The following is a 144,179-nucleotide window of genomic DNA, read 5'->3' as shown; positions in this document are numbered from 1 at the left end:
GCCTTAGTTAGATATCAAATCAGCGTGTCCTTTCTTCAACAGTGGTCAGAGACCTTCAAAACTGAATTTCCTGAACTTCCTTTACTGATTAAAACATTTCCCATACACTGATTAAAAAGCACACTCTGGTCAAAATCACGGGTCAACTCAAAGAAACCAGAACGGTCAAAGTGTTGAAAGCACACCGTGTACTTTGTGTCAAATCATAGTATACAAATATTGACTACTTCGAGTGCTATGGTTAAAAACTACGACTCCCGAGGTGATCCCCGGAGCCTTCTATTTTCCCGAGGCGCAGCCGAGGGAAAATGGAACTGTCTGGGGATCACCGAGGGAGGCGTAGTTTTAACCATAGCACAAGTTAAAGCAGTCAATATTTGTTTTATAACACCCCAACAGACGATTTATCATCTTCGTACACGTAACGTTCGTACGCGCGTTGCAGCTACACAGATGCACAACTGATTGGGTTCGAGGTGGATAAAAAGACGTCTGGGTAATCGCTCGTCGCCAGCGCCTTGCTTTAACCAAAGGCGCTGGGATGGGCAAACGTATCCTGCACGCACATTGGTTTAATAATGCGCAGTCCCATCATGCATCACACTCACACTGCACCATATTTCTATGCTCTGCATACATGACGTACTTCCTGAACAAGAATCTGTGCAAGCGATTAGCCCATCCCAGCGGTCCTGGATAGACTGGCCGCTGGGGCCGAGCGAAGTCTGGGTACTGCACGCCGTTTATAGTCTTTGGACTAACACACGGCAAACGATGCACGATCACACGGCCGCCGTCTAGTAAAACTAAGACATATCACGTGACGCGCTCTAAACCAATGAAAATGCAGAAGATTTGTAAGGGGTGTTATAATTCCGACTACACTACCCCAATTCAGTGTATATTGTTCTTAAAACAACGAATGGCGATTTCTTCAAATATTTTTAAAGTTTCGTCCGGGGTCGGGATGTACACGTTCACCGAAAGAAGCATTTTATTTGATCGCAAAAATTGCAACAAGCAATGGTGATATATTATGGGAACTTGTTAATTATTCGGCCTTGACAGCGTAATACAGAAACTTTTATTTGGAAGATTTGGTACTGATGAACAATGTTACATTGAACCGTATGGCAGGCGTCATATGTGAAATTTTTACATTTTGTGCGACATTTCAGCATAAATGAGGTTAAGTCCTGTCTTTGGAAAGATGAGATGGACCAAGGATGGTCTGTGAGAGTCGACAAAATAGTGTCTCGAGAAGGACTTGCTCTCAAGTTAAATTCACGAGGCAGAAGAAATGAACAAGTTTGGTGGTAGATCAATCGAAGGTTTTTTTGTCTCGCAATGTCCCTGTTAATGCACTACAGAGCTATAAATTTGCAGTACTCTAACGTAACGAACAGAGGGCATCCTTTTCTTTTTGAATTCATTTCGGTTGACGATAGTCTGAGGTAAAAGCTGGACAAATCGAATCAAAAATATTGCGCCAAGCCAGCGGGCGGTACGACGCACTGCCCGTTGTGGTGGAGAACAGACGATACGCAAAGCTAGCGGGCGATACGGCCCATGTTCGTGAGGCTGGGAAATGTTCAATGCCAAGGTCTTGGTGACCAAGACGTAATCCACGGGCTCCCCACAGGCCTATTATTCACTTTCATGTCAAGTCATAAATATGTCTCGATTGAATTAAGTGGTTGGTTTTCGATGAGATAACAAAAAAACTGCTTGGCAAGTTTCTTTGCTAAGCAAAAAATGCGTGGAGCACCAGCAATCAATATGTCAACTTTGTGGAATTTTGGCTGGTAACCAGTTTCTGTTCAGCAAGATAGTATGTGCTTTATAGCAAGTTTGATGCTCATGACTAAACTCGCGAGAGATACCACTGAGCAGTTTCACGACGTCTCTCGACTACCCCTCGCCTGGGTTTGACGCTGGTCCTTGCTCTATTTTTATAAGCCTTTTTTGAGATATGGCGGACCACCATTTTTCGGCATGGTGTCCACCATGCTCAAAAAGACTAATATTGGCTGGACTTACTGATAGAAGATTGCTCAAATTTCAAGACTCATTAGCACAATGTCTTTCTATGTTTCCCCTTTCGTTTTGGTGTCTGTGTTTGTTAAGGTAACCGTAGCAACAATGTGTTTAGAAACCAGGAAACTAATTGACCGAGATCCTTATTACAATGTTGCTTACGTCAGTCAGTATATGATAGCTTGGAAAACACTGAATACAAGTAGTGTGCACTTGCATATCTCACGCAAACCAAAACTAGAAATGGTTTCCAAGCTATGTCTAAAAGTGTCGCCTATCATTGTGTGCTTTATTTTTATTTTGTGAAAGTTTCCTGTGGATGTTATAGCAACACATGCGCAACGAGGCAGAAAGCAACAAGTTTGGTGGCATAGAAGGTCAAGGTTTTTTTTTATCTCGCAGTTTTCTTTTTGAAGGCAGTGGACACTATTGGTAATTACTCAAAATTTTATTATCACAAACCTTTCTTGATTTCGAGTAATGGGAAGAGGTTGATAGTAATTAAGCAAAAAACATTGTGAGAAACAGCTCCCTCTGAAGTGACGTATAGTTTTCGAGAAAGAAGTAATTTTCCACGAATTTGATTTCGAGACCTCAGATTTAAAATTTGAGTGAGGTCTCGAAATCAAGCATCTTAAAGCACCTTCGTGTGACCATGGTGCGACAAGGGTGTTTTTTCTTTTATTAATATCTCGCAACTTCGACGACCGATTGAGCTCAAATTTTCACAGGTTTGTTATTTTATGCATACGTTGAGATACACCAAGTGAGAAGACTGGTCTTCGACAATTACCAGTAGTGTTCAGTGTCTGTAAAGCACTATAGAGGTATAAATTTGCAAGGTTGAATAAACCACCTGCACCTTCACATAGTTGATTGATGATTCTTGGATGAATTCCAGAATCTTGTCAGCGCAACCTTGTTAACAATTTGAAAACACCATTGTCACACAAAGTTGTGTGCTTTCAGATGCTTGATTTCGAGACCTCAAAATCTAGTTCTGAGGTCTCGAAATCAACTTCGTGGAAAATACCTCCTTTCTCTAAAACTACGTTACTTCAGAGGGCGCCGTTTCTCACAATGTTTTATACTATCAACAGCTCCCCATTACTCGTTGCCAAGTAAAGTTTTATGCTAAAACTATTTTGAGTAATTACCAACACAGTGTCCACTGCCTTTAGCGTACATTTTGGTATCGCAACAGTACTGTCCGCAACATGAATTAATGGATATAAGAGATATCAGTATCCCACTGTTTCAATCCAGATTTTTTAGACTTGCCTAGTCCCTCCGAATCAGCCACTCGCCTCCGAAACTCAGAGCCGTCTGCCGAAACAGTCCTTGTTACGCCCTCACCGGTGACTAACACAAAAACAGCGTCTCCAATCAAGACTAGCTGATGCGGTTATCTCTCCTAAGCATGCCTGCAGTCAAAATGTAGCTATCGTGGTCCCGTGCGGAACAGGTTGGGGAATGCAGAGCATCACAAAACAATAGTTTTCTGGCGATGGCACGGGATTGGGACTTGAGTCAAGTCTACCTCCATGGTGAAGGGGAACAAGGCAACACGTATCACATTAATTAAAGAGACTGAGGATACGCTTTCCAATATTCAGTTTGTTGGGATGTGCTTATATTTACAAGGCAGTAAATAATTAATGTTTACAGAAACAGGACGTGACCGAAAGTCAGGCGGATATTGATGAGTTAAAGTAACAGCTTTTCATTTAAATCAAACCGTGCAATTTCCATAAAATAATAGTTGTAATGTCCTTTAAAATAACTGAATGGACCAGAATGTTGGTCGTGAGGACGCGTGCGTGCCGTTTGCCATGGGCAATGGGAGCCAAGTCGTGCCTGCTTAGTTGATTTAGTGGCTAGTTATCCTTGACGCTAATAGTAAAATGGAGTATCTGTAAAAATTGTTAATGCTAAAAAAATAAACGTTGGTTAGGCCTATACGATTGTGATTCATTCAACCCGGATAGCACTATAGATTGGTCCTCGACAGTCACTACAAAGTTTACAATCCCATTGTTGTTTTAAGAAAAAACTTCCTGAACATTGTGATATCTGATTCTTGCCATGGTGTTTTTCCATGGTTTGTAACATTCAATCCCTCCCATCAGAAAATAAGTTCATCTGAAATTCCGTACATTTGTAAAATCAATGTCAAAGTTTACCCATGGAGGAAGGTTTACCCAAGGGAATGAAATCTACATGCAGCAGACACAAGCCATATCCAAGTCCTCCGTGGCTTGGCAAGCTGCTGTATAGCCGCAAAGTGACTGGAAACGGAGACCACCAGCACTGTCGCATGTGGTCACCGGCTCCAGTCGCTTTCCGTCCACAGAACTGTCCAAGCCACGGGGCCTTGGCGAAAGGCTAGCACACAAGTAGCACCACTAAACGTCCATTTTGAAAACCCCAAAGATTAGAAATGCTCTCCGAACGAAAGGAATTGGAAGGTCAACAATACTTTACCTGGGTTGGATTTCACAAAGGTAGTCCTAACTTAGGACTAGTCCTATAGGCAATGCTAACAGATAGGACCAGTCCTAAGTTAGGATGAGTTACTGGTCCTAACTTAGGACCAGTCCTATCTTTTAGCATTGCCTAGGACTTTGTGAAATCCACCCCAGGACTTTATAGGAGACACCTCAAATGTTGAGTTGTGAACAAACAAAAACATCTAAAAGAGCGTGTGCCGTCGACCACCGACGAAACAGAACTTTTGGGCGTCATGAATCCACAAATACTTTGCTTTATATATTTTGTGCTTTACATCCCCCCTCCCTGTGGGAAGAGGGGCATCGCGGAGGAAGCGGGGGGGGGGGGGGGTGCACGGGCATTAATCGGAGGTACATGCAACCCCCACCCCCTCAACCCCCACCTCGAGTTACGCCACTGATCCTCCATCTAAAAACTAAATTATCTTTGACCATCCATAAAGCTAAAGATTTTGTGTTTGCTGTGGTGAGATTATCTGGATATTAGATGTTTCCCTTTAGGAATATGACAATTAAATTCAACTGATGGGTTTTACTTATTCCATTAATAGTAACGTGACAGTTCATAACAAAATGTGACACCGCTTATAACAAGCACGTTTTGTTTACTGTTTAGGACAATGATGTAATTAGTTATTTCTTGTTTGTATAATGATGCAACAGGAAAATGGTTAAGTCAAGTGTGTATCAATGTCAATATTATTGTTTTGAAGGTTCAAGCTGTCCATTGTGGAAGTTTGATTCAATTTTAATTTAAAAACAATTATGAAGTGGATGGTCAGTTTCCGCAATTCTTTGAAAAAAATTAGTGTGATTATGTGTTTTTTCTGCTCTGTTTTCCAGTTTTCTGTTTTCAATTTTGCGAAGGTAATTGCTTTCTGTTATTTCGTATTGATCATGTGTAAAATAATACAGTTTTATAGTGTCTTGCGAACTAAGAAACTAACTTTACCATTTCAAATAATCGATTAAAAGTAAATTACAAATTGTAACTGTCAAAATATATTATTTTCAACATGAAAGCTCGTTTTTCAGGCCATCACAAGTCCGCTAATAATAGTTATTTCTGAAAAATGTCAAAGTCAACGAAATATTGGTCTTTTAACCTCGTTTATAAAATAGTTTTTCATGTTGCATTCCCTGGCCAATCTTACAGGCAATAAACAGCATTTCTGGTCAACGGAAAAGCTTATACAGTTTGTGTCATATTTTCCAAGAGTTATTAAAATAACAGATGTCCCTTTTCGTCATATCAAAAATTGATATTAATCAGTCTATGTGTCATTTCCATAAAATAGATTGTAATGCAGAGAAATGCATTTGGGCTCAGATTCTGGGGCTCTTGTCCCAGGGTAAATACCATACTTACTACTGCTGCAAACAATTACACGGCATCCTTATAAAAACATAAGCTATTATCTTTTGGCGTTTTCAAACGTGACCACAGAAAGTGATGGAGTATTTTCACAGGTTGGTTGCAATTGTATATGGTGTTTATTGACTCACTGTGTGGAAATTGTTGTTTACTGTAAACAAAAACCAATGACGTGGTTAACCATTGTTTCCTGTGATAGTTATTTGTTCATGTCAGTCACATCTAAAAATTAACATGCCAATTTCATCGTCGGAATTAGAGACGAAGAAAGTCTATCTTTATGACTTGACCCCAGCCAAAATTCAGACAGGTCTACTGAAAATCAAAACACGAAGTTCTTAAAAGGCTTGGTTCATACCTATTTTTGAATTAGATGTAATCGTCAAAACTAGTCACGCCATACAAAGCAATACACAAAGCTGTCACAACTACGATGATCAAGAGCATCTGACCTTCACCAAACAATGGTTGTCCCTAGACTATAAACAATTTGTCAAACAAAAGCATGTCATAGCTTGCTATTAAATGATAAACAAGCTTAAATAATTCTGTGTCATTTGGCAATGTTAGAGTGCAAACTGTTTGGATTTTGTGTGGTTTCAAAACTCACTTTTGTGTGGAAACTGTGCTTTATTAAGGTGATGAGTATACGTGAGGAGTAAGCAACAACCTTCAGTTTAGTTATCCTCTGCAGTAAAACTTTATTCAGTCTGAAAATGTTAACCTTAGTTGTCGACGATATAGACAATCTTGATGTTGGTAAAAAAGCGATGAAATTGCATCAAAAATAACGAACTCCCTTTTACATGGTCGTCCGTCTGAGTTCATGGAAAGGTTGTCCACACAAAGATATCATCGGTGTTAAAGGCACTGCCGTCGATTTCACAAAGAGTAAGGACTCGTCTTATCTCGAGTTAGGAAGAGTAACTCGTCTTAACTTAGGATTAATTTTAAGGTCTGCATGCTACAGTGCAGGGTTGGGTCTCGTCCTAAGTCCTAAGATTAGTCGTAAGTTAGGAAGAGTTTTGTGAAATCGACGGCACGAAACCTTTGGTAGTTGTCAAACACCAGTAAGTCAAACTTGGTGTATCTTAACATAAGCATAAATAACAGAGTCTGTGAAAATGTGGACTCAATATTGGTCATCAAATTTGCAAGAGAATAATGGCATGCAGAAAAACACCTTTGTTGCACAATTGTGTGTGCTTTCAGATGCCTAAAAAGGGCACTTTGAGAATAATAATATGAAGAGTTCCCCTGTTTTATTTCACGCGGAGACATCTAGTGCAACGACAGTCTTGGGCAATTGAGGAATTAAACCATGAGAAATGTCTGGTGTGACTTTGAATTCACGAGTTTTGAATCAGACCAGCTTGAAGTATTTTAATGTTTGAGTTAACAAAAGTTACATTTTTGTACGTTACTTCAGAGGGAACCGTTTCTCACAATGTTTCATAATATCAACAGGTCTCCATTGCGCGTTACCAAGTGAGTTTTTGTGCACACGAATATTTAGAGTAATTACCAATAGTGTCGAGTGCCTTTAATTCACGTTTTGTAATAACCCAAGTAAGCCATGATGACACTGAGCTTTATTGAAGAGTACAGAATCACACCTGTAATGACGGAGGGGGAAATCCGACCACTGATACATACCATGGCTCTGCTTGCCATGAAATTCGGTAAGCCACGAAATTGGGCCATAAAATTGAACCTTAACCGATAAGGTCGATCTACATGTACATTTTTGTCCCAAAATGTTTGTGTTTAAAAACCTTAAAATACTGATTCAAACTTGGTAACACCGAAGTACAAAGATATTTGAGAATGTTTTTTTTTTATCACGATGACATGTGCAGTGACCAGGTTCTTTGTGTGTGTGGGGGGGGGGGCGGGGGCTGAGAAATTAAACCACGAGAAATGTCTGGTTCTGCCAAACAATTTCAATGTGAATTTGAATTCATGAGTTTTGAATCAGACCATCTGATTAGAAAATCCGCCTAAAGGTGACTGTCAATGTAAGTCTTTAAAGAAACTGGACAATATTGGTAATTGTCAAAGACCAGTCTTCTTTACTTGGTGTATCTCAACATATGCACAAAATAACAAACCAGTGAAAGTTTGAGCTCATTTGGTCGTCGAAGTTGGCAGATAGTAATGGGAGAAAAAACATCATTGTCACACGAAGTTGTGTGCGTTCAGATACTTGATTACGGGACCTCAAGCGTAAGGTCTCGAAACAAATTAAAATACTTTACTGAGAAACTACTTCTTTCTCAAAAACTACGTTACTTAATCGGGAGCCGTTTCTCACAATGTTTTACACTATCAACAGCTCTCCATTACTCGTTACCAAGTCACTTCTTATACTAACAATTATTTTGAGAATTTACCAATAGTGTCCAGAGCCTTCAAACGTCATAGATTATACTATTGTTTAACCTTTTCAAGTTTTAGCTACTTCAAGAAAAACAGTTATTAAACCAATTAAAACGCTTATCTAACTGCATTTTATTTCCATGTTTACAAAAAAGTACTAAATGAATGGATCAACGATAGCGCCTGTCTAGGCAGATAATTGTTGAATTATTGTACAGTTGAATATGCGTCAGTTTATTTATTTGTTATAAATATTTCCTGTAAACAGTAAAACCCAACTTATCTTCATATCATATTAGCCTTCAACCTTTGTTCTTTGACCCTTTGTTCCCTTTGAGTCTATGTCGTCGAGTGTGACGCGATGTGTGCAACAACTGTTGCAAATGTAATCATACGTCACATCATTCTGTCAATATTTATGACCTTGTAATGTAGGTCACTATGGTTCAATCATCGCCCGATACGACGTAGCTTCAACATTGTCGCAAGTACACGCAGTCACTGCATGATACTATGCGGATAGGAAAATAATGAACATTATAATCATTCATGTACCACATTAAAGGGACTATATGCACTTTTTGTTTCAATCCTATATTTGTAGATGTATTTAACAAACATTTTACCTTTAGCCTTCGAGAAAGACTCTGCTAGCGTCGAAACGTCAGGCCATTAACTACTTTTAGCAAAAAAATTACCTGTGAAAATCCCATTTCATGGTATCTTGTGATTGCCGAAAATCGGGAGCGGTTATGTCCACACAGGAAGAATCTGCAACTATAATACACTATAATAATGAGAAGCGGTACTGCAGTAACGCTTCACAGATTCAAATTTGTGCGGATAAAAATTGATACCTGTTGTTTCCATAACTGCAGTACTTCAAGTGAGAAATTTCTCCAAATTAATTCTACTATCCCATGAAGCAATAAACTAATTGCTCCATGACTACCCAAAGCTGCTGTATCAAGTTTTACAATTAATGTTCAGCGAGTCATTACCAAACCAAACCTACCCTTTAACTTTCATACACTCATATAAATTTAATGGTATCCTGTTCCCCGCATATGTTAACACATGAAAATAAGTTTGATTTACAATGGTTATGTTTGAATGGGTTGTTTTACAATAAATCGCAAATACTGGTTATAGATTTGGGTCCATGTGCCTCACTTGGCAATGGTTTTATGCAGTAAGACTTAGCCAAAACTGGTCATTGTATACATACAATGATTGAATTGCCTGGCTGATCAGTTATATTCATAATACGTAATATATTTATATAGCACTTAATCACACAGGCGCTTTACTTACATAACACAAATACGCGACCAAATAGCCTTATGGAACAGAACAAAACAAACAAACAGAACATTAGCTTATGCAAAATGAGTTTCTAACAATATCTTGAATATGATACATCTGGTTACCTCAGTTCTAAAATTAATGGCAATCAAAACTTACAGCAGCTTTCGATAGACACAAAGCATTTTAAGAATTGTTTCACTTCGAAGTTATGTGGTTATGGAAAAATATGTCAGTGTTTATCCCCAAAAATTTGAATTTGAGAAACGTTACTGTCAGAAACTTTTCTCAGATTGTGTATTCTTAAAGGAACATGTTGCCTTGGATCGGACGAGTTGGTCTATAAAAAGCGTTTGTATAAAATGCATATGGATAGAAAGATGTTTTAAAAGTAGAATACAATGATCCACACAAATTTGCCTCAAAATTGCGTGGTTTCCCTTTTACTCTGCGGACTAACACGGTCGGCCATTTATATGGGAGTCAAAAATTTGACTCCCATAAATGGCCGACCGTGTTAGTCGACGAGGTAAAAGGAAAACCATGCAATTTAGAGGCATTTGTGTGGATCATTGTATTCTACTTTTAAAAGATCTTTCTATCCATATGCATTTTATAACAAACGCTTTTCAAAGACCAACTCGACCGATCCAAGGCAACGTGTTCCTTATATGAATTAGTCTTCCATGCGTAGACTAAATCACTCCGGATTTTCGGCAATAATCTACACCACCCTTTGAAATGAAATGTTCACACGTTCTAGTTTTATTGTTTTAATACATATGTATTAAACTTCAATCTAACGGTTCCGTTTCAAATCCAAAAGGTATATATTCGCTGAAAACATGACCAAATTACTTTCTCGTGATGAGGACTCATCGTTTCCCAACAACTAGGAAAAATTGTAGCCCATTTGTAAAACCTTTTTGCCCTAGTCAACTTTGTATACCATTAGACCAACCTGTGATGTGCAAAGACTTCCTGGATCAGACATGGGGGAAGTTGTACGCAGCCCAATCGAACATCAATGAATTTTTGTATTTTTGTGGCAATTGCAACTGTCTGATTTGTTTATATTATTTGTATACTCTTGATTTTCTGTGAGAATTATGTCACAGTAAAATGTCCCTTAAGATCAGTGCCACATTAATTACAAGATAACTGTGTGTGTGACAGGAGATTCTATGCCCCCCCCCCCATACGGCAAAATCGAACTGCCTCTGATAGCGACCTCTTTTGAATCAACCTCCATCAGCCCATGTTAATTTCCCAGTCATCTAGTGGTATTGGCTTCTAGAAGTTATATTTTTATGTCATGTTCGCTTTTTCCTTTGCGTAGAGTAATCACTTTGTGTGGGTATATGAGGAACGTTGGAAGAGCCAAAATAATTGCCGACGATCTTGGAGCACCACGGCCCCACCCTACTCTAGAGTAAGCGACTTTGCTCGAGTTGATAATTGTCGATGTCATCCGTAATATACAATGTGCACATATAATTGTAAATACTGTCAACCCAGGACATCACATTTGAATGAAAGCTTAGCGTAAACACCTGCCACAGGGGATGGTCCTTCCTCGTTTGTTTTTGTCTCCCATTGGTTTTGATATACACTTTCCAAAATGGGGACCTTCACCAACCGAGAACCCCGTTCTTCCTGTTATGAGTCCTCGATTTGAGTGTGTACCTAACCACCACCCATGAGGGCACCCCATGGCGGTTGCCTCCCTCGCTTTTCCCCTTCTTCCACCAAATGAAAATGTCTGGTTACTAATTTCCACCTCCGTGTACTCATCGCCGTCCCACGGTTGTATCAAAGGCAAGTTCTCAAAATAACACCGTTGTTGGTCTCGCCATCGTTGCTCTGTTATGATTCTATATATCACTTTTAAAAACTGATTTTTTTTATTGAATTATACTACGGTGATAACATTTTAATCATATCAATACTATAATATAGTATACATCTTATGTCATAATTAAAATAAACTTTTAAATAAAATAGTCTATCCCTTTATTTCAAAAGGGCCTATCCCTGACAACAACAGAGGGCGCTACCGAATTATTGCGGCCACTCAAATTCGCTCGTCCCCAGCGCTTTGCTTTAGCCAAAGGTTTTGACTGGATAGACTGGCCGCTGGGGACGAGCGAACCACTCCAAGTAGACTGGGCCCCTTATGTCTAAAGACAGATACCAGCTATTCAGATCCAGTGATTCCTTTGTGTACAATGATACCATTGGATAAATCATAGAGCAAGGACAAAATGCGGGTGTCTGAGAGGGTGCATTCGTTTAGCTTCCCTGGGTCTACCCCGCGGTGATTACTCGGGTGAACCTGTCTCTGGCGTTATTCACGAGCCTCGAAGAATGACGTGAGATGTTCAGGCTACCATTAATTTGGTAAAATTGTTGCTCAATAAAAAATACCACTGCATTGTGTGTCTTAGTCAATATTTCACACTTGCGCCGTAGTAGTTGGGCCGACTTGTAGCAGTTGTAACTTCATACAACGGGGTTAAGCAACTACATGAACTACATAAAAGTAGCGACTAAAGACGATTTGCCTTCTTGTGCAATTAAACGCACCATCAATACCCCACCGTCAAAATATCGTCACCGGGGCTCTACTCTGGAATCTTTATAGTTTGACCATCGGTAACCTCAAAAATTCACCAAAATTACGTTTCTTTGGGTTGCATTTTAAACTGAAACTATACAATTATTTAAAAACAAAATAATTAAAAAAAATGCATTCAGCCACAGTGGTGTTGGCTGAATTTATAGCTGACCCGACTACAATGGTCAGCAGGTATGACCATCACTAACTCCAGATGCATCATATAATACTTGCAAGTGCAGCTCCGTATTACGCAATGAAACAACACACAGATATAAACTAAAATACAAAATAAGAAACTCGTAACGTTTTAGTTCTTAGACTCGAAAGTATCATACGTCAGTTTCCCTGGAAGACGCAAATTCGTCGATCGGAAATGTTGAAGGTGATACAATGACGTCACTGGCAGCCTTTTCATCAGTCATACTGGTACTCGTCAACAGTGGTTCCTTTTGGAAGTCTTTGTGAGGTTTTCCCGCCTTTTGAGTGGAGTGCGTCACTGCAGCAGACGTTGACCGCGTGTTCTTCACGTCAACTTTCCCATTGGACTCCCGGCGTTGCCGCCAGATACCATCATCTGTTGGCACGTCATTGTTATTCGGTGATGATGAGTGTAGGGATATCTCGCCTTTGGTTGGCTCTACGTCCCTTAGAATGATCTGTTCAGCAGGGTTCTTCTTGTAAGAGGCCCGAGACAGCCTCTTATACGACTGCCGTTCCAGTAGGTCGTGGTCCACGTTGCCTTCGACTCGACGGTACCACCAAGCGGCAAGTATCATAAAGAAGAACATCTCCACGATGACGGCAAAGTTGATGATCACTGTTAAGTGGGGAAGAGAATGATCGAAAACTTGTCAGAACCTTTCGAGGTGAGGTCACAAGTTACGAATACGGTTATGCGATCACAAGACACTGTTTAGAATGTGTGATATTTACATAATTGTTACACTCTTTAGACGCACCTTTATGCCATCGTACTAGCTTGGTTGGTGCAGGACCTGGTGGGACTTAGGCCTCATGTGAATGATACTGTAGGGTTGTTTTGTTTGGCTCAATTTGTACGTAATTTGCCCAAAATTAATGGTGTTTTTTTTAATGTAGTGATGCTTTACATTGGTGCACTTTGAATAATAATGACATTTTAAACAAAAGATGATAAATTTTAGTGACTTACATTTTTCGTTAACCCTTGGGTTGAATGGGCCCAAACATTTGATAACGCCAAACTTTGCTAGCGTCCCGGTGACCAGGGACTGTACGCTGGTGATAATCAACGTGAACTGCACGGTAAAAAACTTGGGTTTTATCCTGTAAGACGACAGTGGATCCTGAGATATCTTGAAGAGGGTGACCAGAGCTTGAAGACCGGCCATGTTGGATACCACAGAAATAACAGCCATGTAGGGGTACGCATCCCCGAAGGATAACTGCATGTAGTAAGAGACAAGTTATGGGAAATTATAATTTTGGCTTCAAGTTGATAGGTCTGTATCTGTGGCTAAGTTTTACTGTTGGCTGTAATTTCAATACTGTAGAACAACAAGCGTAAATTTAGTGGTCAGTCGAAAGTCGTACAGCCAAGTCATTGTCTCTCAATGTTTGATTTAACACACCTTAAAACGGTTCATATTATAGGAACAATTTTAGCGCTTCGTGAAATCGAGAGCCGGGATATTCGGTATTTTTCTCTATTTATTTATTTTGTATATCAAAAAGTAGTTGTGTAAGGATTCCAGAACTTTACAGAACTCTTCATCATGCTCTGTTCTTTGCTGGCCTAAATCGTCAACATGCTTAGAAAAAGAAAAAATTTGCCCTTCAATATCATGCAAAAAGAGATCCTTTACACACGTCCAACATCCGAAAGTAGTTATGACAAATCTGACATACCAACGGGAAACATAAACATTAATATTTTGACGTGATTCAGACGTGTCCAATGGAAATAATCTTTCTTAATAATGGTCTTACCGCTCCTTCGGTATAATTGCCATTAATCCATAGAATGATTGCGATGAACCACATGATGGGACGTAGAACTGCAACCTGTAGAACCAGAATCTTCACTCTTCGAACGAAAGTGTCCACATTCTTGCTGAGGGTCAAATACATTCAAAATAGAAGTAGAAATTGAATCCACGAAAAAATTCAGTCAACAATAGAGGGCGGTATAAGACAAAAATGAGTGTGAAGCGATGGGTTGTGGGGACATGGTGGATGTCGTGCATGCCACAAAACTGTATTTTCACCATCTTCAAAGGCAATGAACACTGGTAATTACTCAAACTAATTGTGAGCATAAAAACTTACTTGGTAACGTGCAATGGTGAGCTGTGGATAGTATCAAACATTGTGAGAAACGGCACCCTCTGATGAAATCCTGTCGTTTTTGAGAAATAACTTAATTTCTCAGTGTAACAAATTGAATTGAATTGGAGACCTCAGCTGAGGTCTCGAATTCAAGCATATGAAAGCACACCACTCATGTGACACCACTTGTGCGACAAGGGTGTTTTTTCCTTCCATTTTTCTCTTGCAACTTCGACGACCAATTGAGTTCAATTTTTCCCCAGGTTTGTTATTTAATGCATATGTTGAGATACACCGAGTGAGAAGACTGGTGTTTGACAATTACCAAGGTGTCCAGTGCTTTTAACACGTCCATATGGTGACGCAAAAGGTTCAAGGAGAAACACTCAGAACATAAAGAAGGTTATAAAACCCATTGTTAGACCAATATAATTGACATGATAACATCGATAACCTGTAACCCCAAACAAAGATGACCAATCTTAACTCACCCGCTGATAAGCACCGATGGGAGACAACAACAGCAACAGCAGAGACACGGAGGACCAGCTAAGGGAATCTTAACGCCATGTAGACTATTTAACATCTTTTCCCTGCTCCCAAAGTACTCGCTTACTAATAATACAAACTGGAATAGCACCAGCGAGAGCCAACTAGAAAGTTTAGAGGAAAAAATGAAGTTTTGTATTTTTAAAGTGAAATAAAATTCTTACTACTAAAATATTATGGTCTTCCAAAATGTATGATTTTCAAATTGTGTACAGTGTTATTATTAGCAACAGTGATCATTATCACGTCTGTCCATGCAACATGCTCAGATGGATATCTTTACTCTTAACAATGTGAACACAGTAAAAACTATACAAAGCCTACGAGTTGCACATCTAAAACGCAACTGAAAAAAAAAATAAAGTAGTTATAAAGAGTAGGCCTAGCAACATAAACAGTGTTTAATAATTAAAGCAATTCAGTGAAATCAAGGCTTGTCTTAATCCTCCCCGAAACCTGTAGCATGGAAACACATATGATACAATACAATACAATTGTGCTTGGGAAATTCATTTGGCATTTTTTTTTGCTCACATAAAAACACACAATATAAAATACCAACGTTAAAAAGGGGTCAAAAGGTGCAATAGATCAAGAGTAGGCCTGTTGCTAGCTATATTAGTGGTTATTAGTTTGACCTAAAACTACGTGATTGGCTTTTATATTCGTCATCATATTTCACTTGCTATGCACTTGCGAATGGAGAGACCTATAGAGCAACAACTTACGGGTTTTTTTACGAAAATAATTATGCGCACTCGTTTTACTCTTCCTTCCTCCATGTTTTTACACAGGTTTGTTGTTCGAATTGATAATTATACCAAAAACTAGGCGTATTATTTGAAAGGTTCCGTGATTTTGCTGCCTCTGATGAAAATGATGAATGGCGTCGAATGCCTTTTTAAACTTCACCTTTTACACATTTAATAATTACAAATTTCAATTTAAAAACAATGCGCATTTTTGTGAACTAATTAATTCACCCCAAAACTGTGAATATAAAAAAATACTTCAGACTCATGCATCTGAAAGCACACCATACGCAGCAATTGTGTTTTAAATGTGTCTTTGGAAAACCTTGGTGCACTTTCACTTTCATTTATTTCAATTCATTTCATTAATTAATTTCACAGGTAAAAATGCAAAATACAAAATTTAGAACGATAAAGAAAACATAAACATGCACATAGGAGAGATGAAACAAAAATAACCCTGATGGATTTCAAAAAAGTAAACTAAATTACCTAAACTATCAAGTTAATCTTCTGATGCCACAATTTTAGAAACATACAATATTAAAGGGAGGGTACACGTTTGGTAATATTGTCAAAGACCAGTCTTCTCACTTGGTGTATCCAAGCATAACGTAACAAGCCTGTGAAAATTTGCGCTCAATCGGTCATCGAAATTGCGAGAAAACGAGGAAACAAAAACACCCTTGTTTGACGAATTTGTGTGCTTTCAGATAGGTATAAAAGCCTTCTAGCTCGTTACTTCAGAGGGAGTCGTTTTCCACAATGTTTTATACTATCAACTGCTCTCCAATGCTCGTTACCAAGTCAGTTTTGAAGTAAATATTTGTTTTGAGTAATAACCAAACGTGTACCTTCCCTTTAAAGTATATTACGGACATTAATAAAACATAGTTATGAGCACTATAAAAACTTACATTTCAGACGTAAACTTGGCAACTATGTGTGCCTTCGGAATAAAAAAGCCACATAACGATGTCGCTGAAAACACCTGTAGAAAAAGTTAAAACTATTAACACATGTTAAAATAGGTCAGCCAAATAACATTACAACAGTAAGGACGCATAAACGTTTTGTGACTCATAACAATGGAAAAGAAGAAAGTTTTTAGATGTTCTGTTCCCCTTTTGAAATCACGGCAGTACTTTCGGCTGTGGCTCTGGCTTCGGTTCCGTCAGTTACTTTGAAAAACGAGCGGTTTTTTTTGTACGGGGTATCAAACAGGTGGACGGAGCTTTAGCCGGACGCCAAATCCTAAGCTATCGTTTATGAAAAGGGCCCATCTGAAAACGTTTCGTCCATCAGAAATCATTTTGAAAAAATTGGGTCATATTTTTTTCTATCACCACCCTGAGTTTCTTGTCCTCGATGGGAGCCAAAGCTCTCTGGGTATAAAAAGTCACTGGGTATAAATTAAGTAACAAAATAAACACTGAAAATAATAATAAAATACTTGCTTGGTATATACTGAATAACACAATAAATACTGGGTATAAAATATAACAAAACACTTTCTGGTTATAAATAGAATAACATTATACTCACTGGGTATAAACTGAATATAAATGACAGGTGAACCTTTCGTCTTCCTGGGATTTTCTTAAGAATGTACATCTGTCCCTCAATGTACATCACCAGAGTGCAGAACACTAAGAGTAGGGCTGAGAGCATGACGGCAATGTGGGCAGGACTCTGTATTATTACTGAAGTCAAAAAAGAAAATAGAGAAATAGTTTTTAAAAAGTCACCGGTTTCCTTCTCCTTGTTTGAATATCATCTCCACAAATTTAAAAGTTCCCTCTGTTTAAAAAGCGCATATGATAATAAAGAGAAACACTCTTAATAGATGTTAAATTTGCATCGGGGAAAAAGAATGCTCATTTTGGTTTTACCCCATAATAATGCACAACGATGTGTGTTCACACTGTGTGCTCAGTTCTTTCTCGAGTCCTTGAAAACAATCCCAGCGAATTAATCGGATGGGATTCGAACCCACGACCGTGTCATACCATGGTCATACCAACTAGACCACCGAGGTTTCCCAGTAGCTAGAGACAGTTCGAAATCATTCGAGTGAATAGAAACACTCAATTCGTTGGTAAATATCGAAAGCGCTTCTTTCATCTGTCTGTCTGACGCCCATTTACAGTTCTATCTATATAAGGCATACCTTTCAAAAGTTCCTTTGTCTTTGGGGTTTCTTTGTTTAGGTAGCAAGCAGGCCATACAGTCACATTCGTTAAATTGTCTGATGAGTTGACAATCCCAACGTATGATGTCACTGTAGACTGAGTCTGTCCCGCTGTCGTCGCATTGTCCATGACGGCGACGTCGTTGTATCCAAAATGAAACTTAGACGGTGTTCCCAAAAGACGAAAAATTGAGTATCTGAAAGTAGTGAGAATAACACATAACAGAGGTTGTCAATAACGGTTATTAATAATAAACAATAACTTGGTCATCTATAAAATCAGACGAGCTAAAATACTGTGCGACACATCAAACGCGCAAAGGCCATCATTCAATGCTATTCGATTCAATGCAATTATTAAATACAATATCGACGTTTATAACACCCCTTGCAAGTATTCTGCCTGCTCATTGGTTTAGAGCGCGTCACATGACATGTCTTAGTTTTGCTAGACGACGGCCGTGTGATAGTGCGTCGGTTTGCCATGCGCTAGTCCGAAGACTAGCACACGGCGTGCAGAACCCAGACGTCCGTTGCGTGTACGAGGATGATAAATTAATAGTCTGTAACCATTTCGGGTTGCACGACACTACATGCAGCACAGTAAGTAAAAGTGTTTGCAATCTGTATTCGCGTCGTCCGTGGATTGTAGCATTCAGGTCTGTCATTTAATAATAATAGTACAGTGATTAGAAATGTTTGGGGTGTTATAAAACAAATATTGACTGCTTTTACTCGTGCAATGGTTAAAAACTATGACTCCCTCGGTGATCCCCGTAGCGTTTTTTTTCCCCTCGGCTTCGCCTCGGGAAAATAGAACGCTCCGGGGATCACCTCGGGAGTCATAGTTTTAACCATAGCACTCGAAGCAGTCAATATTTGTATACTATCCCATGTTGGTAATTGCAATGTATTAGAGAAATGCAAACACAATTAAACAATTTTAGATGAATGTGGGAATTTCATTCAAAATACATTTATTCCTGGCTTTAAACTACCGGTTTATTAATATATAACTTTGCACATAACATTCATGCAGTAATTCCAGTCAGTGTGTTTCTATTTAACAAAACGTGGTTTTTGACCAGTTTTCAGACTCTCATGTTTCTGCTTTAAAAAAAGGGCGTTTTAAAATACTTTTTTTTTAAAAGCTGGTCTTAAGGCCGGTCGTATTGATGACGAATGGCTGGTGCTTTTCCATCTGAACAGATAATCAGAGCATTTGGAAAATATATAACAATCTGTTCATAAATGATCGATATTAACACATGTCAATTTACTACGGTAAGCTGTCGTGTTCTCAATGTAGTCGATAGGAGAGTAATATCCGTAATATCCATGAATAAACATTACGTCATTGGTTATAATTGGTTCAACTTGTCTCAGTTCAATAATTAAAGCAATGACGAATGAATGAGAAAAGAGCCGGATCCCTGCATTATTTCACATTCCCTTGTTTAATGATTGTTCTAAATGTTTCATTATAGCTTTATTCAATTTTTTGTTTTGTTTTAAGGGATTCAAAACCACTTGTTTGCTACACAATTTTGTCAATCTTGTAAGACAGGCCTATAATAAAGCCTTGATACATTAGTCAAATAGATAGCCCTAGTTTAACTGGAGTTAAGAAAGGCTTAATCAACCTTAAATGGTTTGGGGTTGATCAAAGACAACCCTTCCCTTGACACACAAAATGTGAGTGATACTGGTGGTAAAGTATGTTTTGATACATAAATATGGATAATTCTGGTATACGTGTAGTAGGCTACGCCTAAGACGATGTGATCTGTGACATCACATGTTTACAAAAGAGCCACAGAGCCTGGGCTTCCTGCAGGCATGATTTGTACACAGCTCAATGGAAGAAAATATAAAATCGTATATTTTATGGAGATTGCACTTTCTAATTCTTATCAACTTTTGATATGATTCAAGGAGGCACAGCTCAAAACTTGTCCAGCTTTTACTTTCATAACTTTTGGTTTTATGTGGAAATTATGGCACAAAATGTCAACTTTCCCATAGGACCAGCGTAGTACAATGCCTGCCAGAATACTGAAAGAATATACAAGGTCACACTTATTGTAAACAAGGTTCACATGGTCTATAGGTTTTACACAACATTATGGGTAACGCGTAATAAAAATACAGATTCAACATTATCACACATTATTATACACTAGAAATGTAATAATGGGGCACAAACCCCCGGGCTGTGAATTTGAGGGGAGTCAATATGCACAATGACTTAGATCATGTCATCGGTGCAACCCATGACCCAGTTTTTGAATCAACTCCCCCTACCTTAAAGGCAGTGGACACTATTGATAGTTACTCAAAATAATTACAAGCATAAAAACTTACTTGGTAACGAGTAATGGGGAGAGGTTGATGTATAATACATTGTGATAAACGGCACCCTCTGAAGTAACGTAGTTTTATGAGAAATAAGTAATTTCTCACTAAAATATTTGAATTGAATTCGAGACTTCAGCTGAGGTCTAGAATTAAAGGCGTCGACCAATTGAGCTCAAATTTTCACGAGCTTGTTATTTTATGCATATGTATGAGCTACACCAAGTGAGGAGACTGGTTTAGAAAGGTGTCCATGTGCCTTTAAAGCTGGCGGTTTTACGCCATAGTGTGGAAGGCACAGCTCCTCTTTTACATTTCCCAAAATGTTAACCGTTAAAAAAACGTTTGTAGCAAACTTTGATGTAGCAACTGATCCACTGCTAACGGGGAACCATGGAACCTGCCTTTTAGTTAGAAGCTACAATCAAATCGTTCAACCCCCACAGCACACTCCTCATGATATGAAGTTGTTGTTATATAACGGTACCACTATTCTAAACAAACTTCCGTGTTGAAATTGAGTCAGAACGGGTTCGTTGAGCACAGTCGATTATTTGGTTACAAGTTCTCTTTCCCGCACGAACTCCAGGTAAAGTCCCGGCAGTTTTTAACCCCAGCAACCGTTCTCACTATCCAAAGTTGGTAACTCAAAAGCCCTTTTCACACTACATGTATTTCCCCGGAAATTCCCGCGAAATGTTAGTCGATCTGTTCACACTACAAAAACATTCCCGGGAAATAACATTTTCCCGGGAAATACTTTACCCAGTTAAGGGGTAGGGTTAAAGGAGTTAACCCCGGGGAAAAACGTTTTTCCCGGGAAAAGCAGCTAGTGAGAACGTAAGCGGGTTTAACTTACCCCACCTTTTGCTTTCACTGTGTTGAGACGTCAATAATCTCGAAAGGTCACAGACGTCACAAATAGCGCGCCAAATAATTCGCGCGGTCACATGAGCCCTTTTGTGTTTTTTTCTTTCTGAAAGTGTTTACATTTAAGTACGAAAAAAGTGACTTAATCTGCAATTAAAAACAAAAAAAAAATGATTTAAAAAAATAAGACCACATGGATGAAGTAAGAAACGAATAATATATTTTGCGTGAACAAGGCTGTGGCAAGCTTCCCTCTCGTGTGTACACCACGTGTGTATTATTTCTTCTTACTCAAGGCCGTTGGCGTACATGCGTACTATTCGATCAATATTGCTGTCATTAAAACATATTTTAGCTCAATATTTGTCCTCACTTAAGATGGGTAAAAGTGACCGATGAAGTGACGATGAAATATCGAAACTAGTTGCTCTTTGGGTCGATGATGAAGTACAAAAACAACTTGATGGGACGACAAGAAACGGGAAAGTTTTCTCAAAATTGGCTGACTGCCTGCGTGCTGGATATGAACGGACCCCTGCCCATTGCAGAAAAAAACTGAAAACCTTGGGAAAAAAGACTATAGGTCGGTAGGATACTAGTTTTGTTTTTCAAGTGTTCTCCTGCAAAACAAAAATTTTAAAAGAAGAAAACATACATTTAAAAGTCTTTTGAAGCCATGAAAAATGCTAGCCAATATAGGGTTAAAGCCTATTCAGTGTTCTTTCTTTGCGCACAATGGGAAAACAGCACTGTTGATGTTAGAAGGGAAGATTGCTTCTTTTTCTTTCTACTGCTGTTGTCAGATTGCGCATAATCGACCATGCGGTATTTTTTCTATAAAACCTTTAATTACCTTGGCCCTAACATCATGGACATTATTATGCAATCCTTCGAAAATGCCATTCAGAAAATTACTAGGCCTTACCCCAGGGTTGAATCCCTTAACCCTGCCCCTGAGCAAGGTTAAGTATTTCCTGGGAAAAAAAGTCATTTCCCGGGAAATTCCCGGGAGTATTTTTGTAGTGTGAACAGATCAACCAAAAGTTCCCGGGAATTTCCCGGGAAATAACTATAGTGTGAACAGGCAAAAATTGAGATGAATGCCAACACAAAACCTCTGGGTAAAACACGTACACAAAAGTCCATTTAATTACAGTTCTCAAAAGAAAAAAAAGCTGTCGCAGAGTAGAGAGCTCCCTTCCGCATTTTCTAATAGCAACTTGCTCCCACCAGTGATCGCTCTTCTTGGTACACCAGATTGACCTTTGACCAATTCTTCCAGCAAGTGCTATGAAACCCGTCAATCGCACGACAAATTCCATCCGATTGTTATACCGCATGTCTTTAAAACACTGTCACAACAATCGTGTTCCTGACAAGCCGTCAGCGACGTCTTCCCCGAACTGCAAGACTTCTTCTCCGCCGTAATCACAGAAATATTGGTACAACAACACGCAAATACACATGTGCAGCCATTTTGGGTCGCATGTGGCAAGGATTTTGCAGCCGGCCGTGTGGCATTGTGGAACGGACTTCCGTCCACAAACATTGGTAACTTCCGCATGGGCTGACCTGTTTACCACATTTCCTGGGGTTTGATCGTAAGTGTGAAACGACCGTGCATATTCCTGGGAAATAGTACTCCCGGGAGTTATCAAATTGGGATAGTGAGAACGGTTGCTGGGGTGGCGGTGGGGTTACAACTCCCGGGATTTTCCCGGGAGTTTATTTCCCGGGAAATGGCTCTGTAGTGTGAAAAGGGCTAAAGAGTACTATTCCCAGGAATATCCCAGTCGTTTCAGACTTCCGATCGCGAACCCCAGGAAATATAGTAAAAATGCGGATGTCTCAACACAGTGGACGCAAAGTCAAGGTAAGTATACCCGCTTTTGTTCTCACTAGCTGCCTTTTCACAGGGAAAAAACGTTTTACCGCGTGGTTAACTCCCTTAACGCTACCCCAGCATGAGCAGGGTTAATTATTTCCCGGAAATTCCCGGGAGGTTTTTGTTGTTGTGTGAAAAGATTCACCAAAAGTTCCCGGGAGTTTCCCGAGAAACAACTATAGTGCGATAAGGGCTTTAGACCCGGAGTGTGTGTCAAAATGACCCTGAAATGGGTTAAACTGACGCATGGTGGAAGCACGAGATATTCGATGGGCCTACAAAGGATTGGGTAAACTTCCCACGTGCAATGTCTTATCTATTTTCCCCGATACATTTGTAATATCAAGTCGTATTTTGTAAAGTCAGTGTCAACCAACTGAGTACCATTTACTGTGGTGCATGTTTGTAACAACCCATGGTCACAGCATAAGAATCAGTGTTCCGTTTGTATGTTATGTATGCATGAAGGAAACTTGACAGAATGGTGGCAACATTTAAGATATATAAATGATCAGTCTATATTGAGTTTCACTTCCAAGTCTGGCAGATGTTTCACATCCAAATCAGAGACGGGGCCATATGTGCCGAAATTATTAAAGAAAACAGCAGTAAAACAGGATAGTAGGTGGACTGGACACGCTGCTTGAAGAACAGACAACAGAATAACATTAAGATGAAATAGCGACAGTTGGGTTTGCCCATACAGGTGTTGTCTATGATCCCCTTTCTTTCATCTTTCATTTTAAAACATTATAGGGTACACCACACAGTGGCAAACGCGTACGGTTCCTACCTAACGATGTCTATCTTGTAAGCACAACTAGACTAATGGAGTGGCAACCAAGAACGGGGAAAAGGAGAAGAAGATGGAGGGATGATGCGGCACCTAAATGTAGCCCCAGCCCTAAATGTAGCCTGACCTAAATGTAGCCTCAAAAGGTACATGGTTGGGGCTACATTTAGGTCCGGGCTACATCTAGGCACATGTTTACTTTACTGTAAAGTGGCCCCTCTCTGCGTGATTATATATAGTGTAGGACCGCTTTCGATAATGCCGAGGAAATTGTCATGAGATCTTATGCAGGAACAGTATGCACAAAAACAGCATGGCAACCAAGGACATGGACAAGGCTGAATAGGTAGACAAAGAATTAGAAGAAAATGGAGAGATGACATAAGATCTTATGCAGTAATGAACAAGAACAGCAATGAATAGAAACGAATTGCATGTTAATGAGGATGGCTGTACATCCTACCCTGGATGAACCTGAAGATCACTCATCAGTTTAAAAGTTAGGATAAACAGAAGTGGCCCAACTCTCGAATCTTGCTCAAAACTTACCATATGGGCCCCTCTGTGCGTTTAAATCACCGCTTTTGATATTATGCCGAACAACCAGAAGAAAAAAAGACATCTAAAATAGCTGTCAGAAAAGATATTGAACAATATCTGACACACGTGTTTGTAATTGAGTGTACGAAAAACAAACACAAAGTTGTAAATATTTAGGCCACCTCTTTGACCCATTAACCTCATCAATGTCCAAAAGAAATAAACAAATGTTGTTTAATTAAACAATGGCCCGGTTCACACCTGTCGAGAGGGTGTCTGATTATTGTTTTATGCTGTGAGTTGCCATCATAAAAACCAGTGGTGGTTGGCCGTTATCTTTTATAAATCAATCATTCATAAAACCGTTTATTGAAGACCTCCCGCCAAACACACACCCGGAACTCCAAAACGTTTCTACCCCTGGATGCTATAATCTATAATTATGACGAAATGACATGTTGGTGAAATTTGTGTGCTTTCAGATGCCTATAAATAAAAGCGCTTTAGAAGTCTTTTGAGAAATAACCTCTAGAACTATGTTATTCAGAGGGAGCCGTTTCTCACTGTTCCCAATTGCTCATTTCTCTGTCCTTACTCTAAAGTCATTACCCATCAAGTTTTTATGCTCACAATTATTTGTAATAATTACCACTAATGTTCAGTGCCTTTAACAAGAAGCAATGCTGTAATGGAGCAATGAACCACCATGGTGAAACCATAATACAGCATGGAGGAAGGAAACCTCCATGAATGCCAAACGGTAGTGAAGATTCATTTTATACTCTCATACAATGTCAACTAAAAGAACGAAATGGAAGCCTATTGTCTGCACAATGTAGGTTATCAAAATATCAAATGATTGCCAGCACCTACTTGTGGAAAATTAGGAAACAGTGTGACAGGTCATGACATTGTTAACAACCTTGCAAAACAAGAATAGAATACAACAGTGTCTCAAATTACATTATTGAATTACGGTTTCACAATGGGCTGTAACGTAGCGACAGGCAGTGCCGAAGGGCTGGTAGAATTTGTGGGTGTTTCATTTTTGTGTAGTCAATTTTCTCAACTATCTTTCTACCTAAACAATAGCTGTCGAGAAAAATGTCCTGTACAAAACAAAAAAGCCGAATAATACTTGACTGCATTCTGAATACACTTCTTTTGTTTAGTTTTGAATAAGCGTGTGTTGTATCTCAGCAGTGAAGAGGTAAAACGATCAATTCAAATGCAAACAAATAGCTAACGGTGTGACATTTCCACCCAATACCACAGTATTTCTCGAAGAGTTTTCTTTAATTCTTCACACAACTTTCTCAACGATATTAATTTTGTGTGTTTGTTTTTTCTCCTTACACTGATGTGAGTGAGCACCATATACCCAGTACCTCCCCGAGTCCTGTAAAAAATTAAAATCACTGAGGCATAACTCGGCAATGATAGATGCAAAAATACATTTCTCTTGATTGACTCCGTCATGAACTCCAACCAAATTCGGCGTTTGACCTAAAAGTCGTAACATTCTTTTTGTTATCATCCAATGCTCAAAATTATGTCTTCATGCTACGGTCTAAGTGTTTTATTATTGGGCCTATGCCTTTTTCCTTCGGGTCATGTTTTGAAAGACCTTGTTGTGGAGGCTTGTTTAGAAAACTAAACCAAATAGGTATGTCGTCCGTAAACAAAAACCAACAGTGAAATTGAGAGTGCGATGAAACGCAAAGACGTGGGTATAAGTTTTCAAGGTGAGTTGGTAAGATTGGAGGAACGTGGATGCAGAAACTTTACCTCAGTATCAAACCACGTGTCAAACGGTTATAACAGTTTACTACCGATTTTCCTGGCATATTTGAACAAAAACCCGTAAGCCTTTTTAAGATAATACGAGATTCGTCTGCATACACCCAAATAACACGGTGAACATAGTGTCCACCATACCTCAAAAAGGCTAATTCATTTTAAAACCATCCCATTCAATTTTTTTTGGGAAAGTTAATGCTCCGTTGAATCATCATTCAACAGTCAAATGAAGTAATTCAATTTTAATAAGTTTAACATTCACTAAAAATGAATGCAAATGAACGCACGAGCAGATAAAAAGAAACTTTTGAGCGGATTGGGGGAAACGGACGATTTTGAATGTCTTGATGACATTTGAACGAATGTTGAACGCCGGGTAAGTTACAAGGATTTTAAATAAAACTGACTCAGAAATATTCCACAAAGGGATACAATTATGATACGTCACGCATAAAACTTTATAACATTGTGTGATCACTTCAAGTAATTGATAAAATGCAACATTTTAAAAGATTATTGTTGTTGTATATTTCTGGTAATGAAAGTGAAGTACTGTGGCTTGTGAACTTAATCACTGATCACAAGCCTGCATGAGGAATCAACAATGGGTTATGTTATTATGCACTATCAATCCCAGGACGAGACACATACGGATTAATATCCACTCTGAGGGACAAAAGCAATTATGGTAAAGTGTCTAACTTATGAGAGTGTAATTTTATTCATCATCTAAAGCCTTGTTTGTCTAACAACCCCAATAAAAACACGAGCTGGGAGTTCAAGAAGATGTTCAAACACACAGCCATTATATTGCTATTTGGTTGCCGTGATCAAACTGAGCCTGTGTTGTATCTAATCTATGCAGTTGAAGTGTTTGATCCACAAGGTGGAGTCACCCTTGACCATACTAAATGCAAGTTGCATAAATCTGTTTATCTTTCTTCCAGTCTAGAAGAAGAAGGTATGGACTCGTCCAGAAAATACCAGAGCGATTTCCTGAGCCCACCCCCACCCTTCCTTAAAGAAACTAAACACGTTTGGTTATTGTCAAAGACAATTTTTTTCACTTGGTGTATCTCAACATAGGCATAAAATAACAAACATGTGAATCTTTTTGCTGAATCGGTCATCGAATTTGCAAGAGAATAATGAAAGAAAAAAACATTGTTGCATTACTTTGTGTGCTTTCAGCTGCTTACAATTATTTTGAGCAATATACCGTTGGTGCTCAGCGCCTTAAACTGCTCTAGTATTATACCCAGCAGACACTCCAGTCCGCACTATTTTTTTTACCTGCCCGAATTACTTCATTTTAAGAAGTATTCCCCTAAATTCCGATATCTCTGCAAGTAATGCCGCAAACTGATACAACATTTGGCACCTCTGATCACAGTACAATACTGCAAAAACCCATCGAAGTGTCATTAAAAATATTAACGGAAAATATATTTTTGTTGTCTAAAGCCAAAAGAACACTTCTACACCCATGAAAATGGATATGCTTATTTGTTGGATGGCTCATGGCTAATTATTCGGCATTCGTATAAAACAACAACATGTATTCCGTGCGATTGGCAACGGCTACTTGGGACAACGAGTGGCGTCGCAAATGAGGGTCTTTGCTAGTGATTAGGGATCCGTAGCCTTGTATTGGCTTACTGAGCATGTGTAATGTGTGACTATTCAACTATCACTCGGCAAAAATTACCAAATCACAAACATAATTCCAACATTTGTGTTTTATTATAGGTTCATTTGTGTTGTTGTCAAGAAGGCAAGGCAATAAACACGCAACCACGAACTGCATCATAAGCCACAGTAACATTGGATGAAGAAAAATGCACAAAACAACCACAGTGTATAGCCCCTTCGAATCTGTCTCAGTCTGTCTCCCCATGCATGGCCATGTAGGTCTTTGTCTTGGTCTCAGACTTTGTTAATTAATAATAATAGCAACTAAAAAAGCAACTAAAACAGTTAATAGCAACTTAAAAATGGGACAAGAAATGCTAAAATGTACATCCCTTTCTGTATGATCTGTGTTATGAATAAAAAGGTTTGACTTCTGCAACACAGATCATTACAAGCTGTTTCCTCAACGAGTATCAATTTCATTCAATGAAACACTCGACTTATATTGGGAAAAAGAGCCAGCGGACTAAAATGCTTCTCCATCTAACAACGGTATTATTTGTCCACAAGCTCCCTGATTTCCATGGATACTTAAACTTGAGAACGTGGATCTAGTGAGTATTTGAAGAATGCATCAGCAACACCCTGTACAAAATTCCTCCATGAAAACACAAAGGATACTTGAACAATACCCTCTCCTCAACAAAAAGGAGACTCAAACAAAGACACGATTTTAATGACAATCCTATAATGGAACCCCCATTTCATACTAAAAGTATACAACTAATCTCAGTGACCCCAAAGGAAAATAGACTCTTCCTTCCTCCACGGTGTCACCGTGGAGGAAGTGTCACATACAATGTTAAACAGATAACCAAACATCCAAAGCTGAAACAGTGTGGATAATCGAACAAACCAATTCAATATTGATTCATCATCTGCTCGGAATGTTCATCTCCTACGGGATGAATTTCAAGCTGAAAACTTAATCCGCCATTTTTCAAAATGTGTAAACAGCATGTGTTGACTCACCTCGAACTTTCAATGAATGTCCGTCACTGCATATGGCCGTCACTGCGTTATGGTAACAGTTGAGCATTGGGTCCCAGTTGCCATTTTCTCGATCCCGTGTGTGTGTACCTTTCTGTGAAAGTTCCTATCAGTTGGCCAAGCAGAGGGCTCTAACGTCACCAACAAGATCTATTTGCACAGTGTCATTATGGGCTTGATTTATCGGTAAATGAGTAAAACTTTAGCAATCCTATTTATCAGTCTCTGAGTCTGATGTGCACAACCCTTTTACAAACACATGTTTCGTTGATTGACAGTCTGGGTGGCCTTGCTGTCGGGTGTGGATGAAAGAGCCGGGGTTTTCATGAATATGCATTAGCAAAATTTCAGACCAATCAAATTATGATAACTCCACACAGCAGTTCAACGTCAGCTGTGTATACATAACTGTATACGTACATGTGTATGTACATGTAATAGCCTATAGCCTAAACAAGTTACGTCATACGTTTATTTATATCGACGGCATCGAGGCAAAACAAACATCCAAGTTTTATGTAGCCCTTTTTAATTAATTGGTTGAACCTAAAGAATGGACCTAAATTCTTGCTCATTGTTTAACTATTGTTGGTAACTGAAACGACCATGATGCCAAAACCGCGCATTTATGTTCATGTTTTTGTGTTAGGGTCAGGTACGTGTACAAACTGACCTCAATGTTTACATGGCGCCTGCACAACTCCATCATTAGCCCTTGGACGAACTTAAAACAAAAGCATCGCATTCCTAAACTGGCACTCACACTGTGCCACCTGTGTTCTTAATAATAAAAGCTTACATTGAAAACTAGTGATGTGAAAAAATGTACACGAATGAAAGCATTGAACTAACTAATCAGACCGGCGCGGTACACGTGTGGATGTATTGATTTATTTAAATTTTACGTTTAGAAATTTGAATGTACATCAGACATGGAGGTCTTCTATATCTCTTTGATGAGACTGCATTGTTTGGCTTGATTGTTCGAGAGCAAAATACCACATCAGCTTCAACCAGTTTTGCGGTTCAGACCATTGATATGTGGTTAAACACAAACGTGATTGTAAATTGTTAACCTTTGTCTCAGTGCAAGTGCACATGTCTCTAGGGACCATTGCCTCTATCGAGCTCTGCATACAAAATATATCTCTCTGAAGTGTCATATTTATTTTCATCTAGTTCTTGATATATCTTAACTGCGGAAGTTGTATTCATAAACTGATGTATTGAGTGACGATGTCTTTCATTTGTTGATACTGTTAAACATAGACGATCCTTGAAATGAACCGTACAACCATCCGGCAGATTGAAGGCTCGAGCTGCCATCGTTTTTATTTTTTATTTTGATCTCTACGATTGAGGCTACGATTACGAAATAATTTGAAATAATTTGAATTTCTAGATGTTTTCTTAAAAGTTGAAATCATTTTGCCCAAGCTATTATTATCATTATGTGGAGGAAAAGGAGTGACAAAACAAACAAACTGATACACTAACCAACAACACAAATCTGGGGTAAATGAATGGGGTGTGTGAGAGGTGGAGTCGGCATAGTGACATACTGGACGCTCTCTGTTTCAAAAGGCACAACAACTGTTACGATTCGTAACCCATGCATCTTAAAGGTAATGGACAACTTGGGTAATTGTTATGGATTCTCACTTTGGTGTAACCTAACATTATGCATTACAAATCTTTGAATTGTTAGCCTCACTTGGTCTACTCGTTACCAGAAGTTTTCATGATAACAATTACATAATTTTTGTAATTATTAAAAGTGTGCAGTGCCTTTAACTGCTTCATTCTCTTTTCTTAACAGCTTTATTAAAGATTCATTTACCAAGGACACGACATCTTTGTTTTCTTTATCTGAAGAAACATCTTATATCAACTGTTGGGCTCTAGAAGCTAGCACAAACCTCTTAAAATCATCAACACAACAATCAACAGAGGGTTGTATTTATGAGAACGTCTGAAATAATAACTTGACTTTTCCCCACGGGCTTCGGCCACAATTTGCAACAGATCCAGAACACAGCCATGAACATTTTTACTGAATTTATTACCATAACAATTGTACAAAATATGTTACATATGAAATATGAAATATATGAAATCTACTTTTTAAGTATATATTTTTTTTTAAATAAACCTGTATTCTGTCCAATAAACTGTTGAAACATATCTCCCTTTTTGTACAATATTCTGAGTAGATTATTTCATTATAGTTTTACCCTATTTCTATATCTTGAATATTTACAAATGTTTAGGCTGACATTATAAACGTTATTATCAACTGACTCTACTATAGGCTTTATTATTATAACAATATTATAAACGGTTGCATAATAAAAGAGGTATCGACTTCTGAAAAAACATCACTAAGAAAACAAATACTGTAAAGTCTCCAAAATTGTTCAATATAAGACTCTTCATTCATAATATGTGTCTCTATTTCGAACATTGTCACAGTGTGGAAGGCAGACACCGAGGTATACTAAAAGAAGACGCCGGTTTCGAGTGCCTTAACACTGACTTCAAGCAATGTTACAGCAGTGTCAAGAAGACTTAGCACTAGATATGAGACACACTGTCGAGTCCCTTAACACTGACTTCAAGCAATGTTACAGCAGTGTCAAGAAGACTTAGCACTAGATATGAGACACACTGTCGAGTCCCTTAACACTGACGTCAAGCAGTGTTACAGAAGTGTCAAGAAGACTGAGCACTGGATATGAGACACACTGTCGAGTCCCTTAACACTGACGTCAAGCAGTGTTACAGAAGTGTCAAGAAGACTGAGCACTGGATATGAGACACACTGTCGAGTCCCTTAACACTGACGTCAAGCAGTGTTACAGAAGTGTCAAGAAGACTGAGCACTGGATATGAGACACAACACTGATATAGTAGGAGACACCGGCTTCTAAACCTGTTACACCGACCTCAAGCGGTGTTACATGCAGTGTCAAGAATACGGACACCGAGAGAGAAGGGTAAACTGATTTCGCAACCCTTAACACCGACTTCAAGCAGTGTTTAAAAAGACCGACACCGCTGGTGAAAGAGGGATACAGATTTGTTGCCTACAACACACAACTTCAAGCGCAGTGATGCAGCAGTGTCAAGACCGTAGCTGGACCGCAGAGGGAGACACCGATTTCGAGTCTAGCAACGCTGGTGTAGAAACACTTGTCACGTTTTTGTTAAAAACCCTAGCCCTACACATGTATATAGGATTCTTCCTCTGCGCTGTTACACATAATATAGCATAAGACGACATTGAAAGGCCACCAGGGCTACCTCCACCGATGATGGGGGAAAATGAAAGCCCTATGGAAAGTTCACCCCCATCTGTTTCCATGCCTAAATACTTCTTTGTAAATATTACCCAAACAGGAATAAGTGGAAATTTTAAATTATTTGTACGTTACTTATTCAGATAGGTTAAAGCGACACGTGCACCTTCCGGATAGTAAGTTTACAGTTAGTGAACTAAAAGCAACACGAGCAAGTTTGCTTAGTATTTATAACAACTCTATTAACACATACCACAGGCTGGTTTTTCTTCGTTGAATTTCTGTTAAAATTTTATACGATCTTATTGGATTAAACAAAAATTAGGACGTGCATTTAAAGGTAATAAGGATTGTCACAAAAAAAATTGTTCAAACTACTTGGGTGTGACGACAAATTGCATGCTAGTGCAAATTTGTAGATCAACATAAAATGTGTCATACATCTACACTTCACTGGCAGTCTTGTGGTTCAGCTCATTCATCTCCTTTTCTTTGATAAGTCCATTGTTATTACGACTGGAATCACTTTCATTCTCCGGTGGTGTCTTCTGCATTTCGGTGCCTTTCTGTCCTTCTGTTTCCATAGTAACGACAGAATACTGCCCAAACATGGCCAGTCGTCCACCGACGGGGGCGCTCTCGTCTACGATGTCCATGTTTCCGAAGCGACCTCGGAAGTACATTCGGCTGAGCACGCCAAAGAACAGCATCTCCACTACGACCAGCATGTCGCCAATATCTGAAATAAAAAGGAAGGGGATAAAGTATGGCTTTGAGACCGAAACAAACGAGCCTTTTAGTCGGCTTCGTTCTGTTCATACTGTTCAAATTCCATTTGCCGAAACATGACATCTTTATTTCCCGGAGTCTTATGCTCCGTAGAACTTAGATACTTGTGCAAATAAAAAGCGTAAGGAAGGTTAACAATATTCTTAAATGCAAGCTAAATATTCACAAGAAAATCATAAAGCTGTATTGAATAATGATTAAAGACACTGGACACTATTGGTAATAGTCAAAGATCAGTCTTCTCACTTGCTGTATCTCAACTTATGCACAAATAACAAACTAGTGAAAATTTGAGCTCAATCGGTCGTCGAAGTTGCGAGATAATAATGAAAGAAAATTCACTCTTGTCAAACGAAGTTGTGTGCTTTTAGATGCCAGATTTCGAGACCTCAAGTTCTAATTCTGAGGTCTCGAAATGCGTGAAAAATTACTTCCTTCTCGAAAACTACGTAACTCCAGAAGGAGCCGTTTCTCACAATGTTTTATACTACCAACCTCTCCCAATTACTCGTCACCAAGTAAAGCTTATGCTAAAAAATATGTTGAGTATAAATAACAATAGGTCCACTGCCTTTAATACTCTTGCTGTCTTCTCTTTGAATTTTGTCAACTAGTTTTGAATTTTCTAATTCCTCCGTCCAGTTTAAAAGTGTTTTGTATTTCATTCCAGTTTGGTCCAAGTGTCCAGGTTCGATACATTTTGCCACCCGCCACCCCCCATGACTTATATAGACATTTCAGTGGAAGGGAGGGGCAGAGGCAAATAGATGTGCTTATTTTGGGATGACAAGAGAGGGTTTCTAAGAGGGGGGGGGGGGGGGGGGGGGGTTCCACCCCAACTCATTTCCCATATCCCATAAAGTGTGCAAGTTCAATACCTTTTCCAAATTCTCCCCAGTGGCGTGACTTAGACATTTCATTTGGAATGGGGCTAGCGATGGCAAAGGAATAACCGAGGGTTCCGGGCAGCTTTCACCACTTCCCCTGCCCCTGCCCCGGCCCACGTCAGTACTGGATTTAAACAACTGACACCCTTATAAAATATAAACATTTTATATTATCCTACATCATCATCGATGAACTTACAGTTTGCCCTTGAGTCTGAATTGAAGGGAGGTACACACGGTATGACACCGATATCAGCGAGTACTGCCAGGACAAGGTTCTGCGTGCTGATGAGGATCAGCACCATCTGCACTATGAAAAACTTGGGTTTGATGCGGTAAGATTTGAGGGGTTCCAGCGAGGCAGTCAGGAAGAGGATGATACCGTAGAGTGCGAATAGACCAGAGGTAATTGAGATGGTGGTCAGGTAGATGTATGGCTCGTTCAAGGCGATCTATAAAAAGGAAAGGATTGGAATAGTGATGTTTGTATATTACTTGGCAATAGTAATTGACACATATTCATTTTGGTTTTACCCATATACACCGATGTATCACTGTACATTTTGTACTTTCCCGAGTTCTGTGTCACAATAACTCGGTTGGGATTCAAACCCACGACCTATGCAATTCTAGAGCAGTGTCTTACTAACTAGACCACTGAGATTGTCCGGTAGCTAGAGGCAGTTTGGATCCTATGTTATAGCAGCGGGTATCGCAACGATTTAATAGATGTTAAATTTGCATCAGGATAACCAATATTTATTTTGGTTTTACCCATATACACCGATGTACGTGAGCAATATAGTACTTTCCCTAGGTGTGCGTAAAACAAACCATGCATATTACTTGGGTGGGATTGGAACCCACGACCTGTGCAACTGTAGAGCAGTGTCTTACCGATAAGTGACTCTAAAGGGAACCAGACACATGACACTACACCGTGGCACCAGCCAAACTATATTCCACTCGCAATACCTACACAAGGATGATATTGTTGGAGGCCTAAAACTATCTAAGTTATTACAACCTATATGTACTATAATATATCTAAAAAATTACACCGTTTGTCGACCACATTTGAGTTTTCGACACTAAAATACATATGTATTTGTGTTGTCATCGATCCTCTCTGCACCAAGTCCGCAGAGGGCGCTATTCAAAAGCAAAACGTTTGTCATCCACATTTTTTTTTAGATGCAAAGGAAAAACAGTAAAAGCATTAACAATTTTGTTTTATTTGTTTGTTTATAGTTGCCATGGAAAAGATTTCAAGGAGACTCTGACATACCAAGGATAATGGTTAAAAACCTCAAAATTGACTCGGGGGCTAATCCAGTTGGGTCTTACCTCCCCGTGTTTGTATTTCCCATCAGTCCATAACACCAAGGAGATGAAAAAGGTCAAAGGTCGTACGAAGGCCACCTGCATCACTAGCCGTCTCAGTCTACGGAGATTCTTCCTGTTGGATGTTATGCGATAGAGAGATGCAAATTGAGACAAATGAAGTAAATCAGTGTGCCATAATGAGCTTCCGTATAGCATACCATGACTCATACTAATTGCTATGACGCTCAGCTTGCACCCAGCTTCATGATGTTTGAAGCTTTGCACTCCTCTTCTGAAGACGAGCAGAGTATACTGTTCGAAACGTCGAGACCACAGAAGCTCCTTTCAGAGCCAACACTCCCTCAAAAGAGATTTACACGTGGTTGTACCCGCAATCCTACTATATATGTTTATATTTATAGTTACTCATACTGTCATGTTCGTTTATAAATCACGAATCCTTATATTTTCCTCGGGTTCCCATCATATGCGTGTTGATCCCCTCTGGGAATTTTTTTCTTTCACTGAAGCACCCCAGTGAAATTTGTATCACTATATTGCAGTACAAAAACGTTGTTCGTTGTTTCTATAAAGTAACAAAAACGTAGCGGAATATGTTCTGTTTGTCGGTCTTTAAATTAAACGTGAAGTAAAAAGACACAGGGGAAATTTTAAAAAGGGAATCAATATGGGTTGAAGAGGTTTTCAACTAGTGGTTTAAGCCCAACGAGGCCTGGTTCTTGATAATTTTACCGATACGAAGTAAATTGAAAACCGATTCAACACACTTCGATTCCCATTCATAAATACCTTTTCGGTCGAAAAACATCAACACGTTTTGGTCAAAAAGTAAAATAAATGCAAACATTATAATTTGTCAATGATTTCTTTCAACACAACACCCCTGCAGCTATGAAATGGGAAGGCCCTTGGCCCGATCGGGTAAACAACGTCATATATGATGTGCGCGTCGCGCGTGTCGCGTGATGTGGCACAACTGTCCCTGCCGTTGTTCTCGACCAATAGGAATGAAGAAACTGTCTTATAATCACAGATGCAAGCTCGCGTGTCACGCCCATGTTTCAACACTTTTTACTGGTCATAACCAAAGGTTTATACACACCCACGTGACGCGCTCTCCATCAATAGGAAAAGCGAAACTGTCTGAGGTATTTATGACTAAGGCTTGATAGGCCAATGGTAGAGCGCCGGAAAGTTAACCCGTTGGTCGTTGGTTAAAATGAACCAATTTGTCGTTTTTCAACCCAAATTAAGCTAAATAAAATAAAAGTACCCGGCTGGGTAATAAATTGGCCGGGACTACTACTTTTAATTTAATTGATCGAGGAGGCGTCTCGTTATAAACTTCACTACCGCAAAGTAAGTTCTTTATTTGTCCAGTCGTTTCTACTATAAATATCAGAATAGGTGAAACAAAATTGCAAGCCATATAATTGATAACATAATGTGTTCTTACGCTGTGATGGTGATCTTGGGTAAGCAGCAGGGGCAGCAACAGGTTAGAGGAGGGCCAGCCAGTGATAGTTTCTGATCTTTCAGTTTCTCCACCACAGCGTGTTTGCCTCCGTAGTAATCGATGATGAGCATGAGGAATTGGAACAGAGCAACTGAGAAATACCTGAGTAAAACAAAGATATCATGGTGTGATTAGCAGACTTTGCGTGCATTTTGAAGAACTTATTCTCCTCACTAGTTTGTCAGACAAAATGTTAAAGAGGGGCTAAATGATTGGATTTTTACAAAAATTGCATTTTAATAAACTCGTATAACTGTATTTACCCCAGAGATTTTGCTGGAGAGATAAAAGACGCCATGCCGAAAAATGACGCCATGCGTCTTTTTTCGACTACAGATCTCACGTGCCCAACAAGAAGTTGACCTATTACGGCAGTTCCTTTTCGTTATAAAATATATGTCCATCTGTCAATTTGAAATAATACTTTTAGTGTTAAAGGCGTCTGTTTTAGCCAACTACCACGGTATTCGGTTCCTGGATTCAAAACTGCACATGTTCAACAGGCTCGAACCAGGTTCAAGTTTTGATGTTCGAGATTATCTGATTCAACAAATACCAAGCAATGCGAGTCATTTAATTGCTCGACATGTGGTCCAACATGTTTTACTTACATCGATGCAAGAAGCGTATTAAGTAGATGTGCTGATGGAACGTACAAGGAAAACAGCGAGGTGACTGACATTACCTGCATAAGAATACACGAGGTCATGAAGGGTCAAAATAATGTATAAAGGTTCTGTGTCGTCTTGATCAATGCGATCATTTACTGCACGCCCCACCCCCGCCCTTTCCCGGAATATCAATGCCATGGAGAGTGCGTGCAAGAACTGTGTGGGGGTTTATAAATGATAGTTCCTTTTGCAAACACATCCCATTCAAAGGCACTTAACATTATTGGGAAATAATTGTTCGCATGAAATCTTACTCAACGAGCAATGGAGAGCTGTTGATAGTATTAAAGGTTGTGAGAAACGGCTCCCTCTGAAGTAACGTAGCTTTTTTGTCAGTCAAAAAAAAAAAGACTGAATACTTTCTACTTTTTAGGTATCTGAAAGCACAAAATTGTGTAACAAGTATGTTTTTATCTTTCATTATTCTCTTGCAACTTCGATGGCCAATTGAGTAACAAATTTCACAGATTTGTTACTCTTTGCATAATTATGTTGTGATACACCAAGTGAGAAGCTGGTCTTTGACAATTACCAAAGGTGTCAAGTGACTATAGGGCATTTTTCTTTCACAACCCGACTATCCGAGTGTATGCTAGATAGCAATTATTGGCTAATCTGGAGGCCGCATGTTCAAATCCCGCTCTCGCCAATATGTCTTTGTTCCACCCAAACACAATTCCAATAACTTACTGGATATATCCCCATCAGGACTGTGAGACGGACCCTTCGTCTACTGTTAGGGATCTTCTTGTTGACATTCATGACGGATTCTATAAAAAGGACCACGGTTAGAATCGACACTGCAGTCATGAAGAAGATGGCGACGATGGCCGCAGCGCTCTGGCCTATATCTACAGAAATAGAGCAATCAAGAATTGACGGAATCAAGAACAAAATCTAACATTAACAGAGTCTAGCAATCCTCCCACCAGAAGACAATCATACCATACCGTCTACCTCCACTGATCGAAACGTAGAGTTGTCAACATCATTTTTCTTGTTGAACCAACACTACTCAGAAAAGATTTTGTATTGCCGCAAACCTCACCAGGGCCAAATTTCATAGAGCTGCTTAACCTGAAAAATTGCTTGACCTATTTCTGCTATAGCAGAAATGAGCAGGATACCAGTTACAAAGTGAACATGCATCTGGCTGGTCATATTTAATTCTTATGAAAAGCCTAGCTTTGCTGTATTTTTTTTTATTTCGAGACCTCAGATTTAGAATTTGAGGTCTCAAAATCAAGCATCTGAAAGCACACAACTTCGTGTGACAAGGGTGTTTTGTTTTTCATTATTATCTCGCAACTTTGACGACCAATTGAGCTCATATTTTCACAGGTTTTCATTTTATGCATATGTTGAGATACACCAACTGTGAAGGCTTGTCTTTGACATTTACCAATAGTGTCCAGTGTCTTTAAAATTTAATCTACTGCTTGGATTCTCGACCAGTCTGACCCAATAGACCATTTTTCACTCTTTGTTGAGTCCTTCTTATTAATAGTGTATGCTGTTTGACAAAACAAAACATTGACCAGACTATTTGCCCTCCAAACCTCGATTTGGTTTACGCTGATTTAATTATGAGAAAAACAAAAAGGATGCTCTATGGATACGCCAATGGTTTTTGAAGTCCAGAGATAATCCAGATCCTTCAAAAGGTATAATTCTAGCCACGAATTGTTGCATTTGGAATGGGTCATTGAGAGCAAAGAAAGAGGACTTTCCCATACGAGGTAAGTCTTTGTCCCTGTGTGAGCAAAGTTCAATTCAAAACTGTTTTCAAAAAGGAAGGTTTTTGCAAGACAAATAGACTGAAGAAGGCAAGTGGAATATACAATTTAGTCGGTTGGGTGACAAAAGGATTATGGACTGTTTTCTTTGGGGAGTTAACCGCGGGAAGTACAAGTTGTATACAATTCGGTACCGTTAACTAAACAGTTCCAGTCAGTGTACATTGACACTACGGTTTCTGGCCCTTTTATCTTTGCTTAACGGATATGTAACATTGACATAAAATATCAAATTCAAGAAACCTCACAAGCTGATTTTGTTAAGCACCAGCTTATAGTTTCTCTTTTACAGAAACACTCTCTATTTTAAACCTTACATATTTATGTCAACTGAATTCAAATTCAGAGCAAGTATATTTGATAAACATGTTTGTCGTTCAACTATCAGTCAACTTTAACTCACTTTTATGTCTACCTGGAGGTCATGCACACAAAATAGATCCAGCCGTATCCAAAATGGCTGCTACGGCTATCGGCTGTTGCTAAGGTGGTATACTTCAACATAAACTGCGCCAATAAAGTATCTAAACACTTACAAATGGTCAGATTTATCGGAACCTGAAATAGTATACAAAATTGAATTGTTCGTTTCTATTCACCGTTAATTTCGGCACGTTTTGACACATCTTGTGTTGCGCTACGATGTTGTTTGGTGGATTTATAGACACTTGAGTGGCTTAAGGTCGAATTTCAAAAGTTGCAAAAGCCCCTATTCACCCCAATTCCAAAAGGGAACTCACATAAGCATCACACTCAGACAAAATCAAGACAAAAGACACAAACTCGTTTCGTTTACATGACCATGAAATTAATTGCCGTATCTTTAACTCTAAAACTGCTGTTATCCTGTCCTCCATTCTTGGTGTGTCCTCCATCACTGTCCTGAACGGCAAGGAGTCGTCTTCTCATACTCTCAATGAGACCTCTGATCTGTCCCTGGTCAATCCCCTGCCATTTCCTGATCAGGATGCGTCGCAAACCCCTCGAGAGTGGTGTCAGGCTTTATGGACTTGTTCACTTTCTTCTTCTGCTGCAGAAGTCACCCTCGGACGGCCACTCCTTGGCAGGTCGTCCACATTTCCCTGAGCTTGGTAGCGATTCCACCATTTACTGACCGTCGCTGGTGACGTTTGTACCTGATGAGCTGCAGCTCGCATCGACGTACCGGCTTCTATCAAACCAACGATCCGTCCTCTTTCCTGTTTGGTCGTTTGAACCATCTTTCCTGTTATCTTGAAACACCTTTCCCTATCTTACCATTGTTATATGCCTCCCATCTTTGACCCCTTTGCTTGGTTACTGACAATTATTGGTGAGTATGTTCATCGCAACCGATTTATCCAAAACGCGACCAAAAAAACACCATTTATAAAAGGCGAGCAAAAGAAACGCCGATCTTACTCGTCACAATGCAACGATTTAGCTTGAATAGGGGCTTTTGCAACTTTTGAAATTCGACCTTAAGCCACTCAAGTGCCCGTAAATCCACCAAACAACATCGTAGCGCAACACAAGATGTGTCAAAATGTGCAGAAATTAACGGTGACTCGAAATGAATAATTATTTTTTGGCATACTGTTTCAGGTTCCGATATATCTGACCATTTGTAAGTGTTTAGATACTTTATTGGCGTAGTTTATGATGAAGTGGAAGTCATAGCCAATGCAGTAGCCGCCAATTTGAACAAGGTTTTATATAGTCTTAAACCAATCAATATGTGGTAGTATTTTTTTAAATTTAATTCACTCAACATTTATTTCCATATTGGTGAAAAAGGGAGAATACAAAACAAATAGTTCAATATACCCCCATTATGCATTCATAAGTATAAAACTAAAAGTGTTACTTAGCGGCAATTGACGTCTAAGAAATGGTTCTGTTATTTGACTAATTTGCTTCGAATTCGGAGCAGGCTATGTATCCAGTGATTGCAATCTTACCTTTGAAAAGTTCATCCGAAGTTAGTTCCCCGGTTGGGCAATATTTAAAGGTAGTGTTCGATGCCATGACTGACTAATTTTCTTAATGTTTCTTAATGCAAGTTGTTACTCCTCCAAGCACTGAAAAAAAAATGAAAACAAAAATCATCTGTTACTGAAATGCTTTTGTTGTGCCTTTTGCTTTACGCTATTGGCTACAGCTGTTCGCATTCATGTTTGTAAATGGTTAATTGTTTGTTCTTTTTGCCATTGTTGTTGGTCATAAGCACGTCACATTAGGTTTGTACACAGTGTCATGAAATGAGATTTTACTTGACGAATACAGCAGCACGTACTATATATTTCATTTGGTAAGAGCTCCTTTATTTGTGAGTAAAGTTAAGTACATTATTCATCTCACAATGTTCATCAACTGCTTAGCAAACCGAGCAGAACACTAACAGACAAAACACGAACGTTTAACAGTAGCCTGATTTTGCTAAGCACGTTTGGTTGCACTTATTGGTGGCAGGGGTATTTTCACTTTTAGCCCAGCCTAGATGTAGATTCAGTAGCTGTATTGGCCGAGCGGCTATAGCAAGAGGATCAACTGAGTGTGGTTCGAATCCCGGTCGAGCCACGTTTGTCTTTGAACAAGATACAAATAGCCGCGTGTTAACAGTTGGTAAGCACACACAATGTACACGTTAACGAACAGAACATTCTTATCGTGGAAGACTGGCAGTTAGCCCCAGTGTTTGGCTTTATGCCTTCGTTTCAGGATAAACAAGAGACAAATCTTCATAATAATCCACAATTACTGCTATTACAGATTCCGAATGCTGCAAAACCGTTTGAAGATTATGGTAAGGTGTCAACATTGCTGGAATAAAATCTCAAATTGAAATCAATGCACTACTCATCCTTCTGAAATAATAAGCACAAATCATAAAGTTTTTTTGCTGTGTTTCCAGTCACATTTAGCTTTTATGAAGAAACGTTTGTTTCAAGCAAACTGAACACATTTTCGTATTCGTTGCAAAAATACACGCGTCCCTCCTCACTTACCATGCAATGGTGATTCCAGTTTTACTGTAATTTTCCCGAAATTCTTGTAGAAGTCCCTACGACTACAAGGCCTCTTCCCACGTAGAACCAGCCCACAAAATATATTATCTTTAATTATCGAACATACGGTCATACATTTTGATCCTACCGGAAAGCAAAGCACTGTTTTTCACCACTACTATCAAGTCATTTGTATTAAATGTCCGTCACTTTCAATGAACAACAATCTCATAACAAATTGTCCCACCTTCTGTTTGAGTTTCTCCCCGGTTTATCACCGCGTGTTTGAACACCTCATGTATAAAAATCTAATCGCCTCAATACACCACGACCTGGTAATTTATTCTACCTCAATGTGTGCTCTCAACACATAAAAATAACTCCATTCTGACTCAACCCATTGTGTCCGATGGTTAGCTCTTCTAGCAGCTGAACAAAAGACGGTCCTTGGACAACGTAATTACCAGTTGGAATTTTGGATAACCATTACTTTAATTTGACAGCAGAATCGTCAATACATTTGTATAGACGTGTGATGTTTACCCACAATAGTTTTAATTAGTAGATGATGACGTTTTAATCATGCACGACAGTTCCAAAACAAAACGGCACAGTTCTGTGCCGCTATTTTTAGACGGGACGCGATCGATGCTGCACAAAAGGATGCACTGTATCTAAACTAAAGAATACCTTCCTAAGCTGGAGCAATGTTTATGTGACTTGTCGAGTCTGGATTTATGACGTTACTTTTAACTAAAGAGTCGAGACACACTAACCCAGATCTATTTTTGTTGTTCGTTGTCTGGAAAATTCAGGATGTTATCGAACATCTTAACAGTCTGACTGCTTCCTCGATTTGGTAATACTTCCTGTGAACTCAACTTTGTCCCATAACTATATCAATCTGATTAACCTACAATATTTCTCATCCCATATGCTCATTTATTTTCGAACGTATTGAAAATTTGTTTGTGGATGACAGGAAAACAACTATCAATCAGCATGAACTAGATGTCATTTTCAAAACAACCGCCCAATTTGTGTTTTGACGAGAACTCGCCTGACGGCGTATAAATTGGAGAAGGTTCACCGTAACTACGCGGTCGTGAATACGTTGGTGTAGACTTGACTCAAGTTTCAATCCCGTGCAAGGTCCTTCCTTTGCCACGTTGCATGTGTGTGTTAGGGACTTCACACGAGAAAGGGACTTGAATCAATGAGTCTAGTGTGGGTATCAAATCGTTGGCACCGAAAACTTTGTTTGAATTGATCTCGGTATTTTGATTTAAAATATTAGTTGCTGAGGGTCTGTAGTTTTTGAGAAATTAGTTACTAAAACAATGTAAAGAAAATACGTTTTTACATGCTAAAATAATTTTCGTCTCATGATCACTGAGACGAAAAATATTGTGCTCGTTCCTAATCTGTAACATTGATCTCTTCTTGTGACTTCACACATCTGCAGCGTCCTCACTGACACTTATGAGTAAATTTTGGAAAGAAAGCAACAATTACCCAATGAAAAAAAATGCGACTGTCAGCTAAAACGGACTCTTGTGAAGATCCTGGATCTGTCCCTTTATCTTGATTGTCTTTCTATTTACAAATTGTGTATACCTTCTAGAGGCCATTCTAACAAGTTGCCAATAAAAGGGCAATTATGGCCCTCTTATCGCACAACAGATAATAAAAGGTGTCATTACAGTAGTTAAATCAACAATTTCTGGTAATAATGACCAATCACAGGGCCACTTGCTCCCTAAACAGACACACCTTATAGCTTCAGGTAAAACCGTGTTAGGCCTAAGAGTTATCGCGTTTATGTTATAGGTTTATGCAAACACCCATCACGTACATCGTAAAACTGAGCTGTGAAGATGCATATCAGGAAGGCTGACTTGTGATTTTGCTAAATTTGATAAGAAATGGGAAAGAAACCCGTAACCATGGAATGAAACAATTGTACATCAATCATCACTTTGATAAGTTTTCACCCCAAATCATTTGAATCGTTTCTAAGATTTGTGCTTGTTGGTGACCGTTCTTGAATGCTGAGCCAGAGATGCAGTTAGTACCCGCTGTCATTCACTAAAAACGCCGTGGATGGATTCAACGTTTTTATGCAAATACCCCGACAATATATGAAGCTGAAACATCCACATGTAACTTTTATTGTATTTTTTTTTTATAAATGCCGCCTAAAAATAATTATTACATTGACAAAAATAATTCATGACCCTTAATCTGCGCTACAAAAACTAGTGTTTAAAGGCAGAGGACAATATACTCAAAATAATTATTAGCATAAAACCTTACTTGGTGACGAGTAATGGGGAGAGGTTGGTAGTATAAAACATGGTGAGAAACGGCTCCTTCTGAAGTGGAGTAGCTTTCGAGAAAGAAGTAATTTTCCACGAATTTGATTTCGAGACCTCAAGCATCTGAAAGCATACAACTTCGTGTGACAAGAGTGTTTTTTCTTTCATTATTATCGCGCAACTTCAATGACCGATTGAGCTCAAATTTTCACAGGTTTGTTATTTTATGCATAATATGTTGAGATACACCAAGTGAGAAGACTGGTCTTTGACAGTTACCAATAGTGTCCATTGTCTTTAAATAGTGACACCATGGGTATTTTCACGTGTAGACAGGGCTTATCCAATACAAAATAACATCCTAATGGTGTTAATATAACACAGCGTAATGTGTTATATAATTGGCAGTAATTAATTAATGCTATTTTAACACATGTGACAACACCCGTGGTGTCAATTTTAACACCTCCTTTTTTGCAGTACAAGTTGTAACAGAAACCCTGCTACTGTCTTGTCGATAGGGTTTGCAATACACTGTGATCGCGGATACTTAAGATGTCATGGCCAAGTTAAAAGTGCGCGATTTTGTTTTCTAATTTCTCAATGTTAGTGTTTTATACCAAAGGGCACATGTACAATAAGGGTAAATTTTAACTTTGTAGTTTACTGTTATCTGCTTCTTACGATGATAGGGGGCATAGTGTCCATGGCACCAGTAGAAGACATTCCAAAATGAATACATTGTAAGCGTTAACATTTAATTGTAAAATCAAAGAAAATTGGGATGTAGGCCTAAAACTAATAATAATTGTGGATGAAGAAAGTGAAGTTATTTTGACCATTGACAAAGTCGAGTTGGAGCAAAAAGTCGACTTCCCATTAAATTTGTGATTCAATAACCGAAGCAAATATACTAATTTTAACAGATTTCCTTAATTTTAAGTTAATTTTGTTGTGGATGACATTGATAGCTAGTTTATGCATGTGCAAGATGGACATAATCGCATCAAAATAATGCGACAATGCTCATATCTATATCAGATTTTAGAAGTAGCATTTATGTTAGAAAAACACAAAAAATGTTGAACTAATCGTATAAAAGAAAGTTTTCACAAGTTTACATTACCACTTCGGAATCTTTCCAGTAGTAGCAGCAACAAGTAGCAGATTCTCGGTGATGATAAACAACTAAGCTCCTGAGTATTTATAACAAATAATGCACAGGATGTACTCACCAAGTCCCGCTCTTGCCAGCTTCCTGTGGGTCACTACTCTGTCCACGTTACCCGAGACCTTGCCCAGACTGCACTGTGACACTTCACACTATAGTCCAGTGCTCTTCGTTTTTATATAGCCACACCCATGTCCAGTTTTCAAGCCCTGGACCAATCTATGAAGTCACGGGTGACAGCTAAGCTGCAGCCGTAAAAAGATGCACAAATCAGATCTTGGGACCTGTAGTGCTGTTCCTTTACCCTGGCTTATGATAAGAAGCCACTGTTCAAACATGGAGGTAGAAACCACATGGCTCAAAGAAGGAGTTGTTGTTGAGGTTGTTGCAAGGCTCGGGCTTATCATATAAAAAACCGCGAAGAATTTGATTGAAGAAACGCAAACTTTTAACATTGTAGTATAACGGGAAATCTCACTCCAAATATTTCGTAAAAAGGGATTTGTCCACACGCTTTGCCGAAGATGATTTGGTGTAGAATAATGGTTAAATATTGTTAGAGAAAAACACAAATTCAACCAACCGGCTCATACATTTTTAAGAAACTTTGGATTTACAAGAGAATTTTTTCCTCAGTTAAATACAGTTCTCTATAAGAACAAACTCTACCTGGCAAGTAGATACACACATGGTGTTACCGCAAACCAAATATATAAATAACACTCTTTTGTGATTTTTAATTGTTTATTTATTTGTTTTGATTACACATCAAGTAGAAAAACTAGTGCCAACAACATGATTCATAGGAAACAAGAAGAAATGTTCAGCTTTAGATGTGGGAGGAAAATCCCAATTGGGGAAAAGCCCACGTAATCATGTCAGTACTGAAAACCCAAATCTACATGCAGGGCTCCGGTCTGAGGTTGGATTCGAACCGGGGTCCAAAGAGCATGAAAGGCAGGGAAATTAAATTAGCCACCCAAAACTAAATACAACACAGAGACACTAACTGTTGACATGACAGAAACCAGAACAGTCAATCAAATCAATGTATGGAACAAGCTGGTGCTTAAAGGCAGTGGACACTATTGGTAATAAGTCACAATAATTATTAGTATAAAACCTTACTTGGTGATGAGTAATGGGGAGCTGTTGATAGTATAAAATGGTGTGAAAATTGGCTCCCTCTGAAATGATGTAGTTTTCGAGAAGGAAGTAATTTTCCACGAATTTGATTTCGAGACCTCAGATTTAGAATTTGAGGTCACGAAATCAAGCATCTGAATGCACACAACTTAGTGTGACAAGGGTGTTTTTCTTTCATTATTACCTCGCAACTTCGACTACCAATTGAGCTCAAATTTTCACATGTTTGTTATTTTATGCAAATGTTGATAAGTGAGGAGACTGGTCTTTGACAATTACCAATAGTGTCCATTGTCTTTAAAACCCGAAGTCGAATCCAATGTAAACCAAAATGTGTTTTGTTTCTACCACACAGCCAGCTACCCCGTATTTAACAAAAATCAATAACTCGAAAGAGGAATGTGTAACATTGTATTATCCAGTTTGAAACAGTTTTTCCCCCTTTTTCTAATAAAGCAACATTATCTAGCAATTTTTCTGTACTATTGACACATATTCTTACTAAATTCCAATGCGTTGGAACTGGGAAAGAATGTAGAGCTGTAAAATGCCGCGCTGTTAACGACTTTATCGCCCTAATGGGATCTTAATTGCTACTCATAAAACATCTGTTGACAAGAAGCAAGGTGTTAACAAGTCGTTAACAAGTCATTTACAAGTCATTTACACCCATTAATGAGATAATGGCTTCTATAAAATGTGACAAACGTTACACCTTTATTGTTTGGTCAAATAAATCAAAGCGTTGGTCTATAATAAATCAATGTACTTAACAGCAACCCCACTATAATGTTTATTTTCATGCAGTAGAGTAACATTCCACCACCTGCCACCTGAGCACACCCATGTCCTTACTAGCCGCCTGCTTGACTAAACAATATAATTTGAAAAACTGTATAATGCACCTGTATAGAGTCGGCATAATAGGCCTACATAGCATGAAATATTGTTTTGGTCTTGGAGTATGAAAGTGAAACTCCGTTTTGCACAAATTTGCCCTTTTATTATTATCACAACAAAAAAAGTCCAAATAAATTAGCCTACATCAGATGGGTAAATGTTTGAAAGACGAGGTTGCGTCCAAATTAATGGCTTCGGCAGAGTGGAAACGCCCATATGCGGTCCTTCCGAAAATGGGACAATTAATTTTCTAGACCTGCTTAGTAGCACTTAAAGTAGATGTGAGCATAAAAGACGCATGCTTACCAGAATAAGGCTACCAGCTAAGATAACATGTCACAGTTCAATGTCGGACTAGTATCCTGGAAGGCTCATTATCTTCAGTTAAGCAGAACATTGAACATTAAGCAATGTTTGATGCTTATTTTAAGTATTCGAAAAAGAAATTACTTTTTTACAAAATTAAAATCCATTTATAGTCATATGACTCGACTTCCCTTTTGATTGAAAATATTTTAAATGAAATTAATCAACTTCACGACTTCACATTTTCGTTCAAGCAGGTCTTTCAATTGGGCCCTATAGCGCAAAAGGACACATTGCTGACATTCGTGCAATCTCCTTGCATTTGACGTCAGTCTCCCCAAAAGACGCTCTATAGGTCGCGTTCAAATTGGTGGCTTTTGCAGACATTTAAGGATCTTTCGGAGTCGTAGCCACTGTGTGGGCAGCTGGAACAAACAAGTCATAATATTCTTTGTCGTCGTTGAAGCCAACAGCCACGGCCGTAGTGAAGCCCTTTGGGGGGGGGGGGGGGGGGGTGCAGATGATTGGGCCCGAGCGGAACACTCAAACTATTCATTAGTGTGCGTCAACTTTGCGTGTGACCTCAGCGTACCGTACTACCAGCAAGGAAAGCGCCCCCTATGTTTTTTCAACGCGCAATCGTGGCTCAGTGAGTGCAGTCTCCCATATATGGGGTTTTGCGCATAACATTTTACAATGATTTAGTTCAGGATATTGAAATAGCAGGTCCGGTTGATTTTTTCCCAGATGTGGCAGATGAAAAACCAATTGGTCAGTGAGAGCATGGAGGTGGTGAGAGCTCTAACAGGGGTGACTTGTTCATTGGTTTTTGCTGTATTTAAAAACAATTATATTTCTAGAGTGAAACACTTATTTCGACTTTTTTGTTATTAGACAAAAAGTCAGTCAATGTGGACAGTGCATGGTGTCGTACATAAAGTACCAAAATCCGTTTAAAGGGAAGGTAGGTTTGGTACTCACTCTTAAAATTGGGGGCAATTAAATTGACCCTTTGCAAACATAAAATGTAGGCCTAGCCAGCAAGAATTGACCAAAAAAAATTGAAAATGGAGGTGCGAAGAGTCAGTCCAAATCCAGTGCAGGGGGGGTCAATACTATATAGGCCTTCGGGTAACAAACAATAATATTTTAAAGGAAATCCGAAGAAAACATAAAGCAGCTTCACCCGTTTTATCGTTAAATATTTTTCCCTTCAAATAAATAGTTGTTTTAATTTAAAACAAAGAACGAAAGGGGCGTGTATAGGTTTGCGTCGGGAGCAAAGTTCACACTCGCTCCAAGAACTTGATTTGTAAAGCGCGCCCTCTCTTGTTGCATATTCAAGATGGCGGCGCCCGTACGGAAGATTGTCTGCAAACACTCTCCGCATTTTAGGCAATTTTACAGAACAATATGGAAGGTAATTATTACTTTTCGGAAGAAGAAAGCCGAAACAGTTGTGTCCTTGTAGAGATAATATATACTGTTGGCCAAATTGTAAACCATAGCGTTATCTAGATGCACAAAGCATTTTGTAAAACTTAAAAGGCCGTGGTCAGCACTCAGTGACCTAGAGTGAGTGTTTACTCTGTTTGCTGATTTGGCCATGGAGGTTTGGCATCCTTCAATAGAAAAATGCCGAGTCATTGTCCATTGGTCTGATTGACATAAAAATGCTGAGTCATCGTTGTATCCAGACTATATCATGTCATGTATGATATGATTGCTATACCAATATTCTTTATCATATTTATGAAATTTAATAGTGACTGAGGAATACTAATAATTACCATAAACAATACATTTAATTTATGTTTATTTAAATCGAATTATATATAAGTAGTACTTTTTTAGTAGAAGGAAATGTGTTGGACCTACAAAAATGTACACTGCCACTGTAATTATTTAATATTTAGTCAGTTGTATTTAGTTCGTTTGTTTGTTTGTTTTTTGCTGGACATTACCAAAAGTAAGAGAAGCGTTTGGAACCAACAAGTGAACAACGCTTTTTTCACATTTTGGATTTCATTTTTAAAGTATACTTTTGTACACCCTTCTCTATTTTCTGCTTCCAAACCATTTGACATTAGTTTGACATACCCCTCAATCTTACAAACGGTAAGACCGGAGGGTTACAACACACCATGGGGTATGGGAAAACTTTGAAAATAAGTTTCTTTCTAGAATTTTGGGGGGAAAAGTGCAATGAAAAAAATACAAATTTTAGCTGAATGTCCCAAAGGGACATAACCAAGAAGAGAGCCAGAGAAACCATATATTTCTTGCCCTCACTTTCTACCTCCATCATGTCCATGGTTCCATGGCTTGCCTAAGTACACATGTTTCTGTGGCGAGCCCTGCGAGGTCTCAGACCCACACTTTGTAGATGAAAGAACTGTCAATAAGGTGCCGTGTACATCATTGCTGTACACCATGTGGAAATGAAGAAGCCTACAAACATTATTATTATTATTATTATTATTATTTTATTTGCCATATTAGTACAAAACAAAATACATTGACAATATACCCCGAGATGGGCAAGGGGCAACAAAAGCAAATACATACTATGATCCGTAGATCTGTTGCCCCACATCAGGGGTACACAATAAAATTAATATAGATTTAACATAATACAGTACACAAAGTAATAATAAAAGCAAATAATTATACAACCAATAGTAAATAATTAATATCTAATAATAAAAAAGAAATTAAAAATCTAATAAGAATACAAAATTAATTAAAAATAAATAAGTATTACAGTAAAAATAAAAAATAACAGATAAGGTAAGGATAAACATTAAAAGTCTAATCATTCATAATTTACTTGATTGACATTTATCTCTGGCTTTCTCTTTAGGACAGCATCCGAGGGGGCTTTGTAGGAATGGTTGGCAAGTAAGTTCACATTTCAATAGTTTGTTTGTTTGTTTGGTTTGCAGTAATGCCATGTATTTCTTTTTTTTCTCTAGGCCTATACCTTAAAGCCATTACACACTTTCGGTAATCAGTATTGTCCAAGTCCCACACTTCGTGTATCACAACTTATATATAAAATAACAAACCTGTGAAAATTTAGGCTCAATCGGTCATCGGAGTCGGGAGAAAATAACGGGAAAACCCACTCTTGTTTCCGCGCGTTTCGCCGTGTCATGACATGTGTTTAAAATAAATCCGTAATTCTCGCTATCAAGAATTGATATTGTTTTAATGTTTTCTCAAAAAGTAAAGCATGTCATGGAACAATATTTCAAGAGAAGTCTTTCACCATTACCTTCTGTAAACCCTGTAAATAAATTGTAAATCTGTGAACTTTTTTTTTAGGCTATGTACATCTTAGGTAATTGTTAAAGGCAGTGTATGGTAATTACTCAAAATCTTTATTACCATAAAACCTTACTTTAAACTAAGTAAAACATTGTGAGAAACGGCTCCCTCTGAAGTGACATAGTTTGGGAGAACAAAATAATTTTCCACAAATTTGATTTCGAGACCTCAGATTTAGAATTTGAGGTATCAAAATCAAGCATTATCAAAGCACACAACTTTGTGTGACAAGGGTGTTTTTCTTTCATTATTATCTTGCAACTTTGATGACCGATTGAGCTCAAATTTCGACAGGTTTGTTATTTTGTGTATATGTTGAGATACACCAAGTGAGAGTACTGGTCTTTGACAATTACCAATAGTGTCCAGAGTCTTTAAAGATCAGTATTCTGGTGGGAATCTGGCTTTATAAATAGGAACTGTCTATGGTTGGTAAAGACCAGTATTCTCACTTGGTGTATCACAACATGCATAAAATACGAAACCTTTGAAAGTTGCAAGAGAATAATGAAAGAAAAACACCCTTGTGCACAAATTTATGTGCTTTCAGATGCCTAAAAAAAGGCTTCAGGCCTTTAATGTTTGAGTGAGAAATTACGTCTTTCTCAAAAACCAAGTTACTTCAAAGGGAGCCGTTTCTCACAAAATTTTACACTATCAACAGCTCTCCATTGCTTGTTACCTAGTAAGTTTTTAACAATTATTTTGAGTAACCAATAGTGTCCACTGTCCAGGAACTTTGTTAATTTGTTTGAACGCCTTCAAATCAATTCATTAGGACACCCCTGATTCGTCTAGAGAGCTTGAGTAAAGAAACAGGGTGTGACATCACGGTCAAGGTGGAGTCCGCAAATGGAGGCGGTTCAGTCAAAGACAGAGCTGCAGCCTTCCTCATCAAAGATGCTCTTGAGAAAGGTAGGGTGACCTGAACATAGTAACTGATGTTTTAAACAGTATGTTTTTAAATAGTTACCATAGCTCATAGACCTTTTCGAAAATGCACATTACGCAAGCTCTAACTGTTGAATGAAGTGCAAGCTGGTCTTAAACGCTAGCTAGACCAGCATGCACCTCATTCCATGCCTAACACATGCGTTCCAAGTATTTGCGATAAGGTCTACTTACGGCAGAGACAATAGTGCAAAATCGATGCTTTGTGGCCAGATTGTGCGAGAATACTCCGTAGGAGGTTTCTGCACGGTACAGGAAGATGATGGTGATGATGATGATGATGATGATGATGACGAAAACACTTTACTCAATGTGTTTTTTTCTAAAGATTTTGTTATTTCATCTTATTTAAAGCCTGACCTTTAAACTAACTGTTGTCTTTTTATCGCCTTTAATTATCAGGTCAACTGAAGCCAGGAGGCACAGTAGTCGAAGGAACTGCAGGCAATACAGGTAAAGGTCTCACACAATTTATGCATGAATTATCTTTTTCAGTCAAGGGTCTTGATTGAGGACCATTGAGGTCTTCATTTGGGGACGATTAATTTCAAAATTTGAGTCAAAATTTACTCCAACTAGAATAGTTTGGGTTGTACGAACCCTAGGATCCAAAGTCACACAATAATTGAATACCTTTTCCTTCAAAGTCACATGATGCATCGATACGCAAAAACCAAAACGGTCGGTACAATCCAAAGACATTTCTGCGTCAGTCATAAGCTCAAAGTCAGTGCTGTTTTGATATTAGAATGCAGGAATTAACTTAACATTCTCTGTACATAAATGTGCAGACCATAATATGTAATTGGGGAAAACAAAACTTACTCGAAGGGTATCAAACCGTACAGTGGCATTCTACACCAATTTAAAGGAACACGTTGTCTTTGAAAAGCATTTGTATTCATTTGTTATAAAATGCATATGATTAGAAAGATGTTTTAAAAGTAGAATATAATGATCCACATAAGTATCACTCGAAATTGCGTGGTTTTCCTTTTACCTCGTCGACAAACACGGTCGGCCATTTATGGGAGTAAAAAATTTGACTCCCATGAATGTCCGACCGTGTTAGTCGACGAGGTAAAAGGAAACCTGTGCAATTTTGAGGCATGTTTGTGTGACATCTTTCTACCCAAATGCATTTTATAACAAACGGTTACATATGCTTTTCAAAGACCAACTTGACCGATCCAAGGCAACGTGTTCCTTTAAAGTGAGGGTGGCTATGTGTAATTTTTCCCCATTTTCTGGTGTCTTTATCTATTGAAAATTGAGTGGACTACTAACTGAATTTGACCTATCAGACCCTAACATAAGTGAACAAAACCTTCTTGCATCTTGTAAAATGTTATATGTCCACATCACATCACAGTATTGACTTTGTTGATTTAACTTTCCAAGATGTTGACTTCTTTATCTTGTCTCCTACGTAACAGGCATCGGCCTTGCTCATATATGCAACGCAATGGGCTTTAAGTGTGTTATTTTTATGCCTAATACCCAATCCCAAGAGAAGGTAGACTTGATGAGAGTACTTGGAGCTACCGTTTATCCTGTACCAGCCGTGGCATACACTGATCCAGATAACTACAATCATCAGGTAAGGCCTCTTCAAAGGAACACGTTGCCTTGGATCGGTCGAGTTGGTCTATCCTAGTTTCAGACGTTTTGGTCACCTATGACTCTATGACAAGCAAAAACTTCAAGAATTCTCGGTTAACACTCAGGGATAAACGTAACAAAAATTACAACAGTATAAGTACAAACCAAATTAATCTCCATAGCTTGAGGTGATTTGTGTGTTTTCATTTTGCTTATAACGAGTTTCTGTTAAGAAAGATGTTCATGTCTACAGGCTTTATGAAATCAGGGCCTGCCTTTACGGATAAATCACTGTGTCTACTTTACAGGCCAAGAGATACGCAGAGAGCCTGGAGAATGCAATCTGGACCAACCAGTTTGATAACACTGCAAACCTTAGGGCACATTACGAGACAACAGGGCCTGAGATATGGGATCAAACTGGTAAGCATACATTCGAAATATAATCAGCTTCTTACGGCTCCGCTTTTTACATCTTAGGAAGGAACCGGTAACTTGAAGTAAAATTTTAAGGTAAATTTTGTATGTGTAATGTTTAAAATGCGTGCGACGTATTTGTTCTTTTACTTTGTAGGTTTTGATTGTCTTGACCGCCTCAAGATAATGATTAATTTTGCTTTTTGGTTGTCCACATGCTTTTATCTGTATTTTCTATTTATATTGTTAGTTCTTTGTATGCCTGGAGGTTAATAAATAAATAAATATATAAACAAAGAAAAACTTACAAGAGCAGGATTTAAACCTGCTACCTCCGAAGTAATGCACTGGCGCTCTACCAACTGAGCTATCTCGTCCAAATAAAGTTGGCAAGTGCCAGGCAGAAGCCATTCAACCTGGTACTGCCATATAGTCAGGGATCACACCCGACTACATGAAAGATACAACCTGGGAAGCAGGAGAGAGATCACCTTTTATTTCTGCTGTAATGTCGTTATTCGTTCACAATGTTGTCTCGTTTCAGAGGGGAAAGTTGATGCCGTTGTTTTTTCAACTGGTACTGGTGGAACATTAGCTGGTAAGTTGAAGTATTGTGTTTGTGCAATGAGTTAGGTGATAAGATATTAAAGTACTGAGTATACAGTGCTCAAACACATCAGTGTTTATGGGTAAAACCTAAATGAATATTCTTTATCCCTGATGCAAATTTAACATCAAGGTTTGACGAAATTTGACGAGGTTTTAAACGGCAGTTTAAGAATGAGTCACTACTTTTTTATTCGCATTCATAAATGCCATTTTGGTTAAAATGCGTAATAAAGTAAGAAACTCTGTGAAACTTATCCGTTTTCCGGCGTGCTTGAGCTTTGAATGTGCGTGTGTTGCATTTTTTTGACTGAGATAGTTTTCAGATATGCTTCGTGCGCGTAGTCTTGGTGCAAGACGTTTCTCGTTTTCTTTTCACACACAGCGCGGCCAACTCACCGACAGCGCCCGCATCCATTGCCCGTAATGAGAAAAGTCTAGCGCGTAGTATCCAAAAACAACCAGTTATAAACAGAGCTCCAGCTGGTCATTATCAACCGTTTAAACACCCCCACGTGATGCGTTTTCCACCAATAGGAATAGCAAAACTGTCTGAGGTATTTATGAATCTGTATTTAAAGGGTTTTGTAAGGATAACAAACTTCCATTATTTAATTTTAGTATGAAAGCTTACTAATTATGAAGTTCACACTTGAACCATTTTTGTGTATGTGAAATATTTCCCTCTAGAATAAAGGTCATTTGGAGAAAGCCCAATAAAAAACATAAAAGCTAGTTTAGGTTCTTACAATCAAGATGAAGGACATTGTGTTTACCTGCCACATGCTTCTTCAACTATTTTCTTCCAACTCACACAACGGATTAAGCCCAAATTTTCTTAGGTTTGTTCTTTCGAAGACTTGCGACTAGTTTAGCTGTACCAGTCCTATATAAGACCTTAAACGCCCAGATACCAAAATCCAAAGTCTGATTTTTGTTTTCTTTCTCAAGGTGTTGGGAAATTTATGAAAGAAAAGAACCCCAACGTCAAAGTGGTCCTGGCTGACCCACAGGGTAGCGTACTCTTCAACCACGTCAAGCACGGCAAGCTAGAGAGGTCAGAGGGGTCATCCATCACAGAGGGCATAGGTCAGGGTCGGGTCACTGATAATTTCAGTGAAGCCCCAGTTGACGATGCAGTATGTGTACTGGACACGGATGCTGTACACATGGTGAGCTCTTTAGTTACTCAGTCAAAATTGAAAGTACCTTCTCTTAATACCTCCATTCAGTGCAAAGTTGTTGTTTCTCCAAAAATAGCACAAGTGTTATGCATGAGGTTGGATTTGGTAAAACAGCCCGGATGTACACACACAACGGGTACACACCGAGATACAGCATTTATGCACAGAGCATTTTCGTGCGAGTATAAGTTATTTAATGCAAATTTGGGCAAAAGATTTATCTTTTTGTGATTAACCAAGCAAGTCTTTCTTGCAATGATGTGAACACTTTGGGGGACCTTGGCTCTGAAATGTGAAGGAAACAACATCGTTCCCTTCAACCCTTCCATATGTTTGAACAAAACTTGTACAGTCTATCAGCAATGTTGTATGCCATATTGACCCGAGTCAACCAAAGTCATCCTCACTATAATCTTGGTTGTGCTATCTTGGGATGCGGTTATGTGTGTTATACAGTGAAGTGAACATTTTAGGTGATGCGGCATATACACGCTTGCCATAATTTTTACATGCAACTTGACTGCAAAATTTGTTGATGGTGGCTGACATTAACCTAATGTGATGTTGGTCAATATTTATTTATACTAGACAGCAGTATGAGCATAACTCCAATGATCATTTATGTGATTATTTGTAAACAGTGAAGTCACATGCAAGCAGTGGATTGTTATGCACATAACCTTTTTTTTTTAGCCTGTATTTTGAATCCCTGTTTGGACAACCTTATCATAATAGACCTTTTCGCAAATACCCAGTGCGCAAGTGCTAACTGTTGAAAGAGGTACATGCTGGTCTAGCTAGCGACCAAATTTGATACCCACCTCATTCCCACCTAAAGCCACTAAAGAGTATTTGTAATAAGGCCTATGATACATGTACTTGACGGACCTCAATTTGTTCTCAACAGACTTTCCGCTTGTTACATGAGGAAGGTTTCTTTGTCGGTGCTTCGTCTGGTCTGAATGTAGCTGGAGCAGTGCAGGTAGGTACAGAGAAATTAAATTTTAAAAAAATCCACGAGAGCCCGATACTTATAAGGCTGCTTAAGCAGAGCATATTGCTTAATGATTTTAACCTTAGCATTTGCTTTGTTGTCCCTTGTCTTTGTCTTTGTTTGTCCTACGTCCGTGTTACCGTAATAAATGTTGGTCTGTCCATAGGTTAGGGAACAAAAGCATCTCGCTTAACCTTATACAGTACGTAAATGTTGTCTTTAAATTGCTGTTTATTATTGAACTGTTGTGTACCTAATGAATCATATACCTCATACTATATTGCTTTTGTTATCTTCGACATAAATGTGCATAATGGTATTGTATGACAGCACTTAAAAAAAATTACTAAATGAATGAATGAGAGTGTGAAAAGGCACTTAGGATTTGTTCAGGTGTGGCGTTTGCTGACAAATTTCCTAAACTAACTTGAACAGTGGTGCAGTGGGCATTTGGAGCTCTGATGTCCGTCATAGTGATGTCTTCCTACAGTGGTCTGCTGACCAAACACCAGGCAAACCACCCAAGTACCAGTCAAAAATCTCTTTAAATGAAATATGGACTCATGACAAAGCTGGTGGACTCGGTTAGTGAATTCATTGGCAAACTGACTGGTCCTTCTAGCCAGTGATTGAAAAAGGGGCAACCGTGCCATGAGGAATGTGAAATCTGTGTTATATTCTAGCCATAGAGCTATATATATTGACTAGAGCGCTAACACCACCCCGTTATACACGCACTAAAGTTTTGAAGCCGTGTGGGCGCATCCATGTTTATGTACAAACCAATACAAAAGCTTAAAATTTTGTACGGCAATTATACGGCTATTTGCATGATAGTGCGTTTGTTCTTTTCTATGTGTCATCGAACCAAATAATTCAGCAAATGTGAACGCACAATCTGCTGATGATCGTACAAAACTGCAAGCGTCATGTGCGTCGTGTTTAAAAGGCGTGTATAATTTTTTTAGTACATCAATCAAGTCGAACTTACGGTTTTCATAGCGTAGATGTGCGCATGCCGATTTTAAAAATCGCGGCAATATGTGTTCTCTTAAAATTTAAATTGTTCCGTAGTCACGCAACACATCAAACATGTCTGCGCTCAGGGTGGCTTCAAAACGCGGAGCAAGTTAGCACTCTAGTCAATATATATAGCTCTATGATTCTAGCTGACAAAAACGGTTTATAAATTGATCATCAGAAAACTATGAGTAGGGAGGAGTTTGCCTCAAACCCTTGGCTCTTGGCTGAATTATTGAACCGTCTTTACAAAGGGTCGTTATTGCTCTGAACAGGTTGCTAAGATGATGGGCCCTGGTCATCTGATAACAACCTGCTTGTGTGACACTGGTCAGAAATACTATGCAAGACTCTTCAACAAGGAATGGTTGGCGAGTAAAGGTAAGTGACTTTCAACAATACATAGCACTGCTTTTGGACTATAATTGTTAAAGAAAAGTTAATTACTCATAACATTAATGACCTACAGCTAGAAATTAAGGCTAGTCCAAGTAAGGACGAGTAACTCAACCTAACTCGAGATAAGACTAGTCTTAACTCTTTGTGAAATCCACCCCTGTACCCCTCCCCACATAAACATACCCCCAAAAAGTAAATGTGTTCCTACGATTGTTTCTGTGCTAGGTCTCCTTGACTGTTTACCAGCTAAGTACCAGTCAACACTTCATTAACTCAGTGTGCTCAGCCTCAATGGTTCTCTGCAACTCCTATCATTTGGTTTCACTTTTTTTTGTTAAGTTGAAAATTATGTCATGTTTCCGAATTTGCAGCTGCACACAGCTCTGTGTCCACAATCTGTGGACATCCGGAAGTTCTGTACACTTGTAAAAAACCATATTCCTCGTCACAAAAAAAAGTATGTGTAAATCCACAAAGTGTTTCAAATTCCTACATTATGTGGATTTTTTTGTTCTCATGTCCTCGCTCCGTATAACACTTAAAGGCACTGAACACTATTGGTAATTACTCAAACAAATTGTTGGCATGAAAACTTACTTTGTAACAAGTAATGGAGAATGGAGAGCTGTTGATAGTATAAAACATTGTGACAAAAAAAGGCTCCCTCTGAAGTAACCTTGTCCTTGAGACAGAAGTAATTTCTCACTAAAATATTTGAATTGATTTCGAGACCTCAGCTGAGGTCTCGAAAGCACACAACTTGTGTATTATTCTTCCATTATTCTCTTGCAACTTTGACAACCAAATTTTAACATGTTTGTTATTTGATGCATATGTTGAGATACACCAAGTGAGAAGACTAGTCTTTGACAATTACCAAAGGTGTCCAATTCCTTTAAACAGCCGTAGCTGTAGTTAAGGGTATTACTACGGGCAACCTATGCTTCAACCCTTTTTAACATTGACTAGTTGTTGGAGTTACCTCTTATGTAGCCTACTTGTCTACATAGTTTTGCCTGTGGACCAATGTTCAGATTGCAGAATGTGTAATGCAATATAACGTGCAGCTTAGCATGTAGCGTAACCTTCTCCGGTGCTTCAGGGTAGCTTCATTTGTTATTTTTTATTTAATCTAGGAATTAGTTTGATTCTTAGCTTTAGGATATTATATTTTTAAAGGAAATAATTGGTTAATTTAAATAATTTTAGTTTTAAAATAGTGGCGATCAGGAATTAATATATGTCTCAATCTTTCTTACATAATCAAAATATAAATTATATTTTTGGAAATAATTATTAGTTCGTGAGTTTGGGTTGTGAAGGGCGACACAAGAAAAGAGGCTAAATACAGTGCACTACTTGAAGGCTGTGTGTTATTCAAACAAGTAGTTTTCTAGGAGTGTACTTGTATTTTAAAAATTGTAAAAAGGAAAATATTTTTCAACTAATGGATCTTCCATAATATCTGTCTTAATAAAATTTCTAATAGCTTTAATATTGTTTATGACCAAAGTGAAAATTTTATCAAGTTTATTATTATTTTCTTCCTCCATGTTTGTACCTAGGGGCACTGTTTTTCCTAATAAATCTTTTGTCCAGAGATAAGTTTTTGAGATTAAAAATTGTCAACACACCTTTATTGATTTTTAGCTAACAGGGTAATTTCAGACAAAATAATTTTATAGGATGCTTTAACCGTCCTTTATAACATGGAGGCTTTGGGTTATTAATTTCACATTTGTTTCTTCGGGGTTATTACCAAAGTATGACATTACATATAAGCACAGCAGCATTAAATGTGGGCTTCAAGTCAGTTTGAGTCTTGTGATGCACTTGTTTGCCAATAGATAGAGTGCTTGTGGAAGTGTGGAGAAACTTTCAAGTATCTAAACTGCTCACAAAAAGTAAGGAAATTTGTTTCAATCCAGTATAGTTGTTATTATTTAATACTCTCTTTGTATATGGTATATATCATTGCAAAGCTGAACTGTTCCTCTTTAAAATGATACCACAATTGCAATGATTACATGTTGCTGGACTTGACCACGTTAATGAGAATGAGACAAAGTCACAAATCAAATGTGCCAAAATTAACAATTTTGTGTTACTGTCTGAACAATCAAATTGACACTGTAACTCAAACAAGCAAGACAACTTGCTGATCTTAATTCACTTTATTGAGACAAGACATTTGGTATAGAGCAAGACAACTTACTGATCTTAATACACTTTATTGATACAAAAAGTTCAGTAACAAGTGGATGATCCGAAGGCGTTGATGACAGCCTGGCACCTTCTTCTCATGCTGCACACAAGTATTGTGATGCGCTGATGATGAGGGATGTCGTTCCATTCTTTATTAAGCAACCTGGTTAGGTCAGCCACAGTTGATGTGTTGGTGGTTCTGGCGCGGACAGCGAGGCCAAGCTGGTCCAACAGATGTTCCATGGGATTCAGGTCTGGACTTTTAGCAGGCCAATTCATACGGTGCACCCCAACATTTTTCCGGTAATCAGTCACCCGTCGGGCTCGATAGGGGCGAGCGTTGTCATCTTGAAAGATGGCATTTGGTCCAAGAGTCTGCAAATATGGGACTGCATTCGGCTGTAGAATATCGTCTTGCAAATACCCATCAAACAAGGTGTTTTTCATGAAATGAGGGTTACTGTCCGATGAGCTCACTGGTGCAAATCATTTTGTAAATCATTAATGGTTCTGAAAAGCTTGAACGGTTCGATTATTGAGCATTACCTATTGACCATTCACAGACAATGGTAATTTTGGCACATTTGGTTTGTGACTTTGCCTCATTGTTATTCGTGTAGCCAAGTCCAGCAACATGTAATCATTGCAAATGTGGTATCATTTTAAAGAGGAACAGTTCAGCTTTGCAATGATATATACCATATGCAAAGAGAGTATTAAATAATAACAAGTATACTGGAATTAAAAAAGTTTCCTTACTTTTTGTGAGCAGTTTACCTCGCATTACAATTTTGTAAAAAACATCATGTTGTTTAATACTCTTTCAGAGCAAAATTTAGAACACGATGTCATCGGACAACAAAAACAAACTCAAACTCAAACTCAATTGAGGTTGTCTTTTTGATTGAATATCATCAAAAATGTGTGATGCCATAAACACATTTTTGATAACAATAAAATTTACACTTTGAGGGTATCAAACACAGCACTTTACACAACTTTAACGTGAAATTAGAGACTTGTTATTTGTCTCTATTTTTTACAAGGATCTATTAGAAAACAAGTGGATCACAAAACTGAATTTGACCTTAAACTTTCTAAAAATGACACACATGGTGAATAATTACATGTACTATTATTTATTTGGCATTAAAACAAAACACAAACAGTTCATGATTTACATGAGATGAGAACAGTTGAGTGACACAGTCATTCTTTACATCAACAGTTTAAATTCACTCAGCTTTTTATTTACTTGCCCCAAAGATTTTAAGTATTTTGAACTGAATCAAAAACTAATAATTTAAACTGATTTCCCCTGAAGCCCCAGATAAATCGTTATCCGTTTGTGTTTATTTGCCATTAGTAATAATATGAAACAAAACTAAAATGCCATTGAATATGAAAACGTGAATAAAACATTAAACACTTTTTGCCTTTCAAGGCCAACTTAGATACGCTTATAAAGTTGTGTTTTCATTATTGTGTATTTTTGTGATGAAACATCTAAAAGGGTTTCTAAACGTTGGTTTAAAAACTTGCTTGTATACCACTGGTGTATCAATTAATCCCCCTCTTGCATATTCATCTTTATGAGCTCTGCCACATTGCCTGGACTCTGTTCAAAATAGTTATTTTTTAATGAAATTCTTTCTTTTTGAAGACAGAGTATTGGATTGGTAATTATTATACTTGGAAAGGGAGGGGGTAGATTCAAAATGACAGCTATTTGTCCACCCCAAATTAAAGAACCAGTTTTCAAAATAGACAAATCATCTAAAAAGCTTATTTAATGATCTAAAAAGCTGTCATAGTAAAGAAAGTTGTCATTGGAGATGCCAAAAACACCTTTCCTTATTTTGATTTCAACATTTATCAACATTCTGTTAAACACCATTTTTCATTGGGTTTTTTTTCTTCTGAAATTTGATGAAAATTTCATTGTGAACAAAACCCTCAGGGTGAACAAAACCCCCCAAAACCAATTTAGTTTACTTAGATAAACTTTTCCCCGTTATGGCACAACTGAGAGAGAATTGGGAAGAAAAATAATCCTAATTAATTTGAAGGTTGTTCCGATACTGAAAGTTAGACTGGAAGTGTGACCTTTTAGAGGGGTCAACAATTAAATAAACAATTGTGCAGAACTCTAAAAAATAAATTAAAAAAAATAAAACAAGTTTCATTTTCTGTCCCTCAGAGAAAAAAATTGAATCAAGTCATGATGTGATACAGGAAAGACTTGTCATGAAGTATTTCCTCGTCGGGATTTAAATGCTTTATTGGCCATTTAATGATTTATTGGCCATTTAACTGTGCTTTTTCCTGAGGCGGGGTTTCACAAGAATTGTCAGATTAAAATTGTTAAGATAACCAACATTCTTATTCTGATGGCTGCTGAACAGTAGGTTAAACCCCTCCCTACTAAGGGTAAGTATGGATTTATAATGGTTGAAGAATAATTTAAACTGAAAGTGGAAGCTTATTTCTTTTATTTTTTTTTTAACTTGTGGCAAATGGTCTAGTAACAAACCTGATATAATACCCATGATCAATCAGTCATAATACATTTATTCAATGTTGCAAAAATCACAGTAATTCACAGCTAATCAAAGTAATTCAGTGAGACATTTGTTACCCAAATTCACTTACTTGAGTTTGCCAAACCTCTTGCATCATTTCTTCTGCTATAAAGAGACTTGACACTTTGCTTATTTTACTGGGTTCATAAAGCCTGTAAGCACATAAACTTGCTTAGCACAGACAATATGGCTTATAGCAGAAACAGCTGGATTCAAGACAACAGTCCATGAAGTTTACATTGTTGCCCCTCTCAGACATTTGCTAAGCAGTATTCTCTTCTCCATTATCTTTACACCACAGATCTCATTGTCTCTTGCTGTAGACAAACTTGGCCTTTATTAATACTTTTAATTAATGCATAAATTGCTTGTGTTTTACCAAGGTGTATTTGTTAAATCAACTTTCCCTTTCCTGTGACACAAAAATCACAGGCATATCTCGGATGGGAGTGGACCCACAAGCTTTTTCCATTCTAGAGCAGATGACGTCTACCCACGGGACCTAAAGGCAGTTCAAATCTAGAGGTAATTCAAGGCTTGTATTTTTTGTAAGTAACGGGTACTACATTGAAGTGAATGGGGTAAACTCCAACTGATATCCTTCTTCCCTGATGCAAGTTTAACATTTCTTTGATGTACACTTCACTGCAAACTACAGAACAACACTGAATGTACTCTTCCAGAGACCAGCTCTTATGAACAGACACCTTGGCATTGGATAACATAAATCAAGCCAATGGAAGGTATGTTTTCAATAAATTATTTTTTTCCAAAGCATACTTAATGTCAATATTTACCACTTGATTATTTATCAGTTGTTGTGTGTATTTATTTAACTTTGTTGATATGAACAGTTTACCAGCTTACATTCTTTATAGAGTTATTTATCACAATCTAGAATACTCCACTCTAAAACAAATCCTCTAAATGATTTTCACTTTGAATGTGTAGAACTTCATTTTGTAGAACTCCATTTTGTTTTTATTTATTCTTCTTTTATATAATCATGTGTTCTCCTATAAAGATTCTTTTATGATACTGTATGGATGTCTTTATTATTGTTGTTAAAATTTGAATGCGTTATTTCAGTATCAAGTTTGCAGAAGTGTATAATTGTTGTATGATTTGAAACTTTGCATGGTGGGAGTAAAATTAGGTGAGGTTTGGGGTAGCACCATTTGAAATCTCTTATGATCAGCAGTCTTCCTCCTGAAGACAATCAGAGCATACTGATCCAAACATGGTGTTGTCAAGCACCGGCTCTTTTCAGAACCAACACTACTCAAAAGAGAATTACACATGGTTCTATAACAGCAAACCTCACTAAATTTTAACAATATTGTTGTCTTTTCTTATATCTCTGCATATTCTTTGTTGGAAGGTATGACTGAAAATGCTACGTATACTCTGAAACCAACATCTATAACCGGAGACACAAATTCCTGGATTATTATAGGCTTTGCCGCACTTGCTGGAGGTCTCTTCATTCTACTGTGCTGTGTGATCTGCTTCCAGGAGATGTAAGTTTGCATTTGGGTAATAACCCTGAGCCTTTAGTTCAGAGCAGTGACTGACTCTACACTGAAACCTAAATATCGCGCTCACACTCTTCAGTCTCCTGACGATAACTTCGAGCAAGCTTCAAAACAATGGGACCAATTTCAGGAACTCACTCTGCAGCAGTGACACTATTTGTGAAGTCGCTGTCCCGTTGTGTGTTGTATACAGTGTAAGGTGCATTTTAGGTGTTGCAAGTTTACATGCATTGCTTCCTGGGGCATGGCTTGACTACTAACATTGCGGACTGTAGCTACAAGTGACGCTGGTGTGAAGCATCGGTAGCCCACAAATTGACAAAACCAATTATCTTATTATTTTTTCTGTAAGATTGATAACAATTTCAAACTGTGTTCCATTTCCTATACAGGAGAAAGATTTATATGCAGCGCATATTGGTCAACTTTAAAGCCAAGGACACCGTATATGATGGTCATGTAGACTTCACATTGAACCCCAAAGAGTTCTGGGAAAGACTCAAGTGTGAGTTTGCTTGATGAAAACTCCATGAAAAAAATGTACTCTTTACTACTTTATTTGTTGTCAATCGTGGGTGGCATTTTGTTTATATAGGTAGAGAAGTTTTTGGTTCCAGAGAATGTAGCAAAGATGCAGAGAAAAGAAGATATTGTACATATAGATGCAACTTCTGGCCAATTTGACCCCACAACTCTAGAACTCAATTTTAAAATAGCTATTATAGAGTTTTGAGAAAGTTATAAGCTTTCATTTCAGGCATTACACAAAAACTCCACCAACGAGAAGTGGTAGTGTAGCTAGCCCTTACAGTATTTTCCTTTGTCCCATAAAACACGCCCAGGCGGCCCTCGAACATTATTTTATTTACATCACGCAATGTGCGTTTCTTCAACCCCACGGGAATATAAAGCTCGACATGCATACGCACTCTCTCTCGAACTTCGCTTTTTACTACTGACGAGCATGGCACAGCAAACCAACCTACTCGTTGTATGTATATTGTCCCTTTAAACAGTTATCGCTTTTACAACCAACTATCGTATTCCATTCGACTCTTATTTCCACATTACTTTTCCTAAGACGCTTGTTGCTGTGGTGTGCTATTTGGCAGTAGTACACAGCTAATAGGCACACTGCAGCTAAAAGCCTATTAGTTTATTCCTAAAAGTTAAGGTACCGTATTATTTTGTTGGCACAAGTATTGCCCCTTTCTGTTCATTACGAGCAGGCGAAGCAGCCAAGCTCATAATACTTTTCGTAATTTCATTTAGTTATAAATCCTTCCAGCGAAGAACACGCTGCTAAAGTAGTTAATGAAAAACTAAATTGAATTTTCTTTTAGACTCCCAACATTATCTCAAGTCCGTCAGCCATGTACAAACCATTTTGTGTGGTACATTTTTGCATTGTCCATGACACATGCAAACATTTTGTAGGTATTTCATTTTGGAACAGTTTCAAATTATAACAATATAAGTGAATTTGAAACTTGTTAGTCCTTTTTTCCACTTTCATAAAGACAAGTATCAATTGAAAAATGAATGAAGCTCGAAACTAAGTTTGACCTTTGCTGACATCTTTTCTCTTCCACTCCTTCTTCCCTTCTCAGTGGATGAGTTGGCATTCGATGAACAGATGAAGGAGAGACTTCAATCCATTCTCATCCCCCGGGAAAAACTCTCTTTCCATAAAGTCATCGGCGAAGGTATCTCACTTTTTTTTCTTTCCTTTTCTCGAGAAGGAGATCAGTGCATCGAGTTGAAACCAACGATTCTTTTCAGAACCACCCCAACTCATTTAGAGATAGTCTTTACATGGTGTTACTCCAAACCTTTCCATATTGTATTTCCACCATGCAAAGTTTAAAATCATACAAAACTATCAAAAGCAATGTTCATGAAAGTTGATATATTTGGTCATTTTTATTTCCTTATTATGAGGCAATGCAAAGGAAAGTGAAAACGCAATGCATGATTTTGTTCTCCCACAGTGTAACCTTGTACACATTTATGAGCCAAGTGTGTTGTACATAAACAGCCATCGCGCCAACTTCCTTGTTATAAAGAAAATGTTTGTTTTTTCTAAAAAAGTTCAAAACTTTTTAGCTTAGAAGATTATAATAAAATAACAGTTGTAATGAAGGTTATGATAAAGTTAAGTAATGCTAGCTTCCAAAATTACTTTCACCACTCAATTACTGAAAGTGGGGATGTCGTTTAATATAAACACAAAGGGACTTAGGTTTGAACAAATCAAACTACATTGTAGGATGGACATATTGAGGACTGGTGGGTTGGGGCTTGTTAACTGCAAAGCATCGGATGTGTAGACGTGCGGGGCATAAGATTGGCTGAGATCTCAGATATCATACACAATGAAGATTACCATGCCACCAACCCATACCCCCCCAAAAAAAAAAAAAAAAAAAAAAACAAGTAATACCTTAAGTACTTACTTGATAGACAAGAAGTTCTTTTAGCATTCATTTTAAGAATAAAAACTCTTACCCTTTTTGTTTCCTAATTGAATTAGGATGTTAGGGGCCAATTTCTGATCAACAACAATAGTTAGAGACTAATGTTTAAGTTTTTCATTCTGAGTTTTTGAATTCCACTTCAGGCCAATACTCCCAGGTTCATCTCGGTATGTTAGCCACTGAGTCTACCTACAGAGTGGAGCGAAAAGTGGCTGTCAAGATAATCAAAGGTAATCGGCATCCACTGTCACTACATTCGGTCATAACCAAGGAATTTTTTGTCAGATGAAGTAGTAGATATGACTTGATGAAAACTAGTGCTGTCGTCAAGTACTTCTCAGTCCAGTATTAAGTACTTATGAGTACTAGGGTGCACGAGTAGTACTCAAGTTGGAGTACTTGGGCCATTGAATATTACATGTAGAACAATGGTCTGAGTACTGTGAGTTCTAATATCCGAGTACTGAGTCCAAAAGCCGAGTACCACAAACTTGGATATCTGAGTGTGGGTACGAGTATAAATAATTTAAAAAAAGGACTGCAAATGAGTTTTGTATTTTAATACTGTAATTGTTTTATTAAATAATAATAATAATGATAAGACATTTGTAAAGCGCCTAATGCAAAAGCCTCTAAGCGCATTAAAGAAACAATAAAATAAACAATTAGAGAAAGGGAAGGTACACGTTTGGTAATTGTCAAAGACCAGTCTTCTCACTTGGTGTATCCCAACATAAGCATAAAATAACAAGCCTGTGAAAATTTTAGCTAAATTTGTCATCTAATAAGGTGGGAGAAAATGATGGGAGAAAAACACCCTTGTTGGACGAATTTGTGTGCTTTCAGATAGGAATAAAAGAATTCCGGCTAGAAGTCTTTTATATTTTTTAGTGAGAAATTATCTTTCTCAAAGTCTTTGCTACTTCAGACGAAGCCGTTTCTCACTATCAACAGCTCTCCAATGCTCGTTACCAAGTCAGTTTTTAAGTTAATATTTGTTTTGAGTAAATAATTACCAAACGTGTACCTTCCACTTAAGCATAATTTTTGTATGACAATCTGTGCTTGCTATGATTACTACATGTACCTTTTTAACACAAATAGCCTACATCACATACAACTTTTAATTGACGCTTCGAGAGCTTTATTTATCTTTTCCTTGCATTAATGCAAAGTATAGGAAAGCAAAAAGGAATGTTGTATTTTGACCAAAGAACTGAAAATGTAGTCGAACTCTGATTTCAAAAGAATCAGAGTCTGAGTACGTTTTCAGTTCAGTCGGGTCGAGTATGGACTTATTGAGTTGGCTTGCATTGTATAAGTACCTGGTGTCAATTTCACATATAGTTAGGACTCATCTTATCTCGACTCTCGAGTTAGGATTAATCTTAAGGTCTGCATGCTACAGTGCAGGGGTGGGACTCGTCCTAAGTCCTAAGATTAATCTCAAGTTAGGAAGAGTTTTGTGAAATCGACGGCTGTATCATTAAGACGGTACTCATATTATTGAGTACTAGCAACTCTGGGACAAAATATTCTGTTTTAAAATGGATCTGAATTTTGAAAGATTTCCTAACTTTATTTTGCTGAGTTCGAACTTCTAATGTTCATACAATTATTTTGTTGTAACATTTGTATGTAAAATTTCCTGCAACTTTTGCTGTGTTGGTCATTGTATTATATATTTGTGAGTTTCAAATAGATAGTGAACAAATTCAATCCTGTTTACCACTGTGGATTAAAGGGAAGGTACGTGTTTGGTAATTACTCAAAACAAATATTAACTTAAAAACTGACTTGGTAACAAGCATTGGAGAGCTGTTGATAAAACATTGTGTGAAATGACTCCCTCTGAACTAACAGAGTTTTTGAGAAATAGGTAACTTCTTACTAAAATTATAAAAGACTTCTAGCTAGAAGTCATTTATTCTTATCTGAAAGCACACAATTTCGTCCAACAAGGGTGTTTTTTTCTTTCATGATTTTCTTGCAACTTCGATGACCAATTGAGCCCAAATTTTCACAGGCTTGTTATTTTATGGTTATGATGGGATACATCAAGTGATAAGACTGGTCTTTGACAATTACCAAACGTGTACCTTCCCTTTAAACAACTGTTTATATGCCCTGTAAGATTAACTTTAACGATCCAATAGAAAGTAGAAACCAACAGTTCTTTTCAGAACCACCCCAACTCATTAGAGATAGTCATTACATGGTGTTACCGCAAACCTTTCCATAAAGATCCAATAGAGATTGCAAGCAACAGATAGGTCTCAGTAAAAACATATAGTCTATTAGATCTCTTTAAATAAAGATCTCTTTCAGAACACAGAAAAGTTTTGTTTTTGTGATAGAAAACTGGAATGGTCAGGCTAGAAATCTCATCGAAGAAGGAATGATGACAGTGGACTTCAGTCATCCCAATGTTCTGAAAATCATGGGTAAGTTCTTATTGTAATAAGAGAATCATTTGAAGGTTAAATTGCACACTAAACAAGTATATATAGTTTAAAGACACTGGACATTATTGGTAATTGTCAAAGACCAGTCTTCTCACTTGGTGTATCTCAACATATGCATAAAATTTATTTATTTATTTATTTAAATTTTATTTTAAATCTTTAGACATACACAATAGTTACAAGTTGTACAGGGGCTGTCAAGGTTAAAACAAAAGTATAAAAATTGTCATCAAAAGATGTGTAAAACCAGACCCCTGCCAACGATAAAAATATAATCATACAGTATAAAAAGGTGATTGCACTGAAACATTTATTCTCTGTGCAATAACAAACCTGTGAAAATTTGAGCTCGATTGGTCGTTGGAGTTGCGAGATAACTATGAAAGAAAAAAACACCTTTATGCTGATTTCGAGATCTCAAATTCTAAACTTGATGTCTCGTTATCAAATTCGTGGAAAATTACTTCTTTCTCAAAAACTACGTCACTTCAGAGGGAGCCGTTTCTCACAATGTATTATACTATCAACCTCTCCCCATTACTCGTTACCAAATGAGGTTTTATGCTGATAATTATTTTGAGTAATTACTAATAGTGTCCACTGCCTTTAACAGGCCTTGAACTTCGCTCATGAAGGGGCAAGTCATTTTTCCTCTGATATTACTTGGAGGCAAATGTAAATTTGCAATGGAACTCTGCAATTAGGGCACCACAGGAATAGCGCAGAGAACCACTGCAATTGCTTTGGGTGCCGTGGGTTATTTCGAGGCCTGGTTTAACATGAGTGTAAATGTTCGCTTTAATATTAATAATAGTCTTTTTGGAAGTATCTTGGGATAAAAGAAAGAGTGAAGAAGGAACTGGCAAACAGCTTAGTGGATAAGAGCAAGATGGGTGGTGGACAGGGCCACATTCTTAGAACCACTCATCAACTTAAATACAGAACAGCAAGCTTATGCTTTCACATAAATCAATAGTTGACTTAGATACCAATTTAACACTGTCCCTAATTGAGCCAGAAAGACAACCACAGTTCATGAAGTTGGTAACGAAATGAAAATAGAAACCAGGGGCTGATTTCACAAAGAGTCAAGACAGATCTCAGGTGCAAATCAATCTCAATTGCCAAGCAAAATGTGATGTCATAATATAGACCACTGTGACAGTGTTGCATACTTATCTTATAAGATGAATCTCAAATAAGTGCTTTGGTAAAACCAGGCCCAGCTGGCTAAGATTCATCATAAGATGAGTTGTCAATAATTACCATAGTGATTTGTATTTTGAAATCACACTTAAGAAAGCTATGGGGCTAGCTCGATGGTTTAGTGGCAAGACATCTGCTCTAGCAATGCAAAGGTTTTGGGCTAGAATCCCACCAGAGTGATTTGCCTGTAGATTTTTGTTCATAGAAGTTTCAGCTTCATTAGATGTCAAGTTTTTGAGAGAAAAAGTGAAAATCACAGAGCAAAGTTTTCAGGAGAGTCACTAATAATCTGCGTAAATCCGTTGTGCTTGCTTACATGAAAACTGTTGTTGTGAAACTGTTTTACTCTTTTCTTAAAAACTAAACCATCTCAGCAAATAATATTTTAAAGCCATTATACACTTTCGGTACAGAAAAAAAAAAGTTCACAGATTTACAAATAATTTACAGGGTTTACAGAAGGTAATGGTGAAAGACTTCTATTGAAATATTGTTCCATGAAATGCTTTACTTTTCGAGAAAACCTTAAAACAATATAAATTCTCGATAGCGAGAATTACGGATTTATTTTAAACACATGTCATGACATGGCGGAACGTGCAGAAACAAGAGTGGGTTTTCCCGTTATTTTCTCCCGACTCCGATGACCGATTGAGCCTAAATTTTCACAGGTTTGTTATTTTATATATAAGTTGTGACAATACTGTTTACCGAAAGTGTATAATGGCTTTAAGAGAAGCTTTCTACCATTATTATCTATAAACCGTGTAAGTTTAATGTTAAGCTGTGTACTTTTGTGTTTTTGGCGTACAAAAAGTACACAAAACCCTTTAGAGGCTATTGGTAATTACTCAAAATAATTATTGGCATAAAACCTTACTTGGTGACAAGTAATGGGGAGAGGTTGATGGTATAAAACATTGTGAGAAACGGCTCCCTCTGAAGTGCCATAGTTTTAGAGAAAGACGTAATATTCCAGAAATTTGATTTCGAGACCTCAGATTTAGAACTTGAGGTCTCGAAATCAACCATCTATAACGCACACAACTTCGTGTGACAAGGGTGTTTTTATCTTTCATTATTATCTCGCAAGGTCAATGACCGATTGATCTCAAATGTTCACGGGTTTGTTATTTTATGCTTATCTTGAGATACACCAACTATGAAGGCTAGTCTTTGACAATTACCAGTAGTGTCCACTGTCTTTAAGGTGACGTGGCGTGTATATTAAGGTTTTTTTTAATCTTTTGGCTGTAATCTTGAGCAGAGTTCCGCAGTAGTGCCATGAAATTTCAGATTCTTGCCAACATTTCCTCTCTTTATTATTCATCTCCTTACAGGAATAAGTCTTGAATATGAACTCTCCAAGATGATCAAACCATTGATTGTCATGCCCTACTTGGAGAAGGGAGACTTGAACTCCTTCTTAAGAGACTCCAGACTTGTCCACAAGACAGAGGTAGGAAATCCTGTAGGCTTACACTAAAAGGAAAGTTTTTGAAATATATTTTGTATGCAAGTTTGGCCCAAACAAGGCTATTAGAACTCTGGCTTAGGGGCTACAAGAAGATACATTTAATGTGAAAGCAACTTGGGGGAGGCTGAAGGTAGGAATTGATATTCCTCTTAAAACAGTCTAGAATGGAGGGAAACATGCACCAGGCAAGCGGTTCCAAAGAGATGCAGTACATGTATGTTGAATAAATTAGCTATTGGAGTAGTGGCTCTTTGTTCTACATTTCAATTAATTTTATTTGATTAATAATTTTTTCATTATCATCTTTTAAGGACTGTTTGTGTGCTTTCTTGTAAAATTTTGTCTCAGACTGCCTGAGTTTTAATATTGTATTTTTCTTCTTTGTAAATTGCATGTAATTCAGCCTTAGGCTGCAATGTGTTTTTAACAATAAACCAATTAATAATAAAATAATAAAAATTCAAGTTGGCGTATTGGTGATCTTTCCTCGCCTGGTGTGGATTGGGTTTTGCCTGAAACAACTCTCTGGGGTTTTCCTCCCACATCGAAAACTGAAATAATGATCTTTGTTGTCTACTCTTCATGAGGTTCTTGGCTAGTATAGTGATTATGTTCACTTTTCTGAAACCCTTCGCTTCACAACCAGAATTGATATCTTGTGTGAGAAGTGGCGGCTCTGATGAGGAGAGTGGGATTTTTTTTTAATTATAAAAAAAAACAGCTCTTCTCAGAGCCACCACTACTAACATTTAAGAGATTTTCACATGGTATCACCGCAAACCTTACTTATTTAGTATTTTCCACCATGCATATGCCCCTTTAAGTCTATCTTTAGAATTAATAAACAAAATAAATTTCATCTAGGGTTTTGTTTGTATTTGTTGCAGCTGGCTTTGCACTGGCGCCTTGACATGATGATTCAGATAGCAGCTGGAATGGAATACATCTCAGACAAGAAGATCATCCACAGGGATCTGGCAACTAGAAACTGCATGTAAATATTACCGAACCTTTGGCAAGGGGTTGACGACACCCCCTGTGTTCCTACATCCTCCTTATGTTTTACATGCTAGGGCTGGGGCAAGGGTAAGGAAGACACACCAGGGGTGTCGGAACATAGTTGTGTATTTTCACTTGTTGGTGCCAATGGCTAGCTGGCAGAAAGCCTTTTTGAGATATGGCAGACACAATGCTACAACAATATAAGGAAGAGGTGGTTTGGATTCCTCTTTTTTCTTTTGGTAAGTTGGGGATAGTTCAGTTAGATTGACACCCCAAAATAAGAATGTGAGGAAAAAAGCAATTGATTTTTAAACAATTCAACATGATTTAAAATTGCATAACTGATTTGAATTGAATTCATTGGAATAATTTATGAGTCGAATCTATATATTTTGATGTAAGGCTGGATGACAACTTCAAAATCATGGTGGCTGATTTTGGCCTAGCCAGGAAGACCAACGGGAACAACTTCTATAAGATGAGGACACAACAGAGTACATCCAACTCACTCCCAATCAAATGGGTTGCTTTGGAAGGCCTGAATGATGGCATCTTTACTACAATGAGTGATGTGGTAGGTCTTAAATGATACAAAGCGGCAGCAAGGGGAGTGGGGAAAGAAACAAGTTTGTTAAAGCCATTGGACACTTTTGGTAAACAGTATTGTCCAAGGCCCACACTTCGTGTACCACAACTTCTATATAATATAACAAACCTGTGTAAATTTAGGCTCGATCTGTCATCAGAGTCGGGAGAAAATAACGGGAAAACCCACCCTTGTTTCTGCACGTTTCGCCGTGTCATGACATGTGTTTAAAATAAATCCGTAATTCTCGATATCGAGAATTTATATTGTTTTAAGGTTTTATTTCATGGAACAATATTTCAAGAGAAGTCTTTCACCATTACCTTCTGTAAACCCTGTAAGTAATATGTAAATCTGTGAACCTTTTTTTTTTTTTCTGTACCGAAAGAGGAAAATGGCTTTAAGTGAAAAAAGCACTTTTAAGCGTCTATTTGGATTTAAAACCCCAATTCTTTACCTTTCAACAAGCTTAAAAATAAGTTTTTTTTTCTTTAAAAACTGTCATTTTGAAAGGTGTTCTGGCTATCATTGTCATTATCAGGTTTTTTTTTATTAAGGGAATCAATGTGTGGTGAAGAGGTTTTCAACTAGTGGTTTAATCCAAACGAGGCCTGGTTCATGATAGTTTTACCGAGACGAAGTCAAGGTAATCTATAAAGAACCAGGCCTCGGCGGTTTTAAACCACTAGTTGAAAACCAATTCAACACACTTTGATTCCCATTCATAAATACCTTTTCGGTCAAAAACATCATCACTTTTTGGTCAAAAAGTCAAATAAATGCAAAAAATATAATTGTTAAATGATTTCTTTCAACACAAAACCCCTCTAGTTATGAAATGGTAAAGCCCTCTGCCACCCTTGGGTAAACAACTCCTTACAAGGGAATGCTGTGCGCGTCGCGCGTATCGCGTGATGTGGCACAACTCACTGTTTCAGTCGTTGCTCTCGACCAATAGGAATGAAGAAACTGTCTCAAAGAACAGGTCTCAAAAGAACAGGTGCAAGGTCGCGTGTCACGCCCATGAATCATGGGTGTGACACGCGACCATGAATTAACACTTTTTACCGGTCATAAACAAAGGTTTATACACACCCACGTGACGCGCTCTCCACCAATAGGAATAGCGAAACTGTCTGAGGTATTTATGAATGTTCTTTTACAACATGCCAGAAATGCTATTATTTCTCACATTTTCCAACTCTCTCTTTACGAAATTGCTGTGTGGAAGACTCATATTTGTTTTTTTCTTTAAGAAACTTGCTCTGTGGTAGACTCATTTTTGTTTTTTTTCCTTTAAGAAACTTGCTCTGTGGTTTTAAGCTCATTGTTGTTTTCTTCATGTATTTCTTTTCTAGTGGTCATTTGGTGTAACAATATGGGAGATTTTCTGCCATGCCAAGATACCTTATGCTGGGCTTAGGAATCACGAGATGCTACTTCATCTTGAAGAAGGCCACCGCCTCCATCAGCCGGACGGTTGCCCAAACTCCTTGTAAGTTGTCATTTAAAGGCACTGGACACGTTGGGTCATTACTCAAAATATATGTTTAGTATAAAAACTTACTTGGTAACGAGCAACGGAGATAGGATAAAACATTGTGAGAACTGACTCCCTCCAGTAATGGAGATTTTGAGAACATGGTTATTTCTCACTAAAATATTTGAATCTGAAAGCACACAGGGTGTTTTTTTCTTTCATTGTTTTTTGGCAACTTCGATGACCAATTGAGCCCAAATTTTCACAGGTTTGTTTTTTTATGCATATGTTGGGATACACCATGTGAGAACTTGGCAATTACCAAATTTGTCCAGTGCCTTCAGTGTTCTCATCAACCTCTTGTACACAGATATTACTTTTCCCAAATGACACCAATCTCAGCTAAACAGAGGAAACTTTAAAATGGTGAAAGGTGACATGCTTTTTGAAGTGAAATGGTCATTTAAATAAGTAACAAAATAATTATGATGATAGATTTGTTTTCAGTTGTAAAGAATTACAATGACAAGGGTCAGTAAATACTGGAGGGTTTTAGACATTTCTAATAAAATATCTCAAATAAAACACCCTATACAAAACTAAAAGGAATAGACCGAAATGAAGTTGCCAGTCTTTTTCCCCTTTAGCCTCAGTTTGGATGCAACTTTGTTTGTGTGAGAGACAAATGAATAATGGTCCTGTGGTTATGGTCTGGTATCCTATATTTATTCTGCATGCAATACAGATACAGCTTGATGTTAGGCTGCTGGAATGTGGATCCTACCAGACGGCCAACCTTTAGAGACCTGAGAGAAAATCTGGAGATTTTGAAAGGAATGATGCATAAAGAACCTGCAGGATCTTCCGATACATATGACCAGCAGGCATCAGCCACATGGCCAAGCCCTCCTCCACCCCTGCAGCCTTCACTCTACACACAAATCTGGGTGTAATGGGGGACTTTTGGGACGCTCGGTGGCATCAGACTTACCTGGTAAATCCGTTGTTCTTGGTTATGTGCGCGTGCTCAGAACTACGTAAACAATAGACCTTATTGCAAATACTCAGTACGCGCGCATAAGCCGTGGAATGAGGTGCATGCTGGTATACCTAGCGATCAAGTTTGATTGCTGGGTAGACTAGCGTGCACCTCATTCAACAGTTAGCGCTTGCACAATGGGTCTATAGACCTTATCGTAAATACTCAGGTGCATACGTTAGGCATGGAATTAGGTACATTCTGGGATAGCTAGGGATCAACAGTTGGCGCTTGTGCAAAGGGTATTTGCGAAAAGGTCTAGGGAATATTTACCTAGTGTAAGTCTGCTGCCACCTAGCGTTTCAAACTCTCCCATTTGGTCAATATTGACTGGGCTGGCAGTGTGACAGCCATAGTTTGCCCTACTGCTGGAAGGATATTTTTTTATGGATAGCCCTTTATTGACCCAATGCACCCAACAGTTGCGCCATTTTGGGAGTAAACATTCTTGTGTGTTGTACATTTACAACTTGTGGGGAAAAATCGCTCTATGCATGGGATCCTGCAGTTGTGGTGATTTGAAATCTGGCGGTTACTTGACCCTTTTTTTGTTGGTCATATGTTACAACGGAAGATGTAAACAAAAATATATATAGGACTAGGTCGTACAACACCACAGTTACTGGTTCTAAGCAGTTTGTAGGCCTACACCTAAATATTTAGCCTTGTACAACATTCATTTTATCTCCGGTCTCTTCTTTATGCACTGTCCACAATTTAATGATGATTCACACAATGAACATGTGACGAGTCACGATGTTATCAGATTACCAGATTAGGTAAAAAGATAATGTTTGATATGAGTTTCTATTTCTATTCGCTGGTGCAATTTAGTTTCCATCTTTAATGACTATTGCACACACAGAAGAACACACCACCTTATAAAAAACAGATACTTAGAAACGTCATTGTTTAATTTTAGTCTGAGAGCTCACTGGTTCTAAAGGTCATACTTGAACCACTGTTTTTCTCCTGTGATATATTTTTCTCTGAAGAGAAGTCATATTTGCCAAAATATGTATCTTAAAAACCTACCCCCCCCCCCAAAGAAAAAAAAAAAAGATTTCCCACTATTCTCTGAATCTGGGCGGTTATTTTGTCAGTTTTACCAACCCTGTACCGTACCTTAAATTCAAGGGTTGAGCTCACTTTTTAAAAACATGAAGCTTTTCATGAGTGTTTCAAGAACTACTTTTCTTTTCTCATCATGAAACTGAAAGTGGTGTTTAATGCCAAACTAAAACCACTATTTGAACTTTGTAAAAGCTACATGTAGGTAGACCTAATTCAGTTGAGTTAATTGTGCTCAAATATATTTTCCTATAATTGTTCAGTACTCAACTTTCTGATTTAGCTGCTATATCCAGAAATTTACAATATGAATCTACAAAAAGATGTGTGTATTTCATCTAATTGATGTTGAAAAAGATTTCTGTATATAAGTTGGATATGACATGCAAATTTGTTTTGTTCCCCCTGTATTCCACAAGCACATGCACATGTGGTAAAGAATTGATCTTTAAAGACAGTGGACACTATTGGTAATTGTCAAAGACAAGTCTTCTCACTTAAAATGAGAAACCTGTGAAAATTTGAGCTCGATTGGTCGTCGGAGTTGCGAGATATTAATGAAAGAAAAAAACACCCGTGAAACACGAAATTTTGTGCAGTTGGATGCTTGATTTCAAGACCTCAAATTCTAAACTTGAGGTCTCGAAATCAAATTCGTGGAAAATTACCTCTTTCTCGAAAACTATGGCACTTCAGAGGGAGCTGTTTCTCACAATGTTTTATACTATCAACCTCTCCCCATTACTTGTTACCAAGCAGGGTTTTATGCTGATAATTTTTTGAGTAATTACCAATAGTGTCCACTGCCTTTAAGCAAACATGACACATAGCTTAAAACAGCACATAACACAGAGTTACAACAGCTACTTATAAAGAACGGGGTTTGATGTTGGCCATAATGCAATAGAACTTGCGCAACATGGGCATCTCCAAACAATGCTTGCCCTTCCATTCCACCGTTTTGGGATTGATTCCTTGTGCACTGTACATTTTGACTCCCAAAATAGGTGACAAGATAGGCGCGTAAGTGCACTGCGCCTTATGCAAGGGATCAATATAAGTTTATATCACACTCTTGTTGCCATGGATCAGCTAATCATAGTTTGCTTGATGCTTGGAAATACTCAGGGTTTGACAATTCGTGACAAACAACTACTAAAAAAATTGTTTTAATGTTCATTAGCATACAGCCATACACTCTTGTGTTTGAAAGAAAACAATTTTATTTCCAGGTGACTTTGAACTGAGTTCTGACTTGTCCTCCGTTTTAACTGGCATTTGGCCAGCGGACCATTGTCAAGGGAGAATGCTGATACATATATTGGTATTGTTGTCTGACAAAAAAGCAGGAGTGGTGGCCTTTTTTAAAGGATATAGACAGGGTGGTTGCATCAACAAAAGCAAGCAGAAAACACACATGGGTACAGTTTTCGATGCAACTTCCAGAAAATGTATTCCTTTAACTTAAGGTTCAACATCTTGTTATTAATTAAGTTAGACTGATCCAGCTACAAGCAATTCTGTTTTACATCCACTTGACAGTTTACCTGCGTCATCAGTGCAAAAAACAACCAAAAATGTTTTCTCATCTCTCTTAAAATATAGCAGATATAATAATGCTTAAGTATATATTTATATATTACAGTTTGTGCAGTATAAAACAAATATCAGAATAAGAGTGACACATTGTACATTTTTAACAATTCCAACTTCTTATTGATTTCAAAGCACATTATAAGAAGACGCCAACAAATTAAAACAAATTATATTCCATTTCTTCATATTTAAGACTGGTCACTTTCGTATCAATGAACCAATGTATATTTCCAGTACCAAAGAAGTATAGGACTGTGGTTAGTGTTTCTTATTATTGGATTTAGTTTTCCTGTCGTAAAAAATTACTTCATAGAATAAAAATTGGCACAAAAAGAAAAGTAACTCTCACCATTTTTTCAGTATGTTTGAACTAAATCTTGGCCAGGATTAATCCCATAATGTATTCTGCCATTCTGTATTGAAGCCCATGACATGCCCTGAGTGTTGAAATAATATCCAACTTCCCCAAGTTTACTCACTGCAATGGCGCCACCTTGTGACTGAAGTCATTCAGCCATACTAGTAAGCGCTTTCTCTAGTGCTGCCTGCGGTGACATTCCTTGTTCCATTAGGAAGGTGGCGTGGCGTGCTAATGTCATTTTAGCAATTGCTTCTCCATGTCCGGTAGTTGATACAGAACCAACAGCATTGTCACAGTATGCGCCACAACCTGCAAGAGGGAGGGCAATCAAAAGGAAATTCTTTGCTCCTTGTACAACTCATTTAAATAATGGTTCCATTATAGAAATTTACAAATCGCGGCATCTGCCAAATTGCAAGTAAATTTACAATGATATTTTTTTTTAGTTTTTTTTTAAGAGTAGCACAATTTCAATGGGAAAAAAAAAAAGTTTTTAAACAAACAAAACTTAAGAAAATCTTGAGAGGAAATAAACTTTTAGTAAGCATAAAGTTTGAGAAAAGAACTTCAAAAGTTCCTTCAAATTCTGTTGTTTTAGATCAAATTTTTTTCAGAGGATACCTTCTAATACTGTAAAGTAATATTTTCTATCTCACGATATGCAAAAGTTGAAAGTTGATCAAAAAAAAATCAGCACGCATGTTGTGTGGCGACTACTGCTTCACTTTCTGTGTGTGCCACACCCATAGAGTTATATATAAGAACTAGAGGGCGCACTGGCCTATATACGCCACCTGGCATGCGCGTGCGGCCATTTTGTAAGTTGACAAAACAGCATTGCATAGTGTACTGTGTTTAACAACACACTCTGTGTGTATTTCACATTCAACCTGCGAACAAGTTCATATTACAAAATGGCGGGCGTCCCCTCGGGGTCCTGTTGCGTTTGTGCACGCAGCATCACCAGTGTGCCTCTAGTTCTTAAAAATAACTCTATGGCCACACCACACAGCTTTATAAAAATGGCTGCTAAATACTATTACTTCAATGGTTACCAATTAGTGGTGAGTCACCGATCCGTCCAGCCATTTGAGATGAGATACCACCTGTTGAAGTAGCACATGCTACATTGCCATGGGCATCAACTGCAACAGCGCCAACTGTGTCATGGTTATCCATGCCTGATGTACTACAAAAGAATAACAATGGTATCGTACATAAAGCTCCAAAACAAAGTATAATATAATAGATGTTTCATGCCATGGTCATCCATGCCTGACGTACAACAATTCAATAATAATAATAATAATAATAATAATAATATTCTGTTCTTATAGCGCCGTATCAAAGCACTCTGTATTATTTCCTGCAAGGGCTCTACCTTTTGAAGTATGAGACATTCCTTTATAGCACCATGTAATTGTTTTTAAGGAGCTGTGGCGCAATATGCAGCCAATCAACCCAGAAACACCGAGGCGAGCCATGCCTACTCAAAAAGCGTCATTACAGAATGCAAGAACATCTCCATTTATAAACATATCCAATGGTCAGTTGAGTGGCAAATGCTGTTCAATCTTCAGAAATGTCATGTGATGCACCTTGGTCTTAATAACCCAACAAGGAACTATGAATGGGCACATCCTTATATACATTGGTCGATGACTAGCATGACTAGGAAAAAGATCTAGGTGTGACAATACACCAATCACTTAAATTCTCAAGACACTGTGCAGAAGCTACCAGAAAATCAAATAACCAGAAAATAATTGTTGGAATCATCTACAGAAATTTCAGAGTCAAGAGCAAAATCTCTGGTTAGATCGGTTCTCGACTATTGCACTGCACACCAATGTTGTCTCTTAGAGAAAGACATTAAAGTCTTGGAAAAAGGGCAACGAAGAATGACAAGGATGATCCCAGAGCTAAAGGATAAACAAAATAATATGAAGACCGACTGAAGGCACTACATCTAACAACTCTGAAAACGAGAAGACTGAGAGGTGACTTGATAGAGGGGTTCCGCATCCTCAAGGGAGTCGATCACCTGGGGGAGAGCCTCTTGACTCTCAACACAAACACAAGAACGAGGGGACACTCATGGAAATTAGATAACAAGTGATGTCATCTAACTCATTCAGTCTGAGTGTGTGGCATCAGACACGTAAACCCAACTCGACAAGGTCCTTGGGGAAATGGGGTATGACACAAACTATGGCTCTTTACCCCGTGGCCAGCTTGCAGGCACCAGCTAGTTGGCCGTTGGCCGTCTACAGGCGTCGAGAAACAGGTGAGATTATTGTATCTCGTGTATAACTTACTCAGCTTTGTACATGAACTTCACAGTGGGTGTGTATCCAGCACGAGTTTTCAGCGCTCTCAGCCGATTCTCTGTGATCAACTCTTCTGTGGGTACTTCCGGAACTCCCATCGTTCTTGCAAATGCATTTGCTCCTTTACCACCCAGTAAAATGTGTTCTGTCTGAGGAAACAAATAGGGTAACTTCAAGGAGCTTTTACGAACAGTATCCTCAGCACTAGAGAAGTAGATCTACATGTATGAGCAAGAATTCTTCATACTAACATGTGGAAAAAACCACAGCTAATTTTCTTCACTAGGCTGACTGAAATTCGGATAGAAGTCTGAAATTTCTCATTCCTGTATGTTCAATTAAATTCAATAAACCTTTATTTTGGTATTGCCCTCACATGATATAGTCCTAGTACATCACTGGTGTTTCATAATACTAAATAATACTAATAACCGTATTGATAGCGCGCCTTTTGCCAAAAGACACAAAGCGCCTGGTATTTTTGCAAGGAGTGGGACGAAGTTTGAGATATAAGACCTAATCCTTAGCATCAAGTAATGGTTTACAAGGTGCTGTGGCACAATATGCTGCCAATCCAGCCGAAGGACGAATTAGCAACAGTAAGTGTCTTGCTTTTAAAGAACACAAGTGTCACAGCTATTGAACAGTGACAGTTTATAAACAGTATAGCCACTAGCCAACATAACAACTTGACAAGTCAGAAGCGCAACATGCTGCCAATCCAGCCAGGAACACCAGGACGAACCCCTTGGACCAATGGCTTTACGTCCCATCCGAAGGACGAATTAGCAATGGTTAAGTGTCCTTTTAAAGGACACAAGTGTCACGGCTATTGAACAGTGACAGTTTATAAACAGTAAAGCCACTAGCCAACATAACAACTTGACAAGTCAGGAGGGAAAAACTTAGGATTGGGTGAAGCTTTGGCTTTTGTACCCTAACCTAAAGACAAGGGACAAAAAGGGCAGATGAACACATATTTTATTTAGTCATGAACTAATAATAAATTTTTTTTTGACACGACCAAATCTAATAAACTATCTTGCCTTGTCCATGACCAGCCTAGCCAAACTGATTGGATTCTTTATATTTGTGACGCAAGTTACCCCTCCAGATCGGAGATCGCGACCTTCCATGATGATTGCATCCATTTCCACATTGCCATCTTCAGTCAGCGCAGAACCAGTGCCTGTTTGTAAAATAGAGAGCTTTTCAATCATAGATTTTTTAAATAGAAACAGACAGGTCTTAATCTTTTACACTACAGTCCGGGAATTTCATTTCCCAGCGTTTATATGCTAGAAAAGTAAAAAAGATTGCACTGCGTGTGGCTTTGCACGTCAACAGCCACATCAGAACTGAGGCATTTGTGCAGACAAAATATCAAGATCAAGGTCTTTGAGAGGGCCACAAGGCATAGATTCATTTTGCAAAGGGCATTTCAATAAAGGTTTATCATCATCATCATTCTCTTGATCCACCGAGGGGGACGTACGAGTCGCCCAACCAATGCGCTCTGCTGCAGATTGCCACAGCTGCCCAGCCCGGGACTCGAAGTCTGCTTCCAGTTGGCCCACCCAGGTGCTGCGAGGTCGACCTCTTGGCCTCTAATTCCAGGCTGGGCAGGGGGGCGCGATCCTCCCCGAGCTTCAACGCTCAGCTTGAGGGTCACATGGGCAGGTGTATCTTCTGGGAGTCGTCTGACATGGCCAAAGAGGGAATGAACTCTCCAGGAGATATTCACAAGGTTTATCGTGAATACCAAAGTATCAAGAGAGATAGATGCATGGCTGTTGAACCCACATAAAGATATAGGTGATGTGTGCGCAAGTCGCGTGCATGATAACACACCGTGGTAGCAATCTGCCCCATCTGCCTATACCCATATAAAACATTGCGGTCCGTTCTGAAACGCGATAAACCTATATTAGAAAGTCTATAATAAAGTAGAAATTGTCGGGAAGCTCCATGTGAAACTCTAGAAGAAAAAAAAGGGAAACTTTTGAAATGGAGATATTAGTTTTCTAGTTATGATAGCATAACCCTTCTGATTGCAACTATTACTAGTTTTTCATCAAAGATCGTATAGCGCGTGTGCGCCTAAGGGGCTCTATGTCCTATGATCTTTGGTTTTCATGTGGACATTATGATTAATAATTTTTTTTTAGTGTAGGTTGGACAAATCTTGACAAAACTAAATACGGTACCTGCATTGAACAAAGGGTTATTTTCCAAGGAGCAAACTGCCGCCTCCACTGCATCTACAACTGAAGCTGTCTCCTCATCATTGATGAGATAAATGTATCCTGCCTTTGCAGCATCTTGAACGCCACTCAGCAACACATCATTGACTTTAAACCCACTACTACCATGACTACCGAAGGTCCCTGCACCACCATGGACTATGATAGCTGGCTTGATCGACATAATGTTATAATCAGTTCAACAGACATTTAATGTTTTCTTTTGGGTTTGTACCTGAAACAAAATCATTGAAAAATAAATGAAACCATTTTATTAATATTATGTCATTTTATTTAGGTTATTGTTAAGTCACATAGGTGGTTTATTATGCAAATTATATCAAGTTGGGAGATTCATTTGCATTTAGTGTAACTGTAGACTTCTATTTCTACCACCATGTTAAAGGCAGTTCTTGGTGACGAGTAATGGGGAGAGGTTGATAGTATAAAACATTGTGAGAAACGGCTCCCTCTGAAGTGCCATAGTTTTCGAGAAAGAAGTAATTTTCCACGAATTTGATTTTGAGACCTCAGATTTAGAACTTGAGGTCTAGCTCAAAATCAACCATCTAAACGCACATAACTTCGTGTGACAAGAGTGTTTTTTTCTTTCATTATTATCTCGCAAGTTTGATGACCGATTGAGCTCAAATTTTCACAGGTTTGTTAATTGTTTTATGCATATGTTGAGATACACCAACTGAAAAGGCTAGTCTTTGACAACTCCCAATTACCAATAGTGTCCTCTGCCTTTAAAGACTCTGGACACTATTATTGGTAATTGTCAACAACCATTCTTTTCACTTGGTAATATATATCTCAACACATGCATAAAATAACCAACCTGTGAAAATTTCAGCTCAATCACTGTCAATTGGTTGTCGAAGTTGCGAGATAACTTTGAAAGAAAAAACACCCTTGTCACACGAAGTTGTGTGTCTTTAGATGGTTGATTTCCAGACCTCAAGCTCTAAATCTGAGGTCTCGAAATCAAACTCGTGGAAAATACCTTGTTCTCGAATTGTCACTTCTAAGTTCTGAATCAGAGGAGAGGGAGCCGTTCCTCACAATGTTTTTATACCATCATCCTCTCCCCATTACTCGTTACAAAGTAAGGTTTTATGCGAATAATTATTTTGAGTAATTATCAAATAGCAGGGCTGTATGCTTCGTTTTTGAAACGGCAAGGGCACCAAGGCATTTTCTCTTTGGCAAAGGGCACCCTATGACAGTATGAGGAAATTGTAAATTTCTGCTGTAACATTTCATGGGCACCAAGGCAATGACAAGGGGCATCGAAGGCAATCGCCTCCGTTGCCTCCGTGAAGTATCAGGCCTGATATAGTGTCCACTGCCTTTTTAAACTAGCCCCTTGTGTGGCCAAGGTCAGCTATCCTTGGCCACACAAGTGGGGCCACCTTTAAACATAAAGTTTTATATGACATCACTGTGTGATTTCTGCCCGTTTTTGAGCCAAAATTAGTGTCAATATAAAATTTGAGTAGGGAGCATCATGGAGGAATAAATTTATTCCGCCATGGAAGCATGCATGCATGAGGGTCTGCATGGCGATAGCCCAGTGGCGGCGGTTTGTGCAGTAAAGACAAGACAAGAGAAAATCCTACCACAGACTCCAAATTAATCCAATCCAACCAAGCATGACCACCAGCCATCCCCCGCGGATTCTTAAAACCAGCAAGCTTGATTCTCAACAATAGAGCGCCTCGGTAAACAAATACAAGTAAAGACCCACGTGAGGCGAGTATGACATCACTTTATTGATTTTCTTTTTCAGTCTCACACTCACATGATCATCCATCAAACTATATAAACAGTGACGAGGGCGCCATGGCCCATAGTTACTGAGACAGTGAGATAAAGAACAGATGTAAAAAATCCATGGAGGTAGTTTTTTCCAAGTCACTTTTTTGACCAACCTGCCGGGATTGTTTGTCAGGAGGATTTAGGAGGGTAAGTGAAAAGGAGTAGGGGAGGTAGTAGCCAACTCCTTGTGTTGGTTTGGGGCATGGTTGGGGGAGGGTAGGACGTCAGGGCAGTGCAAATGGTGGTAAAAAATTTATTGGAATTCCTTCCTCCAATTTATTCCTCCATGCTCCAACCAAGTCCATAAGACAAGAGTCCAACCAAGATCACGGTGCAAACAGATCGGCAGGGGGTTGGGTATAACTCGGTGGCTTCCTTGCTCTATAATGGTCTTTAGATGCCCTATACTAGTTGCGATAACGTAACCCTCCTGCCGACGGCGTAGCTTTCAACGTAACCCTCGATCCTGCCGGCTACGCCGTTGGCAAGAGGGTTACGTTATCGCCAATACTATATCGTAGGACTCGGAGGTCCTGTTTTCGAGGTGTCCCTAAAATCGTGGCAAATCTTTTACCTCCTCTGTGCGCGATGTAAACAGTCCCTAGATAAAAATTTTGTGGTTTTATTTGCCAAGCAAAGAGTCTCCTCTCCCTTGACCAAAACTTAGAAACACGTAACCGTAAGGCTCCACTACTGGTCATTTGCACTTGTAAATGCAAAAAGTTTTGTATTTTTGGCATTTCTACAAGGTACAAAAATATGTCATAATGTTGAGGCCATATAAAAATATTTGCCCATCGAAAAAGTTTCATCAACCGCTATTTCAATTCACAATTCATGATGATCAAAATCATGTGACTGAATGTTTTGCTGAGCATTCTTAAAAAAAATAATGAGGCTTAAAGAAGCCATGTGCCTTACATCATTTTCTAATATTTTTATTTTGTAACCCTCGTATCAATACTATTATTAATATTAAAATTTAAACATCAGCTTGTTGATTCAATTATCACTGTTTATTTATACGCTTTATTATAAATGATAAGAAAAAATATATAAAAAAAATTTAATAAAAAAATATTTTGAATAAAATGAAGGCAACTGCTGGCTATAGAGTCATACACAGAGTCTCAAAGAACACTTGTAGTCACTGCAGATGTTTCTTCCATGTATGGCTTCATCGGGAAACCATACTTTCTCGTTTGCCGTGAAAACAGGAAAAACTCAAAACAAATGGGGCCAGTTGAAGTCATCCAAGATCGGTGTGTAGTGTGAACATTTCAATGTTTGCATACTTCATATTAACAAATGAAGATAATTAGAGCCCGGTTGATATATGGCATCGTTATTTTTTTCCCAATTCATGGAAAAAGGCATAATAGCGTGAAAACTGGTAAGCAGAGGATATACCCTGTAACTGTGGCACTGAATTCCTTTTTCGAGAAAATTTTAAATTATAAAATATAATATCGGCCATTTTCTAAATGGAAAAAGGAATACAGTGCCCGAGTTACTGGGTCTAGCCCTAATTACGGAAAAGTTTCTGTATGACGCCACCACTTTTTCGCTCGATATAGTTTCTAATTTACCTCAATGAGAAATCCCTTTTTGTAAAAATGAGTGAAAAAGTGGTGGCGCCATACGGCAAGTTATTCAGCCCTACTCCTAGAACTATGACTGAGGTTCGTTACGGTGGCCCCATCAATTTGATGGCTGTCACAATGTCGTGCAACATAAAAAATACTACAAAGTCACTGTTAATGACTGTGACGAAGCATGGAGGTGGACTCGTCTCAAAATTGGTCCCCTAGTACATAAGTCGGGTGTTCAGACCACTGTTTGGGCAACTCAACGGTTGAGACAGCTCAACTGTTCGGAAAACTCAACGGATGTTTTTTTCAACTGTCAGACAACTTGACTTATGACAAAGACAAGTCTATGGATGGCCGTGACAGGAGCCTCGGCACAAGGCGCGCACAGGGCCGGAAAGGGGGAGGGGCTGGTTAGGGTTAGGGTCCTTACCGTTGAGTTGTCCAACATCCATAAGTCGCCCTTATTGAGTTGCGGGGTATTCTGCCTCTAAGCCTCTGTTTTGTTCCCTATTTTTGGGGTATGATTGATTGATAATGATAGAGTGGTTATTATTTATTTTTTATTTTTTAATTTAGTTTATTCACATTGATGTTGAAGTAAAGGCCCTAAAATGAATTAGGGTGTTACTTTAGTGTTAAACTAAATTAATAAAAACAAATATTTCAAAAGTTAATAGTCTAGCGCCCTCTATCGATCAGGCTGAGATAGGGCACTTGCTTAATGGCCGCTAGATAAATACAACCCAGATCATTGTAAACCGAGAATAATCCGTCTTATATCATCGTCATCCTTACAAGTACCACTAGCTTTTACATGTGTCACACAAATGTTTATCTGAAGAGGATGTACCTTTGCAGTCATTCCCTTCCCATTAGATAATAGCTCTTTATATTGTAATTTTTCTTTTCAGCTCAGCAATGGCATCAATTAGTGAGTTGCTTGTGATGACGTTTGGGTCAGTGTTCTTGGTTTGTCTTATTGCGTTCGTTGCTTCGGTGTTGTTTCTGCATTACAGACATTCCAAATACAGTCATATCCCAGGCCCCAAGAGGAGAAGGTTAGTATAAGGTTTTTATAGTTGGGCCCACAGGGTTAGTAAAAACATCATTGAATATTTTAAGTCTGATTAGTTACTTATTATTTATTTAGTGATTATAAAAATCCCAAAATTTTCTTAAAATCTCCTTGAGCTTTATTTTATTTTATTATAGTATTATTATTATTATTTTTACTTTTTATTTTATTCAACATTGGACAGTGCAAGCGCCAATTACAGGACGGACAAAATTATTAAACATTAAAAAAACAGTAAAATGAAAAATAAATTAAGGAAGTAAACAGAACCTAAAAATACACGCAAATTGTTTTGAGAGAAAGCAGCCACCAAAGAGAGAACAAATAGTCCACATTGTGTCCAAACCTGTAGCTGTGTCTGTCTGTTGATGCACAGACTCTGTGAGCTTCCTCTGTTAGCTTCCTGTGAGGTTCTAGGTCATAGAAAAGAGAAAACATTGGCCAGTGAGCCACTGTTCTGGAAGTTTCACATATGTCAATTCTTATCCCTGCTAGATAACGTATTATAACACCCCTTACAAAAAATCTGCCTTTTCATTGGTAAATATCCCGTTCACACATAGACAGCGCTTCTATAACGGTGGAAAAGTGGTCGAGAGCAGGGCAGATCGCGGACCAATCGTGGGCCAAATTTGGGAGGATCTCCATGGGCTTGGTTTGGTCGGGTTGAGATCTCCCAGGTCGGGAAGCTGCATTCTCTCCCCGCCGGGTTGTAGCCAACAATGAGCGGGGGAAAGTCGTTGGTTGTAGTGGGAACGCCATTATTGCACAAGCAGTGTGGTAGCATCGTGGAGTGATGACAGCACTGTCGGCAACTATTTCGCAGTAGGAAACTACTAGATCGGCATCAATCTGGGTGTAATCGTAATGGCAGCGAGTCAGCAACAGTGGTGACGTAGAACAGTACTTTTGTACAAAATAAATGCATTGAATTTAAAATGTTGCGTGCAGTCTTTAATTTGCATTTTTGCTTGATTTTTTTTACAGCGATTTTGTCCCGACTTGATACATTTTTGAGAGCACGGTGATTGGCATGGTCTTAGTAAGGTCGTAGGGCTGTGTGAACGGGGTATTAGAGCGCATCACATATGTCCGGGGATCACAGAGGGAGTCAGAGTTTTAACCATAGCACTCGAAGCAGTCAATATTTGTATACGCCATGTCTCTATATTAATACTCAACTACTACTTTGCAGTTTATTAACTGTTTTCTTTTTCTTCAAGCTTTTTCTTGGGAAACATTCAAGATATCCAAGAATACACTGAGAAGGGAAAACTGGATGATGATGCCTTGAAGGACTGGTGAGTTCTCTAACAAAGACACTAACAACTATTTTTCTGAGCTAATAATCATTTATAGTTTTAAAGGCAGTGGACACTATTGGTAATTACTCAAAATAATTATTAGCATAAAACCTTACTTGGTAACTAGTAATAGGGAGAGGTTGATAGTATAAAACCTTGTTAGAAACGGCTACCTCTGAAGTGATGTAGTTTTCGAGAAAGAAGTAATTTTCCACGAATTTGATTTTGAGACCTCGAGTTCAGCACTTGAGGTCAGAAATCAAGCATCTGAAAGTACACAACTTCGTGTGACAAGGGTGTTTTTTTCTTTCATAGTTATCTCACAACTTCGACGACCAATCAAGCTCAAATTTTCATGTACATGTTCAGATACACCAAGTGAGAAGACTGGATTTTGACAATTTGTTTTTCTTTTTTCTCCAGGGGAGACCAGTTTGGTGATGTGATTGTGTTTTGGTTCCTCCATCAGTGCTTTGTGTATTTCTATGATGTTCGGGCTATTAAGGTATGCCCCACAGAAGGACGATATTGTTTGTCCTTCTGTCTATATATTATAATAATAATAATATAGGTTTTCTCGGTCAAATTCGGCAAATGAGCAGCCAATTTAATTTTCATGCGTTCGAATTAAAGCTTTTTTACCTCTACGGTTTTTACTGCGTTTCAAATTCAGAATTCGGTCATTTAATTTTGTTTTGAGGCATTCAAGTTCCTAGCACACTCATTCTTTTTCATGACACACAATCATCATTCAATTTAGCAAAGCTGGTTCGGCTAGAGATTTTGCTGATTTAGTAATTTTCAATTTTGTAAAGAGGCAATCAATTTCGCTCACCGAGGATTCAAATAAGTACGACTAAAGAAATACGAATAAACAGATAAACTGTATAAGGCAAACCGTTTCGTACCTACCTTCACTTTTAAATCGAGCGAACCTTATTTTCTTTGTTTTATATTTCCAGTAGACTTTACCTTGGGCCCCATAAGGGTTGTTTTCTTCTTTATTTTTTTCGGGAGACCTTCAATGGTTTACTGACCAAGACCTGACATATGAATGTGTTTGAATGTTTTTTTATTTTTTTTCTTAAATGTTTTTCAAGTTGGCGGGTCAGACATCTTGGCATATTATGTTCAAGAGTGCCAAAACATTAACCGCATGCCTTTAACATTCGTGTAAGGAAACAACAAGTTAACCAAGCATTTTTAAGACTGCACAAATATCAGAATTGACTGCCTCAAAATGAAATTGAATGACTAAACACACGCCTCAAAAACACTCCTGCGAATTTGAATGCAGCTTCGATGAATTGTTAAATTAAATGATTATTTTGTTAAATCGAATGACGTAAAAGTAGATTTGACTAGTCTTAAAAAAAATCGAATGACCCTTTTTTAGTAGCATTCAATTTCATCATAAATAGAATAGGCTGGTGGTTAAATTGGTTGCTCATTTTACGAAATTGACCAAGAAAACCTATAATAATAATAATAATAATAATAATAATAATAACAGTAATCAAACTTATAATACGCCCAAATCCACTCTTATAATGTTCATATGCAATCATAATATAAGTGAGAATGTGCTAGAAAAATCAAATGCGTTTTGAGTTGAGATTTTGAAGTACTTGAGGATCTAGATGTTTGCCCATGTAGTGGTAACACATTCCACAGTTGAAGAGCAGCAGTTAAAAAAATGACCTGTCCAGGCATGTATGCTTCAATTTTGAAAGGGCAAGGGGCAACAAGGCATATTCTCCTTGGTAAAGGGCATTCTATGAGGAAATTGTAAATTTCTACTGAAGCATTTCCAGGGCATCAAGGCAATGACCATGGGGCATTGACGCAATCGCCTACGTGCCTCTAGGAAGTATTGGGCCTGCCTGTCGCCAATCTTGGCTCAAAAAGTTTAGGGCTCTAGAAGATTGCAGACCAGGCACGTGACAAGGAGATAATGAATAAGATCAGAAATCTAGCCAGAGGCTAAGCCATTGATGGCATGATAAGTGAGGGGACAATAGGAGTTTATTGTAGAGACAAAGAGTTCCAAGGCTTCCCTTAAAATATTACTCGCTGAGGTGCTGTAGTTTTTGAGAAATGAGTAAAACAATGTCACGAAAATACGTTTCACATGCTAAAATAGTTTGCGTCTCGCTAAGACGTAAATATTTTCATGACTTGTTCTATTCACTTCTCAAGAACTATAGCACCTTAGTAAGTAACATTGGACGTTTTGTACCATATCATCTTCAAACCAGGTAAGATTAATTGAAATCTGTGGACATAGTGTTTAGTGTCAGGATTCAAGTCATCTACCAAAATGGGAGATTGATCCCTTGGGTTTTTTTTTTAATAGGAGATACTTGTGGCGGGTGATCGACTATACTCAAAAGGTTGGACCTATAATGATGCTTCTAAGGTCTATGGTGCACGGTTTCTTGGCTATGGGCTTTTGACGGAACCAGATCATGCGATGTGGGCCAAACGACGAGACATATTCAACCCTGCATTCAGTCGAAGGTAATGTGTAAATGGCATAGCACAGAATAGCTGACGGCCCACTTTCATAAAACAGCTAAGCACAGGCAAATCTTGAGAAACAGAAACTAGTAACCAAGCAAAAAACCATTAGTGTGTACAGCTGCTCAGAGGTCCCCTGCTAATTTTCCATATGCACTTTTGTCCGATTGAAAGCATTATCAAATAAAGCTGACAAAGCGTACAATTAGTGACTGTTATCCTACTTTTGCTAGGTAGCAATCTATAAAAGCGGTAATCTATGAAAATGTTCACCTCCACAGCTACCTGAAGACTTGTATTAGTCAGTTCAACGCAAGCTCCGACCTGCTGGTTGAGCACCTTAGTGCTAGTGCAGATGGCAAGAAGAATGTGCATCTCTTGGACCAGCTGAGCAAGGCAACCATTGACATTATCGCAAAGGTATGCATCAGGCTTTGAACTTTAAACCAGTTGTCAACTTTGGTAATTGTCAATGAGCAATTTTCATACTTTATGTGACCCAACAAAGCGGCTACACAAATTGGAGCTCCCAACTATGACGTAACATGAGTGATTACGTAACAGAGCTGTTTGTGAACCTTTCAGAAAAGCGCTGGATAAGGGTATTGAAAATGATACTTTTTTTTGACATAATTAAAACCTATTTATAGTCATATGACTTGTTTTTCATATCGATTGAAAACATTTTAAACTCATATACTTTCACATTTTTCATTTTTGTTAACTTTTGTTTTCTTAGGTTGCCTTCGGAGTAAATTTCCATCAGTTTGATCCTGAGAAGATAACATCTTTTAATGAGGAGTTCAACATTGCCATGAAAGGCTTGGAAAAGCAGGTTGCAAATCCATGGACTAAGGTACAGAGAATTCTAACACCTTCTTGGTCCTTATGATTTCATGGCGTGTTGTGGCCGAGCAGTAAAGAGCACCAGACTCAAGCTCTGGTGTTCCTGACCAGCAAAGTGTGGGTTCAAGTCCTAGTTGCGATACTTGTGTCCTTGAGCAAGATACTTTACCATTATTGCTTTGTCCTTCAGAAAGGAGATTAGAGCTGTAGGTCCTGACTACTGGAATTGGTAGTGCACATAAAAAAGACCCCAGAAAACACTTGTCGTAGAAGTTAATTTTGGTGAATCTGGCTCACAAGCACCCTTTTTGATAGATTTCCTCTGGCTTGCGAGCTTCAGTGATTAAGTTCACTCATGAGGCATTCTAGGTTTCATTACTAGAAGTATATAAAAAATAATAACAATCCTTTCTTGAAGAACATTTCTCAAAATGGCCATTGAGTAAACAAGACGGGTCTGACTGACAAAGAAAAATCCTACGTTTCCACCTGCTAATTTGACATCTACCGGTAAACGTCAAAAGGCTATATTTTGCTCCTGCTCTGTGATCAATTTGAAAGAGTATCATTCCAGCCATGTTGAGAAAATCAACAGAATCAGTGTGTGAAGCGAAGCTTCCACTTGCATTACCCCTACAGGCTACACATCAACTGCGTCGGATTTTCGACACCAAACGTGAGACATTTTTGCCAGTTACTAACTGATATTCATACTAAGGGCAGGTGGAATTACGTAATCGTATTGACACAAAGAAGCTAATATCAATGAAACAGTAGAGTTTCAGGGTGTGTATTAATGACTTGGAATGCAAGATGAAAGACCTGATCTGCTTTTGTCGAAGATGGTCTTTTTTTATTCTCTCCATTGCTTGCTAGACCAATGCTTCACTGACTCATCTGTGGTAAGCTTTTTTTTCCATCATCAACTGTGTATGGAGTATGCATTCTGCAAAAAAACACAGCAAAGGTTCATCCAGCATAAAAAAAAATACCTGTAATGCCCTGTTTCTAATTACGACAACTCACCCGCCACTTTGCTCTTGATCATTTTACTGAGACGAAGTCGAGGTAAATTATCAAGAACCAGGCCTCGGCGGGTTTAAACCACTAGTTGAAAACCGTTTCAGCACACTTTGATTCCCATTCATAAACACCTTTTTGGTCGAAAGACATCAACACTTTTTGGTCAAAAAGTCAAATAAATGCACAAATTGTAATTGTTCAATGATGTTTTTCAACACAACACCCCTCCAGCTATGAAATGGTAAGGCCCTCGGGTAAACAACTCCTCACAAGGGAATGTTGTGCGCGTTGTGCGTATCGCGTGATGTGGCACAACTGTCCCAGCCGTTGCTCTCGACCAATCGGAATGAAGAAACGGTCTTATAAGCACAGGTGCAAGCTCGCGTGTCACACCCACGTTTCAACACTTTTTACTGGTCATAATCTAGGGTTTATACACACCCACGTGACGCGCTCTCCACCAATAGGCATAGCAAAACTGTCTGAGGTATGTATGAATAGGATTTTAAGGTCCAACATCGCCCTACTGATGATGCTAAATTACTTCCAGGGTCACAGTCCGGCAAAAATTCCTACTGCACAGATGACCTGACCAAGATGGATCTTAACGAAAACAGGAAAAAGTAGGTGGTCTGGACAGGTTGTCAAAGCCTACCAGGAAGGCATCAAGTACCGTTTCGCGGCTGGGAAGAGGAGAGTACCCGTTGTTGTTTCTGCCACTTAAGTTGCTTCATCACGTGTCATGGCCTAAAAACTCTCATTTGCCTTCAGTTGCTTCACATGTTTTGTTTTTTTTTGCTTGCCTTTGCGTAAGCTCAGCATTATATTACGGTATTTACTTTGTTTCTGCTGCTTAAAATATTATTTGCCTTCAGTTGTTCCACGCGTCATCTTTCTCTCTGTGCTTGCTTCAGGTAACCTTTTGTAATATTTTATTTTGTTCACTTGCTTTTGCTCAGTCTCTGCATTATATTAGTCACTTTGTTTCTGCTTCTTAAAATTTCATTTGCTTTTATTTGCTTCAATTGCCATCTTTTACTCTGTGCTTGCTTCAGTGAACCTTTAGTAATATTTTATTTTGTTTGCTTGTCTTACTGATTATGCTCAATCTCTGCATTATATTATTTACTTTTATTAGTCTTGATTATTTCATTAAAACTACTATTTTTTATAACTGCTATGTTTGGCATAAACTCCACGAAAAATGCACAAAATTCTTGTAACATGCAAATTTGTTCAAACATGGCTTATTGAATGTGATAATGTAAGGGAGGATCCTGATTTCGTTAAATTCCCTTATTATCATTGGGGTATGGTTGGCTTGTGTATAAAGCGCTCACCTCTCACCAAGGTAACCCTGGTAAAATACCCAGGTAGTCTGGTTCCCAGACCCAAAAATCTCCGACTAGGCTCTGTTGAATTTAGGGTCCGGTATCACCCAAAATCACGTGACCAAAAAGGAGGAATTCCTCCTTTTTCGAAGTTATCCGAAATGTTCCGAACGTGTTGTCGTCAACATTCGGACAGTATTCTTGATGTTCGGTATGGAATCGTAATGTCGGCCGTAGATCCAGGAGTTTTTATGCCAGCTATTGCCAATGCAGGCGTTGTGCCTAAATAAAGCGTTTGCAAAGCGATGCGACAAGTTCAAAATATATAAACCTGGGAAATCTCTCCGGGATCTGGTAAGTTTTTGTCCTTTTTCTTCAAAGGTGTTTTGACTTGAGTGTTCATTAGACATTGATTGAGGATTAAGTTTCATGATTTTTGAAATTGGTAAAAATGGGGCAAATCTGGTGACTAGCTGTCGAAATTCTACGTCGAACCAGATTGTCATTAATTGCCGATCAAAATAATCTTGTAACCCTCCGGCATGGCGGCCGTCGGGAGGAGGGTTACGTTTTTGCAACTAGTGCAGACATGGTTTCCCTGAAGATGACCCCCGACCCTGGCAAGTTGCGTCATGCTCTATTTGTAACCGTGGGTGATACCTGACCTAAGATTTTTAACAAGAGACGTCAAGGAATCTTTGTTCAGGGGACCAGACTAATACCCAGGCAGGGCTGTAATATGAGTTGAGTTGTGCGTTGGTTCTCTGCTGTGCCACAAGGGTTTTCCAGACCATCTGGCTTTCCTCCCTCGGGACAAATCAAACACTTTTGATCTCTGGCTGTGCTCCAAGGTCATGGAGGGTTGCTGTGATATGGCTAGCTACCATAGCCGCCCCTGCATGCCTCTGCTTCTCGATCACGTTGTAGCCGCGTCCTTCGCAATTCAGCTCTTAGCTGCAAGTAAGGATAATTAGCCTCTCAGTTTATTATCATTAGCAGATTTTGTTTTATTAATTTATCTGAACTTTTTGTCAAACGGTTTAAAAAAAATAATTGTTTTCTTTACTTCTACAGTACAACCCGTCCAAAACGGAACGTGATTATCGTGCAAAAGTTCGCCATGCCATTGGTGTCTTGCGTGAAACTGGACAAGAGATCATAGCCAGTCAGCTAAGCGCTCTTGGTCGGGGGGAGCAGCTGGGTAACAACATCCTTGCGTTCATCCTTGAAGCATCTCAAGTTTCTTCTTCTGGAGCTCTTGACATGGAGGATATGGTGGATGAATTTGTAACTTTCTTTCTTGCTGGTAAGGATTTTAAGATTCACTAGCCCGCCAGCTTTTTCATTATTCCGTATTTCATATAAAATAGAGATGCTTTCGAACACTGAACTAGCCGGCCTGATAAATTGGTGAGAATTTTTACTGGTTCTCAGGTGTTTTTAAAGGCAGTGGACACTATGGGTAATTACTCAAAATTATTATTAGCATAAAACCTTACTTGGTAAAGAGTAATGGGGAGGCGTTGATAGTACAAAACATTGTGAGAAACGGCTCCCTTTGAAGTGACGTAGTTTATCGAGAAAGAAGTAATTTTCCACAAATTTGATTTAGAGACCTCTAAATTAGAAATTTGGTTTGATGTTATGGAGATGAAAAAAGGCTGAAGAGCAAGCTTTATTGATGTGGGTGTTCATTGTAAGTTCAGAATCAAACCAAGACCCCAAGTTAAGAACACATAATCATATCATAATAACACAATATCATAATATCAGAAATATTAATTTTCTTCAACTGCCGTTATGATTCGATGATCAAAAATTCACTTTTTTACTCTTTAATTTACGATTAACTCCAAACGGGAAATCAGTCTTGTTTATTTCTTATTATATATGACATTTCCCACAATGAAATATTTCAAGGGGCTGTTTCCTACTATCGTCATCATTCATTAGACCTTGTACGTTTTATGTAAATCTTTGATCTTAGGCGATGTTTTTCTTACCAGTTATGTAATGTTCCTTTCACTTCTTTATCTTTGTTTTTGTCAGGTCAAGAGACAACTGCTAACCTGTTGGCCTTGACGATCTTACATCTTTGTCAGAATCCAGAAGTCATGTACAGGTAAATTCTTGCATTTCTGTGTATACTTTATTGTCTTCAAGATTGGAGTATGATGACTAGGCCTAATTGTGACATTGGTTTCTCGAGGCCTAGAGGTCTACCGACTCGAGTTCCGAGTGTGGGTTTGAATCACCGTCGTGACAACTTTGTCCTTGAAAAAGGCACTTAACCATAATTGCTTGTCTTAACCAAGGTGTGTAAGGTGCAGCCGACTGATGATGATGATAAATGGGAACCTGGAGAGGCCTAAGAGAGTGTTGTGTTGGCGACCAGATGTGTCTGCTGGTTGAATTTCCAGAAGCAAATGTTATAAATTTTCACTTAATACCAAATTCTTCGAACCAGTATTTTTTAAAAATTTAGGTTAATGTGCCCCTTTAATGTAAACAAATATCAAAATTGACGGAATCTAATTAATTTGAAGATATTCATTACTCTATTTGGTACATATTTGGTAGTTCTTTGGGGAATTCGTCTGAGTTTGTTCAGTTTGCCAGACACACAATAAAGTTTATTAATACACATTTTAACACCAATTACAGGGTGGAAACAATACAAAGTGTTTTAGATGTGGGAGGAAACCCCCAAATGGGAAAACCCCACAAAATCAGGTAGGGCTCAAAACTCAATCCACATGCAAGGCTACAATCTGGGGTAGGACTTCGAACCAGGTCCCAAAGGTGGAAGACGCGGAAAGAAACCACTGATCCAACCTGATCCTCATACTATATAATAACTGAGGTGTGTACTGCCCAATTACAGATTGAAAACTGAAGTCAATGCCGTTGTCTCCACTAAAGAGTTCATCCCGTATGAGGATCTGTCCAAGTTGGAATACACCGTTGCCGTAAGTAAATTTCAGAGGACATTCTGTCAGCTTAATCCAGCATATTCCTAAAGATGATCAGAGCATACTGATAACTTAGAAAGAGTTTTATTGAATGCATGGTGTCTCCACAAAGCTCACCAGATTGTATTCACACAAAGTTTCAAATCTTGCAAGTCAAACAGAAAAATAAGCATGCCATGTGCCATGTAAAGCGTTTGACACAGTAGACAGACACAGTAAAAATAGACTACGCTTTCAGCTATCTACTGTTACTAATAAAGGGGGATAGATAGCAGCAGATGCTACAAACTGTGAACTTCATTAGACAAACTTTTGAAGATGTTTCATCCACTAAATTCTCTACTCGTACTACTTTTGGCCTCAATTTTTGTGGCGTGTCGTGCCTGAGCAGTCTATGCCCATTTCACTCAAGCTCTGGTGTTGGGTTTGTTACCCTGTCATGACTCTCATGCCCTTTAGCAAGGCACTTTTCACCATCAAGATTTCATAAAAAGTTGTTAAGGTGCATTATGCAATACCAGCCAGGCTTATGATACCCATGCTTACACCATTACAAACGGTCAAGGAGGTAGCCCTTTTTCAGCCCCAGGAGTGAGTGGCAACGTACCCTGGTGACAGTTAATTCGGGACGATATTCCAAATAGGTTAAGTGTAGCCCTCAACTTAAAGGGGCCATCCGGCCTTGTGTTGTTAGGTGATCTCTCATAAAAGAAAATATAAAAAAGTTCAAAAGTTATATAATTTAACAATGAACTCATGAGCACTTCAACCATAAACAATTCAACCACTGAAGGAACTTAGTTGCTGTTCACTGTTGAGAGAGAGAGCGTTGAAGTTAGACAAAAGTTTTGAGTATATTGCCTGGTTCGGGAACTCACCTGCGATGTTGTTTACAGCAGCGCAAATTTCATGCACTAGCCTATATTTCTGAACCCCACATGACAATGTTTCAGCAAACCAGGATACAGAACTGGCAAGAGGTGAGTTATAATGGGCTTTTAGTGATAAAAAAGTTGTTGTTTTGTTCTTGTGGCAGGTTTTGAAAGAGACCCTTCGTCTATGTCCCCCTGCAACTGGAACGCTAAGGGTAGCACCATCGGACTGTGTCATCTCCAACACCAAGATACCTGCATCCACCGTCCTAGGGGTAAGTTATATATTTTTATACCAAATATATTCAAATTCAACTTCTTATTTATTATTTCGAAAGTTATTAACCGACACTTCAAAACAAATAGGAAAAATAAGACCTGAAATATACCTGAATCAATATTTCAAACTCTATTTGGTTTGTAACAAAGTGATTCCCTTCTGTCTTCTAGATTTCATTCTATGCCAATGGAAGGAATGGGAAATATTGGGAGAACCCGTTGGAGTTTATCCCGGATCGATTTCTTCATGGCAATGAAAGGTAAAGTCCCTGAAGCTTCACTATTCAAACGCTGCCTCCAAATCATGCTACTAATCATTTCTATTGAGACCTTTTCCAAAAGTTACAAATCACACCAAGTTGGGTGTTGACGTGGAGCACCAGACTAATTGTGAGATGGAGATCCAAATTCTTAGCTTTGGTACAGAGAGGGCTTTATCTCCTGCTTTCTTTGTGCATGAATGCCAAGGTTGCCCTTGGAGCGTTAGTTTCTTTCTGTTAAAAAAAATGAGCGAGAAAGGTATTTGTGGAGATGATTCAGCTGTTCCTTTATACATTGTGAAAGACACTGGACACTATTGGTAATTGTCAAAGACTAGTCTTCTCACTTGGTGTTTCTCAACATATGCATGAAATAGCAAACCTGTGAAAATTTTAGCTCAATTGGTCGTCGAAGTTGCGAGATAATAATGAAAGAAAAAACACCCTTGTCACACGAAGTTGTGTGCTTTCAAATGCTTGATTTCGATTTTCGAGACCTCAAATTCTAAATCTGAGGTCTTGAAATCAAATTCGCTGAGAATTGTCTATTTCTCGAAAACTACGTCACTTCAGAGGGAGCCGTTTCTCGCAATGTTTTATGCTATCAACCTCTCCCCATTACTAGTTACCAAGTAAGGTTTTATGACAATCATTTTTTTTAGTAACTACCAATAGTGTCCACTGACTTTAAAGCTGTCTTGTTTATGATACATTTCTTAACTGTGAGCCAATAAAAGCTTTTGAAGCACACAACCTTAAATATCTGGTGTGTGGGTCCTGCTTTTTTTTATTAATTTCTTTTCTAAAGGATTTCTCTGTTGGGTTTGGTTGAACAAAGACACTTTGTGTTTTGCAGGCTACTGGATTAGTACACCGATGTATTAGGCTCCGTTCATGGCACACGTGTGAGCAGGAACACGTGAGCCTCTCAAATGCCATTCTGCACAACTCTGCCGCTCGCACCAAGCATACACGCACGCATGTCAGACTTTTGGTTGTGCATTGACTTGTGATTGGTCAACACACAATGGGGCGGAGCTTAATGGATTGGTCTTTTGACGATGCACTAAAACTTTTGTGTAATGGTGTTTATAATTTTGTTTTCCTCAGTACATCAGGTGCTTTCACCCCATTCTCTATTGGACCAAGAAACTGCATCGGTCAACAATTTGCACTGGTAAGTATCTCCTTCTAAACGGTATCAATCAAAATTCACAGAGAAACAAATTTATTCAATTGTTGTCAAAGGATGTTCACAGATTTTGTCAGGATCTCAACATTATCTTATGTCCATCAGCCTTGACAATGATGTATGTATTACACTACCTCCTGTCGCATATTCAACATGTTTTTAATGTTTTTCTTCGCTTAAAAAAAAGCATCATGTCAACATTTGCTCAGAGAAAATCTTCTTTAAAAAAAAATTAATCAACTATTAACTTTATAAACAAAAACAAAACCTGCTTATTATATTTTAACAGATTGAGGCTCGTGTTCTCCTGGCTAAGCTTATCCAGCATTACAACTTTAGTCTGGTTCCTGGACAGTCCCTGGGCTACATTTTGGAGACAACATTGAAACCTAAAGATGGGTGCCAGATTTACCTTACCCCAGTCAGCTCAAACCAACAATAGATCCTACTCTTCCCTTAGCCGGAAAAAAAGGGTAAATGGGAAATTTTCACACAGTTCAGAGATGCTGATTTCACCAGGACGTCTCCAGTGTGTTCTCATAAAACTGTCTATTTTGCTATAAGTACAGATGTCATGTGTACCAGTTTGGCATCCAGACTGTTTTTACTTAATTATTATTAGTGTAGATTTAACCAGTAGTTTTTACAGCTCTACTTCATACTTTCAAATACTTTCTGTTCATGTTTGACACCCTAAAGAATTAACAAGCAGCACTAGAACTAGGGTAACATTTTACAACGGCTTACAAGGTGCATTTTGACTTCCACTGTACATCAAAGATGGCGGCCAACGACGCACCGAAATCCGTCTATATATTATGAAGGAAATAATTAACCGACCGCAACAACACACAAAAACAACTAAAAACATTAAAATACCGGAGAACTCTACATACAGGCAAGAAATTAAAATAACATTTGAAAAGCAAAACATTTTAAAACATTAAAGGGACTACACAATGTACCCAAACCCTTTAAAGCAATGCAAACAAAATATTTAGTAGGAATGATCAATTTTAAAAACTTTACACACTACGGACAACAGGCATCTTTGGACGAGTACTCTGATCTCAGAACAGGCAGTTTCAAACCTTTTACAATAATGATAAGCTTTTTGAGATACCACTATAGTTAAATATTTTTATGTATTTTGTATTTATGGGGTTTTAAAGGCAGTGGACACTTGGTAATTCCTGAAAATAATTATTGGCTTAAAACCTTTCTTGGTGACGAGTAATGGGGAGAGGTTGATGGTATAAAACATTGTGAGAAACGGCTCCCTCTGAAGTGCCATAGTTTTCAGGAAAGAAGTAACTTTCCACGAATTTGATTTCGAGACCTCAAGTTTAGAACTTGAGGTCTCAAAATCAACCATCTAAACGCACACAACTTCCGTGTTGCAAGGGTTATTTTTCTTTCATTATTATCTCGCAAGTTCGATGACCGATTGAGCTCAAATTTGCACAGGTTTGTTATTTTATGCAAATGTTGAGATACACCAACTGTGAAGACTAGTCTTTGACAATTACCAATAGTGTCCACTGCCTTTAAGACAGGATTTAGATTTTAAAATCCATCAATAGGTCTATATTAGTTAAAATAACATAATTCATGCACTTTTTTTACTACATATAATCTTTATTCATAAGATAAAGATGTTTTGATTCTCAAATTGTATGTTTAGTTAACATTAAAAAAAAAAATTATATTTTGTTATCATTGACTGTATGTTAGTGAGAAATAATGTTATATTATTGTAATATAACATTTTCTTGACATTATACACCGTACTGAACTATTTTGTATAAATTGCTGGTCTTGTTGTGTTTGTAGTTTAAGAAAATATAGCCTAAAAGAATACATTTTTACTGCAATTGTTTACCAATAAACCAAAATTATGCACACAGCACAAAGTCAAAGAACTTTAATTAACTTGTTTTTTTTAAATCTATCACAAGTATTTTAAAACAATAAACAAAAATTCATAACTATATTGTTAAATATTGGCAACGAAAAAGATTGTGTAAAAATTCCCTTGTGATTTTTGTTTTTATCAAGCAGAATTGTACTTGTGAGTATTTTTGAGCAATAAAAAGACCTTTTTTCACAGTGTTCATGTTTAAGCTGTTTAATTCATTTTATATGTTGTTTAATAGCTTATTTCCTATTATTATTATTCCTATAAAATTTGCAAAGAAAAAGATTATGTACATCTGGTGGTTAGAGAACAGTGGTCATTTAATGAATATTTACATTGGCTATAACTTCTCCCACATTCCTTACCCGATTGTAGCCTTATTCATGTGCTTGAGCTACATTTGAGGTGTTGACAGATTTTGGCCGGTGGTCACTATCTGTTAACTGTGGTCATTTTATGAATATTTACAAAATTCTTCTTCGCTCACATGATGTGGTCAATTACAGGCAATTACTTTTCTGATGGTTCATTGGCTTATGAATATTGAGCTCAATTGAAGTATACACATATTTTGCCCAGTGGTATCGCAGTAGAGTGTAAACATTTTAATGTTTATATATTTTTTTATTTATGGCCGAGCGGTTAAGAGCACCGGATTCAAGCTCTGGGTGTTTGATCAGCAGAGTGTGGGTTCGAATCCCCGTCGTGACACTTGCTACATAAAATTGGGAAGGAGTGCTTTCTGCCATGCAGGCCAGGCTTCAGACTGATGATACCCAAGCCTACATCCGTATGGGCTGTAAAGCGAGGTAACCCGGGTTTCAGCCCCATGGTGGCAACGACCTCTGGAAAAACAATAATATTGTATTTGTAGCCCACACCTTGAAGTGGCCTTCAGGCCCTCTGTGTCTGGAGACTTACAAAATATATTTTTAAATGGTTTGTAAACCATAAAATTATACACAACAATGAATTTACTGGTATGTAAAACCAAAAAGGATTTGGTTTATACATCTAACAGTCAAATAAAAGTGCCAGTGTAATTTGTCAGTGTAGAACGTTGAACATTTCTGATTTTTCACTGTACACGTATATGATTTCTACTTTTTGGAGCGAGAAAGATTTGTCAAAATGCTACCAGACTCTTCAGTCCATTGATCTTCATTATGCCATATATGCTTACTCCAGTCCCCCAACCACAGAAAGTGCCCTGTCACTGTGCGGCCTTGACCCCTTGACCCATTTCATAGAGATATCTCTTGTCAGGGGCTCATCGGACCGAGTGAGCACCGCGGGGGGGGGGGGGGGGGGGGGGGGGGAGACCTAGGGAAGCTAAACGAGCGCACCAAGCTAAGTTATGTATATATATATATTAGACTTGTGAACAAGTCGTTAAATGTTTGTCGCAGTGATGATGGCACAACGGTTCCCACGACTCTCACTGGAGATAGATACTTTCAAGACTATAAATGAGGGCGCCCTAAAAAAACAGCAGCAAGTTTAGAGAGAGAGACTAGCCAGATAAAGTGATGATATAACTTTGGTCGGTGTCTCGCATGCCTGATACTGTTTTTTTGTAATCCTTTTTTTCTTCCTGCATATAGCTAGTGTGCACGACAAAAACCACAGCACAGACGATATAAACAGAGACTGAGAGATACAGGTGTGTGTGTAGATAGCAGCTAGCAACCAAGTCACTGTTTTTAGACTAGCCTGAGATCGTCATCTGGAGGGTAAGTAAAAATGGGGAAGCCAGTACTCCTACTACAGAGTCCTAGTCCTAGAACTTTACTACCAGCGCAGCGGTTTCTGTAGTGTTCACGTGATCACACTGTAATACATGTAATGTTATACATTTATGCAAATGAGTTGGCCTCGTGTAAGAGTACATGGAAAGGGGTGGAAAACCGAGGAACGGAATAAAGACACATGTTGATGCACATAAGATTGAATTCGTCTATAGTATTGGTTTAATCCGTATGTCTAGTAAGACTCTACAATTGGCGACGAGGATAAACATCATAGCAACTTTTGGAAAAGTTTAAGTTGTTTTGAAACAGAGGAAAAGTGCGAAACACCGACGAAAATGGCGCAGAATATCCAGCTGAATGGAGTTGAGAAATTTGACCCTCATGGTGACCCCGCACAGTTGAGACAAATGTGGCGGCGATGGTTGCGTGGGTTTGAGTATTTTGCTGTTGGAAAGGGAGTCACAAATCAAGGACAGAAGAAAGCCCTTCTACTGCATTGTACCGGTCCTGACGTTCAGGATATTTTCTTTTCCCTGACGGAGGAGGAGGGAACAGACGAGTATGATAAAGCCGTGAAAACCTTGAACAAACATTTCGAAGTGAAAATCAACGTGCCGTACGAACGCTATGGTTTTCGCAACATGGAACAGGCGGCCGGGGAAACAGTTGATCAGTACATAGTGCGGCTCCGACAGAAGGCATTATTATGCGAGTTTGACAAGTCAGACGAGGAGATCAGGGACCAGGTGATTGCACAATGTAAGTCACATAAAATTCGTACCAAACTGTTAGAAAAGGGGCAATCATTAACACTTGACCGTTTGAGGATGATCGCAACAAATGTAGAATTGACTGAGAAACAGTCCAAGGATATGGAGGCGAAGAAACCAGACTATGGTCCACATGTAAATGCTGTAAGGCGACACAAGGCCTCTGACTACGAGCAAAGGAGAAAGAATGGTGAACATGGAGACGCCAGCAAGGGTTATAGAGGCGGCGCTGGGACAAGACAACATGCCAACGGTGATCAGTGTTTCCGTTGTGGACACAGAGGACATTATGCCCGTGATCAGGAGTGTCCAGCCCGAAATGCGGTGTGCAACAAATGCGGAAATCGCGGACATTATGGAGTTGCTTGCAAGACCCAGACGAGCAAAAACAGAAAAGACAATTACGAGCAAAAGGATGCCAAATGGAGAAATAACAAAGGACAAAAATGGAATGGAACCGGAGGAAATAAACCAAGAGGAAAAGTTCACACAGTGCAAGAAGACACTAAAACTGGTAGTGACACTGAATTTGCATTCCATGTAGGCATGGTGGGAAGTAATAAAGAGGAAAAGATCAAAGTAAGTTTGGGGCAGGGCATACCAGTAGATGTTATCATTGACAGTGGAGCTTCAGTAAATATCATTGACAAAAGTCTGTGGGAGGAATTGAAAGGTAAAAGAATTCAGTGTAAATCTGAAAGAAGTAATAAGAAGTTGTATGCATATGGATCAACAAATCCATTAAAGGTTCTTGGTAAATTTGTAACCAAAATTAAAGTTGATGGTATGAGTCATGAAGACACTGAAGTAGAAGCAGATTTTTATGTCACAGAAAATAAAGGGTCTGCACTTCTAGGTAAAGATACAAGTGTTGAACTGGGTGTGCTTAAGATTGGTGTAAACCTTGTGGCTGGAGAAGTGATAGATAGTTATCCAGAATGTTTTCAAGGGGTAGGAAAGTTGAAGGACCATAAGCTGAAGTTGCACATTGACAAAGAGGTTAGACCAGTGGCACAACACATGTACCGGGTACCATACACCTTAAGAGAGAAGGTCAGTGACAAACTAGATGAATTAGAGTCACTAAGTATAATAGAGAAAGTTAATCACCCAACTTCGTGGGTAAGCCCAGTGATTGTTGTACCCAAACCAAATGGCGATATTCGACTGTGTGTTGATATGCGACAAGCCAATAAGGCCATAATCAGAGAAAGGCATCCTATTCCTACTGTTGATGAGATTTTGTACAATATGAATGGTAGTGAAGTTTTCAGTAAGTTAGATATGAAGTATGGGTATCACCAGATAGAATTGGAAGAAGATTCACGAGAAATCACAACGTTTGTAACCCATAAAGGCCTGTATAGGTATACACGATTGATGTTTGGCATAAGTGCAGCACCAGAGAAGTACCAGCAAGTAATAGCTCAGGTACTACATGATTGTGAAGGAGTTCAAAACATATCAGATGATATTGTTGTTCATGGAAAAAACCAAGCAGAGCACGATGAAAGACTAGTGAAAGTCATGCAGAGACTGAAGGAAAAGAACTTGACCTTAAATAAGGAAAAGTGTCAGTTTGGTTTGACAAAGATTACGTTCATGGGTCATGTGTTATCCAAAAACGGAGTTGAGCCCACAGAGGGGAGAATCAAAGCCATGAAAGAGGCAAGACCCCCCAACAATGCAGCCGAAATCAAGAGTTTTCTGGGACTTGTGAATTTCTTAGCACGATACATTCCAAATTTGGCCACTGTGGCTGAACCATTGCGTAGGCTGACTAGAAAAATGAGAAGTTCACATGGGGCAAAGAACAACAAAACAGTTTTGATGTGTTGAAGGATTGCCTAACTAAGACTGAGACATTAGGGTATTACCGTCTTGATGCTACACGTACACAACTTGTTACGGATGCAAGTAATGTTGGTTTAGGGGCTGTGTTACTTCAAGAATATGAAGGGGAAACTAGAGTCATTAGTTATGCCAGTAGGACATTAAGTGATGTGGAGACAAGGTACTCTACTACTGAGAAAGAAGCACTTGCCGTTGTGTGGGCATGTGAGAAATTTCAGATATATCTATATGGATTGAATTTCGAATTGATCACAGATCATAAACCACTAGAAGTGTTGTATGGGCCAAAGTCAAAACCAAATGCCAGAATTGAGAGATGGGTGTTAAGATTAATGCCATTCACATATACAATTCGATATGCACCTGGGCCACAAAACATTGCAGATGTGTTGTCAAGGTTGGTAAAAAGCAATGTAGCTGATAAACCAAACACACTAGCAAATAAAGCTGAGGAGTATGTTAAGTTTGTTGCAGAACAGGCAACACCCAAAGCTTTAACTACACGTGAAGTGGAAGAAGCATCAAAGGACGATGCAGAATTGATCAAAGTTAGAAAGTGTCTAGCGAAAGGTGATTTTGATAAATCCAGTGTTAATTATTTTCCAATCAGGAATGAGTTGAGTTCAATCGGTTACCTGGTGTTGAGAGGAACAAGATTAGTCATACCTAAGACGTTACGTACAAAATGTGTAGAATTAGCACATCGTGGTCATTTGGGCATAGTAGGCACAAAACAAAGGTTGAGAAGTAAAGTGTGGTGGCCAAACATGGATAAAGATGTTTTGAGATTAGTTCGATCATGTCATGGATGTCAACTAGTAAGTGCGATGCCCAACCCAGAACCATTGCATCCAACGCAAATGCCTACGGGTCCTTGGCAGGACTTGGCCATTGACCTACTGGGACCTCTCCCATCAAAACACTATGTGTTTGTTGTGGTAGACTATTACAGTAGATTTTATGAAGTAGAAATTATGAAAGATACTACAACAGCTAAGATTGTGAATGCACTGGAGAATATGTTCTCTCGTTATGGGCTACCAAGGTCAATTACCTCGGACAACGGCCCACAGTTCAGGTCAGAAGTGTTCAAGGAATACTTAAATGAAAATGGTATTAACCATAGATTAGTGACACCTCTGCACCCTGCAGCAAATGGTGAAGTTGAACGACAAAACAGATCGCTGATGAAGCGCATTAGAATAGCTCATGCTCAGTCACAGGACTGGAAAAGGGAAATCCGGTCATACATGTTTGCGTACAGAACAACTCCTCATAGCACTACAGGTGTGTCCCCAGCTGAGTTAATGTTTGGGCGAAAACTCAGAACAAAATTGCCACAAATAGAGGAGTTAGAGTACAGAAATGATGAGGAAGTTCAAGACAGAGATGCTCTGATGAAACACAAAAATAAGTTGTATGTAGATAACAAAAGAAGAGCAGAAGAAAGTGATCTGAAAAAGGGAGATGCTGTACTGGTGAAGCAAAGTCAACAAAACAAAATGAGTACACCATTTCATGCAGTGCCATACACATTAGTGGAGAAACAGGGTAACAGTTGCACTGTTGAATCTCCAGAGGGAGTGAAATACAAAAGAAATAGCACTCATGTAAAGAAATACCAGCAAACAGAGTCTGACACTAGTCAGGAGAGTATCGAAGATCCAATACAGAATGAGGATATTAGTGGAGACATTGTAGACCCACAAGTCTCCATCTCAAGTCCAATGCTAGGTTCACCAAGGGCAGTTCGTACAACGAGAAACTGTCTCCCTAAGCGTTTTGATGATTTTGTAATGGATGTTTAGATAAAACTTAAAGTATGTGTTATAAGCAGTAAGCACAGGATGTAAGGGTAAATATTGTTTACCAGAGGAGATACAAGATAAGTAACAAATGTTTTCTGGGATAGTTTTAAATATCTCACCAACATAAAATTTGCAATATCCCGGTCTAAGTCTAATATGATAAGTCATAGTATGGACTACTGTATTTTAAAAGAAACACAATTGTTTTGTTAAATGGTTAACATTGTTTAAACTTGATGATGTTGTTAAAAGTTAAAGTTTGATACTGTGCGTTTACTTTCCAGTTTAACTAAGGGTTTGTTATTTTAAGAAAGGAGAGAATGTAGTGTTCACGTGATCACACTGTAATACATGTAATGTTATACATTTATGCAAATGAGTTGGCCTCGTGTAAGAGTACATGGAAAGGGGTGGAAAACCGAGGAACGGAATAAAGACACATGTTGATGCACATAAGATTGAATTCGTCTATAGTATTGGTTTAATCCGTATGTCTAGTAAGACTCTACAGTTTCGTTCTTCTTCTTCTTCCTTTAAAGTTCTGCTTCAGAAAATTTGAAGATTACCGCACTTGCACTGTGGAACCTCTATCGTCTAGCTCCCGTTTTAAGGTAGACGATAGCCGAACGAACCCCATCATGTACTAGTTCTGCTTCTATTCTAGGACTCAAAGTCACTCTGGAGTAAGGTAGACCACCACCATGGATAGCTCCACCATGGGTAGACCCAACTGACTGTCAAAATTTCTTCGAAATTGTCATAATTTGAAAAAGTAATACAGCGCCCCTTTTTTTGTTGGAGATGTTTTTAACTCATTTCCTTGAGTTGACGTGAGTTGACGCATGGAGATAGAATTCTGCCTCCAATAATAATCAACCATTTTTGTAGAGCGCATATCACAATCACAGAGAAGTCCCTGTATGCGCTTTGAGATGAAAACAAAAGAGAAGTAAAGCATGTTGACTCATCCAGTTAGTGCGCTAATGGAACCCAGCAATGTAGCCACAAGCCTGACAAAGTTTTCTTTTACTTTTTAGCCATGGATTTACCAAACCAGGCCATGACCAAATGACTCCAATATTTTATACCTTAAAGGGTCGCACTAAATACCGACAACTCACGACCCCTCATGACAACTCACGACAACAATTTTTAAATGCACTTTAACAGAATATTTGAACATAAGTCAACCGTTGAATATATGCACAAGAGTCATATGCACCCAAATCATTTTCAAACTGTTGAAAAAATTGTATTTTTAGTTGTAAAAAAGGTGTTTTTTACCCGAATTTAGTAACAAATGGTAATATCCGCCATGTTTTCTTTCGACGCACTTGGACGATTTTATTATACCGCAGGGGTGATACAATATGCAAGATGATTATTTGCCTTTTTAAAAATGTATTTCATGGAGTTTAAAACAATACTATATTTTAGTTTTTCCTTTTAACTTTGAATTCCAGAGTGGCGGCTTAGTTACTAACAAGAAAGAACAAATCAGCAGCTAAAACCAAAACGAAAAAATAAAACTCAGCCCTCAGAAATAACCTCGCCCCCTGCGGTGTAATAGAATCGTCCAAGTACTTCGAAAGACAACATGGCGAATATTTCCGTTCGTTACTAAATTCGGGGAAAAAATACCTTTTTTACAGTAAAAATACAATTTTTCAACAGTTAGAAAGTGATTTATCAGGCAAATCCCCAGCAAAGTGTGTACCCTTGACTCTATTCCATCTTGGCTTATCAAAAAGTACCTTGATATCCTGGTTCCTCTTATCACTAAGATAGTTAATGCATCTCTTTCCAGTGGCGCTTTTCCTTCTGCCCTCAAAGAATCCATCATTACTCCTGTTATTAAGAGGAGTTCTTTGGATAAACACTCTCAAAAACTACCGGCCCATTTCCAACCTTCCTTTCCTGTCCAAAGTCATCGAGAAGGCAGCGTCACGTCAAGTAATGGCCCATGTGGACAGCAACAATCTAGGTGAGCCCTTTCAGTCTTCGTACAAGCGTCACCACAGTACGGAGACAGCCCTTCTGAAGGTGAAAAATGATCTGCTGCGTTCCCTTGATAACAATAAGGCTGTCCTCATGGTCCTTCTTGACATGTCCGCTGCCTTTGAAACCGTCGACCACGACATCCTTCTGGCCAGATTAGAATCCAAAATTGGTATTGGGAATCTTGGTTTTCCACCTACCTCAAGGATCGTGTCACTAAAGTCTCCATTGATGGCGAATTCTCCTCTGATCATGTCATGTGGTACTCCTTACCGCAGGGTTCTGTTTTAGGCCCACATGGGTTTATCTTATACACCTCCCCAATTGGTGATATCATCCGCGCTTTCAATCTCATTCCATGCTTACGCGGATGACATACAACTTTATGCCGAGTATGATCCCAAATCAAATGGTGACTGTGAACAGGTGCTTGCAAGGTTATCTTCTTGTATTGGTGTGATCAACGAATGGATGATTCAAAACACGCTTCGCTTAAACCAGGATAAGACTGAGTTCTTTCTAATTGCCAATAGAAATGTGTCTGCTGCTCTTCCTGATCTTCATCTGAGCGTGGGCGCTTTATCCATTTGGAGATCTACATCAATCAAGAACCTAGGTGTTACTTTTGATGAATCTCTCACCCATGACTAGTCAAGTTAATACCATATGTAAGTCCGTCAACTTCCACATACGTAACTTGTGGCGTATTCGTCGCTTCATCACCATTGACGCCGCTATCATGTCGTTAGAGGACTCGTCCTATCCCGCCTGGACTATGCAAACTCCCTTCTTAATGGGGCGCGCGAGGCCGATATACTCGTCTGCAACGCCTGCAGAACAAAGCAGCGCGGTTAGTTATGGCTTGTGGACAGGACGTGCCCTCTATCGACTTACTAAGGGAACTTCATTGGCTCCCTGTCAGACAAAGAATTGCTTTTAAACTCATGCTGTATGTCTACAAGGCTATCAACATTCTTGCCCCAGTTATCTTTCTGCCGTGACTCAACTCCAGAACACTGGTTCTGCTGTACACAGACCAAGACTGCGCTCCTCCACTGATCGGACCCAGCTTGTTCTCAAAGATCGTACAAGAAATCTGGTGACATGACTTTCACATCTACCGCTGCTCGTCTTTGGAATGAATTTCCGATCAGTTTGCGTGAAGCGCCTCTTTGTCTGTTTTCAAGCGGAAATTGAAAACTCATTTGTTTCCGTGATTCAATGTTTTCTTTGTTCCTCTTCTTTGTAAAGCGCTCCGTTCTTCGCGGGGCGCTATAGAAATGCTTGTTTATTATTATTATTATTATTTAGATGCATATGACTCTTGTGCACATGTTTAACGGTTGAATTACGTTCAAATGTTCTGTTAAAGTGCATTTAAAAATTGTTGTCGTGAGGGGCCGTGAGTTGTCGGTATTTAGTACGACCATAACTTAATAGGCCTAATTGACCAGAATCTTTGAGAGAGTAGATTATTTTGTTTCTGCTACCCTCACTGGACTGGTGACCTCAATTCTCAAATTTCTCATCTCCTTCGTTTTCGTCAAATCACACTTTTATATGTTTGGACTTTGGCTGTATTTCACTTCACGCCATAATATGTATGTTTGGACGAAAACCAGTCAACTCGCTCCGCAGCAAAGTCACCCGCTACAATGTCGCCCCCTTAGCTAGCAAAGTTGCCTCCTCACTTACAAAGTCACCCCCTCTCAAAGTCACCCCTCACATACCCCTGGCAGAGTTGCCCCCCCCCCCCTGGCAGAGTTGCCCCCTGGCAGAGTTGCTCCCTGACAAAGTTTCCCCCTAACATAGTTGCCCCCTACTATTCACTACTACTTTATTTGGGTTATAGAAATCAGGAAGGTTTACTTTATTTCCTAGTTTTTAGATTAAAGAAGTAATTGTTTAAATTTTCATAAATTGTTGTACTTTATTTTTCAATATTCAATTGTAAAATGTAACCGATAATTTATAAAAATAAATTGTCTTCTTTAAAAAAAAATGACTTTACTTTTTGGGGTGTAGGATGTTTTTTTACATTTGGCCTTTTTACTTTTTTAGTCACTTGTTTTTAAACTGAAATAATAGTTGTAAACATTTTCATGAATTGTTATTTATTTTTTAAATATTTGCTTGTCAAAAGTTGGTTAAACTGTCTTAAATTTGTTGGGATGAGGTTTGATGTATATTTACTTTATTTACTTGTTTGAAATTGACTGTAGAAATTGAAGTAGGGCCTATTTAAAAAAAAACAAAAAGATTACTTGGTTTTTTTTTGGTACATAATTTATGTGTTTAATTTTCATTAACTTTTGTACATTCCTGAAAGTTTCTAAAAAGAGTTGAGACGAAAGCCCACAAACTAACAATTTGGCGGAGACACATGGTGAAATGACTTTATCACTTAAACTCATGGCGGGGTGAATTTTTCGGGAGGCGACTAGGGACGACTTTGCTGGCGGGTGAGTTGACTGGCATTCGATTGGACTAAGGCCTACATAAGATTGGAATGCCTGACAGACCATGCTTTGTTTTTGAAATGGCAATATTGATGATATTATAAGCGTGACACTCTCATCAGGGGGCGACTTTATGAGGGGCGACTTTGCTAGGGGCGGCTTTGCTAGGGGCAACTTTGTAGTGGGCAACTTTGCTGGCAGGTGAGTTGATTGGCATTCGTTTGGACTAAAGGCCTACATAAGATTGGAATGCCTGACTATACCATGCTCTGTTTTTGAATGGGCAAGGGCACCAAGGCATTGGTGATTATGCACATGCTGCCATTTGAGTGTGAGTGCCCGCTCCACACACCCCTCCATGCACCATTGTGTACATTTAGGGATAGCGTTTTACAAGAGTTGTGTGTAACACAAACTCTTCACCTGACTCTTGCAGTCATTCCCTTCTCATTTATAGATAATTGCTCTTTGTATTTGTCATTTTTCTTTTCAGTTCAGCAATGGCATCAATTAGTGAGTTGCTTGTGATGACGTTTGGGTCAGTGTTCTTGGTTTGTCTTATTGCGTTCGTTGCTTCGGTGTTGTTTCTGCATTACAGACATTCCAAATACAGCCATATCCCAGGCCCCAAGAGGAGAAGGTGAGTATGAAGATTTTGTACAGGATTGGTAAAGATTAAAAACATCATTGTTTATTTGTAGTACGTGAAAGGTTACTGATCCTATGAAGTTCATAGTAGAACCAATTTTTCTGTGAAATGATTCCCTCTGAAATGAGGTTATATTCGAGAAAACTATCTGAAAACTTGAAGAAGAAAAAAAGAGCAACAGTAATACAACAAAAAATGGGGTTTTTCACTTTGTCTCCAGATTCACACAATATCTTGTGTTTTGAAGTTTTACTTTGTATAACAATACATCACTGAGGAATATCTTTAATAAAAATTGTTTTTATTTTAAAATGTTTTCTCTTGAGTCTTGTAATACTCAATCACTACTGATTAGCTTTCTATTTTTATTTTTATTCTAGCTTTTTCTTGGGAAACATACAAGATGTCAGAGAATACGTAGAGAAAGACAAGTTAATTGAAGATGCCGTGAACGACTGGTGAGTTCTCTCCTTACAAAGACACTATCAACTATTTTTGTTGTTGTATCAATCATTTATAGTTTTTAAGTAATCACTGTTTTTGTTTTTGTTTTTCTTCCAGGGGAGACCAGTTTGGTGATGTGATTGTGTTTTGGTTCCTTCATCAGTGCATTGTGTATTTCTTTGATGTCCAGGCTATTAAGGTATGCTCACAGAAGGACGATATTGTTTGTCTAATAATAGTAGTAGTAATCAAACTTAAAGTACGCACATATCAACTCATTATAGTGTTCAAGACGTCTACAAGAATGCCAGACTGAAGAATGCATTACAAAAAAACTGTACAAAAACTTAAATATATGTACATTGAAAATAACAATGAAAATGCAATCATAATATAAGTGAGATAGGCTATGAAATCAAATGCGTTTTGAGTCGAGTATTAAAAGTACTTTTTAAAGTTTCTTCTGTTTTAGCTGTTGTTGTGCTTTAAATAATGTTTAGTGGTTTTTGCCTTTGAATGTACAGCGTCTTTGAGCGATTTTTTTATATGTGGCGCTTTACAAATGCTGTTATTATTATTATTATTACTTAAGAACTAGATGTTTGCACATGCAGTGGTAACACATTCCAGAAACGAGGAGCAGCTGGAAAAATACACTTCCCCCCTTGTTTTGGAGTAGGTTAGGGGCTCTTTGTTTCCGGGGGGATAAGCCATTGACTGCACGATAAGTTAGCAGACTAATTTTGTAAGAAGTTCACTTTCAAAGAGGAAGTAAACATGGAGTTAAAAAAGCGCCATTTTTAAAGAAAACTAGGGTTTGGGTTTTAATCTGTGGCAAGCATTCTAACTTTTTCATGCCGCTAAATGACTCCCAAACCAATCATGAGTTAAATTTATAAACTTGTGCACAACACAACTGGTCGCAAAGATGGCCGACCTTACACAGTGTCCATTACAAATCAGGTTTCAAGTTATCTACCAATGCTGGTAAATGATCCCTTGTCATTTTTTTTAATAGGAGATACTTGTAACAGGTAGTCTTAAATACCCAAAAGGTTGGACCTATGATGGCGTCTCTACGATCTATGGTGCACGATTTCTTGGCCATGGGCTTGTGACAGAGCAAGATCATACATTGTGGGCCAAACGACGAGACATATTCAACCCTGCATTTAGTCGAAGGTAAGACTATTGAATGCTGGGATTGCACAATGGCTTAGCACAGAAAAGCTCCTCAGAGCCCACTTTCATAAAACTTCTAAGCACAGACGAATCTTGATAAACAAATACGAGTTATGAACCAAATTACCATTAGTCCATACAGTTTCTCACTCCAATCAAATCAATCAACATATATTTCCATACAAACACAATATACGAACACAAGCGATAGGATGTTACAAGACTGCAAACTGTATGGAGGTATGGCCCATTAAAGCAAAGCTTGTAGGCTGGGATGCCTTTACAAAACAATGGAAGATAATAAACTCATGGTCTTCTGCTAATTTTCACTTGGCAGAAAATATTGCGATTAGAAATTTCAGTCTGTTATCTGAATTCTGCCTTTTTTAATCAGCCCGGTGAAGAAAATCAGCTGTTATGTTTCAACACTATAAAGAAATCCTGCTCTTTGATCTGGTTTTCCATTCCTGAGGACACTGTTCTTAACAACTCTGTGAAATCTAAACCCCAGAGGTTTAACCAAAGGGTAAAAATGCAATTTTTTTAGCATACATCCTAACATCTGGATCCCAGTTTCAGTCCTGTTTGTCAGCAACGACTCTCATTCCTGCTGATATCCCACTTCTGCTAAGCAAACGGTGTTTTATACACAATATCAGTTATCAAACAAGCCCAAGTGGAATACAAAAAAATATAGCAAAAATAATACTTATTAATGTAGTAGCAATTTATGAAAATGTTCACCTCCACAGCTACTTGAAGACTTGTATTAGTCAGTTCAACGCAAGCTCCGACCTGCTGGTTGAGCACCTTAGTGCTAGTGCAGATGGCAAGAAGAATGTGCATCTCTTGGACCAGCTGAACAAGGCAACCATTGACATCATCGCAAAGGTATGCATTTAAAGACACTGGACACTATTGGTTATTGTTAAAGACCAGTCTTCTCACTTGGTGTATCTCAACATATGCATAAAATAACAAACCTGTGAAAACTTAAGCTCAATTGTTTGCCGAAGTTGCGAAATATAATGGAAGAAAAAACACCCTTGTCACACGAATTGTGTGCTATTAGATGCTCCATTTCAAGACCTTACAATCTAATTCTGAGGTACTTCTTAACATTGAATTCGTGGAAAATTACTTCTTGAAAACTACTTTACTTCAGACGGAGCCGTTTCTCACAATTTTGTATACTATCATCAACCTCTCCCCATTACTCGTTATCAAGTAAGGTTTTACGCTAATAATTATTTTGAGTAAATACCAATACAGTGTCCACTGCCTTTAAGATCTCATAATATAAAGTTGGTGGTCAACACATTGATAGTTGTCAAAGAGCAGTATTCACAATGTAAGCTCGATCAGTCTTTTAAGTTGCAAGAAACACCCTTGTATGTTTAAAAAAAATATTTTATGGGAAGTTTTCCACCATGACCAACTTTACACCATGTAAGGTATGTGCAAATCTGTTAACATTTTAGGGATGAGATATTAAAACCAACAAGCAAATAATCGTGTATTCAACTTAAATCTAGCAATGATACTCTAACATGCGAGTGACTCCAATAATTTCATCTTTTCACTTGTTTACTTATGTGTTCTTAGGTTGCCTTTGGAGCAAATTTCCATCAGTTTGATCCTGAGAAGATAACATCTTTTAATGAAGAGTTCAACATTGCCCTGAAAGGCATGAAGACACAGTTTGAAAGTCCATGGAATAAGGTACAGAGAATTCTAACACTTTCTTGGTCCTTGTGATTTCATGGCGTGTTGTGGCCGAGCAGTTAAGAGCACCGGACTCAAGTTCTTGTGTTCCTGATCTGCAGAGTGTGGGTTTAAGTCCTAGTTGTGGGACTTGTGTCCTTGAGCAAGATACTATACCATAATTAGTTTTTCCTTCAGTTTGGACTTAACGTTGTAGGTCCTGCGTACTGGGATTAGTATTGCAAAAAACATATGGTTTTAAAAAATGTTTTATCTTGTTAACTTCTAGTACAACCCGTCCAAAACGCAGCGTGATTACCGTGCAAAAGTCCGCCACGCCATTGGTGTCTTACGTGAAACTGGACAAAAGATCATAGCCAGTCAGCTAAGCGCTCTTGGTCGGGGGGAGCAGCTTGGTAACAACATCCTTGCGTTCATCCTTGAAGCGTCTCAAGCTTCTTCTTCTGGAGCTCTAGACATGGACGAGATGGTGGATGAGTTTACAACTTTCTTCCTTGCTGGTAAGGATAAGAAAACAAATTTAAACCGCTGAAACATAATATAACTTTAAGGTAGCTTATCCCTCAGAGCTGCTTTGGCAGAAAGTTTCCTGAAACTAAACCAGTCTTTCCATGATCTGGTGAACAAATTTGAAAATCTCGCTGATTATGGAATCTTTCGCCCTATTATGTTGAATGAGATTCTAATTTGTTGTACAAAGTTTGATTGGTGTACACAATTATTTTTAGCATTAACTAACTTCTTCTCCCTCCTCTGTCAGGTCAAGAGACAACTGCTAACCTGTTGGCCTCAACGATGATACAACTTTGTCAGAATCCAGAAGCTATGTACAGGTAAAAACTCTCATTTCTGTACAGTTTTCTGCATGTAAACATACTGTCTTTAATTTTGGCTGTTCAAACCAAAATCAGCTATTGCTTTTTCTTTTCTTTGGTTTTCACAATTTTTTTCTCACATGTATGACTTCATTTCAGAGGGAAACATTTTACATAAATTGGTTCTTGAAACTTCATAATAAGTAAGCTTTTTGACTAAAATAAGGACGTGTTTATTGATATGTCGATAATACAAACATTAACCTTGTGTGTTACTGTACATTTAAAATGGATGAATGTTGTGAATTTAGAGTTACACTTCAGTTTTGTACATAACATTTATGCAGTCTCAATTATTTTGGGAAATTTGCGTTTGTTTGCCAGACACACAACTAAGTTTACATATTACACATTCAACAGCACAATAAGCGCAAACAACAGGATAGATAGGAAATAAGAATAATTAAATGTTCAGTTTTAGATGTGGGATAAAACCCTGGCAATCAGGATGGGGCTGAAAACCCAGTATACATGCAGGGCTCCAGTCTGAGGTGGGATTTGAACCAGGGTCCCTAGAGCAGAAGACAGTGACAGAAACCACTGAGCCAACCTGATCCACATATCAGATAATAACTGAGATGTGTACTGCCCAATTACAGATTGAAAACTGAAGTCGATGCCGTTGTCTCCACTAAAGAGTTTATCCCGTATGAGGATCTGTCCAAGTTGGAATACATGGTTGCCGTAAGTAATTTTCAGATAACATTCTAGAAGCAATCACTCCAGTCATCAAAGTGACTGACCACTCAAGCCTCAAGGGTCCTGGGTTACACCTTTAAAAAGTTTTAACCTTTTTGTGGTAATAATTTCCCAACTTTACTTGCTTTTGTGCGCAGCCACAATAATGGGTACAATTTGTTGCGTTGTGCCCTTGAGCAAGGCACTTAACCATAACTGCTCCATAAAGAGATGGGAAGGTAGTTCATTATGCTACCAGTGTTTGCCAGGCTCCTAGTGGATGTACCAAAGCTTTACATCCTTACAGACTGTGACGGGGGTAACCCTGTCTCAGCCCCAGGATTTGGTGGCAACGCTGCCCTTGCTTGCAGTTGATTTTAGTGGATATCGCAAATTGGTTAAGTGTAGCCCTCGCCATTCGGCCATTCGGATGATAGGCCATATCTCTTTAAAGGAAAAACTTTTAAAAAACAGATGCAGACAAATCTTGGTTTTATAATCGAACAATTAACTCGTGAGCAATCCAACCATAAACAATTCAACAATTGAAGAAGCGCTTCCAGTTTCCCCTTTTTAGTTGTTGTTCACATCTTGAAAGGGCACTATGGATATTTTAAAAGTTTTGGAATTATTTCCAAAAAATTACTCAACCACAATGTCTTGACGCGTATCTATAGTTCACAGCAGTGCACATTTCATGGACTAGCCAATAGTAATGAACCCCACCTGACCAAGCAAGGATACAGAACCGACAAGGGGGAATTCTTTAGGGATACAGATATCATAAGTTCTTGTCTCGCTCTTTCGGAAGGTTTTGAAAGAGACCCTTCGTCTGCGTCCCCCTGCAGCTGGAACGGTGAGGATTACAACATCGGACTGTGTCATCTCCAACACCAAGATACCCGCATCCACCATCCTTGGGGTAAAGTATTCTAAATAAAGCTTAATCATTCATTCCCACATGCTTGATCTTTTCTCTGTTACAAACTTCCTCAAGATATTTGTTATGTTTCCTATGTCCACACTTTCAAAGTTACTTTCAAGATGTATTTCCATAACTGGATTGGTTTGTTGCTATCCATTGTTACTAGTTGCATGTTTTCTGCAATGGTTTCTCTGAAGCATTTTGGTCACATTATTATACTCAAAGATATAAATGCAGAAGACGTCATGTGCCTTTCACCTAGTTTGGGATGGGTTTGAATCCTTGTTATGATTTTCTATCACTAAACAAATTTGTTCATTGCATCTTGTTGCTGATCTTGATGGAATGGTGCTATATAAATCCTATTATTATTTGACAGTGCTCAGACATTGAAATTCAACTTCTTATTTATTATTTCAGAGTTATTACCTGACACTTGAATCATTACCTGAATCAATATTTCAAACTCTATTTGGTTTGTAACAAAGTGATTCCCTTCTGTCTTCTAGATTTCATTCTATGCCAGTGGAAGGAATGGGAAATATTGGGAGAACCCGTTGGAGTTTATCCCGGATCGATTTCTTCATGGCAATGAAAGGTAAAGTCCCTGAAGTCTGTGGCTGCACTGACCATGGTAATCCTTTATAGACCATTTACTTCAAATTATCACAAAACGCCTAGGCATAATCCAATTTTGTCACTGATTATTTGAATCAGAAATACTATGAAACAGAAAAAATAGTTTTGTGTCTAGAAACTGGGTTGCTATGTCAACATAATACATTGGAAAATTTCATATCCAGATATGACCTTTACTTTGATCTATTTATTTGACTAGAAGTAGGCCAAACCTTGTGGCTGTTCTGGGCTTGTGGCCGCTATGGTCTCTTAAGAGTCAGAGTTTTCAGCATTCAGACCATAGCCACTGCCCAAGTCCTTTAGTACTTGTTTTAAAGGCAGTGGCCACTATTGGTAATTACTCAAAATAATTATTAGCAAAAAACCTCACTTGATAACGAGTAATGGGGAGAGGTTGATAGTATAAAGCATTGTGAGAAACGGCTCCCTCTGAAGTGAAGTAGTTTTCGAGAAATAAGTAATTTCATGAATTTGATTTTGAGACCTCAGATTTAGATTTTGAGGTCTCGAAATCAAGCATCTGAAAGCGTACAACTTGTGTGACAAGGGTGTTTTTTCTTCTATTCTTATCTTGCAACTTTGACGACCAATCGAGCTCAAATTTTCACAGGTTTGTTTCTTTATGCATATGTTGAGTTACACCAAGTGAGAAGACTGGTCTTTGACAATTACCAATAGTGTCCAGTGTCTGTAAAGATGAAAGTTCCTTTGCTGCTGCAGTTTGGCAGCTGATTTTCCAAGTCTGTATAAGTCTTTTGTTTTAAAGTTGTGGGTGAAAGTTTAACGTAGCCAGATATGCTGCCGCGATCTTTTCTTGATAAGAGCTCTTACTCACGATTTAATAGACTGATTGCGCTCTATGTGTCACGAGACCTATAGTGGGTATTAGATGTATAAACAAACATGGTGTACTGCATATAAACGTGCATTAAAAAGACATGATTACTGTTGCAAATTTTGGCTCAAAAAATACTAAATTTTCAAAATCACTGAAGAATATTCCAGGGTTTGTTACATTGACAATGCCAGTAATGGGTAAACATAGTTCCAATTCCCAAGAGAATGTTCACACGATGTCATGTGTTTGTGCACGGAAAGGGTCGTTTTACATTGCCCTCATTGTAATGATTTGCTGCAAATATTTTCAATAAAAATTTCAATAAGAAGCTGACAATCCCTTTATTCTCACCCTCAAATTATTTGATTCGAAGGGGTTGCTGTCAGCTATGAGAACTATGAGTTGGACAACTTCCCGATTTCCCCCATGACAGCCAAACTTCAACGCAAAATCCACGGCGCATGAGCTTGCTCAAACCTCATTAATTTACATAGTCTAACCATACTCTATGAAACCTCTTTTGTTGTTGTATACTTGGAACATCAAACAGCAAATGTGATTTAAATCAATGCAACTATATTCAACTTGATAAAAAGGGCTCCGTTTTTAGTTAAAAGTGTTATTTATTGAAAATACGGCCAATTATGGTCCATCGGTTAGAGTCTTCCCAAGTCTCTACTGTGTAGCTGTGGTTTTCTATACCCACTTATAGGTCACGTGATCACATATAAACATTGGCAGCTCAATCAGTCAATTGGTCTGTTGTTATTTTGCACAACTGACGTTCATGTTGTCGCTAAAGCTATGTAATGGTCACACAAATTCAGTAGGGATTTCTAATTTAGAAACTTGAACAGTGCTTGCAAAAATGAAGTTCAGTATGCGAAAGAATGGTCTATCCAGACAGCAACCAGTGTTCAACAGTACAACCCCAGAGTGTTTATTGGACAGCTATGGGAAGCCTCGGGTTGTGATGGCAAAGGTCAACATGAAAATGTTATTTATGTGATTCACGTGTTGGCTGTTTTGCAGGCTCCTGGATCAATTGATGATGTGCTAAAACTTTTGTGTAATGGTGTTTATAATTTTGTTCTCCTCAGTACATCAGGTGCCTTCACCCCGTTCTCTATTGGACCAAGAAACTGCATCGGTCAACAATTTGCACTGGTGAGTATCTCATTTTAATTGGTTCCAATCAAAAGTCAACGAGAAACAAATTTATTCAATTGTTGTCAAAGGATGTTCACATATTTTGTCTGGACCTATCAGCCTTGACATTATGACAATGCTCCACGTTACATGTATGTATTACACTGTCTGTGGCATAATTCAAATGTTTTGTAGGTTTTTCGTTAGAAGCAGCATCACCTGTTCAAACTTGTTCTGAGAAAGTTCTCTTTAAAAGTATAAAAACGACCTTCCACTTTAAATGAACAAAAAAATCCTGCTCTATTGTAGTCAATTGTTCTTTGTTCAACCCAAAATTATCTAAAATTATATTTGAACAGATCGAGGCTCGTGTTCTCCTGGCTAAGCTTATCCAGCATTACAACTTTAGTCTGGTTCCCGGACAGTCCCTGGGCTACACTGTGGAGACAACAATGAAACCTGTAGATGGGTGCCAGGTTTACCTCACCCCAGCCAGCTCAAACCAACAATAGAAAAGAGTGTAAAATCAAATCAGTTGTTTGTTATGGAATGGAAAACTAGTTTATAAAAACTTCTAAACTATCACAAAAAGCTCATAGTGAACAATGTAATCGGGTTTATTTGTAATCTCAAAAGTACTTATTTCGCGTGCCCCCACCCCCCAGTAACACCACTGTTTACAAGACAAGTTTTATAATTGCAATTTTCTTACATAAATCATTTTGATTGTTTGAAGATCGTACATATTGTTCTAGTACTTAGTATTGTTATTCTTATTGAATATCGTACATATTGTTCTATAATACTTAATATTGTTACTCTTTGCTCTTAAACAAGACACTTTTAAACCATTACTGCTTCATCCTTCAGATGGAACATAAAGCTGTAGGTCACTTATGCAGTGTGATGCACGTAAAAGAACCCAGTGCGCAGTTACCACACGAAATAGGGGTTTGCCATAGTGTTTTTTGGACTTGGCTGCTGAATGTGCCGCAGCAACTTGTGAACCCTTATATAGTGTAACATGATGAATTGGTCTAATAGCTTTGACAATGTCTTTAAAAAATAATTAAGCTTTTTGAGATGCCAGTAGATAAATTGTATTTTTATTTAGTATTTGTGGGTTTTAAAACAGTATTCATAAATACCCCAGACAGTTTCTCTACTCCTATTGGTGGAGAGCGCGCCACATGGGGGTGTTTAAACGGTTGATAATGACCAGTGTTTATGACCGGCTTCCGCGTGTCAGCGCGCAAGACTATCATGCGCAATGCGCAATTCATAGCGTACACACAACCCACGAGCAACATACTCTTCACAAAGTTTTTGTAAAAAAAAAATTAAACATCGAATTTTCAACTGTTAAAGTGTCTGTAATTGTATTTGTTAAACGTTTTTTAACAGAAGGGCATTTATGAATGGGAATATAAGGGTAGCGACAAGTTCTTACACATTCGTTTAAAACCTTCCAGGGTCGTTGCCATGCGATAAATGCCCTCGCCTTCGGCTCGGGTTTTTATCACGGGGCAATTCGACCCTGCCGGCTTCAAACGGCCGTGTAAGAACTTGTCACTACCCTTTTATTCCCTTATTTTGATCTCAGATCCATCTGATAATACTATGTTAAGTTTGCTTCATAATGTATATAAATAACATAGAACTCATTCCCTGTGTTTTACTACATGTAATCTATATTCATGAAATGAAGATGTTATATAAAATAGCTCTCAAAGTTGTATTTTTACAATATTTAATTTTTATAAGAATATATATGTGAAAAATGTTATTACAAGAATGTCAACAATCAGGGTATTATCAAAGTATTTAAAGAAACCAAATTTTGTGTAAACTGCTTAATGAAGCGGAACGAGTGTTGTATTCCAAAATAAAATACAGATTGCTTTACATTCCAGTGATTAATAGTTCTGGTTTAGTAGACACCTTGCATAGGCTGCTATCATTGAGGATAAACAATGATTTAAAACTGCATGCGTGAACTCGCTGTGCACAACAATTGGTCAATCAAAGGTCTTCATTGAGCTCAGTAAGAGTGCTTTATAGGCTTGTGACAGGGGGTCTGTACTGAAAATAACTTGATAAATTTGTATGAATATATCAATATATGAAATAATATAATAAAAATGTATTCAGTTATTGATATACATTTAGCTCAGCACAATGTAGAACACTGGAGATTAGTGTCCACAGCGGTCTTCCAAACCGTTTCAACAACTGCATCCACAACAATATCCACACTTATGTCAACAGCCGTACACAAGACTGTATCCACAGCCGTACACAACCGTATCCACAACCGTGTCCACAACGGCATCCGCATCACAACCATGTCCACAACCGTATCCACAACCGTATCCACAACCATGTCAACAGTCGTATCCACAACCGTATCCACAACCGTATCCACAACCATATTCACAATTATGTCAACAACCGTATACACAACCATAGCCACAGCAATACCTCCAATAGAAAAAAGTTTTTTAAAGAAAATGGAAAAAAGTTTTTATAGTAAATAATAGTAGTACTAGTAGAATAGTTTAAGTTATGATTGTAGTTTTGCACACTGGGTATTTGATGTGTGAATTTGTTTTCTCCTGTTTTAAAGGGAGGGTATACCTTTTTAAAACTTACTTGGTAACAAGCACTGCAGCTGGGTAATGAATACAAATTTGAAAAACAATAAAATTCTGTGGAATTGATTAGAACTTTAATTTGTTTAATTCACTTGTGTTTTTTTGTGTTGATCTAATTGAATGATTGTACTTACAAGTGTTTTTATTACAATAAAAAAAACTTTCACAATAATGCAAAACTATGTTGTTTAATTTATTTCAAATGGCTAGAACTTCTCCCATATTCTTTACTCAATTGTTGCCTAACCTAGATAAATTATTCATTTGATTAACCTGTATTCAGTCGAGGTGTACACAGATTTTGCCCATGTGCTGTGTCTCACAATATCATCAGTTCTATTTCTACCTCCATTGTTCAACAGACATTGGTTGTTTAATGTTGTTGACAAAATCATTGCAAAACAAATGAAACAAATTAATTAGGCGTCATTTCAAATTTTATCATTCATTGTCAAGTTGGGAGATCCAGCTCAATATTAGACTTGTGGACAATCGGTTCCCGCGACTGAGGTGGATATTTTCAAGACAAGTGAGGGCGCCCTAAAAAAGCAGCAGCGAGTTTGCGGAGAGACTAGATAATGAAGCGATGATCGGCCGCGCGGCGCCGGCGGCACACACCCGTACCTACAGATAATCACCGGCGGCACCCCCAGATATTACGCACGAATAAAGACCAGCGCTGGTCTTTTTCGTGCGTGATATCTGGGGGTGCCGCGTGCGCCTTGACTAAAGGCTATCCATGATATAACTTGGAACAATTTTGGTGCATGCATTGTGCATGCCAAAAACATTGATATACTACGCAGCACATCCAACCATGGAGAGGTAGATGATCCAACGATCCAACCATCCATTGGAATTACATGAGCACGGGGACGTACGGCCTGGCAGTAGCAGTACATGTACCGGTAAGCATGGATGAAGTTAGCCCACCTTGTTGAGCTGTTAATGGCTCCGCTTTTAACATCGTTCTCATCACTGTCACATGGTGACAGAGTGATGAGACCGATGTTAAAACAAGTTGTGAGATAATAATGGAATAAAAAACGCCCCTGTCACACAAAGTTGTGTGCTTTCATATGCTTGATTTCGGGAGCTCAAAATCTAATTCTAATCTGAGGTCTTGAAATCAAATTCGTGGAAAATTACTTCTTTCTCAATAACTACGTTACTTCATAGGGAGCTGTTTCTCACAATGTTTTATACTACCAACAGTTCCTCATTGCTCGTTACCAAGTAATTAAGTTTTTATGTTAACAATTATTTTTAGTAATTATCAATAGTTTCCAGTGCCTTTAAGGAAGATTTTCTCTATCTACATCGTTTTATATTTACATCTATATGTGCATCATTTACTATTCGCAAATATGCCGCACAGTGGGATTGCTTTTCCAAGGAAATTTATAATGTCACGTAAGAAATTTCTTCTCAAAATTTACTGATCTTAATCCACTTTATGAGACAAGAAGTTTGGTATAGACCAGACAACTTACTGATCTTAGTACACTTTATTGATACAAAAAGTTCAGTAATGAGTGGATGATCCGAAGACGTTGATGACAGCCTGGCACCTTCTTCTCATGCTGCACACAAGTCTTGTGATGCGCTGCTGAGGGATGGCGTTCCATTCTTCATTAAGGAACCTGGTTAGGTCAGCCACAGTTGAAGTGTTGGTGGTTCTGGCGCGGACAGCGCGGCCAAGCTGGTCCCACAGATGTTCCATGGGATTCAGGTCTGGACTGTTAGCGGGCCAATCCATCCGGTGCACCCCAACATTTTTCAGGTAGTCATGTCACCAGTCGGGCTCGATGGGGGCGAGCGTTGTCATCTTGAAAGATGGCATTTGGTCCAAGAGTCTGCAAGTATGGGACTGCATTCGACTGTAGAATGATCCCTCTCAAATGCATTTTGGTGCCACAGCTGAATGAGTTGCATGAGCTCTGCAGCACCATAGTCAACTCGTTGGTCAGTCCCCTTTGTTTTGTGATGAAGTTTTTTTGGAGCGAAGGGTATTTTGGCGCCATGCCTGCGTGATGGAAGATACACTGGAGACAGTGAGAAGTGCTATGCGGTTCACCTTGGGTATAGGAAACCTTTTAATTTTGGGACGGCTTGGTCGTGTTAATGTGGTGGAAGCTGTAGCCATTCCATACCATTGCGGTGACCCTACAATCGACTTTTAAATCTCACCTCTAGAAGGTGGCTGCCAAAAATGCGACCAGAAACAATCAGATCCACAACCTGTTTGGTAAATCCTTGGTAGCAAATGCAGAAACACTTTGCACATCTGCACTAGCTCTGCCACTCTGTGGCTGAGTACTGTGGTCCAGTTTGGTGGAATTCTCCAGCCTAGTTTAATGGAACAACACCATGAGGGCCATCACTATTGCTGTTTGCTGCACAAAGACTGATTGCCTACCAGTCTTGAGTGTCCCTGTTCAGATGATCCAAAGAGAGTGTGTCACATCAGGGCTTGTTCTCTAAAGCTAAAGCAAAAAAGCATCCTGCGCCCCGCACAAGTTCCTGGTAACTGAACGCCCCATCATGCATCCAGCTCCTGGGAATGGACTTCCCCTTGATCGATGGTGCCTCCTGAACCAGTTCCACAATGACTCGTCACTCCGATTGCCAAACTCGTCACTCCAATTGGCCAACTCCTCACTCCAACTGGCCAATTCGTCACGCTGACTGGCCAAGTCACAACTGTGGCTGGCCAACTCACAATTCCCAATGGCCAACTCCTTACTCCGATTGCCCAACTCGTCACTCTGACTGGCCCAACTCCTCACTCCGACTTGGCAACTCAAAACTGCGACTGGTCGTCTCCTCACTCTGTCTGGCAAATTCGTCACTCGGACTCTGGCTGGCCAACTCACAACTCCCACTTGCCAACTCGTCACTCAGACTTGCCAACTCACAACTCTGACTGGCCAACTCACAGCGCCCACTGGCCAACTTGACACTTCGACTGGCCAACTTGTAACTTCAACAAACCAACTCAACAATAACTCTGACTGACCAACTTACAACTCTGACTGACCAACTCGACACTCCGACTGGCCAACTCAGAACTCTGACTGGCCAACTCACAGCTCTGATTGCTTAACTCGTCACTCACACTTCAACAGACCAACTCGCAAGAATAACTCTGACTGGCCAAGTCACAACTCTGACTGGCCAACTCCTTACTCTGACTTGCCAACTCACAACTCCGATTGCCCAACGCGTCACTCACACTTCACTCACACGTCCCTTCCACTCTTTTAAGGGGAGGTGCAAATCTGTCAACGATGGACATGGAGCATGTGTGTGTGAGAAGCCTTTATGGCGTGGGGCGCAGGCCAGACTAAGGGCCCGGGAAGATTTTGCATTTAGTTGCTCTGGGATGCAATCTAGGGCCAATTTTGAGGGGGTCATTTGATATAGTGTCCCCCACCCTCCAAAAGATGGGGGGGGGGGGGGCATCAATGATGAGAGCATAGTGTTGCCATTTGAGTGTGCCTATGGATGCGTGCTCCACACAGCCCTGCATAGCGTTTTACAAGAGTTAAGTGTAACACAAACTCTTCATCTGACTCATGCAGTCATTCCTCATTTATAGATAATTGCTCTTTGTATCGATTGTCAACTTTCTTTCAGTTCAGCAATGGCATCAATCAGTGAGTTGCTTGTGATGACGTTTGGGTCAGTGTTCTTGGTTTGTCTTATTGCATTCATTGCTTCGGTGTTGTTTCTGCATTACAGACATTCCAAATACAGTCATATCCCAGGCCCCAAGCGGAGAAGGTAAGTTTAAAGGTTTTCCCAAGATTAAAAACATCATTGTTTATTTGTAGAACGTGAAAGGTTATACTGATCCTTGAAAGGTTACTGATCCTTTGTAATAGTGGAACCATTTTTTCCTGTGAAATGTTTCTCTCTGAGTCTGAAATGAGGTTATTTTCAAGAAAACTGTATTCGAAAACCTACAAAAAAGAGCAACAGGTTACTACAAAAATTGTTGTTTTTTTTTTTTCACTTTTTTCCTTCAGATTCATGCAATGGATTAAAGGGTCTATTGGTACTTTTTTTATGACAAAAAACACAATGACCACAGATTTACGTTAAACTTGCACAGTTTGAAGATATTGACGATAGAAAGCTTCCCATAAAATATTACCTGGTGAGGTGCTATAGTTTTTGAGAAATGAGTGAAACAAAAAAAATTCATGAAAACAATAACTGTCTCGGTGATCATGAGATGAAAATTGATTAGCATGTAAAAACGTTGTTTCATGACATTGCTTTGTTCATTTCTCAAAAACTACAGCACCTCAGCAACTAATATTTTAAAGGATTTGGGTACTTTTTCTAACTCAAAACACAATTTCCACAGATTAAACTTACACCGTTTGAAGATAATGATAGTTGAAATTTTACCTTAAAATATTACTTGCTGAGGTGCTGTAGTTTTTTGAGAAATGAGTAACACAATACCATGAAAAAAAACCATTTTTACATGCTACAATAATTTTTGTCTCATGAGACGAAAATTATTTTCATGATATTGTTTTACTCATTATACAGCACCTCAGCAAGTAATATTTGCAGGGAATATATCTACTATCATTATCTTCAAACGGTGTAAGTTTAATGTAAATCTGTGGACATTGTGTTTTGTGTTACAAAAGTACCCGAATCCTTTGAGAGGTCTTGTGTTTTGTATTTTTAATTTAATAGATGTTAAATTTGCATCGGGGATAAAGAATATTAATATTCTTTATCCCCGATGCAAATTTAACATCTATTATATCGTCGGGTACCCGCTGCCAAAACATAGGATTCGAACTGCCTCTAGCTGCCGGGCAACCTCGGTAGTCTAGTTGGTAAGACACTGCTCTAGAATCGCAAGGGTCGTGGGTTCGAATCCAACCCGAGTAACATGCCTGTGATATTTTTTCACAGGACTCGGGAAAGTACTGAGTATACAGTGCTAACACACATCAGTGTATGGGTAAAAACCAAAATTAATATTTTTAATTTGTTTAATAATACATCACTGAGGAATATCTTTAATTTACAAAATTTGTATTTAAAAATGCTTTCTCTGAGTCTATAAAACTCAATCATTACTGAGCAACTTTTTGTTTTCTTTTGAAGCTTTTTCTTAGGAAACATTCAAGATGTCAAGGAATACATTGACAAGGACAAGTTATTTGATGATGCCATGAAGGACTGGTGAGTTCGGTAACAAAGACACTAACTACTATTTTATGTGGTATCAATTATTTATAGTTCTAGAGTGAATGCTGTTTTTGTTTTTTCTTTTTCTTCCAGGGGAGACCAGTTTGGTGATGTGATTGTGTTTTGGTTCCTTCATAGGTGTATTGTGAATTTCTTTGATACTCAGGCTATTAAGGTATGCCCCACAAAAGGACGATATTGTTTGTCCTTCTGTCTAGATATAATAAATAAATAACATTATAAAACGTAGAATATGCCCTATAATGCTCAAGACGCCTATAAGGATACAGTACAAAAACCTAGAAAAAAATTGAAATACATTGTCCAGCATTTTAACATTTTCATGCAGGCAGCAGGCAGCTTACAAACCACTCATGAGTAAGGGATTAAAGGGTAGCGACGAGTTCTTACACGGCTGTTTAAAGCCGGCAGGGTCGAATTGCCGTGTGATAAAGGCCCGAGCCGAACGACCCTACTGTGACGCGCTCTCCACCAACAGGAGTAGAGAAACTGTGTGGGGTATTTATGAATAAAAGTTTATAGTATTGTGCAAAACACATAATGTGTGTAAATGGGCCCTTTTTAGTGAAATATGTAAATTGTACAAAGCGTGCGCACTAACATTTTGGTTGGCAAAATCCCTCAATCACTGTGCCCCGGATTATCTCTCCTCTCTCCTTTCACTCCAGACCGGTTCTTATTCTCTTCGCTCTTCTACTGGTAAACCCCTTTCAGTTCACAAAACCCATAAACTTGCAGGTGACAGGGCCTTTTCTTTTGCTCCGTGATTATGGAATAACTAACCTATCCTCACCAGAAACTCCAAGTGTCCCAGCCTTCAAACGGGCTCTCAAAACCAACCTTTTCCCCTCTTCGTAGCTAATAATAATAATAATAAACCATTCTTATATAGCGCATAACACATAGAAATCAAACATGTCCCTAAGCGCTTCTGAGAAAAACACAACAGAATACAAAGACAAGACGTACTGGGTAACAAATAAAATGGATGAATTAAATGATAAATAAGTGCGTCTTTAAAGCAATCTTAAACCTAATAATGGAATCAATGTTTTTTATGTGTTCCGGGAGATTGTTCCATAAGGTTGAGGCAGTGTGAACGAAGCTGCGTTCACCATATGATTTGGTTATCACTGGTGGAATAACAAACAACTTTTTCTTGTTAGAACGAAGATTTCTAGAAGGTGTGTACAATGTTAACAGCTCTGTCAAATAAGGAGGCGCAAAATCATAAAAACATTCATATGCTAACAACAATATTTTGAATGAAATGCGAGAGTGAATAGGTAGCCAGTGTAAGTCTCTTAGAATAACAGACACAGGTTCATGTTTCCTAATACGATAAATAAGACGAGCTGCAGAGTTCTGCACAACCTGCATCTTCTGCACTTGACGAGCCGAGATCCCAGAAAGGAGGCTATTGCAAAAATCAAGATGACACACCACAAAAGCATGAATCAAGCGTTCAGTGGTGTGTTTATCTATCAGGTTGCGAATTTTCCCGATTTTGTGAAGTGCAAAAGATGCTGATCTGCATTTCTGTGAAACAAAACTGTCCATAGTGAAATTATCATCAAATATTGCACCCAAATTACGACACTTCCTGACAGAATTAACCTGTGTGCCATCTAAATCAATGAATGATATGTGATCTGTGGAACGAAAACGGGAAGATATGTGAAGGAATTCAGTCTTGTTGCTATTGAGCTTAAGACCGTTGATTTGAGACCATTCCTTAATTGCTTGAACACAGTCAACCATCTGAGTAATAACATCACATGCTTCTGAATGTTTAAATGCAATACAATTGAGTGTCATCAGCGTAGAACATTTTATGAACATTATGATTGTCAATTAGTGACTCTAGTGGAGCAGTGTACAGTGTAAACAACAGGGGACCTAGCACAGAACCTTGAGGTACCCCTTGAGCAATACAATAACTTGACGATTGTTCATTTCCTATAACAACAGTGTGGTTACGATTTGACAAATAAGACTCAATCCAGTCGAGTGCCTTACTGCGAATACCAAACCTTTGCGACAATCGTTGCAGCAAGACATCATGCTTGATGGTGTCAAACGCAGACGAGAAGTCTAAGAGGACAAGTATGACTTCCTCGCCCTTATCAAGTGTCAACAATACATCATTTGTTATTCGCAGTAAGGCAGTTTCAACACTATGGAATGATCTGTACCCAGATTGAAATTTTGCGTGGAGTTCATGATCATTTAAGTACCGTTGCAACTGTAAAGCTGGTCGTCAGCTGGTCGTCTTTGTCTTTGTTCTGTCTTTTCCCCCTTCTTTTTTCAGTGCCTTGCATGCTTTATAAATACTGTTGTTGTTATTATTATTTAGGGAATAACTGTGCGAGTACCCGGTCTTCTCTGCGTGGTAATGACCGGGTTGGTGGCTGGCGCTGTTAACGGACCGAGTCGCTCCGGCGAGGTCCGTTAACAGCGCCAGCCACCAACCAAGGTCATTACCACGCAGTGAAGACCGGGTACGAACACTGTTATTCCCATTAATAAACACCCTTTTTAGCGAATTAAACGGCTAAAATTGTCCAAATTTTGTGACTTTTCTCTCGGCGGTACTTCCAGACATGTTCAGGGGCCATATTTGAGCTTTTGATGGTTCCCATCTCATTCGTGCATTAAATCACATTACTGATCTTTGAGACCAGTGACTCTTTTAAATAATGATCTGTTCAGCGCCTTCACTGGGGTCAAAGGAGGCAAATGATTGGACGATAGCTGTTCCTTGTGCATTAAAACGCGCGCATGAGCTCGGCGTCAGTTCATACGCACGCACATGTTACACGCGCGCACTCAAAATTTATACATTTTCAGCGCGCGTACGCGTAAGTGCGCGAAGTTGCATGAAACTAACAGGGATATAAATAAGCGTGCGATAACAGTGCAACGCGCAAGGTTTACACAATGTATGCTGATTTAGTGGACACTTATTCGCTATTTTCCAAAGCCGGTCTTTATACCACCGTTAACACTCTCACACGTGACCAAGTTTTGACCAATCAGAGACTTGAAACCGTCCAAGGTATTTATTAATATTATTTACACAGCGTCCATTTCAAATCAGGATTCAAGAAGTCTACCAAAATGGGAGATTGATCCCTTGTTTTGTTTTTTAATAGGAGATACTTGTGACAGGTAGTCTAATATACCCAAAAGGTTGGACCTATGATGGCCTCGCTATGGTCTATGGTGCACGATTTCTTGGCCATGGGCTTTTGACAGAGCAAGATCATACATTGTGGGCCAAACGACGAGACATATTCAACCCTGCATTCAGTCGAAGGTAATGTGTAAATGGCTTAGCACAGAATAGCTGACGGCCCACTTTCATAAACCTGCTAAGCACAGACAAATCTTGAAAAAATAAATAAAAAAATTTACCAACCAACATACCATGAGTGTATATTTGTCACTGATCCCCTGCTAATCTTTACTTAGCAGAAAATTTTACTAAAGCACTTGGCAATGAGAAATTTTGAACTTTAATCTGAATTCTGCTTGTTGAAGAAAATCAACTGTTATGTTTTAACACTATAAAGAAATCCTGCTCTTCAATCTGGTTTTCCATTGCTGAGGACACTGTTCCTAACCACTCTGTGAAATCTAAACCCCAGAGGTTTTATCAAAGGGTGAAAATGTCATTATTTTAACACGTACACCTCCTAAACTGTTTATCCTAGTTTCAGACCTTTTCGCCAGCAATGACTCTCATCCCTGCTGATATCCTACTCCTGCTAAGCAGAAAACGTTTACTTAATACTTATTACTGAAGTAGCAATGAAAATGTTCACCTCCACAGCTACCTGAAGACTTGTATTAGTCAGTTCAATGCAAGCTCGGACCTGCTGGTTAAGCACCTTAGTGCTAGTGCAGATAGCAAAAAGAATGTGCATCTCTTGGACCAGCTGAACACGGCAACCATTGACATCATCGCAAAGGTATGCATTTAAGATCTCATAATATGCATCACGCTTTGAGCTTAGAACAACTGGTAGTCAACTTTGATATCTTGTCAAAGAGCTGTATCGCAGTGCACTTCATGTGCCCAACAAATGCATGAAATAACAAACAAAGCTCAATCAGTCATCGGAGTTCCAAGAATTAAACACCCTTTAATGTTTTTTACTGCAAATATTGTTTGCATTTCAAGAAAGTTTCAGAGTTTTCCACCATGACCATCTTTATCATTACTAGACCAAGCCAAGTCTAATAATCTTTTCACTTCTTTACTTTTGTTTTCTTAGGTTGCCTTTGGAGTAAATTTCCATCAGTTTGATCCTGAAAAGATAACATCGTTTAATAAGGAGTTCAACATCGCCCTTAAAGGCATGAAAACACAGTTTGAAAATCCATGGAATAAGGTACAGAGAATTTTAACACTTTCTTGGTCCTTGTGATTTCTTGGTGTGTTGTGTCCGAGCAGTTAAGAGCACCGGACTGAGTCAAGTTCTTGTGTTCCTGATCTGCAGAGTGTGGGTTTAAGTCCTAGTTGTGGGACTTGTGTCCTTGAGCAAGATACTATACCATAATTAGTTTTTCCTTCAGTTTGGACTTAACGTTGTAGGTCCTGTGTACTGGGATTAGTATTGCAAAAAACATATGGTTAAAAAAAATGTTTTATCTTGTTAACTTCTAGTACAACCCGTCCAAAACGCAGCGTGATTACCGTGCAAAAGTCCGCCACGCCATTGGTGTCTTACGTGAAACTGGACAAAAGATCATAGCCAGTCAGCTTAGCGCTCTTGGTCGGGGGGAGCAGCTGGGTAACAACATCCTTGCGTTCATCCTTGAAGCGTCTCAAGCTTCTTCTTCTGGAGCTCTAGACATGGACGAGATGGTGGATGAGTTTGCAACTTTCTTCCTTGCTGGTAAGGATAAGAGAACAAATTTAAACCACTGAAACATGTAAAGTCGACTCCCGTTAATACGAGGTCTGCCGGACTGGCCCAGTTTCTTCGTATTATCCGAATCTCGTCTTAAACGCAGCGCGCTAAATATAGATACATACGTCATCACTGTGCATGCACACAACACGTGTAGTGTGTGCGATGTACTGCACAAACAAGCACAAAATTGGGCTTAATAAAACTGTTTTAACTAAATAAGTTTAGTTTTAAAATCAATTTTAAAATCAATTACCATTTTAAAAGATTGAAAAAATGTGTGAGATTTTAACTTGCGTTCATGTTTTGGGAAGTTTCCCTTGCAAAACTTTGGTCGCCGTCAGTTTATTGCCAATGCAATAAATAGAGTCTTGGTTTTCATTGGTAGGCATTTGTGTGCACGTGCAATACGCCTAGTCGCAGCTAGCAGTTAACAAAAAACAAAATCTTCATTTTCATTGGTAAACACCTGTGTCATGTTAGATGGTTCATTGCCAGTGTGGGATACCAGGTAAAATATTGCTTTGCATTCAATAATATTGATCACGCAACTAGTTTTGCTTGTAAGTTGAGGGTGGTTTCTTTCTTCTGAAAACGCATAATGCGCTTATAAACTCAGTGGAACAGTATCTTTTCTAAAGATTTCTGGATTGTTTGAACCATGGAAACCTCATAATCCCTCCATGGTCCGGAGTTTGGAATTAACAGTTGCTGACTTGTGATTAGCGGTAGCGTCCACTTTACTAAACACCTCTTGTATGTCTTTAAAAGCCACAAATAATGACTTGACAGGCTGTACAGGTATTTCCTTTGTTGGTTTTTGTATTGTTCTCGTTATAAAAGGGTTTTTAACAATGTTTTGCTCGTAATGGGTCGCCCAAAGTACCTCGTTATAACCGTGTTCTCGCTACTACCGTGCTCGTATAATCAGTATTTTAATGCATTGAAACACGCATGGGGCAGTTCGGGACCGGCAAAAAAACTTGTAATAACCGGAACCTTGTAATATGCGAGCTCGTAATAACGGGAGTCGACTGTAACTTTATCAGGTAGCCTATCCCTCAGAGCTGCTAACTCTCCCTGCTTCGGCAGAGAGTCTCCTGAAAATAAACCAATATTTCCATGATCTGATGAACAAATTTGAAAATCTTCCTGATAATGGAATCTTTCACCCTATTTTGTTGTACAAAGTTTGATTGATGAACATACTATCGATTAGCATCCCTATTAACTTCTTCTCCCTCCTCTGTCAGGTCAAGAGACAACTGCTAACCTGTTGGCCTCAACGATGATACAACTCTGTCAGAATCCAGAAGTCATGTACAGGTAAATACTTTCATTTCTGTTTAGTTTTCAGTTTGTAAACATACTGTCTTTAATTTGGGCTGGAACAACCAAAATCAGCTATTTTGTTATTATTTTTTTAGGTTTTCAGACAAATTTTCTCAAATATGACTTCATGTCAGCGGAACATGTTTCAAAGATAAATTGTTTTTTGAATAAACAGTAAGCTTTCTGACAAAAATTTAATTATTTATTTCTTTTTATTGATATGTTGATAATACAAACATTAACCTTATCTAATTCATAAGAAAATGTTTGTTACTAAGGGAATCAATGTGTGGTGAAGAGGTTTTCAACTAGTGGTTTAATCCCAACGAGGCCTGGTTCTTGATAACTTTACCGAGACAAAGTTGAGGTAAATTATCAAGAACCAGGCCTCGGCGGGTTTAAACCACTATTTGAAAACCGATTCAACGCACTTTGACTCCCTTTCATAAATACCTTTTCGGTCAAAAAACATCAACACTTTTGGTCAAAAAGTAAAATAAATGCAAAAATTATAATTGTTCAATGATTTCTTTCAACACAACACCCCATCCAGCTATGAAATGGTAAGGCCCTTCTGCCGCCTTCGGGTAAACAACTCTTTATAAGGGAATGCTGTGCGTGTCACGAGTAGCTCGTATCGCGTGATGTGGCACAACTGTCGTTGCTTTCGACCAATAGGAATGAAGAAACTGTCTTATAAGCACAGGTGCAAGCTCACGTGTCAACACTTTTTACTGGTCATAAACAAAGGTTTATACACACCCACGTCACGCGCTCTCCACCAATAGGAATAACGAAACTGTCTAAGGTATTTATGAATGTACATTTAAAATGGATGAGTGTTGTGAATTTCAGTTTGGACATCAATTTTTTGTGCAAAACATTTATGCAGTCTCAATTATTTTAGGAAATTTGTCTGAGTTTGTTTTCCAGACACAAAACTAAGTTTACATATTCAACAGTACAATAAGTGCAAACAACAGGATAGATAGGAAATAAGAAGAAATGTTCAGATTTAGATCAGGATGGGGCGATCAGGATGGGGCTGAAAACCCGGTCTACATGCAGGGCTCCAGCCTGGAACCAGGGTCCCTAGAGTAGAAGACAGGGAAAGAAACCACTGATCCAACCTGATCCACATATCAGATAATAACTGAGATGTGTACTGCCCAATTACAGATTGAAAACTGAAGTCGATGCCGTTGTCTCCACTAAAGAGTTTATCCCGTATGAGGATCTGTCCAAGTTGGAATACATGGTTGCCGTAAGTAAATTTCAGAGGACATTTTAGAAGCAGTCACTCCAGTCGTCAAAGTGACCGACCACTCAAGCCTCAGGGTCCTGGTTTAAAAAGTTTTACCTTTTTGTGGTAATAATTTCCCAACTTTACTTGCCTTGGTGCGCAGCCACAATTATGGGTACAATTTGTTTCGTTGTGCCCTTGAGCAAGGCACTTAACCATAACTGCTCCATAAATAGATGGGAAGGTTGTTCATCATGCTACCAGTATTTGCCAGGCTCCTAGTGGATGTACCCATGCTTACATCCTTACAGACTGTGACGGGAGTAACCTAGACTTGATTAAAGTCCCATTCTCGTGTGAGAGGTCCCTAAGCTATTACCTCAACTTACTATGAAACAACCCGTAGCATACAGTACAGTGCGCGCTCGCCCTCAAAATGTGGTCCCAAAAATGGGACGTGACATCTGTGACGAGGTCGTTTCTTACTCTGCACGTTGTTATTGGAAAATCTCCCCAAATGGGGAGATGTACAAAACCAATGGGAGCGTGGAAGCGCTGCCCTGCTGGTAAAATATTCATTATACTCTGTGACATCACAGTAGAAGACGTTGTAAGGCACGCGTCTATACGCAGCACGCACGTGGGGCGGGTAAACTCATTAGCAGGCAAGGGGGTGTCGAGTAACTCGTTTTATTGCACTTCCTAAAATTCAAATTTTGCTAACAAAACCGACCCCAATGTACGTTGCAACGTATCACTTAAATTCAAATGAACATTTAGTGCTTTCTTTTTTATAATTAATTGGTTATTAAAAAATGTATTTTAATCATCAACTATAAGTACTTAACCCATTGATTGGTCAAAACGTAACAATGTTACATATTCATAAGTGAATATATTTACATACCAGGCGACTGCTACATCGTCAAGTCCCTGTCCCGCATGCGGAACAGGTTTTGGAATGCAGAGCATCACAAAACAGTAGTTTCCTGGGGACTTGAGTCAAGTCTAGGGGTAACCCTGTCTCAGCCCCAGGATTTGGTGGCAACATGCCCTTGCTTGCAGTTGATTTTAGTCTATATCGCAAATTGGTTAAGTGTAGCCCTCGCCATTCGGCCATTCGGATGTTAGGCCATATCTCTTTAAAAGAAAAACTTTAAAAAACAGATGCTACTTCCCACAAATTACTCAACCACAATGTCTTGACGTGTATCTATAGTTCACAGCAGTGCAAATTTCATGCACTAGCCTAAAGTAATGAACCCCACCTGACCAAGCTAGGATACAGAACCGGCAAGGGGTGATCTCTTTAGTGATACAGATATCATAAGTTCTTGTCTCGCTCTTTCGGAAGGTTTTGAAAGAGACCCTTCGTCTGCGTCCCCCTGCAACTGGAACGATGAGGATTACAACATCGGACTGTGTCATCTCCAACACCAAGATACCCGCATCCACCGTCCTTGGGGTAGAGTATTCTAAATAAAGTTTAATCATTCATTCCCACGTGCTGGATCTTTTCTCTGTAACAAACTTCCTCAAGATATTTGTTATATTTCCTATGTCCACACTTTCAAAGTTACTTTCAAGATGTATTTCCGTAACTTGATTGGTTTGTTGCTATCCATTGTTACTCGTTGCATGTTTTCTGCAATTGGTTATCTGAAGCATTTTGGTCACATTATTAAACTCAGAGATATAAATGCAGAAGACGTCATGTGCCTTTCACCTAGTTTGGGATGGGTTTCAATCCTTGGCATGATTTGCTACCACTAAACAAATTTGTTCATTGCCTCTTGTTGCTGATCTACATGGAATGGTGCTATAGAAATCCTATTATTATTTGACAGTGCTCAGACATTGAAATTCAACTTCTTATTTATCATTTTAAAGTTATTACCTGACACTTGAATCAATACCTGAATCAATATTTTAGACTCTTTTTTTTGTTTTGGTTTGTAACAAAATGATTCCCATATCTGTTTTCTAGATTTCATTCTATGCCAGTGGAAGAAGTGAGAAACATTGGAAGAACCCGTTGGAGTTTATCCCGGATCGATTCCTTCATGGCAATGAAAGGTAAGTATCCAAAACAAATTGGCTACCCAGACAGCAGCAACAGAACAACCTTAGAGTATTTATTGTCAAGCCCAGGGCAGCCTCAGCTTGTGCTGGTAAAAGTCAAAATTAAAAATTTAATTTATGTTAACGTGTTGGGTTCAGTACGTGTTGGGTGTTTTGTAGGCTTCTGGATCAATTGATGGTTTTTATAATGTTTTTCTCCTCAGTACATCAGGTGCCTTCACCCCATTTTCTATTGGACCAAGAAACTGCATCGGTCAACAATTTGCACTGGTGAGTATCTCCTTTTAATTGGTTCCAATCAAAAGTCAACAAACGACAAATTTATTCAATTGTTGTCAAAGGATGTTCACATATTTTGTCTGGATCTCAACATCATCTTATGTCTATCAGCCTTGACAATGATCCATGTTACATGTATGTATTACACTGTCTGAGGCATAATGCAAATGTTTTGTAGGATTTTCGTTAGAAGCAGCATCACCTGTTGAAACGTGTTCGCAGAAAATTCTCTTAAAAAAGTATAAAACTACCTTCCACTTTATAAATGGAAAACAAAAAATCTGCTCTATTGTAGTCAATTGTTCTTTGTTCAACCCGAAATTATCTAAAATTATATTTGAACAGATCGAGGCTCGTGTTCTCCTGGCTAAGCTTATCCAGCATTACAACTTTAGTCTGGTTCCCGGACAGTCCCTGGGCTACACTGTGGAGACAACAATGAAACCTATAGATGGGTGCCAGGTTTTCCTCACCCCAGCCAGCTCAAACCAACAGTAGACGTCAGTGTAAAATCAAATACTTTGTCTGTTATGAAATGGAAAACTAGTTTTAAACATCTAAACTATCACAAAAGCTCATAGTGTACAATGTAATCAGGTTTATTTTTAATCTCAAAAGTACTGATTTTGCATCCACCCCCCCCCCCCCCCCCCCCCCCCCGCCCCCTAGCCTTAATCAAGACACACGGGGCGGCGGCGCCCCCAGATATCATGCACGAAAAAAGACCAGTGAAGCTGCGAAGCGCCTTTAGCAACTATTTTATCTAAATAGTGATTCATATAATATGCACCTTCTGTGTGTTGCTTTCAGCACATGACTTGATAGTGCACTAATATGAGTGTGTGGGTCATGGGGCCTGCACGCGCCGTGTGATATATGGTATGTGTCATCTTATTGGCCAGCAACTCATCACGCCCATGCATTATGCATTACATTTCTCCCACCAAAATCTGTGGCAAAAAGTGAAGAAAAACATACGGCCCAAAAACGAGTTGCTAAAGGTGTTTCGCGGCTCCGCCACTCGCGCTGTTTTTTTTCTTTGTGTGTGATATCTGAGGTCGTGCTTGACATCTGGGGGTGCCTCGTGCGCTTTGACTAACGGCTACCCACCCCCCAGTAACACCACTGTTTACAAGGCAAGTTTTATTATTGCAATTTTCTTATATAAATCATTTTGATTGTTGGATGTCGTACATATTGTTATATTACTTAATGTTGTTAGGTCACTTGTTTGTTAAAATTTGCATCATAATGTATATAAATAACATAGAATTCATTCCCTGTTTTTTTCTACATGTAAATCTATATTCATGAAATGAAGATGTTATATCTCTAAAAATTGTTTATGTGAACAATTTTATTACAAGAATGTCAACAATCGGGGTATGTATTATCAAAATATTCAAAGAAACCAAATTTTGTGTAAACTACTTAATGGATCAAATTGAGTGTTGCAATCCTAAATTGAATACAGCTTGGTTTGCATTCCAGTGATTTATAGTTCTGGTTTAGTAGACACCTTGCATAGGCCATTATCATTGAGGTCAAACGATGTGCATGGTGAACACATGGGCCCTCAATGAAGGCGATGTTTGGGCTTGTGAAATAGACCTTATCGCAAATACTCGGTACGCGCGCTGTAGGCTTGGAATAAGGTGCATGCTGGTCTACCTAGCGATCAAGTTTGATTGCTGGCTAGACCAGCATGCACCTCATTCAACAGTTGGCGCTTGTGCAATGGGTATTTGTGAAAAGGTCTGTTGTAACAAAGGGTCTATAATGACAACTGGTAATTTGATAAATTTATATGAATTTCTCTAAACTGGATACTTATAATATAATATAAAATAATATAGTACAATTAATTATTCAGTTGTTGATTTATATTTTACTCAGCACAAGGTGGAACACTAGATTATATTAGTATCCACAACTGTATCAACAACCATGTCAACAACGGTATACACAACCATAGCCACAGCAGTACCTCCAATAGCAAAATGTTTTATGTGATATAGTAAATAAAAGTAGTTGAATAGTTTTAACTTGTAGTGCTTTACATTGGGTATTTGATTTGTGATGTTGTTTTCTCCTACGTTAAAGCATGGAGGGTTTACCTTTAAGTAACTACGACAATATTTACCACATAAACTTCTTGGCAAGAAATACTGCAGCTGTTGATAATGTACAACATTTTGAAAAACAAATGCTTCTATGGAATGTGGTTTAAGAGAAAGGGATTCAAAAACATTTAAATCTGGGAAACGTTTCTTAGATTGTGTACTAACCGTTATCAACCACCATATTTGATGAAATGTGCACGCGTGCAAGGTTATCATTGGCTAAGAGCTGTGCGTAGATCGTACATGTATGCACTTTTGCATTGTTTATACATCAAATATGGCGGTTGATGACGCAGTGCAATCCATCTATACTGGGGATTAATGCTCCCATGTGGACATAACCACTCCAGATTTTTGGCAGTATCTATAAAAAATATCACAGGTAAGTTGTTTTGTATATATCTACATTCATATAATAAGATTAAAACAATCAAGCCATTCCAAAAACCATTTTCATGTAATTATTTCTAAGATATATATATTTTTTAATTATAGGCTGTGTATCTTGATTAGATAACACCTTATTAGCGTATATCTATTGCTGGTCATGTCGTGTTTGTAGTTTAAAAACATAGCCTAAAAGTATTTAATTTTTCTGCCATTGTTTCCAAATTAATAAAAGTTATGCACACCACAGCACAAAGTTACAGAGCTTAATTTTTTTTTATTAAAAAAAAATTCACAATATGCAAACTATGTAAAACTATGTTGTTGTTTTTTTGTAAACGCTTCCTTTTGTTAAATATTGGCCAAGAGAAAGATTGTGTCAAAATGTGTGTTGCAAGTCCAGCAAAAGTCAACTTAGCATTGTCATTGGTCATCTGGTGGTCAGTATAGGTCATTTAATAAGGAATAAATATTTACAATTGCTAGAACTTCATCCACCTTCCTTGGTTGATTGCAACCGCCGGTCACCTATCGGTTAGCTGTGGTCCCTATGAATATTTACACAATTCTTCTCCCACATTCTGTGATAGTCGATAGGCTTACTTGGTCCGATGCTTCATTGGCTCAAGCTTCATTTGAAGTGTAACGGTACACTGATACTTCCCAGTGTTTACTATCGTCTGCAGTATAGAGTGATCATTGTTTTTAAAAAAAACTTTGCCAAAGGTAGTGGTAACTGTTATGAATATTTACAAAAAGCTCCATCTCCCACTCGGCCGATTGCAGGCTAACTTTGTTTGATGCTTTATAGGCATGAGGAATGATGAGGAAATATTCTGGCCGATAGTAACAATAACCAGTATTGCTATAAAAAAAAGAATTGTGCGCTTACGGAACCCTTGAGGCACACAATTCTATGATAC

The 144,179-nt window shown here is 38.5% G+C and overlaps 10 protein-coding genes across 14 annotated transcripts; 7 read left to right on the top strand and 3 right to left on the bottom strand.

Annotated features, from left to right (window-relative positions):
* Positions 1-11,925: 11,925 nt before the first annotated feature.
* Positions 11,926-29,235, bottom strand: LOC117298253 (organic solute transporter subunit alpha-like). The gene is made up of 8 exons (XM_033781393.1): positions 28,933-29,235; positions 18,005-18,222; positions 17,380-17,537; positions 16,752-16,825; positions 15,025-15,186; positions 14,195-14,318; positions 13,398-13,650; positions 11,926-13,043 (listed from the first exon to the last, which is right to left on the bottom strand). The coding sequence occupies exons 2-8, from the start codon at positions 18,153-18,155 to the stop codon at positions 12,556-12,558; spliced, it is 1,410 nt and encodes a 469-aa protein (XP_033637284.1). The 5' UTR covers positions 18,156-18,222; positions 28,933-29,235; the 3' UTR covers positions 11,926-12,555.
* A 3,446-nt stretch (positions 29,236-32,681) lies between these two features.
* Positions 32,682-42,511, bottom strand: LOC117295025 (organic solute transporter subunit alpha-like). Its single transcript, XM_033777590.1, has 8 exons — positions 42,243-42,511; positions 41,196-41,315; positions 38,150-38,310; positions 37,400-37,473; positions 36,729-36,890; positions 35,273-35,384; positions 34,125-34,377; positions 32,682-32,988 (listed from the first exon to the last, which is right to left on the bottom strand). The coding sequence occupies exons 2-8, from the start codon at positions 41,260-41,262 to the stop codon at positions 32,693-32,695; spliced, it is 1,125 nt and encodes a 374-aa protein (XP_033633481.1). The 5' UTR covers positions 41,263-41,315; positions 42,243-42,511; the 3' UTR covers positions 32,682-32,692.
* On the top strand, positions 41,975-59,163 carry LOC117295034 (cysteine synthase 1-like). Of its 2 annotated transcripts, none has more exons than XM_033777611.1 (11): positions 41,975-42,040; positions 50,947-50,984; positions 52,192-52,328; positions 52,767-52,817; positions 53,801-53,964; positions 54,275-54,389; positions 54,928-54,981; positions 55,941-56,161; positions 57,081-57,155; positions 58,463-58,568; positions 58,812-59,163. In XM_033777611.1, exons 1-11 carry the CDS (start codon positions 42,014-42,016, stop codon positions 58,856-58,858), a joined length of 1,035 nt encoding a protein of 344 aa, XP_033633502.1. In that variant the 5' UTR covers positions 41,975-42,013; the 3' UTR covers positions 58,859-59,163. The 2 variants fall into 2 exon arrangements, with proteins under 2 accessions (XP_033633502.1, XP_033633492.1); XM_033777601.1 differs by lacking the exon at positions 41,975-42,040 and adding an exon at positions 49,429-49,503.
* Positions 59,164-63,002: 3,839 nt separating this feature from the next.
* Positions 63,003-78,388, top strand: LOC117294594 (tyrosine-protein kinase Mer-like). The gene is made up of 13 exons (XM_033777083.1): positions 63,003-63,221; positions 63,806-63,898; positions 64,032-64,116; positions 64,755-64,893; positions 65,301-65,413; positions 66,519-66,614; positions 67,529-67,615; positions 69,743-69,829; positions 72,397-72,515; positions 73,421-73,527; positions 73,938-74,109; positions 75,480-75,616; positions 76,347-78,388. The coding sequence occupies exons 3-13, from the start codon at positions 64,110-64,112 to the stop codon at positions 76,552-76,554; spliced, it is 1,272 nt and encodes a 423-aa protein (XP_033632974.1). The 5' UTR covers positions 63,003-63,221; positions 63,806-63,898; positions 64,032-64,109; the 3' UTR covers positions 76,555-78,388.
* A 67-nt stretch (positions 78,389-78,455) lies between these two features.
* Positions 78,456-85,971, bottom strand: LOC117288438 (isoaspartyl peptidase/L-asparaginase-like). Its single transcript, XM_033769305.1, has 6 exons — positions 85,867-85,971; positions 84,206-84,476; positions 83,045-83,187; positions 81,987-82,147; positions 80,724-80,857; positions 78,456-79,977 (listed from the first exon to the last, which is right to left on the bottom strand). Exons 2-6 carry the CDS (start codon positions 84,423-84,425, stop codon positions 79,814-79,816), a joined length of 822 nt encoding a protein of 273 aa, XP_033625196.1. The 5' UTR covers positions 84,426-84,476; positions 85,867-85,971; the 3' UTR covers positions 78,456-79,813.
* Positions 85,972-86,098: 127 nt separating this feature from the next.
* Positions 86,099-102,537, top strand: LOC117288430 (cholesterol 24-hydroxylase-like). The gene is made up of 14 exons (XM_033769292.1): positions 86,099-86,212; positions 88,569-88,715; positions 89,956-90,033; positions 90,460-90,541; positions 92,393-92,556; positions 92,838-92,976; positions 93,296-93,412; positions 96,831-97,062; positions 97,806-97,878; positions 98,641-98,725; positions 99,765-99,875; positions 100,051-100,139; positions 101,250-101,316; positions 101,621-102,537. The coding sequence occupies exons 2-14, from the start codon at positions 88,576-88,578 to the stop codon at positions 101,771-101,773; spliced, it is 1,530 nt and encodes a 509-aa protein (XP_033625183.1). The 5' UTR covers positions 86,099-86,212; positions 88,569-88,575; the 3' UTR covers positions 101,774-102,537.
* A 2,256-nt stretch (positions 102,538-104,793) lies between these two features.
* LOC117300325 (cholesterol 24-hydroxylase-like) lies at positions 104,794-141,360 on the top strand. Of its 3 annotated transcripts, none has more exons than XM_033784219.1 (15): positions 104,794-104,982; positions 114,383-114,529; positions 114,919-114,996; positions 115,100-115,181; positions 116,001-116,164; positions 116,917-117,055; positions 117,770-117,886; positions 118,158-118,389; positions 118,650-118,722; positions 119,364-119,448; positions 120,254-120,364; positions 120,877-120,965; positions 122,945-123,011; positions 123,353-123,553; positions 141,344-141,360. In XM_033784219.1, exons 2-14 carry the CDS (start codon positions 114,390-114,392, stop codon positions 123,503-123,505), a joined length of 1,530 nt encoding a protein of 509 aa, XP_033640110.1. In that variant the 5' UTR covers positions 104,794-104,982; positions 114,383-114,389; the 3' UTR covers positions 123,506-123,553; positions 141,344-141,360. The 3 variants fall into 3 exon arrangements, with proteins under 3 accessions (XP_033640110.1, XP_033640081.1, XP_033640003.1); XM_033784190.1 differs by lacking the exon at positions 141,344-141,360 and adding an exon at positions 123,609-124,160; XM_033784112.1 differs by lacking the exon at positions 141,344-141,360 and having other exon boundaries at positions 123,353-124,160.
* On the top strand, positions 105,336-107,609 carry LOC117296366 (uncharacterized protein K02A2.6-like). Its single transcript, XM_033779248.1, has one exon. The coding sequence runs from the start codon at positions 105,336-105,338 to the stop codon at positions 107,607-107,609; it is 2,274 nt and encodes a 757-aa protein (XP_033635139.1).
* On the top strand, positions 108,392-109,432 carry LOC117296348 (uncharacterized protein K02A2.6-like). The gene has a single exon (XM_033779228.1). It carries the CDS (start codon positions 108,392-108,394, stop codon positions 109,430-109,432), a length of 1,041 nt encoding a protein of 346 aa, XP_033635119.1.
* On the top strand, positions 126,521-141,400 carry LOC117300170 (cholesterol 24-hydroxylase-like). Of its 2 annotated transcripts, none has more exons than XM_033783927.1 (14): positions 126,521-126,555; positions 129,287-129,433; positions 130,787-130,864; positions 130,964-131,045; positions 134,047-134,210; positions 134,727-134,865; positions 135,172-135,288; positions 135,564-135,795; positions 137,064-137,136; positions 138,322-138,406; positions 139,740-139,850; positions 140,373-140,461; positions 140,671-140,737; positions 141,092-141,400. In XM_033783927.1, the coding sequence occupies exons 1-14, from the start codon at positions 126,548-126,550 to the stop codon at positions 141,242-141,244; spliced, it is 1,545 nt and encodes a 514-aa protein (XP_033639818.1). In that variant the 5' UTR covers positions 126,521-126,547; the 3' UTR covers positions 141,245-141,400. The 2 variants fall into 2 exon arrangements, with proteins under 2 accessions (XP_033639818.1, XP_033639886.1); XM_033783995.1 differs by lacking the exon at positions 126,521-126,555 and having other exon boundaries at positions 129,287-129,306; positions 129,392-129,433.
* Positions 141,401-144,179: the final 2,779 nt, after the last annotated feature.

Source organism: Asterias rubens, chromosome 1 (genome assembly GCF_902459465.1).
Source record: "Asterias rubens chromosome 1, eAstRub1.3, whole genome shotgun sequence".
Lineage (NCBI taxonomy): Eukaryota > Metazoa > Echinodermata > Asteroidea > Forcipulatida > Asteriidae > Asterias > Asterias rubens.
This window is presented reverse-complemented; position numbering and strand designations above follow the sequence as displayed.

Coding starts and splice junctions, on each gene's coding strand:
- LOC117300325 (XM_033784219.1), top strand. CDS start 114,390: ATGGCATCAATTAGTGAGTTGCTTGTGATGACGTTTGGGTCAGTGTTC. Junction 119,449..120,253: donor AGTTGGAATACATGGTTGCC/GTAAGTAATTTT, acceptor CTCTTTCGGAAG/GTTTTGAAAGAGACCCTTCG. Junction 120,365..120,876: donor CCGCATCCACCATCCTTGGG/GTAAAGTATTCT, acceptor TCTGTCTTCTAG/ATTTCATTCTATGCCAGTGG.
- LOC117295034 (XM_033777601.1), top strand. CDS start 49,429: ATGGCGGCGCCCGTACGGAAGATTGTCTGCAAACACTCTCCGCATTTT. Junction 53,965..54,274: donor CAGATAACTACAATCATCAG/GTAAGGCCTCTT, acceptor TCTACTTTACAG/GCCAAGAGATACGCAGAGAG. Junction 54,982..55,940: donor TACTGGTGGAACATTAGCTG/GTAAGTTGAAGT, acceptor TTCTTTCTCAAG/GTGTTGGGAAATTTATGAAA.
- LOC117288438 (XM_033769305.1), bottom strand. CDS start 84,425: ATGTCGATCAAGCCAGCTATCATAGTCCATGGTGGTGCAGGGACCTTC. Junction 83,188..84,205: donor TAACCCTTTGTTCAATGCAG/GTACCGTATTTA, acceptor TTTTACAAACAG/GCACTGGTTCTGCGCTGACT. Junction 79,978..80,723: donor CGGTGACTCACCACTAATTG/GTAACCATTGAA, acceptor TCCCTCTTGCAG/GTTGTGGCGCATACTGTGAC.
- LOC117294594 (XM_033777083.1), top strand. Junction 66,615..67,528: donor CCATAAAGTCATCGGCGAAG/GTATCTCACTTT, acceptor ATTCCACTTCAG/GCCAATACTCCCAGGTTCAT. Junction 72,516..73,420: donor GACTTGTCCACAAGACAGAG/GTAGGAAATCCT, acceptor TATTTGTTGCAG/CTGGCTTTGCACTGGCGCCT.
- LOC117288430 (XM_033769292.1), top strand. CDS start 88,576: ATGGCATCAATTAGTGAGTTGCTTGTGATGACGTTTGGGTCAGTGTTC. Junction 97,879..98,640: donor AATCCAGAAGTCATGTACAG/GTAAATTCTTGC, acceptor GCCCAATTACAG/ATTGAAAACTGAAGTCAATG. Junction 98,726..99,764: donor AGTTGGAATACACCGTTGCC/GTAAGTAAATTT, acceptor TTCTTGTGGCAG/GTTTTGAAAGAGACCCTTCG.
- LOC117298253 (XM_033781393.1), bottom strand. CDS start 18,155: ATGGACAATGCGACGACAGCGGGACAGACTCAGTCTACAGTGACATCA. Junction 16,826..17,379: donor TTATATTCAGTTTATACCCA/GTGAGTATAATG, acceptor CTTTTTCTACAG/GTGTTTTCAGCGACATCGTT. Junction 13,044..13,397: donor CCCAAGGGTTAACGAAAAAT/GTAAGTCACTAA, acceptor CCCACTTAACAG/TGATCATCAACTTTGCCGTC.
- LOC117300170 (XM_033783927.1), top strand. Junction 130,865..130,963: donor GATGATGCCATGAAGGACTG/GTGAGTTCGGTA, acceptor TTTTTCTTCCAG/GGGAGACCAGTTTGGTGATG. Junction 134,866..135,171: donor CCATTGACATCATCGCAAAG/GTATGCATTTAA, acceptor TTGTTTTCTTAG/GTTGCCTTTGGAGTAAATTT.
- LOC117296366 (XM_033779248.1), top strand. CDS start 105,336: ATGGCGCAGAATATCCAGCTGAATGGAGTTGAGAAATTTGACCCTCAT.
- LOC117295025 (XM_033777590.1), bottom strand. CDS start 41,262: ATGGCATCGAACACTACCTTTAAATATTGCCCAACCGGGGAACTAACT. Junction 36,891..37,399: donor AATACGCTTCTTGCATCGAT/GTAAGTAAAACA, acceptor TGTTTTACTCAG/GTATTTCTCAGTTGCTCTGT. Junction 34,378..35,272: donor GGAAATACAAACACGGGGAG/GTAAGACCCAAC, acceptor TCCTTTTTATAG/ATCGCCTTGAACGAGCCATA.
- LOC117296348 (XM_033779228.1), top strand. CDS start 108,392: ATGGATAAAGATGTTTTGAGATTAGTTCGATCATGTCATGGATGTCAA.